Source organism: Colletotrichum higginsianum (assembly GCF_001672515.1).
Source record: "Colletotrichum higginsianum IMI 349063 chromosome 7 map unlocalized unitig_7, whole genome shotgun sequence".
Classification (NCBI taxonomy): Eukaryota; Fungi; Ascomycota; class Sordariomycetes; order Glomerellales; family Glomerellaceae; genus Colletotrichum; species Colletotrichum higginsianum.
Genome location: NW_017263917.1, coordinates 4203825 through 4325720, shown reverse-complemented (window position 1 = coordinate 4325720; position 121896 = coordinate 4203825). Strand labels below are relative to the sequence as shown.

General features: G+C 55.2%; 35 protein-coding genes across 35 annotated transcripts; 16 read left to right on the top strand and 19 right to left on the bottom strand.

The window, feature by feature from the left end:
- Positions 1-2647: 2647 nt before the first annotated feature.
- Positions 2648-3190, bottom strand: CH63R_10989 (uncharacterized protein; the record flags this gene model as incomplete). Its single annotated transcript, XM_018305963.1, has 2 exons — positions 2648-2942; positions 3099-3190. The coding sequence occupies 2 exons, from the start codon at positions 3188-3190 to the stop codon at positions 2648-2650; spliced, it is 387 nt and encodes a 128-aa protein (XP_018155387.1).
- A 1475-nt stretch (positions 3191-4665) lies between these two features.
- CH63R_10988 (Aldo/keto reductase) lies at positions 4666-5589 on the top strand (the record flags this gene model as incomplete). Its single annotated transcript, XM_018305962.1, has 1 exon — positions 4666-5589. The coding sequence occupies one exon, from the start codon at positions 4666-4668 to the stop codon at positions 5587-5589; it is 924 nt and encodes a 307-aa protein (XP_018155386.1).
- A 951-nt stretch (positions 5590-6540) lies between these two features.
- Positions 6541-9034, bottom strand: CH63R_10987 (3-carboxy-muconate cycloisomerase; the record flags this gene model as incomplete). The annotated part of the gene is made up of 3 exons (XM_018305961.1): positions 6541-8560; positions 8787-8847; positions 8905-9034. The coding sequence occupies 3 exons, from the start codon at positions 9032-9034 to the stop codon at positions 6541-6543; spliced, it is 2211 nt and encodes a 736-aa protein (XP_018155385.1).
- Positions 9035-10073: 1039 nt separating this feature from the next.
- On the bottom strand, positions 10074-11612 carry CH63R_10986 (3-carboxy-cis,cis-muconate cycloisomerase; the record flags this gene model as incomplete). Its single annotated transcript, XM_018305960.1, has 3 exons — positions 10074-10673; positions 10741-11249; positions 11315-11612. The coding sequence occupies 3 exons, from the start codon at positions 11610-11612 to the stop codon at positions 10074-10076; spliced, it is 1407 nt and encodes a 468-aa protein (XP_018155384.1).
- A 668-nt stretch (positions 11613-12280) lies between these two features.
- Positions 12281-14163, top strand: CH63R_10985 (Major facilitator superfamily transporter; the record flags this gene model as incomplete). Its single annotated transcript, XM_018305959.1, has 7 exons — positions 12281-12451; positions 12619-12739; positions 12789-12940; positions 12997-13172; positions 13254-13538; positions 13594-13835; positions 13892-14163. 7 exons carry the CDS (start codon positions 12281-12283, stop codon positions 14161-14163), a joined length of 1419 nt encoding a protein of 472 aa, XP_018155383.1.
- A 1682-nt stretch (positions 14164-15845) lies between these two features.
- Positions 15846-17219, top strand: CH63R_10984 (Pectate lyase; the record flags this gene model as incomplete). Its single annotated transcript, XM_018305958.1, has 3 exons — positions 15846-15985; positions 16087-16407; positions 16490-17219. The coding sequence occupies 3 exons, from the start codon at positions 15846-15848 to the stop codon at positions 17217-17219; spliced, it is 1191 nt and encodes a 396-aa protein (XP_018155382.1).
- A 578-nt stretch (positions 17220-17797) lies between these two features.
- On the bottom strand, positions 17798-20035 carry CH63R_10983 (Ankyrin repeat protein; the record flags this gene model as incomplete). The annotated part of the gene is made up of 2 exons (XM_018305957.1): positions 17798-19793; positions 19866-20035. 2 exons carry the CDS (start codon positions 20033-20035, stop codon positions 17798-17800), a joined length of 2166 nt encoding a protein of 721 aa, XP_018155381.1.
- A 3544-nt stretch (positions 20036-23579) lies between these two features.
- Positions 23580-23907, top strand: CH63R_10982 (uncharacterized protein; the record flags this gene model as incomplete). The annotated part of the gene is made up of 2 exons (XM_018305956.1): positions 23580-23617; positions 23691-23907. 2 exons carry the CDS (start codon positions 23580-23582, stop codon positions 23905-23907), a joined length of 255 nt encoding a protein of 84 aa, XP_018155380.1.
- A 1827-nt stretch (positions 23908-25734) lies between these two features.
- On the top strand, positions 25735-26795 carry CH63R_10981 (uncharacterized protein; the record flags this gene model as incomplete). Its single annotated transcript, XM_018305955.1, has 2 exons — positions 25735-26338; positions 26587-26795. The coding sequence occupies 2 exons, from the start codon at positions 25735-25737 to the stop codon at positions 26793-26795; spliced, it is 813 nt and encodes a 270-aa protein (XP_018155379.1).
- Positions 26796-27164: 369 nt separating this feature from the next.
- CH63R_10980 (uncharacterized protein) lies at positions 27165-28907 on the bottom strand (the record flags this gene model as incomplete). Its single annotated transcript, XM_018305954.1, has 2 exons — positions 27165-28040; positions 28116-28907. The coding sequence occupies 2 exons, from the start codon at positions 28905-28907 to the stop codon at positions 27165-27167; spliced, it is 1668 nt and encodes a 555-aa protein (XP_018155378.1).
- A 1717-nt stretch (positions 28908-30624) lies between these two features.
- CH63R_10979 (ER lumen protein-retaining receptor) lies at positions 30625-31478 on the bottom strand (the record flags this gene model as incomplete). The annotated part of the gene is made up of 4 exons (XM_018305953.1): positions 30625-31118; positions 31177-31243; positions 31306-31364; positions 31454-31478. The coding sequence occupies 4 exons, from the start codon at positions 31476-31478 to the stop codon at positions 30625-30627; spliced, it is 645 nt and encodes a 214-aa protein (XP_018155377.1).
- Positions 31479-32458: 980 nt separating this feature from the next.
- CH63R_10978 (WLM domain-containing protein) lies at positions 32459-33499 on the top strand (the record flags this gene model as incomplete). The annotated part of the gene is made up of 1 exon (XM_018305952.1): positions 32459-33499. The coding sequence occupies one exon, from the start codon at positions 32459-32461 to the stop codon at positions 33497-33499; it is 1041 nt and encodes a 346-aa protein (XP_018155376.1).
- A 628-nt stretch (positions 33500-34127) lies between these two features.
- On the bottom strand, positions 34128-35079 carry CH63R_10977 (Mannosylphosphate transferase; the record flags this gene model as incomplete). Its single annotated transcript, XM_018305951.1, has 2 exons — positions 34128-34200; positions 34313-35079. 2 exons carry the CDS (start codon positions 35077-35079, stop codon positions 34128-34130), a joined length of 840 nt encoding a protein of 279 aa, XP_018155375.1.
- Positions 35080-41983: 6904 nt separating this feature from the next.
- On the bottom strand, positions 41984-42468 carry CH63R_10976 (uncharacterized protein; the record flags this gene model as incomplete). The annotated part of the gene is made up of 2 exons (XM_018305950.1): positions 41984-42398; positions 42452-42468. The coding sequence occupies 2 exons, from the start codon at positions 42466-42468 to the stop codon at positions 41984-41986; spliced, it is 432 nt and encodes a 143-aa protein (XP_018155374.1).
- Positions 42469-44076: 1608 nt separating this feature from the next.
- Positions 44077-48957, top strand: CH63R_10975 (uncharacterized protein; the record flags this gene model as incomplete). Its single annotated transcript, XM_018305949.1, has 2 exons — positions 44077-48717; positions 48775-48957. 2 exons carry the CDS (start codon positions 44077-44079, stop codon positions 48955-48957), a joined length of 4824 nt encoding a protein of 1607 aa, XP_018155373.1.
- Positions 48958-49085: 128 nt separating this feature from the next.
- On the top strand, positions 49086-49460 carry CH63R_10974 (uncharacterized protein; the record flags this gene model as incomplete). The annotated part of the gene is made up of 2 exons (XM_018305948.1): positions 49086-49124; positions 49236-49460. The coding sequence occupies 2 exons, from the start codon at positions 49086-49088 to the stop codon at positions 49458-49460; spliced, it is 264 nt and encodes an 87-aa protein (XP_018155372.1).
- A 1461-nt stretch (positions 49461-50921) lies between these two features.
- CH63R_10973 (WD repeat domain-containing protein) lies at positions 50922-53738 on the top strand (the record flags this gene model as incomplete). Its single annotated transcript, XM_018305947.1, has 3 exons — positions 50922-51057; positions 51133-51408; positions 51469-53738. 3 exons carry the CDS (start codon positions 50922-50924, stop codon positions 53736-53738), a joined length of 2682 nt encoding a protein of 893 aa, XP_018155371.1.
- An 813-nt stretch (positions 53739-54551) lies between these two features.
- CH63R_10972 (DNA repair protein) lies at positions 54552-55816 on the bottom strand (the record flags this gene model as incomplete). The annotated part of the gene is made up of 2 exons (XM_018305946.1): positions 54552-55652; positions 55727-55816. 2 exons carry the CDS (start codon positions 55814-55816, stop codon positions 54552-54554), a joined length of 1191 nt encoding a protein of 396 aa, XP_018155370.1.
- Positions 55817-56398: 582 nt separating this feature from the next.
- On the bottom strand, positions 56399-57183 carry CH63R_10971 (Phosphate transporter; the record flags this gene model as incomplete). Its single annotated transcript, XM_018305945.1, has 3 exons — positions 56399-56793; positions 56887-57118; positions 57181-57183. The coding sequence occupies 3 exons, from the start codon at positions 57181-57183 to the stop codon at positions 56399-56401; spliced, it is 630 nt and encodes a 209-aa protein (XP_018155369.1).
- Positions 57184-58583: 1400 nt separating this feature from the next.
- On the bottom strand, positions 58584-59898 carry CH63R_10970 (Cellulase; the record flags this gene model as incomplete). The annotated part of the gene is made up of 5 exons (XM_018305944.1): positions 58584-58695; positions 58760-59055; positions 59166-59465; positions 59532-59645; positions 59701-59898. 5 exons carry the CDS (start codon positions 59896-59898, stop codon positions 58584-58586), a joined length of 1020 nt encoding a protein of 339 aa, XP_018155368.1.
- Positions 59899-61329: 1431 nt separating this feature from the next.
- Positions 61330-62092, top strand: CH63R_10969 (37S ribosomal protein S19; the record flags this gene model as incomplete). Its single annotated transcript, XM_018305943.1, has 4 exons — positions 61330-61666; positions 61732-61747; positions 61822-62001; positions 62059-62092. 4 exons carry the CDS (start codon positions 61330-61332, stop codon positions 62090-62092), a joined length of 567 nt encoding a protein of 188 aa, XP_018155367.1.
- A 353-nt stretch (positions 62093-62445) lies between these two features.
- Positions 62446-63143, bottom strand: CH63R_10968 (Transcription initiation factor TFIID 23-30kDa subunit; the record flags this gene model as incomplete). The annotated part of the gene is made up of 2 exons (XM_018305942.1): positions 62446-62853; positions 62928-63143. The coding sequence occupies 2 exons, from the start codon at positions 63141-63143 to the stop codon at positions 62446-62448; spliced, it is 624 nt and encodes a 207-aa protein (XP_018155366.1).
- A 621-nt stretch (positions 63144-63764) lies between these two features.
- CH63R_10967 (Heterokaryon incompatibility protein) lies at positions 63765-65516 on the bottom strand (the record flags this gene model as incomplete). The annotated part of the gene is made up of 1 exon (XM_018305941.1): positions 63765-65516. One exon carries the CDS (start codon positions 65514-65516, stop codon positions 63765-63767), a length of 1752 nt encoding a protein of 583 aa, XP_018155365.1.
- Positions 65517-67901: 2385 nt separating this feature from the next.
- On the top strand, positions 67902-68729 carry CH63R_10966 (uncharacterized protein; the record flags this gene model as incomplete). The annotated part of the gene is made up of 1 exon (XM_018305940.1): positions 67902-68729. One exon carries the CDS (start codon positions 67902-67904, stop codon positions 68727-68729), a length of 828 nt encoding a protein of 275 aa, XP_018155364.1.
- Positions 68730-69012: 283 nt separating this feature from the next.
- CH63R_10965 (C6 zinc finger domain-containing protein) lies at positions 69013-70906 on the bottom strand (the record flags this gene model as incomplete). Its single annotated transcript, XM_018305939.1, has 2 exons — positions 69013-70587; positions 70847-70906. The coding sequence occupies 2 exons, from the start codon at positions 70904-70906 to the stop codon at positions 69013-69015; spliced, it is 1635 nt and encodes a 544-aa protein (XP_018155363.1).
- Positions 70907-73867: 2961 nt separating this feature from the next.
- CH63R_10964 (Peptidoglycan binding domain-containing protein) lies at positions 73868-75917 on the top strand (the record flags this gene model as incomplete). Its single annotated transcript, XM_018305938.1, has 5 exons — positions 73868-73950; positions 74001-74160; positions 74201-74716; positions 74814-75018; positions 75082-75917. The coding sequence occupies 5 exons, from the start codon at positions 73868-73870 to the stop codon at positions 75915-75917; spliced, it is 1800 nt and encodes a 599-aa protein (XP_018155362.1).
- Positions 75918-76843: 926 nt separating this feature from the next.
- CH63R_10963 (uncharacterized protein) lies at positions 76844-77242 on the top strand (the record flags this gene model as incomplete). Its single annotated transcript, XM_018305937.1, has 1 exon — positions 76844-77242. The coding sequence occupies one exon, from the start codon at positions 76844-76846 to the stop codon at positions 77240-77242; it is 399 nt and encodes a 132-aa protein (XP_018155361.1).
- Positions 77243-78031: 789 nt separating this feature from the next.
- CH63R_10962 (uncharacterized protein) lies at positions 78032-78382 on the top strand (the record flags this gene model as incomplete). Its single annotated transcript, XM_018305936.1, has 1 exon — positions 78032-78382. One exon carries the CDS (start codon positions 78032-78034, stop codon positions 78380-78382), a length of 351 nt encoding a protein of 116 aa, XP_018155360.1.
- A 1934-nt stretch (positions 78383-80316) lies between these two features.
- CH63R_10961 (CAP22 protein) lies at positions 80317-81087 on the bottom strand (the record flags this gene model as incomplete). Its single annotated transcript, XM_018305935.1, has 2 exons — positions 80317-80699; positions 80775-81087. The coding sequence occupies 2 exons, from the start codon at positions 81085-81087 to the stop codon at positions 80317-80319; spliced, it is 696 nt and encodes a 231-aa protein (XP_018155359.1).
- Positions 81088-84715: 3628 nt separating this feature from the next.
- CH63R_10960 (uncharacterized protein) lies at positions 84716-85421 on the top strand (the record flags this gene model as incomplete). The annotated part of the gene is made up of 2 exons (XM_018305934.1): positions 84716-84806; positions 85090-85421. 2 exons carry the CDS (start codon positions 84716-84718, stop codon positions 85419-85421), a joined length of 423 nt encoding a protein of 140 aa, XP_018155358.1.
- A 1836-nt stretch (positions 85422-87257) lies between these two features.
- CH63R_10959 (uncharacterized protein) lies at positions 87258-88764 on the bottom strand (the record flags this gene model as incomplete). The annotated part of the gene is made up of 2 exons (XM_018305933.1): positions 87258-87847; positions 87912-88764. 2 exons carry the CDS (start codon positions 88762-88764, stop codon positions 87258-87260), a joined length of 1443 nt encoding a protein of 480 aa, XP_018155357.1.
- Positions 88765-91151: 2387 nt separating this feature from the next.
- On the bottom strand, positions 91152-92192 carry CH63R_10958 (Glycosyl hydrolase family 61; the record flags this gene model as incomplete). The annotated part of the gene is made up of 2 exons (XM_018305932.1): positions 91152-91399; positions 91502-92192. The coding sequence occupies 2 exons, from the start codon at positions 92190-92192 to the stop codon at positions 91152-91154; spliced, it is 939 nt and encodes a 312-aa protein (XP_018155356.1).
- A 460-nt stretch (positions 92193-92652) lies between these two features.
- On the bottom strand, positions 92653-93937 carry CH63R_10957 (uncharacterized protein; the record flags this gene model as incomplete). Its single annotated transcript, XM_018305931.1, has 4 exons — positions 92653-92858; positions 93296-93431; positions 93486-93794; positions 93902-93937. 4 exons carry the CDS (start codon positions 93935-93937, stop codon positions 92653-92655), a joined length of 687 nt encoding a protein of 228 aa, XP_018155355.1.
- Positions 93938-95642: 1705 nt separating this feature from the next.
- CH63R_10956 (putative Alpha/beta hydrolase) lies at positions 95643-97256 on the bottom strand (the record flags this gene model as incomplete). Its single annotated transcript, XM_018305930.1, has 1 exon — positions 95643-97256. One exon carries the CDS (start codon positions 97254-97256, stop codon positions 95643-95645), a length of 1614 nt encoding a protein of 537 aa, XP_018155354.1.
- Positions 97257-99186: 1930 nt separating this feature from the next.
- CH63R_10955 (RNA-dependent RNA polymerase) lies at positions 99187-103262 on the top strand (the record flags this gene model as incomplete). Its single annotated transcript, XM_018305929.1, has 3 exons — positions 99187-102188; positions 102272-102595; positions 102662-103262. 3 exons carry the CDS (start codon positions 99187-99189, stop codon positions 103260-103262), a joined length of 3927 nt encoding a protein of 1308 aa, XP_018155353.1.
- Between the last annotated feature and the right edge of the window lie 18634 nt (positions 103263-121896).

The window sequence follows — 121896 nt, the reverse complement described above, 5'->3', positions numbered from 1 at the left end:
GCGAATATGCTTCTTGAAATCGTAGAGAAGCCTACGACAGACCAAAGCATACCAAGCAACTCTTCTCGAACTTTGCATTTCCCCCAAAGCAAGATTTTCGATGAGAATTTTGCACAGGACTCAAAAGGTGAAAGACTACACTCGGCATGCTCAGCCATGCTGGCTGGTTTGCTGATACCGTCGAGAGCGATGCCGTTTGCGAGCCGGTGTTGGAAGTTGGCATCCAAGCCATCAGCTTGACCTGAGTCGCGTTGCATGTGTGCCCTTCGAGTTCAGATCGGCGGGTTCGCGGGGTTGGCGGGGACGGCGAATAATTATGGTGGTTCTGGTCTGGGGTTTGAGGCTATCGTGACATTCTGCATTGATGTGGGGTTCGGGTTTCCCTAGGGACGTCGGTCGTGCTTCTCAGGGAGTTGACGCCATCTCGTTGTATCTACGTGACTCGGGCGCGACACGGCATTGCGCCTCGATCAGCGCTTCAGATTATTTTTTCTTCAAATCTGGGACATTGTTTTCCAAGGCATTTTCCGACTCGAGTTGATGAGGAGATTTGCCAGGACCCTGCGGCATTTTCGGTTTCCTTTCGCCAGTCGCGTCTTCGACTCTCCCCCGAGAACGACCGACAGATGATGTAGATCAACATGGAGATGGACTCTGTGCTGTAACATCACTCGGGGGTTGATTGGCGTCTCTTTCCCTGCGGTGTTCGGCCTGAATCTTACATTCTGACGCCATTGCTGACTCGTGCCCCGTCGAGCATTGATTGAATGCAGTTCTCTTGTTATCTTTGGATAATCTGCCTATATGCGTGCCACAATACGACGGTGACGGGCGACATGTCTGTTGTGGATGCATCGAGTGTGTGTGTGAGGTGCATTGTTATCAGCGCCGTCACTGGCGCGCGCACACACACAGTCTGTATCAATCAACCCGCATGTGTTTGTGTGTGTGTGTGTGTGTGTGTGTGTGCATTGTACAATGTGCAGTGTGCATGAGATACGGATTTTGCCCTGCCCGAGGGTGTTCGGGTTCTTCCCTGGCCTTGCCTCTCGCTGTTATTCTCGGCCGCCTCTCGCGGGTATCTCTCTGATTTCCATCTCTCTCGACATTCCCATCCAGACACGAGCAAAAAGGACCCGAGAAACCGGCGGTCATTGCTTGATCTCGCTGCATTAAGACGTAATCTTACCGTAGTCCTCTGGGCTAGATGCATAGTACGGAGGGATATGGACGTGAAATCCCTCATGAAACCAAGTTTGATAGCGCACGGCAGCCTCACGGCAGCCAGCCAGCCAGGGTTCGGCATCCAGCAAAAAGGTTTTGAAATTCAGGATCACCGTCCAATGAAAGGCGGCCCGTCATAGCAAACCAAGAAGGCCTCCAAGACGAACGAAATCCATTATCAATGCTATGCCGACGCGGTGGAGCACGACCCCATTCACCGGTGAGGGAGGTCAGCTCACCGCCAATGATAGCGAGTGCTTATTGGGATTTTCCCGTCCTGCCTGCTTCATGCGCCGCGCGCCGCCGAGCTGGCGAAGAGAGACGAGCGACATTTTTCACCCTGCAGATGGGTGTCTCCACCCAATGATCACCTCTCTCTCTCTCTCTCTCTTCTCTCTCTGTATCCCCTATCGACCGTTTGTCTCTCTCTCTCGACTCTCACCGTCCGTGAGACGGGGGACCCTACGTCTCGTCTCCTAGCGCAGTCCACATTACGAGTTGTTTGGTCCAGTGAGAAAGGGCGTATATAGTCCACAATCACGCCAGGCTGGGAAGGAAAAGTGGTCGTTACCTTGGTTGAGATAAAAGATAAACTGGAGCCTCGCGTGGGTCGCTGATAGGGCCTTGTCTCAGGGGGTGGGTGTGCGTGCAGGTTAGATAGGGGGGGGAATGGGATGGGAGGTTGGTCGGCATCGACGTTCATCGACATTTCTCGATCTTCCCGGACAGGGATTGTGGAAGGCTTTTTGGGGCGCGGCGACCTGTCTTTTGCCTTGCCTCTCCTCTCGGTGCCTCTACTATGTACTTGGACCAGAGGGCAATCCGGATATTTCCTTGCCGATCTACTGCCTGTAGTGTCATAGGCGCTTCCAACTTGCTGGGCAGCCAGGGGCCTGTCTGTCCGCTTGGCGCACATGTGAAAATCTTTCTCAGAGTTTGATTGTACCGTTGATCGTTGGGTCTTGCCGTCTTATCCCAGGGTCTCAGGGTCTCTCTCTCTCTCTCTCTCTGTGTGTGTGTGTGTGTGTGTGTGTGTGTTTCGCAGAGTTGCACCTGCAACGCTATCTGTCTATCCTCACTGTTCACCCTTCGCCCGAGATGAGTTGGCATGGGCAGCTCCGCCGAAGGAGACAATCTGATCTGATACCGTCATGTCAAGACTGGGCACGCACACGGACTTCCGCCGACCAGGACAAGGAGCGCGCAACTTTGTTGCAGCCGGAGGCAACCCATCCATCCATCCCCATTGGCATTATCAGTCTCAGCAATGTCTGCCCAGGCTGAAGGAAGAGCGGGCCCTTCCGAACCCTCCCGATAGGGGTCCTGCAGGCTGTATGCCAGCCAGCATGTCTCCATCTGCCTCCCAAGAGTCCCATCCTGTGTGCGCCCCTCCCCTTCCCCCCCGTCAGCCTCCCATTCCGCCCTACACAGCGGACCCTCCAATGACATCAGGGGAGAGTCTGAAACCACGTTCCTGAGTTTCGCAAGGAACTAGGCCAATCATAGATGTGATGCAGGGATGAAGCCCTTCCCAAAAGGCCCAAGCAGCGGGTTGCGCTAGAACAACTTTTCGAAAGACATTGGGGATCTCGAGCAATGCGAGATACGTAGGTGTATCTGTACGGATACCTTCCTTGCCCATGTACACGAGGAATGGCGAATTCGCGACTCGCATTCCGCAGCTCTTCGATCCACATGCCAGGTTTGTCTTGTCTTGTCTGTCTGTCCGTTACATTCGCACGTACGTACGTACCTACCACCTTCACCAAGCAAAACTGCGCACTCATCATCACCACCACCACCACTCACTATACACTACACAACTCACGCAAACGGGTACAATTGCGGGAACTTCTCGGGCTTCATATCCATACTCTGATGGGGCTCGAGCAGCATCCACGTTTTGGACCTGGCCCACCTCGGCCGGTGATGCTGTCGGGTTCCTTGACGTCACTTTGGGGCACATTGCGTCTGTCGCTTAGTGCGGCTTTTCATTTTGACAATTACCTTACCCAGGCAACCGTGCTAGACGTGAGTTGTAGTGGGATGTGCCCGATTCTTTCGACGTCTCCGTGGAAAAATGGGTTTCTTTCATCCCCCCCCATCCTCCCCTCCCCCCAGCCGTATTCGATGCCGGTGCCCGATACTGCATCTCTCGTACGTCTCGCGTCTTTTCCACCGCGGCTGTAAACGGGCGTCTAATGCACCCATCCGTATTCTTCGGGAATAATTGACCGAAGTCCATGTCCCTTGAGGCTTGGCTTTGCACCAGTATCCAGACTTTTTTTTTTTTGTCCCTTGTTCATTTTCTTTTCTTTCTTTTGCCTTTTCATCGTCCATTTTTCAGTCTTCTTATTGGTGGTCTTGCTTGTAATTTTTCTCATGTAGATTGTAAGATTTGCGCTAACGTGAGATCGGTATTTGCCACATCCCGTGTGAAATTTCTGTTTTCCAGTGAGGCTCAAGTGTGTTCCCAACACGCCAAAACCCGGGTCCCTTGAAATTCAGCCTCATACAAGGACCACAGCGAGGCCCAAGACCGGACAACCCGTCTGATACGTCGCTTATGCCGCCCGAGTACTTCCTACATGAGTCGAGTTTAGCAGCCAAGGTCGGTATTCGGCAGTGGGGACTGAGGCCTGCCCCCAGGTAAACCTGATAGGCGAGCGTACTGTAACAAGCCAGCAGCCACTGCATTCCCGTACATACACAGAAACCCTGACTCGGACGTCGCCCATCGGCCCAGCGTCGGCGGAGACCCGGCACGTCATCGGACCCATCTCCCGGCGGAGCAACGGCCCAGCACCGGCGGAGAACTTCTACGTCATTGTATCCAGAATCAGCGGGTCAAAGGCCCAGAGATAACGGGGCATCAACCTGGCACCGTTGAGACAACGGACGGACACCGACTGGGAACCGCCGGCACCGACTCGAAAAACGACTTCGCCTTTACACAGTACACTACGTCGAGAGGGACCGACTCAACACCGTCGATGTACCGACCCTCTAAAAAATTGTTATGGGGCACCAACATGTTGGAGAACGGATCCCCCATCCAAGACGAAGGTGGAGGTGGAGGGAGTGGCATCAACCCAGTACATACGGGAAATTCATCACGGCGGGTCCGCGGCTGGCGACAAGGGGATGGTGAGAGAGAGTGAGAGAGTGAGTGAGAGAGAGAAAGGGAGCCGACGCCATCGGTCCGAAATAGGCAATAGGGCGAGATACAGAGAGACGTCGAAAAGGATAAAAGGAAACGAATAAGTCGACAACATCTGCTCTCACTTTTTGGAAGCATCACTCACACTTCAATCACTTCAAACGGCCTTTAACAAACCAACAACTACAACCTCACTCTTGATACCCAATAAACCAACAACTCCCCTTCCATCTACCAAACACACATTTTTCTTATACACACACAAACACCACACATTCACAATGGCCGCCCAGATCGCTTCCCGTCAGCCTGAGATCGGCATGGAGAAGGTTATGCCTACCCGCCAGGACTCCGGATACGCCTCTCCCTGCGACTCTCCCCGTCTGACCGTCAGACTCAACGATGGCAACGAAATCCCCCAGATCGCCCTCGGCGTCTACAAGGCGCCCAACGGCCAGGAGACCGAGGACGCCGTCATGGCCGCGCTTGACGCCGGCTACCGCCACATCGACTCGGCCGCCAGATACGCCAACGAGGAGGCCTGCGGCCGCGCCCTGAAGCAGTGGTTCCAGAAGACCGGCACCCCGAGATCCGAGGTCTTCGTCACCACCAAGCTCTGGGACGCCGACCACGGCTACGAGGCCACCTTCAAGGCCCTCTGCGACTCGCTCGAGAAGTTCCAGCTCGACTACTTCGACCTCTACCTCATCCACTCCCCCTCGGACGACAAGGAGAAGCGCATCGCCTCCTGGAGGGCCCTCGAGACCGCCCAGCGCCTCGGCAAGGTCCGCTCCATCGGCGTCTCCAACTTCAGCTCCCAGCACCTCGAGGAGCTCATGCAGGAGACCTCGGTCGTCCCCGCCGTCAACCAGATCGAAGTCCACCCCTTCTGCCAGCGCCAGGACCTCGTCGACACCTGCCGCAAGCACGGCATCGCCATCGAGGCCTACTCCCCCCTCGCCCGCGGCAACAAGCTCGAGGATGCCACCGTCGGCAAGATCGCCGCCAAGTACGGCAAGACCCCTGCCCAGATCCTCCTGAACTGGAACGCCGCCCGCGGCAACATCGTCCTCCCCAAGTCCCTCACCGCCCACCGCATCAAGTCCAACTTCGAGTCCTTCGACTTTGAGCTCTCCCCCGAGGACATTGCCACCATCGACGCTCTCGACGAGAACTACGTCACCGGCTCCCTCCACAAGGAGTAAATGATGTGGTCCTCGACATCTGCCTCGCGGGGCACTCTCGATCGGCAACATAAACACTGCTTGGGACACAAAAACAAAACCCAGCGGGCAAAAAACCTTGAAGCATTCCTCCATCCTGAGGGCATTGGAACAGCCTCTACACATTTTGCCGACGTGACGCATTACGCACGTCGTCCATCCAGGACATTCAAAAAAAAAAGGAGTTGATTGCTACATAGCGCCATTTTGGCGCTCTATTCCCCCCACCGCCGAAGACTTTTCTTGGATTTTGGAGTTTGGATTCCCTTTTTATTTCTCCCTTGTTGGGAGGACATAGACAGAGATAGATATTAGATGAGCGAGCTAGACAGCACATCAGGTCAAGCCTGGTACGAATTTATGGCCTAAAACTTTCTCAAATCTTTTCGGTTCCTCCTCCCATGCTTGTGATGTGACCACAGTCTCCCTTTTTTTCATTCTAAATAAGTCCACCCGATTGATTCATCGCTTCAAGCTAGGCATAGAATAGCTCTTTGCCTATGACTGAAAACACTTTCCAGCTTTCATGCAACTGCAACCTAATCGCAGTCGGGTACCGTGCCTGTCAACCACCCCTCACCCCCTGTACATCCATCCGATCGCCATCAACGAAGACCCGTCTGGAGCACTGTTGGCCCACGATCCAGGTCCCAGGTCTTCCAAGGCTATAGGTCACAAGACAGTTCACCAGCGTGGGTCGACAGGGTCCCGAATTCACTCACATGTTACTGTTATTTCGACGACAAGCCCTTGCTTGGGCATGCTTCTCAAAACCCTCTACACCCGTTCTAACCCTGTCAACCTTTACTGTGAGCCCATACATACACTGCAGCAATGTTCAAAGCTCACATCAGCATAGAAAATCAGCCAGGCAAGAAGACACAACATTCATAATTATGTGGGTCGAAAACAGAGATGAGTTCCACACTTAAGTTACGCTCGTCTCTCGTCATTGACCGTCGTCGTCTTCTGCTGAGCAGCAACCCCTGGATCGTAGAGACCCAATCCCGTGTCAAACTGGAGATCCATCGGCATGGCGTCCAGGGTGTTTGCAAGCTCCAACGCCGACGCCATGGGCCAATCCCAGACGTTCCACTGCAACTGGTCGAGCGCCGCCGGCTGCTGGGCCTCTCTGGCAGAAAAGGTCTTCTCCCGGAGCATGTCGAGGACGTCGGCGCACTGGGCGACATACCCACTCGCGTCGCCGGCTCTCAAGTGCCGCAGTGTTTCGGCGCAGCTCCTGACCAGGTCTTCGTCCTCCTCGTCGCCTGCGATCGGCTGACCTTTCCACCTCGCGAACAGCAGCGTCAAGCCGGCCTGCCACAGCATGTGTAGCCCGTTCGGGTAGAGGTGGGCAATGATGACGGCGTCGATCCCCTGGTTCGGCCCGTCGTCGTTTTTCGAATCGGACACGCTGGTGGCGGAAAGTCGGATTAGCTCGGCCGAGGCGCGGCCGCACGCGAGCAGGGAGACGTTGAACTGCGGGTCGGCCGTCGTGAAGGCGAGGGCTGGCCGGTGCACATGGACCGTGGCGTTGTAGAAGGCAGCGCGGAGGAACGTCACCTCGAACGTATCTATCGCTGCGACAGGGGCCAGGTCTGCGCCGTCGTCTTCGGGGTCGGCCGCCTTGTGCATGGGTAGCATTCGTTCCCACATGGTCAGTTCGGCTTGCAGTTGGTTGACCTTTGTTACGCCACCACGCCGCCGGGTTGTCGAGTACAGCTTTTCCAGGGCCTCTCCGACGATGACGGCTAGTTTGAACAGGCATAATGCCGTGTCGACTTGGGACCGTTCCCCGGGCAAGGGGAAAGCAACGCTCTCGCGAGACACTTGGTCGTGATCGACCCGTGACGGGAGATCGGTGTCCACGTCCTGGTCTCGGATGAGCCTGGGCATGCCGTGATAGGCGCTGGAAAACCTGTGAGGCATGTCAGGTTTGTCGTCTGGACAGAGGCGAGTTGGGGGACATGGGGCAACCCACGTATCGAGCGAGTATTGACACCACCACACGCGACGCCGCAGTTCGGTCTCTAGAGGATCGAATTTGAACCGTTGAGAGTGGCGGTGAAGCCCGAGGTTCTGTGCCATTCTGGTAGCCATCCCGCCAAGCTGAGAAGCGACCGAATAACGTGACGATAACTGCAGGTAGATCTGAGAAATCTCGAGCCCTTGGAGTGTTGGCAGAGACGGTCTCTCATGAAGAATGTTCGTCAAGGCGGAAGCCATTGTGTAGTACGTCTCGGAAAGGCACAAGAAGTGCTGGTGGCTCTCGACGCAAGAACCCGGGAGCCCGAGGGTTCCTAGCGCAAGTAGGCCAAGAACCTGGTGCAACGTGCTGGGGTCGCCATGCTCGGGGTTTTCGCTTAACCGACGGAAAGCTTCGAGGGTAGAGTGTTTGTGCACAACCGGGTAAAGCGGTGTCCAGCGGTCAATGGTTGCTTCGAGGATACCCGCCGCGTTGAGAGGAAGTTGGGAGATCATTGCAGCAACCACCTGCGACTCGGAGTCTTTGGGAGGGACGCCCCAAATGTTGTGCAGGTAGAGATTGTATACGCTACTCGGGAACGTGTCGGTATGTATCCGCAGCATCTGCAGCTGTTGCTCAGCCTGACTGATGAAGTGGACGCCCGTCGATGACCCTGCAAACATGGCAACCTGGTCGTCGTTGGACACCAGTCTGCCCATGTGCCCAACCACAGGCTCTGGTCCCTGTCTGGCTCTGGAAGCTGACGAGACGTCTGTTTGACGCGGCCATGTGGTCGTCGTTGGTCTATCTGTACTGTTGACAGGAAAGAGGTTTAACGGCGACTGTCCCGTGACGACATGCTGCTGCTGCAACAGTCCTTGATCGTGAGGTTTTGAGGCCTGCGTAACCGCACTGATGGCAGGCTCCGGTGTTTTGGAGGGAGCAGAACCATTACCACTGTCATCGACACCTTCGTTTTGATAGTAGCTAGAGACGCGTTAACTGGCAGTATCTCGGGCTGGGTCACAAGCCGACCATCGGCGATAGCTCACCTTTTTCTCTTTCTATTGCGCTTTAATTTCGTTGACACGATGCAAGCCGCGCCTCCCGTGGTACACGGGGTGCACTAAAGCGTAGCTAGTGGTCAGTACCGTAGTTGTGAAGGACTCGGAACAGGATGCGCTCGGCGGTTCGCGATCGCAATAACTAATACCTTTTCGCCATCGCCATAACATCTGATCTTCCGTCTGAGTATGTTCCAGTAAGTCCATGAACTGGAGTATGCAGAGTCATTCGGGCTACATTCTCCAGCCCTCGCAATGATTGCTTACCGACGGCAGCGATCGCTTGAGAAGGTGTTAGTGACTGGCTCCTTGGTATCAAGTTAAGCTGGGTACGCGACAAGGGCTGTGTCTCACCAAACTTGCCCAGAGTGCGCCCCCGACGGATTTCTCGGTCCATTCATATTCTCAATGACATCGACATTCTGATGTATCTGCAATATGACACTTTCTGGAGTTCGTTTAGCCTTGAGCGCACCGAAAGGCGCATGCACAATGGATATGGAATGGCGATGAAATGGTGTGGGGTTGGAGAAGATCGTCAAGTCCGACCAGAATCCAACAACCACTGAGAAAGAAGTCGTTTCAGTGGTCTCATTGCATAAATCGGTTAGCTGCATGGGCCCACGGTTTCGGTGAGCGGTTTCGGTGTGGCGCTTTTCCCTGCCAAACCTCCCCCCTGCTGATGATTGGTTAAGTTGTTTGAGGAGCGAGACGAGCCGTCGCAGATTTGGTTGCCAGTTTTTTGCCTCAACCGATCAGTCATCTGTGCAGCCACATGGTGAAGGTTTACGGATTAGAACGGGCGGTTATAACGATAGAATGAAGGGGAGGTCACTGTTCGTCAATCGTTTGTCCAGAAAATGGAAATGGTGCTTACAGACGCGTTAACCGAGGTCTCAATGTCGCACGGCATTCGAATTACACGTAAGACTATGTATGGACTGCTTCGACTGTTGTCCATTTTCCCCTTAACCTCTGCATCTCATGCTGGGGTTAGGGTCACGGTCAAATCGAAATCTTGGAATTACACATTTCGCTGCACAGTGGCCGCCAGCACACACATTTCTGCTTGCAGAACAATACTCTTGTCTAGGTTCCTACAAGAGCCAGCGCTCATTGAAATCTCAATCTGACTTGTTACTTCTTCAAGTAAGCGGCTCTTGCTTTGGCTCGGCAACACGGGACAAGGCATAGGAAGCTAACCAATTCCCGAATTGAACATATGCTAGTCAATGCTAATATTCAAATAGAGAACAGAAGGTTGTTGAATTCTGTGGTATGAATGAGTCAGAGGTCCTGTAGAATGAAGCAAGCGATTTACAACGAATAATCACAGTGAAGACATGGCTGGGGTTGATCATTAACTCGGTTTGGCATCTGTGTTTCTGCTACCACTGTCTATCGTCTATCTGCTCAACAACCTTCCAAAGGAGGGGTCAATGGCTACCGTTGGTTAAGCCGTTGCCGTTCGTCAACCCATTAGTGTTTGCCGTCTTCTGACCAAGCAGCTCGTCGATCATCAGCTGGCAGCAGCCAAGGTATCTCGTGGGATCGCAGAGCTTGGAAAGCTCGGCTGATGCGAGGTGGTTGGTGACGTGCGGCGACTTCTCAAGGGCTTCCTGCAACGAGATGCCGTTTTTGTGAGCCTCAACACACGCTTTGTAAACGATCTCGTGTGCTTCTTGGCGGCCAGTGTACTTTGCCAAGTCCATCATAACGGCCTCGGCGACAATCAGGCCCTTCGTCGACTTCAGGTTGGTCATCATAACGTCCTTGTTGACCTGCAGACCAGACAGGGCGAACTCTGCCTGATGCAGGGAGCCGACAATAGAGATGAAAGCTGTCGGGATGGCAGCCCACTCGAGATGCCATGGCCCGGACGCCCTCTCAAAGTCCGACACCATGCCATCCAGGACGAGACCGGCTTGCGCGCGGAGAATCTTGGATTGCGCAAGGATAACCTCGCTCGAGATCGGGTTTCGCTTCTGCGGCATTGTCGATGAGGCACCGCGATGCGGCACGTAGGGCTCGGCAACCTTGGAAGAGGAGACAAACGTCAGCATCTACCGACGTTCAAGTGTATAGCGAACAAGTACAACAAACCTCGTTCAGCTCGTTGGATGACATGATGATCAAATCCAACGCAATCTTGCCCAAGCTACCACCGACAAGGGCAAGGTAGTTGATGATTTCGGCCACCGTATCGCGCGCCACGTGCCACGTGATGACGGGATCTTGCAGGCCGAGAATGGTCGCGAGCCGCTTGCGGACGCGAATGCCGCTGTCGGACGTGCCCAGAGAGGCCAAGGTACCGGCCGCGCCGCCGAACTGGACCAGCAGGCAGCTCTCCTTGATCTGCTCGAGACGCTTCACGTGCCTCCGGAAGCCGGCCAGCCAGACGGCGCACTTGTATCCGAAAGTGATGGGGAGCGCGTGTTGCAGGTGCGTTCTGCCGGCCATCGGCACATCTCTGTAGGCGGCGGACATCTTTTCGAGTGTGGAGGTGACCTTGCGGAGGAGGCGCTCGACGATTTCGAGACCGGTCTTCATCTGGAGAACCGACGCAAGGTCCATGATGTCTTGGGTGGTGGCGCCCCAGTGGATGTAACCGGCTTTCGAAGTTGCCTGTCAGTATTCCTTGCAACATGCCAAAGCCGTGGAGGATGTGTCTGCTTACATGTCTCTTCAGCCACCCACTTGGACATCTGTTCGACCAAGGGCAGGACCGGGTATCCGACGATCTCCGTGCGCGCCGCAAGAAGCTGCCAGTCAATCTTGGAGACGTCGCAGTGCTCTCTCAACGCGGCAGCAGTACCAGCGGGCACAATCCCCTCGGCCTCTTCGGCCTCGGCAAGAGCACATTCTGCCTTGATGAGGTTGGCTACGTACGAACGCTCGGAAAAGGCCTGGCGCGCCTCTTCGGTTCCGAAGATGTTGCCGAAGAGCGTCGAGTCAAAGACGGTAGCGGCAGACATGGTGGCAGATTCGCGTCTACAAGAAAAGAGAATAAAGGAAGAAGTGAGAATGCAGACAATCGAGGGGTCGATTCTTCACCACCAGAGAACGTCTGTGGCGTGATATTATACCAAACAAAAAGGTTCGAGGTTGCAGCAGTCATCGCTAATCCATCCGATGCGCCGACGCGTTCCCCTCGGTGGGTTTTATTCCTTGTCATGGGCGGAAACCCTGCCGGTCATCGTCCGATCTAACGCGGACAGCTTCCAAGCCGCGGGGGCACGGGATAACGCAGTAACGGGTCACCGACGGGCGGGATAGGGACGGAGTAAGGCCGTGCGGCGCGGCGTAACGGCGTAGCGGCGTAGCGGCGTATCGGCATAGCACGGGCCAAGTTCCGCTTCGCCGGGGCCTCCAGATCGTCGTGGACTGGTCCGTGGACCGCTTGCTGGACTCTAATAGTGATATGGTAGGATAAGCTGTTGCGGGGAACGTGGATTTCCTGGGGATGTGTCTGAACCATCTCCGCAAACCCGGGGTTGACTGGTTGACTGGAAAACATCGTATATAAATCGGACGGTTTCGCCATCTGTCGTTCTTTCATTCCCGTGGTAGACAGCTCGTTTCTAGCTTAGACTCTCTTCCTCTCCCTCCCTATTCTTCTCCTTTCTATTCCATTTCCACCAACATGACAACGAACTCTGGACCAGATTCCAAGCATGGAGGGCCACTCGAGGTCGAACACAGCGAAAAGTCGGACAAGGGAGAGGCCATCGTCTCCGGCGACTACTCTGGCGCGGAAGAGAAAACCGACCCAGTGGAGATTGCCCTTGTCCGCAAACTCGATCGCAGAATCATGGTAAGTCGCGTCAAGAACTATAGCTTCCATCATTAAAATCATCGTTGTGGTGCTAACCCGGTTGCTTGTGTCTGTAGCCGATCCTTTGGGCGATGTATTTCATGAACTACGTCCGATATCTCTCCGACTCTCCGACTTTACAAAGATTGTCCTGACCATGGAAACAGCTCGACCGAAATGCCCTGCCACAAGCTCGACTCAACACCCTGGAGGAGGATCTGGGACTCAAGGGAGTCGAATACAACACTGCCATTTCGATCCTTTTTGTTGGCTACCTATTGATGCAAGGTATGCCATCGTTGCAAGAGTCCGTGTGGAATTCAGCTCACAAATGAAGTGCCGTCAAACATGTTTTTGACCCGTACAAGACCCTCGATCTATATGTCAACCTGCATGATCGGCTGGGCTGCCGTCTCTGCCGCTACTGCGGGAGTCAGAAACTACTCCGGCTTGGTCGCCTGTCGCTTTTTTCTCGGGTTTGTTGAAGCAGTGAGTGCAAGAACTCGTTGCCCACGAATGCTTTTTTTTTCTAAACCTGAATGTAGCCTTTCTACCCGGGTGCTCTCTACCTGTTGTCGATCTTCTACACCCGAAAGGAGCTTGCGACTCGAATCTCTCTCTTGTATACTGGACAAGTCGTCAGCACTGGTTGTTCTGGTTTGATCGCGGCTGCCACATTTTCCACTTTGGATCAAGTGAAAGGCATCGCCGGCTGGCAATGGTACAACCTCTTCCATACCCCCCCCCACCCCCCCCCCCCCCCCCACACACACACACAAGCTCTTGGCTAACGTGTACTCAGGCTCTTCATCATCGAGGGCTCGGTCACCGCTCTGGTCGCCGTCTTCGGCTTTTTTCTCCTTCCCGATGATCCTTCTGTCACTCGCTGGTTGACCGAAGACGAACGAAAGCTTGCGGTCGATCGCATTCGTCGCGACACAGTTGGCCAACAAGAGCGCGGCTCTACCTGGGATGGTCTCAAGCAAGCCTGCAAGGATCCAAAGACCTGGCTTTTTTGTTTTATGCAAAACACGCATATCTCGGCGTGTTCTTTCAACAACTTTTTCCCCACAATCGTCCGTACCATGTGAGTTGGGTTGATCTATGAAACGGTACAGAGCTGGGGCTGACATGTCTCTTAGGGGATTTCGATCTACGACGGCTCTTCTGCTCACCGCTCCTCCCTATTTTGTTTCTGGTTTCCTTGGAATTCCTTTCGCCTGGTCCAGCGGAAAGCTCAACGAAAGGACGTGGCACATTACTGCCGGCCTATCTCTCGCCATCGTGGGCTTCGCCATGAGCTGCGGTAGCACCAACAATGTCGTTAGGTATGTGGCGACGTTCTTGTATGCGACGGGAGCATACAGTGTAGGAAGTGTAATTCGTAAGTCACGCTACCTCTGTCTACCATAGCAAGGGGGCTAAGCAATGTGCTGTCAGTGGGCTGGGTTAGCAACACCTTGTCACAAACTCCCGAGAAGAAAGCGGTCGCCTACTCTCTCGTCAACGTGACGGCCAACCTAGCGTACATCTACTGCGCCTATCTTTGGCCCAGCACCGATGGGCCCAAGTACATGATGGGCTTCTCGAGCATGATCGCGTTCGCTGCCACCAGCATCATGTGCGCCTGGGCAATGAGGTTCTGGCTGATTAGGACTAACAAGAAGATTCGGGAGAGCGAAGATGAAAACGTCAAACTGTACGCGTATTGATATCCAGATATCAACACCGGCTTCACTTCCGGATCAGAGGTTGGGGCCAGTGTTTGCGGAGTTCGATGTGTTCTTTGAGGGTTTCCTAGGATACTGGAAGTTGCGTGTTACATGCCAAGAGGTTTCTTGGGCTTGTTGCTGCATGGCGCTCCCGTAGCGGGAGGTCGCGATTTGCCACGTTCTAGCAACATCGCTGGCATTGCAATGAGATTCGTTGTGGTCGGGACAACTAGTGTTAATGAGAGTTAACATATCGTGTACATGTACTTTCAATCATGCCAATGTGACTGCAGGGTGGGTTGATTATCTGTTGGGTATCCTGGCGAGGACTCTTGAGTCTGTCGAGCACTCTCCCCAACGTTGACAACCCGTCGATGTCTGGCATTATCGAATCTATTTTGCGCTGTTCCACGACGCAACACGAACACTGTTTCTGTTTTTTTGCACAGATCTATTGCATTTGTCATTTATTTGGTGTCATTTCTGAGAGCCTTGTTACTTGGTCTCTACTTTGGCAAGCAAAGGATTGGTGCTCAGTGCCACGTCATATTTAACGAGTTGCATACTCTTTTCGACGTAGTTCAACTGCCTGCACGCCGCCACTGTTCTTTTTCGAAATGGCAGCCTTGGTCGCCCCGTATCTGGGCGAGTGACGCTCGACAACGGTTGCGAAGAGACAGTTGGGGTCAAGGATTGGCTGAAAGAAATACTGAGATTGAGTCTTGGAACATACTGGCCAAACTCTCCCACGCTCCCCATTCGTGTCTTGTGATCATGATGGCATTTTGATTCACGTCCCTACAAGGCAGGTGTGAGTGATACACCATGTTTGACGCAGGCGAGAGTTTCTCCAGAGAGGCAAACAAAATAAGCCGTCCATAGACGGTTCGTTTGTGCAACTTTACACAGCATGGTGTTTATCGGTAGCCCCCCCAGATGAGTCTCCACACGATTGATTTGGCTTAGGGAGTTTGAGGTCGTCGTAAGCTCCGACACTAGCGAAAGATCCAAGCCGGTTGACCCACCTGATCTCTATCATTCGGCCCAGATATCCGTAGGTATCCAACAGCTGTGTCGAGTAGTTAGAACCCATGACGAGCACACAACGAAGTGTTTACCCAGGTTGGGACGGAGGGAGCACGATTCGTAAAGCAGCCGCCCTTCAGCTTCAGCTCCTTTCATTTGGCCGGATCCCTGTCATCGATCTGTATGTGGACGGAAAGCGGAGTTGACAAGCCCGCCCAGTGTAGCATCTTGAGAACCCTGACCGAGAAAGTCTCCGCTCAACTCTACCCTTTCAGGGCTACTCCAGTTCCAGGGTTCCGGATGAGGAAGCACTTGCCGGGCCCACTGCCAATGAGCGTTCGCACTAGGGTTTGCGGGGGCATCAGATTCCCATCGTACGGAAGATTCCAAGATTGAGGGACCGCTGCATCGGTGAGGACGGTGCTATGTGGTGGAAATACAGATAAACTATCGCAGGGCCTCCTCGTGTCGCCCCACCATCGTGGCCATGTGCACACGGCTATTAGAAGTTTAGACTTATTAGTTTAAGATTGTCTCCCCTCAAGGATATAATCCTTGGGTATCCCTCCTTACCTCGACTCTACTTTCAACCTCCCTACTCTTCGTGTCACTTCTTTTCCATCCAACCATCGTCATTCTTTCCTTGGCCCAACACAATGAAGGCCTCTCTTTTCTCGCTGGTTGCCGCTCTTGCGAGCACGGCCACGGCTCAGGTCCAGGGCAAGGCGTTCGGTTTCGCCGCCGGGACTACCGGTGGTGGCTCGGCCGCGCCTCAGTACCCTTCCAGCATTGCTCAGTAAGTGGGTGGGAGGAGAAAGAGAGAGAGAGAGAGAGGGAGAGAAAGAAGTTTCGGTTGAAGTCAAGTTGAACCAACTAACAATAACATCATCAACGCAGGCTGAAGGAGTGGCTTACTGACAGCACGCCGCGGACCATTATGATCGACCGCACCTGGGACTTCCGCAACACCGAGGGCACGACCAAGGGCCGCTGTTGCAGCGACAACCGCACTACCAAGTGCCCCGGCGGCACGTCCAAGGGCCAGACCTGGATCCAGGACACCTGCGACGCGGCCAGCGGCACCTGGGTCGACTGCACGTACGACAATGCGGCCAAGACCCCGATCGACGTCAACAGCAACAAGAGCATCGTCGGCGTCGGGTCCAAGGGCGTCATCATCGGCAAGGGCTTCCGCGTGCGCGGCGGGAAGAGCAACGTGTAAGGGCATCATTAAACTCCCTAACAAGTTGGGGGAAAACACTGCGGAGACGGTAGCTGATACGCTTTCTTGCTCTTTCAGAATTTTTCAAAATATTTTTATCACCAACCTGAACCCGCAGTACGTCTGGGGCGGAGATGCCATCACGCTCGACGGGTCGGACCGGGTGTGGATCGACCACTGCAAGATCTCGCTCATCGGGCGGCAGTTCATCGTCTCGGGCTGGGGCGCGGCCGGCAAGGTGACCATCTCCAACAACGAGTTCGACGGCCGGTCCGAGTGGTCGGCCGGGTGCAACGGCAAACACTACTGGACGGCGCTCCTGATCGGGGCCAAGGACTACTACACCTTCTCCGGCAACTGGCTGCACGACGTCTCGGGCCGCTCGCCGCACATGGGCACCAAGAACACGGCCGGCAGCGAGAACCTGTTCCACGGCGTCAACAACTACTTCCAGAACGTCGGCGGCCACGCCTTCGACATTGACGGCAACACCTGGGTCCTGCTCGAGGGCAACTACTTCGACGCCGTCACCACCCCCGTCACCCCGGCCAGCCTGACCAACGGCGGCAACATCTACATCGTCAACACCGTCGACGAGGCCTCGCGCTGCGTCTCGTCCCTGGGCTACATCTGCGAGTGGAACCGCTCCCGCGACTCGGGCGTCGTCAACACCCTCACCAGCTCCGCCGCGCTGTCCAAGCTGGGCGGCTTCAAGTCCTCGCTCATCGGCCACATCGGCGTCGCCGACGTGCCCGCCAAGGTCAAGGCCAACGCCGGCGTTGGCAAGACCACGAGCACCAACGCTTGAGTGTTTCTGGCTTGAAATGGAGCAACAACGCTGTATTCCATAAAAGAAGAATATCTCTGACAAGCTGACAAGCGTGGGGTTTGTGTGGTGGCGATCACTCGAGCTAGTATTCAGGGGGGGGGATGCCTTGCAGGACTCCAAGCAACTTTCACCATTCTGTATTTACTTGATGCGTACATATATTTATACATGCTTTGGCAACGGCCTTAACGAAGCCTCACTTCTTCAGAAACGAGGGAGACTTCACTGCGTCGCTTGGTTGAACCTCATGGAAGAGAAAAGCGCTTGATGATGAATAAATTCAAATGAGCCTGCGCAGCCTGTACAGTCCTCACTCGGCTCGGGTATCCGCAAAGTCCACTCCCGTCCATAAGTAAGCATCGTATATCCCTCGCTCATGTCCGCATATCGTATCACAATCCCTCTCGTAGTCAAGGCGCCCAACGCCACAAGCCACTGTCCGTCGACCTCAAAACAGCTGAAAGAAGACCAGATTCAACTTTTGTGTGTACCAACCAACCCAACTCCCAACTTCCCCAGCAACAAGCACGTACAGGGACTCTCCCCATGCCTCACAACTACCTCAGCTCCCATTCTTGATGTACCGTCGGAGACTGCACGGCCTTGGCCTGCCCGGATAGCCAGGCATGACAAGCCTCGTAGTGGGAGTACTGGATGTTCTGCTTGGACGACACGACCATCCGGTCGGCGACCTGGAGCACGCTCCGCCCCTCGACGTCGCGCGCGTGCGCGTTGGCCCCGTGCTGGGTCAGCGTGCGCATGGCGAGCTTCTTGCCCCTCCGGACGGCGATGTGCAGCGCCGTCTCGCCGTTCCTGTTGCGGGCGTTGACGTCGGCGCCGGCCTCGATGAGGAACTCGAGAATCTGGACGGGCTTCTTGTAGTCGTCGTCCTCGGGCAGCTGCGCGACAAAGGCCATGAGCACCGTGTTGCCGTACTTGTCGTAGTGGTTCGGGTCCACGCCGAGCTCGATGAGGTCCCTGACGATCCGTTCGCGGATCGTGAGCCGGTCCTTGGACGAGTCGAACAGCGATCCTCCAAGGACGGGCTTGTTGTGCTTGCGCTTGCGACCAGGAGCCGCCGCCGCCACCGCCGCCGTAGTCGGTTGTTGCTGTTCCTTGCCGCTGGCGTTGGGGAGGTGCTGTGGGAACCTGGCGAAGAGGGAGTCCTGGCTGAGGATGGCGTCGGCCAGGCAGTGGAGGCCGTTCCGACCCTGCTTGTCCTGTATCCTCACGTGTGTGTGCGCATCGTTGACAAGCTTCAGCAGCTCGGCCTGTTCTTCGATCGGCGACGAGACCTGCCGCAAGGTGCGAGAGCCCCGCGCTGGCGACATCTCCTGGCCGACAGCAGCAGTGTACGCCCGGCGAACAGGCAGTCCGATCGGGGCGGACTCGGGGATGTTGCCGAAGGCGTCGCGGCGGCAGTACTCCATGGCGTCGAACAGTTTGAGAAGGGCGTTCTTCGTGTCTCGGTCCAGGATGCCGTGCTCTTTGGAGTGCAGGACGTGGCAGAAGTTGCGGCCGTAGACATCGCAAGCGTACAGGAACTCGGAGCGCTGCAGGTATTTGATGAGCTGGAAGAGAGAGACGGCCTTGTGCGCGAACCAGGTATCGTTGAGGACGTGCAGAAAAGTCTGGCCGGCGCTGTTGGTCGCCGACGGGTTGGGCGAGGACTCGATGGCTCTGAAGAGGAGTTCGTGACGGGCGTCACCGGCGGCGAGAAGGTGGAGGATCGTGTTGCCGAAAGCATCGCGCTGGTCCAGTCTTCCGTCGGGGGGCACGCCGTGGAGGAGGATGTGCTGGGCATACGGCGACGGGCCCGTGTCTGTCACCCACGACTCGGAGGTGAGCTCGTTCTTCAAGTGACAGAAGCAGGATCGCGAGTCGTGTTCGGGAAACCCCTCGATGCAGAAACCCTGTCTGGCCACATGGCGATGCAGGTTCAAAAAGTCACCGGGAAGCGGTCTGGCTCCCATCTCCGAGTTCCCCTGCGGCGCGTCGTACTCGAAAATCCACGACGCCGGGTTAGAGTCGGCGGTGCCGGGGCGGTCCTCGTCCATGGGGGACTGGTTTTTCATGGTGTTGCTCGGCATCGTGTACCGCTTCAGCAACTTGTCGACTTGACGGATGAACCCGGTCGAGTACTGCGACAGCACCTCCTGCAGGGTCAGTGTAGTGGTCTGACGACGGATTCCCATCTCGGGCGGCGGCACAGTCGCGAAGTCGGTCGTCAACAAGGTCGGAAGCGGGCCGGCGGTCGGTGGACCCCAGCCGGCGGACGATGATCGAGAGTGTTCAAAAGGTTGGAAGTCGTTGACGGTAGGGCTGTTTCCGCTCTCGTGCTTGAAGTCCGGGTTTACGCTCAAATGCGATCGGGAGTCGGACGAGATGGACCTGGGGTAGCCCGGCGAATAGGCGTTCTCGGGTGTCGTCTGGCGCGTGGGAGAGCTGTCGAGGGCGCTTATACGGCGCTCCATGTCGGTTCGGGTTCGCGGATGAAGCCATCGCGGCTCCTTGTCTAGGATTGAGTTGAGCTTCTTGTTGGCGGAATCCTTTCTGCGCGCGTATTGTCAGCAATTATAGTTGCGCCCGGCGCAGAAGAGTAGACGGGTGATCAGTCGTACGTACCCTGGGCAGTCCTTGTTGCCGGGAGTCGACCTGTGGACGACCTTGACGATCTTCTCGAGAGGCAATGTTGTGTAGACATAAAGCCTGGCCAATCTGCGCTCAGAAGACTCGTTCCATAGCGACGGGCGCCCGGTCTGGGTGGCGTGCGAGCTAGAAGGTGAAGCCGACATTGCAAGTCAAAGAGTGATGGCTGGCCGCCACAGCCTTGTCACGTTTGTTGATGTAGAGCGTGCAAGTGAGGGTATGAAGGGCACTGGGGTATATAAACGGAGAGAGCTGTTACAGGCCAAGCGACAAACAAAAGATTGAAGCAAGAGATTCAGGATGGGGCGAGGGACATGATGGGCAACGAGAAGGATCGAAGCGGACTCTCGTTGTCAGAAGTGAGGGGAATGACCAGACTATCAATGAGCTGAAGGATGGTGCATGGCGCCGGTGAGTGAGAGAGCGAGAGACGGCGTGCCATGGCCAGAGAGACGGGGTTCGGCAACGGGGCAGGGGTCAAACAAACAACTAAGGCTAAAGGAGCGTTGGATTCTGATGGGACTGACCGGCCCCCCCTTCGACAGCCAGGGTGGGAGGCCGGGGTAGCACAGCAATTCACTCACAGCCTGGAGGTCTTCGAAGTGGTCTGGCGGAGCCAATAGATGTGAAATAGAAGAACGGAGGTTGTGTGCCAGTAGGCCGGGGATGCAGGGTAAAGAGGCTCAGCTGTGTGTGTGTGTGTGTGTGTGTGTGTGTGCCTAGGAGGGGGCCCAGCCGTATTTTTGATCATACCAGGCCGTACAAGAGAAGGGCTGTGTGAGAGAGATTCTTGATTCCAAGACCAGCAAAGGGCACACAGGACGAGGAAGTATGTTCGGTCATCACAAGATGACAGACCTTGCCGGGAGTTGGCGATGGGTGAGCATGTCCACGGCCGCGACGGAGCTATAGCTTGAGCAGCAGCTTGCTTTGCTTGAGGACATCAAACAAGCCGAGATTGTTGATTTAGGCACCGGGATTTCTCGCTGTCTGAGACTGAGATTGTTCAGCTTGAGGCACTTTTTGGAGTGATCCCAGTAAGCGCCCACAACTGGACTAGGTCGGGTGTGCCAACGATCCTCCCGTCCTCATAGGCGTCAGCTGTCGCAATGGACGTCCGGGGGCAGTTGTCGGTCCTTGGACGGATGGGAATGACTTCATCCCAATTCTTCCGGAGTCGCAGGACGGGGACGGGGAACGGTGCGTGTAAGGAGGGCTCCGGCATGAACCAGCCGCAGTAAACTCGGGTCGCAGCTGTCGTACAGTGAGAACGATGGGTGAACCAGTGAATGGGTGAGCGAATGAGCGAGTGTGCGTGTGAGCGTGAGTGTGAGTGTGAGTGTGAGTGTGAGTGAGCGGGGGAGTGAAAAACAGCCCTGTTAGGCAGAGTCGGATGGGTGCAGTGGCGAAGCTTGCAGCGGCCACAGGGGGAGGGGGGAGGGGGGAGGAGAGGGGAGGGAGCCATTAGGCGCCCCCATGCCCACGCTACGGGAGAATGACGTGCCGGAAATCGCGTGCGACGGGCTCAAGCTTCTAACCCCCAGTCAACCTCAGTGGGGTGACTTGATTCGGTCCACGGTGAGGTGAGTGAGAAAGGCGACTCTCTAGGTGATCTGTCCGGGGGGGGTAAGAGATGGATGTGAACACCCCTGCTGGACAAGACATTGGTTGCGAATCACCAAAGCATTGTTAAGTAAGTATGTATGTACGTATATTGAACAGTTGAACAGTTGATGAGTTGAAATTTGAAACTGTTGCGCAGCGTAATTTCACAATTCTTGAGCTGGTGAGCCGGTTGCCGACGGTCTCCCCCAGTCAGATCTATCCGTGTATTATCATTCTTCCACTTCGTCTTCCGGTCTCTATCATGAGACGAGAGTATAGCGGCCTAACTGCCCAACTAACTCACCCGGAAATCAGTTGTCGCTTTTCATAGAGCAATGACGAAGTTGGCGCTTGTCGGCATTGGCCTCAAACCCTGAGTGAGCTCTGAGTTGGCATGTCTCTCTTCCTCAACTACACTCACCGAATGCTACTACATCTTCCTTGCAGTGCCTCCCTCGATGATGCACCGCCGCAACAGCCACATTCATCCATCCCCTCCCCTGCTTGGGCGTGCATTGGTTCCAAAGAACAACGTTGCTGGCGGCGGCCTCGGCGGCTATTCTTTACTACTTCATCGTTAGTCTCATTCAACCTTAGCCACACTCGGCTTTTCATGCCGCGCTCTCTAATGGCAGCCATCGCGGCACCGGCCGGAAGTCTATATGCCTGTCATGTCATCCACGTTCAAAAGACCCCCCCGGTCTTCCCTTGCTCGGTCAACTTGCAGGGCATCCTCTCGCTTGCCAAGACGGCATGGAAGAGCCAAACTCGATAAACTCATTCTACGCTTCCGTATTCCGGCTCCGCCCCCCTTCGCGCGGCGGGGAGTTGGTAGATTCGTTCGTCATTTGTCCTACAAAACATCTACGCCCAGCCGAGAGAGGCATCGTCAACCAAAGCCGTGATGTCAACAGTCGTCCACTCAAGTCCCTGACGTTGACCGAGTCGTTCGTGTCTAGTCTATTCTCGACTGGCCAGAGGCCACCCGGTGTTGGATACACCCGGCCGGGATCTAAGCAATCCACACATCCCCATATTCCCCTTCCATCGCCCGTTGCTCCGTCTTCTGACCTGATTTTCCCGCCCATCCGTCATCCCCCGCCCGTCCCCCGTCGTCAAGTTTCCTAGTTGTCGCGAAATTTTGCCATGTCACTTCACCGCGCCACTTCCAATCTCATCTCCCCCGCCCGCCAACTCCCGCCCTCACTAGCCCGCCCGCTCGCACTCCTCCACGGGCGGGCGTCTGTTTCAACCGTGGGGGAGCCGCCAGAGGTCTCTTGGAAGCCGGTCCAGATCCAGCCCGAGTGGCGAGCCACTTGGCCATCCTAGAAGCTGTCCCCAAGCTCCCTAAGCTCCCCACGCTCCCCACGCACCACCCGTGCTCAAGCCATTCCAGCCAGTCCGCACCAGGGGTCCCCTACGCTTTTTCCAGATACCTTTTTTATTTCCTCTCACTCCACTCACCGCATCATACCCATCTGGTTCTTGAATGCCATTCGTAATGAAGAGAAGCCCGCTAGCTTCCATATTCCTAATTCGATGTTCTCATGACTGGTCTGACGGTCAAGTGACTGCGAAGCTACATAGCTCACCCCCTATGCTCCCGTCTCGAGTGTACCCCGTTCCATCCCGCGCCAGCGCCTATCGTTCCCATGTCGACTTTTTCCGGTTCCTAAACATATACATCCATTCCTCTTTCATCCTGGATTTTCCAACGATGTCTTCCTACCCCCTGGGCGTGAATCACTCACTCACATTGGTGCTGTGGTTCATGGCCTCAAACTCCATCAAGGGGATGATGCGTCTTCTTCCAATTCCACATGTCTTCTTCTACTAGATTTGCAACGAGTGATGCGATTGCAGTCCACTGCAATCCCAGCTGTATCAGTCGTGCAACTCTCGTATATATATATCTAGGATTGTGGTGTCGTTGTTGGTCGGGTCTGGTCTGATCTGGCCTCCATCATCACTCGACAACCAACACCGACCGCCTCCAGCAACCAACAATAGTTCGTGCACTTTCAACCATCCCAAAGCTCCTCAAGATCTTTCCCGCCCCTCCCCCAAGAAGTAACTAGGGCCAATATGTCCGGATCAAGCTACAACCAGCGTCCCACTTACAGGTACGCCGGTTACCAAGACCAGACTCCCCCATCCCACCTTGCCGTGCCGCCAACCTTAGCTAACACATCCCAGCTACCCCCAGTCAACCTATAGCGGTTCTGCAAACACCACTGGACGGCCGCGCGACACTCCGACCTATCAAACACCCTACACCACATATAGATCCTCGTCCACATCGGATCCGATGGAGAGATTCTGGGTTACGGGGCAGGGAACAGACAGGCCGGGCCGTGCGGCTGCTGAACTGGCCAAGTTTGACCAGCAATTTGGTTCTTCCAGTCGTCGGTGAAGGGGGCTCGTCCGTGGAACGTCCTTTCATGAAGCCTCGTCGTCCATTTACTTTTTTTGTTCCTTTCCTGTATAAGTAGTTGTCCGATACCCAAGAAAGCATGCGCCGGCCTTCAATCACCGTCTAGCAAACATACTCTCTCTTACACTCTCTCCCCACTCAACATCATCCACATGTGAGAATGCCATCAAACCCCGTGGCCCCTCCCCTCCCCACCGCTCACAGTCTCACTCACGCCATCGTCGCCGACCAAAACCCACAAGCTCCAACACGAACCAAAAAGGCGAAAGCGAACCCGTCCCAGTGCAATTGTGACTCCTCCACCTGGGCTCGAACCAGGGATCTCCCGATTAACAGTCGGACGCCTTAGCCAACTGGGCCATGGAGGATTGAGGAACCGGTAGCGGCTCATGGACTGACTGGGTGGGATGTGGAAGCCGGCGGGGCTGAGGAATGCTAAGATCTCACGATGGGGCGTGCTGGGTCTCATGTCTTCGGAATGCGGGCGTGTCTTGACGGGAAATGAGACGAGATTGCCGAGGACGACAGGTCGGTATCGCGTTCTGGCTCCTGTGTGAAGAGAGTTGTGGCCAAGAACGAGTAGTTAGGTTGGCGCATACCGTACCGTTGATTAGAGGATGTAAGTGAGTCTGGTCGGGATGTCTGTCATAGGCGCAAAAGATGTCCACACCCGATAGTATCACCCAATTTCCCACAAGGTTCCAAGCTAGTGTTTCGATCGATTGGGGGCCTGCCTGCCATCCGTTGATCATACCGATATGAGACGGTATACGATGTGGTCAGCACACACAACGCTAACCCGATGATGTGGCATGAGGGACACACGCACGCACGACCAGCGACTCTTCTCAAGGCGTGTCAGGGTATCCCCACCATGGCGGCGGGTCCCGGCTTTCATCTGCCCGAAACGTCTTTCAGGGTGCCTTTTTATTTTATTTTTGAAGGAGTGACGCTGTTGCATCCAGCATGTTCCCAAGCTTGACATAGGGACTGATGGTTTGTTGCGTGATGGGAGTACTATAAACGGCCCCTTAATAACACGACGTCGACGACGAACGGAAACACCGACTCTACGCCCGCCGGGCTCGTTGATCACTCTGCTTACCCGGGCCCTCCTGTGTCGACGACCGCCGTCGAGGACCGCCGGCAGTTACGGGTTCCGCCGACGCTGAGCCTCCAAAATCTTAACGGAATGAGTGAAACGATCATCCGCAACAGAAGATGGGATGATCTCGGGGGGATAGGGGAGTACAGCACCACGCTTCCGAGCAGATTGAGGTGTGGACGGGCCTCACAATCCTTCATCCTCAAACCCCTATTAGGTCATTGATGGCTGGAAACCAACCTTACACTGTCTTCGCCATGATACCCATGATACCCCCATGGTGGCCACGATGCCAACGATGTCCTAGCATGGACCTATCTTTGTCCACTAGGAGGAAGCATTTAGCTAGATCCGGAGCGAGGGTAGGTTTGGGGAGGGGAGATCGCTCCTCGCGCCAGTCGGCGACTCAGTCGACAGTTACCCCGCCAGCGCACGAACCGTCAACGAGACACAGCTTCAACCGGCCTCGCTTCACCTCGCCTGATCTCTCGCTTCACCTCGACTTGTACAAACTCCACATTTGACCGAGATCCGTCTTCTCTGCGTCGTTCAGTTCCAGGTCGATGAGCCGTCGCGGTAAAATACCACTTTGATCCACTACAGCCAGGAAGAGGAAAAAAAACCCTCGGCATTTTCCAAAAAGCCATCGACCAACCAGCAAAGAACAAAGACGTCTCGCTTTGAGAGCCAAATGAAACACCATGCCCGAAACAGGTCTCCGAAGAAAACGGACGGCAGAAGATGAAGACGACGAAGGACACGAGAGCCTCTTCAAAAGGAGAAGCCGTTTTAACGACACGGCCCACTTCAAGTGGCTCTGGTCACCGCCGTGCCAGCCGCCCTCCTCTCCCTCGTCATCATCAACATCATCATCGGTTCTGTGGTCTCAACCCGTTCCGGACGGCATGTTCCTCACGCGCCACGACGTGCCGCGCTCCTTCTCCGTGCCCCCGGAGCCCTTTCAGGTCAGGCGACCCCGTCGCCGGGGCGCCATCTCGGTGACATCCTCCGCCGCGCCGAGTGAGATGGACCGGCACATGGCGCAGCAGCTCCAGCAGCAGGTCGCCATCATCCGCCTCAAGGTGGCAGCCGAGCTTCATACCGCCTCGGATCAGGGCTGCTGCCAAGAAGAAGACAACGGCAATGTCGAAAGCAGCGACGCAGAGATTGATCGGATACGTCGCGAGCTCGAGGCCGTCCAGATCGACTCCGCCCTGCCGTCTATCTTGGGCATCTCGACCGAATTCGAGCAGAAACTCCGCCTTGGCTCGTCCAGTCGCTCGCCTGACACATCTAGACATCCAGGTACGTTGACCTTTCAGTAATGCAAACTCCTTCCAAGAATAACGAAGGAAAGTGGGAGCCTGAGCTCGTCGGGGCTGAAGGGGAACCCAAGCGTGCCCGAATACTGAGAAAAAGAGAGAGAAAAGGAAGAGTCATGCCCCCCCCCCCCCCTCCCTTGTCTGTCAATTGGACACGAACCATGCTGGTGCCGCCGATCAAACACAACGCCAAGTGAACGGGGACATAGTTCTCTGACAAACGTCGCATAGACACCGGTTCGCCCGCCGTCTCGGGTTCGATCTCGACGTCCTGCTCCGTGGGCCCTTGTCTCTGGGAATCGGGCAAAGCGAGGATCGCCCGAGACGCGAACCAGAACATCTCTGCTCCCTCGCGTCATGACGGACACGCTCTTCGGCAGCATCATGTAGGCAGCGGCAGCGGCAGCAACGGTGGTTTGTGGAGGCGGCCTCGAACCTAAGACCAAACTCTCTTTTTTGCCCACCATTCCGGACCCAACTTACTCACGAGTCTTTCACTGGGTTGCCTCTACTCTCCTAGTCTCTCGCAGAGATAAACAGCACCCCGTTCAGAATAGGAAGAAGAAGAAAAGAAGAAGAAGAACGTGACGGAGTGAGAATGTTTGTTTTGCATCGGCGTTCAGTGTAATGAAGCATTTTGATTGAGATATAGGAGTTAGTAATAAAAACAATAAGTAGTTCGGGAGTGGCCCTGAAAGAATTACTGAAGAGTAGTCATGAAAACGTACTCCGTAAGCGCATTAAGTGTTTTCGCCGTCCTGATATCTCCCCCGGTCTACTCACTCCACCCTTCTTCACCTTCGCCCTCCTCACCTTAGCCTCGCAGGCGGCGGAGGCGAGGCCGATCTCATAAACGGCCAGCCCGGATCTTTCTCCTCCGTCGGGCTGTCCGCCAGGTGCCCAAACGGACTCACAGTCTGCGTCCGTCTCAGCCAGTTCTTGCTGCCCTCCCCGAACTCGTCCGTCTCCTCCTCGTCGACCGTGCCCAGCTTGTCATTATTCACAGGAACCCCATGACTTGTCGAAGGCGAAATGGACACCACCGACGGCTCCCGGTCTCGCGCAGGGGCAGGGGTCGGAGGCAGCGTCCCACCGCTTCCCGGCGGCGACCCATCCCTCGACCGCGGAGGGAACAGAGACAAGGCCGGCGGTTTCATCGGCGACGCCGGCACCGGCCTCCTCGTCACCGACATGGACCCCGGCGGTGCCCCCATGCCCCCCGTTTTGAAAGACGCCGCCGACGACGACGACGACGAAGTCGTTGGCGGCGGCGGTGGTGCTGTCGTGCTGCCCACAAACGTCGTCATGCGCGAGAAATTGGGCGCCCCGTCGCCAAAGTTGCTCAAGGCGTAGCCCATCTTGCCCGACGCCGTCGTGCGCGCCGTCTCCGGCCGCGTCGGTGACATTGAGCGCTTAACGTCCTGCGAGTACCCGTTGAGCAAGGCCAGTCCGTTGGTCGTCACGAGCGTGTCCTGCCTGGGGTAGCTGATCTCGCGGCCGAAGCCCCGTGCCGCTGCCGTCGCCGCTTGGTCTCTGCGCTTGTTCCGCCGGTACCGCGTGAAGAGGTAGAAGCCCAGAATGGTGAGGAGGGACGAGCCGATGATGGCCCCGACGACGGCGAGCGCCGCCTGCGTGACTGATACGGCGGTGCCCTGTGCCTGTTGAATCCGTATATTTGCATCGTCCTAAGATGAACAGAGTTAAGATGTGTGATCTGGCAGACTTCAAGAAAGGGAAGAAGAAGTAGAAGAAGGACATACCCTCGCGGCCTGGATCTGTTGCTGCGCCTGTTGCTGGGCATTCTGCACGGCAGCGCTGGCCGACTGCGTCGCGGCGGCGATGGCGCTGGCGGCGCTGGCTTGTACGCTCGCGACCTGGGACGCCAGCTGCGTCGACGCGCTCGCCGTCACCCTCGCCAGGTTCTCGGCGATCTGCCTGCTCGCGCTCTCCCTCGCCGCGTCCTGCGCCTGCGCGATGTCCTGCCGCGCGCTCGCCTGTGCCTGCGCCACGGCGTTGTTGGCCGATGCCGACGCCCGCGTGGCCGCCTCGTTGGCCTGCCTCGCCTGGTCCTCCGCCTGCCTCTGCCGATCCTGGGCCTGCCTGACCTGGTCGTTGGCCTGTTGCACGGCTTCCCGAGCCGACTGAGATGCCGCCGCGATGGCCTGTTGGGCGGACCGTGACGCCGAGTTGATGGCCTCCTCGGGGTTGTCGAACCCTTGCCGGGCTTCCAGGACCGAGCCGCCAAAGAGGGCCGCCGGCGTAGGTTCCGTCAACACGACGCGGTCTTCGAGACGGGCCGGCTTGTTGCTGTCCGACGCCGGCGTCGGCGGCTGTGCCCGGTGGACCAAGACATCATGAACCAAGCCATGGCCTGCCCTTCTTCGCTGATGTTCCGCCGGTGACCTGTAATCGCCTCCGTCGATCCGTCTCGCCCATTGCCCCTTTCCTTCGCTCTCCGCCGCCGCAGCCGCCGATGCCGTCACTACCGCCGCCGATAAGAAGAAGGCCGAGAGAAAAAGCAGTAATAACCGTGGGAGGCAAGCCTGCGCCATGATTTCATGTCGGGTCGTCGTATTATGTGTGCTTCCTCTCTTTCGTAAACATATTATACCCGAGTCCAACAAGAAGCCACCTCGATCGATCACCTTTGACAGACTAACACAAGACGAAACGAGTATGAAGGAGAAGGGAGAGGATGGGGGTAGTAAGTAAAGAGCAAGCCAGCAGAAGACAACCTAACGGCGGCCCGGTCAGACGCCCTCGCCCATGTTATGGACTCCCTCGTCCTCTCTGTCGAACGACGAGGACCCCACGGCCACGACCAGTTCAGGCGCTATTTCACCAGGATGTCCTCGATACCCCCCCGGCCATAATCACATCCCGGGCAATCATTTTTAGCTTTTGCTGGGAAGGATGTAGCGAACAGGCCAGATGGCGGCTCGTTGCGACCATTGCCAAAGCTACTACTGATAGATCAGATTAGCGCGGCGCCCGTCCCATTTTCTAATTCGGTCGCACACACCCAGAGGCGCAGGTGTGTAATGCGGATGGGGTTTCACAAGGCCATTCGGAAACAGGACCGTTGACAGGAAATAAGACTGCAAAGTTAATGCCCGCCGAGCGGAGGTGATGTTTGGTTGCACCATCCGCGCGTGCCGCGGCATCAACTCACGATTGCGTTCCGAGCTTGTTGCTGTCTCAAGACTCCCAAGACTCCAAAGAGCCAAAGTCGAACTGGGTCCCCGGCCCTACGAAGCTCTAGGCATGGTCTCACGCATAGTAGAAAAGGGAAGCGATGATGGGATCATCTCGAACAGAGTCGGTTCTCGACCTCTTGGCGTCGCACATCCCTGTCAGAGTCACTTGATCCGGGCCCAGGTGAAGAAGAGAGTACAGGTAGTCAGTGTCTGGGTGGCTGGGGGGAGGGAGGGAACCAGCAAGAACCCATGTCAACAGTCACCGCCATCACCAGTAACTCCTTGATCTTCTTCTCCTTCTCCTTAATCTTCATCAGGGTCCAGTGCTCTCCTAGTTGGACCAAAGGGCCGGACCCCCTGTCGGACTCAAACACCGGCTTCCGCTGTCATTGCCCAGCAGCCCAGAGACCAGGACGACATCTCGGAAGCCGGCGATCTAACCGAGAAGAACGAGTCATCGACTCGCCGACTCATCGTACGCAATTGCCGCTCGACAGTTGGCGCGCGCAAAACGCAAAGTGTGTGGATGGGTGGGGGAAACAAGACGAAGGAGATTCGGAAACATTCTTCACATTGACCATCTATATACCGGTTGGTGTCCCCGGTCATCTTTCTTTTCCTTTTCGATCGCGTCCATTTGCGGGCACTCTCTCGTCAGCAGTTCCAAGCCCACCTAACACTCTCTCATACGTGGCTGACCGGCCAGCCTTTTCGCCCATGTAAAACTAATCATGTATCTCCCAACGCCAGCCATGCATCCATCCTGGTGGAGGACATCCCGAAACCTGCCAAACTACGGCCAACGTCTTGTTGTTATGTGTGCTTGAGATTTCCCCAATGCACCACAGTGGATTGAGAGAGAAAGAGGTTGAACAGGGAGAAAAGGAAAAAAGAGATGAGAAAAATCCCAATGGCAAGGTCATGGGCCCGCCATTAACTTTGGCGTCTGCTCGTAGCCCGTCGCTACTACACAAACAGCCATGACTCCTGTTCCGTGAAGCCTGTTCCACGGCAAGGTGTTGCCGGGTCGAAGAGCCGCACGCAACCTTTTTGGGCGGAGAGGGAGCGACTCTTAGACGGGCAGCTTGAACTTCTTGCCCTTCATCACCTTGGTGTAGTAGATCCAGAAGAAGTCGCTGTAGAGAATAGTCTGAACGATTCCCGCGGTGATGGCGATCCAGTCAACTTTATGGTTGACCTCGGTGAAGTAGCGGTAGATCCAGTTGGGGATGTACAGGGCACGGTAGATGCCCAGGGCGAAGAGGTAGTGAGTGGTGATGGTCTCGGCCTCACCGGTGCGCTGGAGCATGAACAGCTGCGGCAGGATGGCGACGGCCTCAAGCCAGATGGAGAAGGCCCAGAGAATCTCCCAGAAAGTGTAGTAGTATGGGAAGAGGATGGCCAGCACGGCAGCTCCACCGAGGAGGTACTGGACGCGGAAGGTGTCCTGGTTAGGATCGTTGGTCGGCTTGTATGCCGTTGTCATGAGGTAGACGATGTAGCCTTGAGAGGTAATGAAGAGGATCTTGAAGACGAGGTTCCAGAGACTTGAGGTCGAGAAGAGATCTGGCAAGGGTACGTCAGCTTCGAGTCGAGAGAGGGAGGGTCCATCGATTCGTCGTACCAAGATATCTGGTGATGTAGACCAGGAAGTAGAGGGCTTGTGACTTGAACGAGATACCAGAGCAGCTCTGCGCAGACAAATTAGACAAGGAGGCCGGGTGAAAGCATCGTGGGCAGCTGCAAAGCTCACATTCATCTGCACCATCTTGTGGAGGAGGATGCCGATACTGGCAAGGTGGGACAAGTCCCCTGCAAGGCGATTCTGTTAGTCGACGAAGCAGGTATCGAGAGGGGGAGGTTGCGCGCGCGCAATGGTGTTGGTTCGGCACGGCACGTACCGGTGATGCGGAAAAGGTTGAGCATCGCTGCGGTTTTGGTTGTCGCGGCGCGGGTTCGATCAATCGCGAATTGACGATGGGATGGCAGGCCAGCTTCAGACCGATCGGAGCTCCAAGCTGCCAGTGACAGCTGCGATTTGGAGAATCGGCAAGGTCAAGCGAGTGTAGGTCGAATGCCCTGGTTTGTCGTCGGGTGGGGATTTGTCGCCGAGATTCGTGATCGTGTCGTCTCGTGTCGTGATGGCGAGGGATTGCTTGATTTATTGCTTGAGGGGAGAAAGGGAGAGAGACAGCTTCAACTGCGTTCGGCTTTTTTCCTTCTTCAGTTGCTCGGATTCCAGGTGGTCGAAAGGACACGAACGCGATTGCAAGCTCATTGGAAGCTGGGAGCGGCCACTCAAGCCACACTGACCAGGCCACCTCAGCACTTTGTTCCAGATTGCTTGCGTTTACCTAAGACAGTCCCTTCAAGCTGACGTAAGGCAAAGGAAGGCCAGTGAGACAGTCACACTGGCCGGTCGGTCGCTTGCATTCGCTGCAAGATCCACAGCGGGTAGCTAGCTGCCTTAGTCGCCAGGAACAAAATGGGCCTCCATCTACCTACAGGCTCTGGCCGCTTAGATAATCGAACCGGGATCCCCGAAGAATCGACGCGGGAGTTGTAGATCCACCCGTCGGAGGTCGGGAGTTCCAGGCGCCAAGAAGTGACGTATTACAAAGCTGCCTGGGCACGGAGTGCGCTACACACTGACAAACCCCCCGAACCGACATCACGAGTGGCTGTCTGCGCCTCACCCAGGCCGATTCCTGCGCATTCCACGACACTTATCCAGTACCGTATATAACCAACCTTTCGACCGGGCGATTGCTTGAAAAGTCTCCGCAGCCCTGTACATACACGACACTTTACATTGCTATTATCCACCCACTTTGTTACAACACTCGACACACATACACCTGTACGACACCCTCTCCATCACGACGACACACCAGCAGCCCTCTACCATGGCCGAGCCACACGCCGTCGAGTCCGACTACGACTCCTCCGACGAAGCCATCACCATCACTCTCACCCATCGCAACGCCCCGCACACGTTCAAGTTCCCCTCGGACGGCACGATCACCCACCTCTCCGAGGACGTCGAAGACACCCTCTCCATCCCGCCGTCGAACCAGAAATTCATCGTCCCGAAGCTCGGCCTCCTCAAGCCCCCCTTCAAGGACCCGGACATGTCCCTCGCCGCGCTGCAGGACAAGAAGATTATGCTCATGGGCGCCGAGGCGAAGGAGGTCGCCTCCATGCAGGCCGCGTCCGAGTTCGCCGCGAAACGAAACGCCGCCCGCAGCGCGGCGCGGCGCCAGAACCGCTCCTCTCGAAGACGCGACCAGGGCCGTGCCCAGGCCGACAGCACCTACACCTTCCTCTCTGTCCGGCCCCTCGCCGGCCTGCCGCACCCGGAGCGCTCCCTCGCCCTCCTCGAGAGGCTCAAGGAGGATCCGGGCATCCGCGCCTCGATGCGCAAGCACAAGTTCAGCGTCGGCCTGCTGACCGAGATGGAGCCCCTATCCAACACGCAGTCCACCCATGAGGGCACCACGAGGCTTCTCGGTCTCAACCGCAACGGCGGGGAGGCCATCGAGCTGCGGCTCCGGACGGACGCGCACGATGGGTACCGCGACTACAAGACCATCCGTAAGACGCTGTGCCACGAGCTGGCGCACAACGTTCACGGCAACCATGACCGGGACTTTTGGGACCTGTGCCACCAGATTGAGCGCGAGGTCGACGCCGCCGACTGGAAGCACGGCGGGCACACCGTTGGGCAGCAGTCGTCGTCATATTACGCGCCGGGCGATGAAGAAGAGGAGGGATTCGAAGACCACGGGGCGTGGGAGGGAGGCGACTTCGTCGTCGGCGGCAGCGCTGCCAACGCCACGGGCCTCAGTCGCCGCGAGATCCTCGCCAAGGCTGCCGAGGAGAGGGTCAAGAGGATGAATATGGAAAGGCGGGACGGAGGGAAACCCGACTCTGGCCCATCATCCTGAGCTGGGGGGTTGAATTGTTTTTGTTCCCATAATCTTTTTTGCTCCCTTCTCTTTTCGGCATTGCACGGCGTTGGTATAGACATGAGATACGAATCGGCCTCAGACGCCAGGATATATAATCAACTCATTCATGACGCATGGTTCTGTCTGATGTACGTTCACTTGTAACGCGTCAACATTTCGATTATTCTCAAGTTTAACTGAAGTTGGCGCAACATATTGAGACAAGCATGCGTCGATTTTCATCGAAAAGCTGGCCAGTGATCCCCAAGTCTAACCAAAGGGCGATGCTGTTTGATTGTGAAGATAGACAATCTTCGTCATATACGTTGTGGGAAAAAAAGGGGGGAACATGACCTCGTCCGAGTGTCGTCCCCTGTATGAAACCCTGACCTTGCAACTCCTAAAAAAATACCATGCTTTACCTTGCCATGCAATGCCATCCATATCCGAGAACGCCACCAATGAATGCATGGAAGCAAGCGTGCGATGACGCAAATTGCTGCCGCCCAAGAAGATGCCCGCGAACGCTGTCGGGATCCATCGCAACTCGAAAGTCATCGCTCATGCCGATTCAAATCCCAGTAATGCCATCTCTATCGCCAGACCCCAAGTACATACAGTCCTTCTACTGCTGCGTCTTTTGGTCGTCAGACTCGGGCACTTTGATCCATTCCTTCTGTTCGGGCTCCCACTTGTGTCTGCGTCTCGCGTTAGTCGTGAACTCAAAGAGGCAAAACGACGCCCTCAAAAATCATGCTCGAATGAGACAGGATTAGAGAAAGGGCCAACAACGCAGAGCTTCCGACTTACCCAAGCCACTCGGTGGTCACCAGGCTCTTGCTGCCGTACTCGTCGGACAGGATGCGCTCGAAGCTGTAGGGGATGGTGGCAGGGACGCCCTCGAACTCGGTCTCACGCATGGGGAAGAGGTCGGTGGTTCGGTAGCGGTGGTAGTTCTTACAACTCCAGACACCCGGCGAGTTGTCGGGATCGCGCTCGGCGAGTCCGGTGATGTCGATGAATGCGCCGTTGGCCATGTTGATCCAGCGGGCGTCGATGATATTCTGGCCGTCGCCGCGGTCCTTGTCGGTGCCGTGGGGGTTGACATCGAGGAGGTAGCGCTCCGTCTTAGCGTTGCCGTCCTTGTCGGTCCAGTCGTAGTCGTGCTCGGTACGGTTGAGGTTCTGGCCCATCCAGTACAGAGTCGCCGTCGAGACCTGGACATCAAGGTCGTAGTCCCATGGCATGATCTTGCCGTTCCACCACCAGCCCAGCAAAGTGCCGTGCGCGAGCCACGTCTCGACCTTGAGCTTCTTGGTGACGGTCAGGTAAGAGCGGATGAGGTTGCGCAAGACGATTCGGTGGTCATCGTAGCCTACAGCTTCCTTGAAGTAGCGAATGTCGTAGTGCCCCAACTCTTCTCCACAGCAGGGCTCGTGGAAGTACTTGGTGTCCTCACGCTTGACCAGCGCCGGCGAAAAGTCCTCGTTGTTGTCTCGGGGGGGTTGAGGAGGCGCCGCGGCAACTGTGGATGTGAGACCCAGCAGAGCAAGCGGGAGAACGAGACTGAAGCGCATGATTGCCGATGTGTCGATACCGCTTCAGGTGGGTTGTGAACGGGGGGCGGGCGAAGTCGAAACCGTTCGGTCGGTAGGAAGAGAGAAAAATTGTCAATCGCAAAACCGGAAAAGACGATTGGCTATGGAATGCGCCAGGAGGCCACGCAATGCCAAGAAGTCGTAGAGTCGAGAGGCTGCCAGCGTGAGGAGAAGGACGTACGCAAGTTCCAAGCAAGATTGAGATGAGAAAAGCCAGAACCAGAAGCCTTGGGAGGGATGGGTATCACTACAGCTGTAAAAGACTGAAAGCAAAAAAGAAGGTCCAGGTTAACTCCTTTGATCAGGCGGAACACCCAAAAAGTCGCGAGTGGTCAATCGTTAGGTATCGTTACGGGCAAGGAGATGGGACGAGGCGAGACCAGTGGAGGCGTATAAGCGGGATACCAGGAGACAAACAGGCGAGGGCCAAAGATGATGACGGCCTTGAGTACTGCGGGATGGTTGGAAACCAGAGGATTATGCCGCAGCAGGAGTGCAGAGCAATGTCAGGATGGAAACTAGAGTTGTGTTATGAGCATCCAAGCACAAGTTTGCCAAGAAGTAGTATGAGACAAGAGAGAGAAAACCGGAGCGGCCATCAAGAGGTGAAGCGAGGCCGGGCAGGAGGGAGGTGATATGTAAAATGTGGGATGGCATGGAGTGCAGCAACTGGCCGTGTGTACATGAAGAGTGGGTGAGGTGATGGAGGAGAGGTGCGTAGGGTGGGTGTGTGAGGGCGTGTGTGTGGTGTAAGTGTAAGTGGGACGGACTGTGGGTGAAGGGTGTGTGGTGATCCCGGTAGTCCAGTATTAGTGCAGCATCCCGGATCCCACCATGGCAAAGAATCCCCACGACGGGCATAGGACTGCAATTGTTTTCTTGGGTTGGCAACCGCCCGTTTGGCGGGTAATACGGATGCAATACAGTAGGTATGTACACTTGGCTGTTGGGTGTTGGGTGACACCGTTTAGTTTACTGGGTTTTTCTTGCCAAGATGTCAGGGCTGTTGCTGATTGCTCCATGCTTTCCGAACGTTCCTGCTCCCTGTGCCTACTACTCCTTTTTTTCTTCTTTTCTCTTCTTCCTTCTTTTATTGTCAGCCTCCTTTTTTCTCGATGCTGTTTTTGTTTTCTTTCCAGTGCCAGGAAAACATAGTACTGAACAAATCATTCAAAACGACCAAACAAGGGACGGGGCAAGGGAAGGCGAGAACAATCCAGAGACGCCTGTGTGTCTATACTACTGATGGCCTCCCACATTCCTTTGCAGTCAGGGCGCCCAGTGTAAGTGGAGGTGGATTGTTTTCGACGCCATGCGCCATGTTCTATAGGCACACGTAATGCCGCGTCAGAAAAGTCAAACAAGGAGTTGGTGGCCCGGACTGGACTGGTGTCGGTGGCCGGGGACTACGAGGAGGAGGAGAAGGACGACGACAACGGCCGGTGCCACTGACAAGGCCGTGGCGTTCGTGGCAGGCTGCGCGCCAAAAAATGTGGACTAATGTCAAACGTCTCCTTGCGGTTCCGAACCCCCCCCCCCAGATGGATTAATTAACATCGACACTGGCTGTCGAATTCGACTATGAGATAAAGATGCTTGCGCAAATAGGATCCGGTGGGCGAACTCCGGGAAAGATGGGGTTGGGACAGGGGTGGTGATGATGGGAGGACTGGAAATGGGATATCAAAATCTGCACATTCCCACATGTTGCAAAACGGGGGGCGGAGTGTCAGAGTGCTACGTCGCAGCAGCGGAAACTCCTGGGACTGACGGACTGACACCGAACCGTAAGTCCCCCCTCGCAAGGAACTTGAAGCTGCTGGCCACTGGGAGCTTGGAGTTGGAAGGAGACTCGGACGGGAATGGGCAGGGGGCATGTGGGAAAAGGGCATTGGACAGGGGGTGGAGGCACCGCCGGTCGGATCGGGTGTTGTGTGCTCTCCTTCTGCTTCCTTGGTGTTTTTCTTGGTCCGAGTCGCCGCATAAGCCGCTAGCGGGCTTGGCATCACTTAGGGGGTGGCTCCAGCACCAGCGACAGCGTCGGCATCGGGGTTAAGGTGTACAAGTAACTAGCCGATTTTCTGTCCGTCTCTTTCTCCCTCTCTCTTTGCGCGGCCATCCATCGCCGACCAGGTCTCCAACTTGTCAAGTGTGGAACAATGACATTGAGCTGATGCGAGAAATTAGTTTCGTCTTTATATTTCGAAAATACGATATCAGAAGATGCCATCCGAAGTGATGAGAGGGCATAGTGAACTCAATCTTCGTCCGAACAAGGCGGTTACATATGCAACTATACAGTGTGAGGTCTGATGCATGTAAACATGGTCCGGTATTGACTCCGCTTACACAAACAACTGTCGTCTAGAATGGTAGGAGGCCACATGATTCGAGCCTTCTCTATCGAGACCGCCATCGCAGCCCCAACAACGTCACAACGGGGACCTTTATCCCCGTCAAATGGAAGGAGCCCCCCTGTCCATGCACTCGCTCTGCTCCGCTGATGTGCTCCGCATCAATAATTTCGTTGCCGACTCCAAATCCTCGATGACGGTGTCATTGCTTCGCGGCGAATGAAATACCCGCCCACCCATGATTTTGTCAAAGTGTCGCGTGCTCTTCCATCTTTTAACAACGTCAACCAACCATCCGATATCTCAACTCCCCGGAAACTACATATCCTCCTATTTGTTGACTCTGGAGCGCCCGAGACACTGGCACTGGCGCTGACACTGGCAATGGCACTGGCACATGGTATCAATGCATCAGAAGCAATACAAATCAAAACAAAACACTTGCGGTGCTACCTACCAAGTGCAAACTAAACTACTTGGCCATTTCCCAAGAAATTGGCAACGTCTTGGGAGTCTTACCCGCCCCCCTTGGCGTCCTCCAGCCTGTTCCTCTCCCTATCCAATGATCCGTGTCCCTCCGTCAGGGACCCATCTTGGCTCTCCTGGGCTCTGATCATTGTAGTTGTGCAACTGTACACATTCATCGAGGGCACACACTTAGAATCCCGTTCCGCCGCTTGGCCTGGAGGATTGTGTCAGACGGAACCCACTCGGCTGCAGCCACACTGCGGCACTCGCTCGCTCCGTTACGGACGACCAGGCGCCCATCGTAAGATGCCTTCCGCCCCGCCTCGCCTCATTGCCAGCTGGTCTCTGCAGCCCCCGCTCGACTTCAAATCACACGGTCCTTACCCGACGTCTTACACAAGGACTCGGCCATGATGCCAGGATACCTGGGCGGATGCCTCCCAAGGCTTTATTCACGGGAGGGGAGGGCAGACAAACACCAATAGTTCCAACTTCTAGGTCGCAAATCTGTTCCTCCCGCCATGGCGATCAGCGGCTCTGTCTTCAGTACAGCGTCTAGTCCTCCGTCCGACCCCATTGCGGTCATCAACACAGAACCATCCGCAAACCACCGTGATGCCAGCCATGTTGCGCCCAGGCCTGGAATACCGTTGGAAGAGATGCATTAATGAATCACTATGCCCTGGCCGGTGCCAGCAATCTCGTCCTTCGCCCTCACCATCATGGTACGTTTGGCCATACACACTGTCTGTACATATCACACCCCCGCCAAAAACACGTTCCCTCCCATTGGCACTTGGCGTCAGCGGGACCCACAGCGACGCGTGGCCCATTCTCTTCCCAAGACACCCCCCTGACACCCTATCTCGTCTCGGGACAACGGTTTTCCTTACTATCAACACGGTTTGGTTCAACTTGCTCCTTTTCCTGCCCGTCTTCTTGATGCAAACCTATAGACTACCGGCAACAGACTGGGGTTATCTCGTCCACCGGAATTGTGGCGCGTGTGGCCGCTATTCGAGGCTCAGTGGCTTCCGCCCCGCCATTGTCCGCCTCCCGAGCCAAGGGCTGTGCCACTCTTTCCATTCATGACGCTGCAGTATCTGTAAGTTTTCGGGGCCATCCTCTTTGCGGCCCCTCCTAGCTACTGCCCGGACGGGCAAAATAACAAGCGCGGCGGCTAGCAACCGTAGGCATTCGTGGTCCAAGTTTCAGGTTCTCTCGTCAACAATGGCGAGTCGTCACTGGCCGCGTGGAAAGGGTAAAGGGCCGGCATGTTTGCCGGGACGGACGAATCGCAATCAGACGCAGTCGTAGCTTGGGATCTGTGGCGCGCAGCAGTGACATCTCTGAAAATGGACTGTGAAGCGCAAAGCCGACCTCGCGCGAGCTTCAAATGATGGCTGCCGGCCTCGGCGCCGAACCGGCCAAGGGTGACAAGCAACTCCATCCGGCCTACTGTCTCCCCTCACGGCGCCATCTGTCTTCTTGTGTCTAGGAAAAAAAAGGCTGGGAACCTGCAAAGGATTGTGGATGGCGGTTGAGCATTGGCGGTGTCTTGGCCAGAGTGCCGACATGCCGACTGAACACACGCCTTCCCCTGTGTGTCGCCTTACCGCCGGGCGACAAGAGGGAAAATCTGAACCAAACTAACGGCAACATTCAGAATGTAAATACTCTGTAAGTATGTTCACAATATGTTTATTTGGCTCACGGCTAAAGGGGGCTTCTTTACCGGCCGTTTGATTTTTAGCCTCTCACTTATCAAAATATTCGGGATGAACTCGGACCCTGAGAATCGCCGCCTCGGATTCGCCCCACTCACTAAATAGATAGAGACCTTACGGACCATTGTCGCAAACCAGACAATGCAGGTAAGCACCATAAGCCGCAAATGGAGAGTCGTTACTCTGGCGGCTCAGACAGCGTACAACAGTCGACGGATTGGCCATTGGCTGATGCTGGTGCCAAGCATCCACTTACGACGGTAGCGGTAGCTTCTCACGCCACAACCCGACTCAAGCCTGCATCTCACCATCGCCCGATATTAATTGTCCGGTGCTCCTTCCTGCTGACGTATGTCCGGAAAGTGGGCGGGGCTTACGTCCGGGACCCCGGGGGACGCGGAGGCCCCTCGCCGGCATTGCCACGCCGCGTCGCGTCGAATTCTAACCTTAGTTAACCTCTTTCTACCCCGTCGCTCTGTCCCGGTGCCTCCGCGCCGTTTATGGAGACTGCGCAAGCCCATCCGCTGTCCTAAATCAGTCATCATCCCGACTCAAGGCGACCCGCCGGGCGGTCCACGTTTCCTGTCCCGAGAATGGGGTGAACTCAAATTGAGGACCTGTTGGTGCTTTGGGTGGCTAAGCCTCGGGAACCCGTGTGTTTATGCTTGTCTCACATGGTGTAATACTGTTGTATCCCGACCAGGTACAGCAGGCTGGCCAAGGTCGTTCATCGTCTTGGTCGTTCCCGGACGTCGTAGATTGCCTCCCGGAAGAACGTCGCCCGCCGATCTCGCTGTCCCTCTCGGCCACGCTGGCGCGTTTGACGAGACATCGGGAACAACGCACAACGCGAGTTCCCCCCCCCCCCCCCCCCCCCCCCCTCGGCCGAGTATACGATATGTTTGGATAATTCGCTTTCGAAGCTAACACTGCGTATTGCCACAAAGCACACGCGTCCTACACGGGCCCAAGAAGAACTTGCTACAACGTCTCATTTGTTAGAGATATCATCGCTGGGAAGGGATCTCCGTTTCTCGGCTCTGACTGAGGTTGCCGGCCGAAAGCAGTGTTCTGGATTTTCGCGCGTCCAATTCCCAAACCAATCCACGCCTTCAAAGATGCTGAGGTTATGACGATAACGACGACGACGACGACGTTTGGCTTTTTGCAAGTGGCTTGGACCCTCCCTACTGACTTGCATTGGTAAAACCACGCTTCTTTGTATAATGGAACCGGCAGTTTCGAGTCTATGCTCAGAAACAATGACTGTCATGCGCCTCCTCACCAGCTTGTCGTACATGGCTGGCACCACGACTCCTTGAAAACCCACACCGGTTGATGTTCGATTCTTTAGCAAAACAGCATCTTGGGAGCTGGCAAATCAGTCTGACAAGATGCGAATGCTAGTAGGGAACCCAGTTTTTGGATGACAATGAACCAGAGGTTGAGATGGTTCTTGTTTCGCGAGCTGGAACGTGATCGTTTCCGATTTGTTGGCGAGATCCAGGCTCAAGCAACTCCGCGACCCGAGCATATTGTTAGACGATGTCCCCGGGGTGGTTCGCGAAAGTGATAGTTAGTTGGAAGTCCGGGTGTGTATATGATGCGCGCGCAGCGTCTGCGAGCTGGCCGTTTATACACACCCGACATCATGCGGCAAGCTTCACCGGCGATGGAGTGGGCAAGCAAGCACGACAAGGACGCGGTTGCGTACGCGCCTCTGACAAGCAACGCCATTGGTGGCGGCCTCGGCGTCTCTACTATGTAAAAGGGAAACAGAAGCCATGGCCACAGCGAGCACGCGAACGGTCGTACCATCGGAGACGAGGTCCCGTCCCGAGGTCCAGGCTGAGTCTTTCTCCCTGCAACCGCAGCTATTTCCTTTGATGCAAAGCTCATCGGGTTTCCGCTCGCCATCCCCCGCTACCACCCGAACAATCCTTTTACCCCAGAGCTTGAATCTTCACCAGTGATGCCATCGTAGACCTTCATATTGCACAAAGGCTGCTAGGAGCACCAGGCGGACTCTCGAGTCGCTCGGAAGTTTGAGTGCTCATCACCGGTTGGACTATCCGTTAACGAACCACATGCTCTCCAGGGAAGCTAGTCCATTTCCCGCTCTATCTCGCGTAATCAACGTACCGCAAAGACCACAACGCCGTGGAATGCACCCAAGAACCTTCCTTTTCTTTCCTGCAGTATACCACCCATCGAACTTCTCACCCCATTACCGTCCATACCGTGTGCCCTTCCCGATCGCGAATATGATCGTCACTCATAAGCATTCGTCCATCCACACGCATGCGCAGGCCCGCCCTTCAAAGGCTTCAACGATCATAGTCGAATATTGATGTCCAGGCACTCGACGCGCCATTCTCTCCGGCCGAGGAGGCTGCGCAACCACTCAATGCCCAGTCCTGTCCACTCCTGTCTCTGTTTCGCAAGCTCCTCGGCGGCGGCACCGGCTAACGCGCTGGCGGTCGAGTTGATCACGTCTATGACGGTAGCATTGAAGCTGGTGCTGGGGTCGAATTCGGGTAGCTGCGAGGCGGTAGGAGGGCGGGGTTGAAACCAGTTACTGCTGAAGTCGAAGAAGCAGCGGTCGGACCAGTTGCAGGAGGTGAGGAAGAGAATCAGCAGGAGGAAGCTGCAGTAGACGCAGGGTCGGTTGAGGAAGTATGTGCAGATGAAGAAGAGGAAGATGAAGGCGGGCGAGGCGTTGGTCGGGATAAAGAGAAGGGGGAGCCAGCTGGAGCGGTCGTTGTCAGCAGGTAGCAGAGCAACAAGATGAGCTTTCTTTACCTTCGAAGACAGAACATGATGGCGGCGGCTGTGCTATGCAGCGCGAAGTGCTGGTGACGTAAATGAGGCGGCGTATGATCCCTGGATGATTGACGATTACGGGTTTCTCCCGGCGTGACCCCTGTCCCTCGCACGTCTCTCTCTCTCTACACGAGTTAACGGCCCAAGAGAAGATTGATCGTGTTGTCGGCGTCGGCGTCTGTTGGGCGATTCAACGCCGCCGGTGACGAACGGCGCGAGCTGTGCACGCTGTGAAGCCTAAGACCAGGCAGCCGTACAATATGGAACGACGTCGTGGGATGAGTCGGTGGCGGGCGTGTTGCGGGAGTCGAATACGGAAGGGGTTCGGTCCCCGGTACGATGGGATATTTTCTTTGGGGATTGGGTCGCAGGCCGAAGGCAAGACAAGCGGATTGTTGGAAGATATTCGAGACACCACACAGCCGGTTTCCTCACAGCACTACTGACGGCGTTGGAATGCGAGGAACAAGACAGAGGGAATCTTGTTAAATCGACTGGCTAGCTGCGTGCGTGCGGTTCCTCTTTCGTCGGGTGTCGGCCAGCAAGTCGGTCGAGTGACTGACGGGACGACATTGACGGGTGCTTACGTCAGAAATGGAATGTAGCATGCCCAAGGCAGAGCTCCAAAGTCCGACTCAGTTTCTGCAAGCAGCATCCACTCAGCAGCAGCGACCATTGAGCCAGCAGCGCAGTGGCGACGACGGGGGAAAAGTGGAGGTTTTGGAGGAGAGACCACCAGTGGCACGTCCCCACGTCGACAACCGAGACGCACAGACCAGCTGCACCTTTGCTGCCTGCCTGCCCAAGCACAGCACCAATAGCAGTATTCACACCAGCTCCAGCACAGCATCAGCGGGCACCCAGAGCTCTACTGCAGCCTTAGCTGTCTTCCCTGGCATTGCCCGAGAAGGAGACCTCTCTCTTCCAACGGCACCATTGCTGCACCAGCACCCCAAACAGCCCAAGATACCTTACTTAGCTAGGTACCTTACCTTAGGCAGGTGCCCATGTACATACACAGGCACAATCTCGGTCAACGCCAGAGAGGAAAGGACAAGAACTCAAGCGCTGTATCGCCAAAATAAACAACGACGAAAAGGAGGACAAACTGAACCACTGTTTTGAATCCCACTGTGTAAGAAAAGGATCAAAGGAAGGAGTGAGAAAACAGAAGTTCGCCCCCAGACTCCTCCCCTGCCTTAGGTGCCGTGGTACTCCTGTTCAGTTCGGTCTGGCGCGCTACGGCCACCACGACAGGGTTGTCTCACCTTAACCTTCCTAGGTACCTGACTTCACTGTACCCAGCTAACTACTTGCCTACCTACTTAGCGTTGGGCTCAGAAATCGTCCAGCCTCCCAGGTCATCCATTTCCGTCCCAAAATTTATTTTCGATATCCCAGACTTCGCTCGACCTTTCCCTCCTCCCACTTTCTGCAACTCCTCCCAGAAAACAAACACACAACCCAACACATCATCGTGTCACGACGGAAGGGTCGCCTTGTCAATTCTCCCTCGCCTCCCTCGTCGAAACACTCCCCTCCGCCACCTCCCCTTCCTTTCACGTCACTCTCCTCTTCTCCCTCCCCAAAAGACGCCAGCCATCATGGTGTCCCCAATGCCTCCTGCGCCGACGCCCCCCGGCGGCAGCATGCCTTCCAACGGCGATCGTAGCAACAACCTACTGAACTTGCTCAAGTTCAGCGGTGTCGGCGGTCAGGCTTCGCAAGCTGCACTCGCTCGCCAAGAGGGCTACCAGCAGCCGCAATCGCAGCAACAGTCTCCTCAGCAGCAATCCCAGCAGCACTACCAGCAGTCGCCCCATCACCAGCACCAGCAGTTGCATCATCAATCCCAGCAGTCGCAGCCTCAGGCCCAACAGCCGCAGCAGCAGCAGCAGCACCACCACCACCACCAAGGCCGCGATTCTTCGTCGGCGATGCCTTCGTCCATCCTGACCCAGATCGTGGCACCAGCCCGCGCCCCGGCCGACCCCACCGGCCTGCTCGCCGCTCTGATGAAAGGAGCACACGACGGCGAGGAGTCGCGACAAGAGCCGCCCCAAAACGGTTCCTTCTCGACTTTCGGCGCATCGTCGCCTCCCGACGATACTCGTGCTTACTTGTTGAACCTGCTGAACCGCCCGAAGCCTAGTCAGAATGACTTGCTTCTGTCCGAGTCGACTCGTTCCAATGCTCCGCAACCCGGCGAGAATATCCTTCAGAGGGTCCTTGCCGAGGCCGGTCAAGGTCCCAACTTGCAAATGCCCTCCAACTCGTTCGAGTACGACCCTAGCGCCTACGCCCAGTCTAGCGGTAATTATGGCACATACTCGTTCCCTTCGACCCAGGAGTCGAATCCGCAGGTCGCCCAGCACCAGCTACACCAGCAGCAGCAGTACGGCTACAATGCCGCCGCCGCCGCCGCCGCCAACAGCAACAACAGCTTCGACGAGTCCCAAATCACTTCGCCACACAACCGGACCCCCAAGTCGGGTTCCATCTCGGGTATCGCCCCACCCCAGTCTGCTGGCCAGTCACCTGCAGGCCCGGCCTTTCAGATTCTCAAAAAGACCCACGACTCGCCGAGCTCCCATCACTCCCGTCACGCCAGCGAGACCAAGCGCATCAGTAACGGGCGCAGCCCTCTTGCCAGCCCCGAGCGTGCTCGCCACACCATTGGACCCGGTTCTTCCCCCGCAGACAAGCTCGCTAACCCTACGCCCGGCTCGACCGCCTCGTACGCGAGCGCCCATTCTGCTGCCGACAAGGACAAGGAGACGGTTTCCGAGGCAATCCACGACATTGCCCACCAAGCTGACTACGAGGCCCAGCAAGCCCTCGCCCGCGCTGAGGAAGAGCAGTCGCGGCCCGAGTACATGCAGGACCTCGAGGACATGGATTCGGCACGCACCGAGAGGGAGTTCGAGCAGAGCGCCCACCATGCCGCCCAGGCCATCAAGAAGGAGCTTGACCGCGAGGAGAATAGAGACCTCCTCGAAAGGGTCGTCTCCGCTGAGGTGGCCGAGGAGGTCCGCGAGATCATCGAGGAGGCTGCTGGCCACGCCGTCGCCGACAGCTGGGAAAGCGCCGACCAGGACGAGATCGTGGTGATTGAGGAGGAAACTCCCTCGCCCGTCAAGGTCTTCAACTTCCCCATGAAGCCCTGGATCTCCATTGCTCTGCAGGACGGTGCTACCGAGCCCCGCCCCCAGTTCCGTGACGAGGCCATCATGGACATTGCTCGCCTCAAGAAGGAATTCGACCAGATCGACCGCAACCTGTACACCGCCACCGAGAACTACATGGCCTACGGCATGTCCAAGGCCGGTGGTCTCCGCGTCATTCGACAGGATGACGGCAAGGATGCCAAGATCTTCACAGACACCAAGGACCGCATCTTCAACGTTGCCATGTCTGTCACCCCCCCGGATCACACCAACATCCACCGTGAGGCCATTATCGGCACCGGCATCAGTGGCACCGTCTACTGGGTTCAGATTAAGAGTGGCGAGAAAGACCACATTGAGGATGCCCACCCCGAGCAGTACGGCTTTGCCCTGCCTCCCATGGCTTCCCACGAAGGTGGCGATGCCCCCGGCGGCGTCCTCAAGACGCGTGCTCGCACCTCGACGATCCACCCAGAGTTCTTCGCCGTTGGCCGCGGAAAGTCCATCAACATCGTCTGGCCGACCTTCATCATGCAAAACAACCTGTTCAAGCCTGGCCACGATCGCGTTGTTGATACGGAGAGGCTGGCCAAGCAGTGTTCTTTGAAGATCAATACCGGTAAGGCCGGCAAAGACTTCACCTTCAGTCAGGACGATAGCGTGATAGTGTCTCTTGACAAGTCCGGACGCGTCAAGTTTTGGGACGTCCGCGACCTCACTGCCGCCAAGGAGGGCAGCGACCCCCGTGCGCCTACGCCCGCCCACACCTCGCTTGAGGTCAAGGAGCCTCTCATGACCCTGACTAGCACTCCGGAGGGTGAGAAGGCCTGGCCCACGTCGGTCCTCCTTGTCGACAAGCTTCGCCCGTACCAGAAGCGCTGTGCTCTGCGTTACATGATCATCGGCATGAAGCAAAACCACACTCTCCAGCTCTGGGATCTCGCCCTTGGCAAGCCTGTTCAGGAGTTCAACCTCCCCCACAGCAAGGAGTCGGACGCCGTCTGTAGCGTTATGTACCATCCTCCCACCGGTATGCTGGTCATCGGCCACCCGACCCGCAACTCGATCTACTTCGCGCATCTTTCGGCTCCTAAGTACAACCTGAAGAGCGTGTCGCAGGTCGAGTACATCCAGCGTCTGGTCGCCCAGGATACCACCATTCCCCAGCCCGATTCGACGGCCGTTATCAGCGGCGTCCGCGAGTACTCTTTCGCGAACCGGGGGATCTTGCGCAGTCTCGACATTCTCTGCAATCCGGCCATGGCACAGGAGACCGACGAGCCCACCCTCTTTGAGCTGTACGCCATGCACTCCAAGGGTGTGGCTTGCCTGCTGATCAAGCAGGCAGAGCTTGGCTGGACCAAGGACAACAAGGTACTGTCGCCAGTCGATGCTGTTGACGCCGGTGTTGTCACCATCTCCAAGCTGAAGCCTCCTGCGAGCCAGCCTGTTGAGGCCAACCACCAGAACACGGACACGTCTCATCCTCCAACCCGCAACATTGCCAAGGACTCTCTGCTCCAGACTACTCCTTCGCAAGACGAAAACACGCCTCGCCGCGGCCCCGAATCCGTTACGCCGGTCAAGATCGCCAAGGCTGAGCCCAAGGAGGAGGAGACGCCCGTTGCTGCCCCTGCCCCTGCCAAGGAGGAGAAGCAGGAGCGTAAGAGCCGCAAGAAGAAGGCAGCTGCCGCCGCCGCCGCTGCCGCCGCTGCTGCTGCTGGAAACGATGCACAGACCAACGGCTCCCCTCGCGTGGGTGGCTCCAACAACAATACTAGAGATTCGGGCAAGTCTTCCGCCAACAACTCCAACTCGCACGCCAACTCCATCACCCAGGAATCGGTCGAGACGGCAATCAGCAGCATGGAGACTCGCCTGCAGAACGGGTTCAACAACTTGCTCAACACGTCCTTTAAGACGCTTCACAGCCGCATCGACGATGGTCTGCGAGCTCGCGAGGCCGACTTTGACGAGCGCCAACTCAAGCTCTTGAACATGGTGTCGGAAGTCCTCAACGAGAATACCCAAAAGGTGCTCGAGGCCCTCATCCAGGAGCAGTTCAGCAACGCCGTCATTCCCACCATTGCCAGTGTCGCAGGCAAGGCCGTTTCCGACCAGTTCACCAAGAGCATGAACAACCAGGTCTCGCAATCAGTGCAGAAGGAGATCCACAAGGCCCTTCCTTCCGCCACTCAGCACGCGCTGCAGAACGGTGACTTTGTCAAGGCCATCTCGGATAGAGTCGGGGCTACTGTCGCGGCCAACGTTCAGCAGGAGGTTGTCAACACCTTGACATCTCGCCTCGGCCCTTCCTTCACCAACATGGCGGTCCAGGCCTGCCAGCGGGTTGCCGGCGAGTTGCAGAAGCAGCACCGCACCGAGATGGAGTCCCTCAATGCTCAGCGCCTTGCCGAGAGCAACAAGGTTGACCAGCTGTCTGCCATCGTGACTCGTCTTACTGGCACGATCTCGAGCATGGCAGCGTCGCAGGAGCAGTTTCAGAACGAGTTCCTCAAGTTCCAGCAACAGATGATTCGTGTCCAGGCCCAGGCTCAACAGCAGCAGCAGCAGCAGCAACAACAACAGCCGCCGCAACCTCAACAACTGTCTCATCATCACGCGGCTCCCTCGTACAACGCTCCTTCTGTCGCCAGCCAGGCCCCCAGCCAGGTTCCGAGCCAGATCCAGAGCCAGGCTTACAGCAACGTTCAGAGCCCCGACCGTGCTTCGCAGCACTCGATGAGTTACGGCCACTCGCAAGCTCTGACCGTCGCCAAGGCCAACAACAACGAACATGACGCCGACTTGCAGGCCCGCATTGCCGTTATCAACCAGTCAATGAGGGAGGGCCGTGCTGAAGAGGCTGTCGTCCGCTGGATGCAGTCTGGCCGTGAGCAGGAAGTTTTTGAAAAGTACATGTCCAAGTACAGTCCGGAATTCGTCCGCAACCTGCCGCACCTCGTTCTCTTGACGGTGACGGCCACTGTCAGTTTGAACCTCGAGTCATACACGCGAGAGAGAATTGCCTGGCTCGAGATGGTTGTGCACAGCCTCCAGGTCTCACTGGGCAACATGGTAAGTTCTCACATCCTTGCCCATTCCCGAACGCGAGCTAACACTTTATTTTCGCAGGATGAGGATGCTCGCGCGGTCACACCAAAGATTATGGGTATGCTGGTAGCCCGCGTCGAGGGTCTCTTTGTTCGCATCAGCAGCACGTCAGGCAACGACCCCGTCCTCAAGAACCTATCTCAGATCATCGTCAACGCGAAGCGTGTCATCGACGCCTGCCAGGATGAGGCGCAATACGCTTAAGAAGGGAAATCGAATGGAGGTGGACACATCTGGCACCATGCCCTTGGACGATACGACGATATCAAGTACATACGACATTTCGACGCAATAGACACAGGGGGGTGGCTCTGCTGTTATGCATGATCAAGATGCCGAGGAGATGGAAAGACCCTCTCTCTCCGAACACAGTGGGTTGCGGATGGGTACGATAGCCCGGCGGCCGAAAGCTTGATTGCACATATGATTGCGTTTCCTTGCCTTTGGAGAATGGGGTTAAGTTGGTTGCGTTTCGACAACAGGCGTGGGCTTGCAAAAGGAGTAGTTTTGGCTTCAATGGAAGTGTGGCAGGGTGGAGGGAACTCCCGAAGCCTTTTTTTTCTTCTCTTCGTTGTAATAGGGGGTACACTTGGTTGTACGATGGAAACGAGCTAAGGAGAGGTGGCGTTTGGACGGCCAACCCGTTCTCTTTGGGACATCCTTGGGTTTGGGTCGTTCCATTGGGCCTGGCCCTTGACTTCAGATAGGAATATGAGGTGTGATCTAGAAAACGGTTGTACAGTGAGAGAGGATGATGTTTGATGCACTGCCCTTAATCAAGTCAATCGATAAGTCACCCAGCCGCTACATCGATCCGCGCTGGCACAATTCATCTGTTCGGCTTCAGTGAGGTTGGAAATAAGCTTGATCCCTCATTTTCGCCTGGAGCAATTGACTGAGGTGGCTTGATGGTGTAACTCGATCGGTAACGACGATAGGAGTTGGATGCGTTACATAATCTTTAAGACTGGAAGATGTGGCATGTGCCTCTGATGGAAGGGGTAGAACCCTGCTATGCTTGATGCCTGACAGCCTCATGCACCCTTGCTTTCTTGCGATTGATTGGACGAAAACTGGCGGCAAAAAAAAAAAGAGAGAAGGAGCCTACTATGCATTTTGGGGGAGGCATGGGGCAAAGCTCATTCACAGAAATGGCGCTGGGCTGGGCCGGACAGGCGACGTGTACAGTGTGGAACTGCCCTTCGAAGAAACAGAGTGCCAACACAGCACAGCATCTTCCTACAGGTACCTAGCTGAATACCCAAGATGCCTAGTTAGGAGGTACATACCTAAGTAGGCACTCAGGTACTTAAGGTACCAACCAGAAGAACAGTCCTTTTTCTTCCCCTGTCCCTTCCCCTGTCCAGGGCTGTGCATCTCTTTTTCAGCAGTGTTTTCAACAGTGAATCCAGCCACCATCGAAATTCTTGCGGCCACCAGCCATTCGCCAAGCCCATCCCTCGAACAAGACAGTTTATTCCAACAGCAACTCACTCAAATTCACTATTGCGTCGGCTTTCAGGTGGGAGTGACCTGTCAGTCACAGATTGCAACCTCGACAAGTCTGACACTTTCTTTTATTCTTATTTCCCCCTTCTCCTTTTCCCTCCACCTTGAGTCCCCAGGACTGAGCCAATTGTATCGGGACATTCCTAGTGTATCTAGGTACAGAGAGGTACTTTGGCCAACTTCGATTTCGACAGGACGCGCGACAACGGACGAGCAAAGCAAAGCTCCCCATCCAATTGACCAGGGGGCGGCCAACACAGCTCCGACCACCACCACCGCCTAGGTACCTCAGTTCGTTAGGGGCCCTGACCTGGACTGTCCGACTGATTGATTGACGACGACCATCTTTTCTCGCAACGACGACGACGACACGACCATCACGACCAGCAACGTCAGCTTCTCGACGAGTCGCCACCACGGTCGCCGACTCCCCAACTTTCGCATCGTTTGATGCAACAACGACCAAGCCCCTTGCGCTGCTGACTACGAATGCGCAACCGGCAGGGCAAGCCGAGTGACACCGCGTCCTACAGTAGCTCGACAACACCCATCGACACCGCATCGTCTTACTCGTCCTCGTCCTCCCCACCTCTCCGTCTTCCGCGCCTGACCTCAGTGCCGAGCTTCTTGCCGGGGACCAGTCCCCCCATCGCGCGCGTATGAGCTGGCAGATGGTTCCGGGCATGGGGTCCAACGTAGGCAACGGCATGGGCGGGCCTGGGGGCAACGAGATGGGCGGTGCGATGCAGGGCAACGGCAGCAACCAGCCTCATGCGACCGAGTACACGCTGCAGGGTAGGTCCTTTTCCCGTCGTTTCTCTCTCTTGGGGCCGACGACGAATTGTATGCTGACCCCGTCACTTTCCACAGGTGTAATGCGCTTCCTCCAAACCGAATGGCACCGTCACGAGCGGGACAGGAATGCTTGGGAGATCGATCGCCAGGAGATGAAGGCGAGGATAGCCGCCCTCGAAGGCCAGGCGAGACGGTCCGACGCGACGCAAAAGGCCCTGAAGAAATACGTGACCATCCTCGAGAAGAAGGTCAAGGACCAGGCCGCACAGCTCAAGGGAGGCGCCAGGGCGGCCGATGAGCCTGCAGAGGCAGAGAAGAATCGGGCTTTCCAGATCCAGGAGAAGCTTCGATGTGAGTTCTGTCTGGACGAACACACCGCCTCGTCAGACGGCCGCTAACACATTGCCGCAGCCTCCAAGAAGTCGCCCGATGCTCACGACAATGAGCTCGACATCGAAAAGGGTGACGACGAATCCCAACGGGCCGACCTCAAGTCCTTCTTGGACCAGTGTCAGGCCGAGTTCACCTATCTCATGGTCACGCCAGCGAACCCGCTGCCTCCCCGCGAGTCGCCTCCGCTCCCGATACTCGAAGATTTGCGTGAGGGCGAGCCGTTTGGCATCGCAGCCGGCAAGCCTTTTCAGGAGCCGCCATTCCCCTTCGCATCCTCGTCACTCGTGCCGCAAAACCATATGCGCGAAGCCAACCGACCTCCCCCTGCTCCTAACCACGCACCGCCCATGCAGCGAAGCCAGCCGACTAGTTTCCAAGTAAAGCCGGTGGAACAACAGCAGCAGCAACAACAACAGCAGCAACATCAACAACAGCAACAGCAGCAACAGCAGCAGCAACAGCAACAGCAGCAGCAACAACAGCAACAGCAGCAGCAGCATCAATCCATGCCGCCACAAAACCCCGAACCCGCACCGCCCGTAATGTACGCTGCCGGCACCGAGTGGCCCCAACCCATGTCGGTGACGGCCCGCATGCTCGACGACAACTTGCAGCGTCCTAGCCATGCTGTGGAATCCGTCAGCAGCGTCGAGCCGACGGACGAGCCCCAGCCTAGCACTCGTCCCGCACCCGAGTCGGACGCATGGGATTTCTCCGATGGCGCGTTCCCCGAGTCCAACTCGTCGCAACCCCTACAGCAACAACTCACTAACCGACCCGATACCGATGCTTTTCCAACGGCGGACAGCCTTCCCAAGTCGCCCAACCGTGGGCCTGGCTCTAATCGCCGCAAAGGCTCCATGTCGCGAAGGCGCAGTGCAGAGCATGAGCTGTCCTTGAACTCGGCCGCCCAGAAATCGGAGACGGGCAACTTTAAGCTGCGGTTTGGACTCCGAGGTCACCTAGATACGGTGCGAACCGTCATCTTCTCGGGAGGCGGCAGTCCTGGAGAGCCGGAAATCTGCACTGCTGGCGACGACGGCATGATCAAACGCTTCCATATTCCCCGTGTCGACAATCACGGCCAGACCAATGCGGCATCGGATCTCGACGTGACAGCTAACTTCTCCCACCGTGGCCACGCCGGCGCTGTTCTTTGTTTGACTTCCTGGTCGCCGTCTCCGAGCTTTAGTACCGGCGGTCGCGCCCAAGGCGACGGCTGGATATTTTCCGGTGGCCAAGACGCAACCATACGGGTCTGGGAACGTGGCAGAGTCGACCCCAAGGCCACCCTCGAGGGCCACACCGATGCCGTATGGGCGTTGTGCGTGTTGCCGACTACCTTGGGGGCCATCTTTGGCCAGAACAGCCAATACGGAAGTCCCGATCGCATCCTCCTTGTCTCTGGCGGAGCCGACGGATCTGTCCGTCTTTGGGCCGTCAGCGCACCTCCTCAGTTGACCTCTCCCCAGCCGGGCACGAACAGAGCCGGTCCGTCGGGTAGCCGAGGCCGTGTGCGCGGCAACTCGATGAGCTCGGGAAGTGCGTTCTCGAGCAACCCGCAGCCCAACATGGCATCCAACTCGCCATTTAACCACACTCTGGTTCACAACATTCCGAGACCCGGTGGCTCTGATGCCAGCCCTACGTGTATTACCCCTCTCAGTCCTAGCGGCGAAACCTTTGTCGTCTCCTACTCGGACGCATCTATTCTCGTATACGACACGAGAACAGGTGAACAGACGGGAACGATGGATAGCTCCGAGACTTATGACGGCTCCATCAACACGAGTGTCAACGCTGTCGTTGCGACGACCGTTGGACTGGAACAGCCACAGGGTGGCTTGTCTGAAGAAGAAAGCAGTGCGGGCGGTGGACCGACGGGCGGAGGCAGATCTATGGCTGGGTCCGGTGTCGAGGGCGTCATCATTTCCGGACACGAGGATCGGTTCGTGCGGTTCTTCGATGCCAACAGCGGTAAGTCGTGGAAGTCAGGCGCCGACGAGCAAAGTGCTGACCAATCTTCAGGGCAATGTACATACAATATGCTGGCGCACCCGGCATCGATTTCGGGCCTTTCCCTGAGTCCAGATGGCCGTGAGCTTGTCAGCGCAGGCCACGATGCCTCGCTGCGGTTCTGGAGTCTCGAGAAGCGCTCCTGCACGCAGGAGATTACAAGCCATCGGATCATGCGCGGCGAGGGCGTGTGCTCTGTCGTCTGGAGTCAAGATGGCAAGTGGGTTGTCAGCGGCGGCGGCGACGGTGTGGTGAAGGTCTTTGCACGGTAGACGGGGGGGTGGGGTGTTTTGTTTCGGAGAAGAGACGAGAAGAAGCAGATATACAACAGCATAGCGTCTGATAAAAATGGCGTCGACTCTGGGTCAGTGCTCGCTCTGGACGCACCTTTGATGGTTGCTTTAGCTTGGTTGTCGGGGGGGGCATGAGACCAAGGGGGAGTGTTTTGGGTCCCTTTTTCATTGGGGGGGGGGGGGGGGGGGGGGGGTTTCTTTCGCCAGCTTCTTCTTTCCATGTCTCTTGGGCATGACGGAGGAAGTCATGTGCGGTGTGGTACTTGGCTCCAGAGCAGAGCAATGGGCTCACGAGCCAAATACGACAGGCGACAAAAGATGAAAAGGCCCTAGCTGGAAGAACGTAGGGAGGGTGATGACCGAGCAGGGGATGTGATTAGGGTTGTGGGCGGGAGTCGCCTGCCTGTGGTCCTGTTGTAATATGTATCAGGGCATCATCGTATGTTCACCACACGTTGATACCCTCCTCTGGCAGACCCCCTTTGGTCTGGTCTGGTTTGTTTGCGCGGTGAAGCTATTCAACAATGCGTATAGGTGAAGGCTCGGTTTCTCAGTACATAGTTGTTTTTCTCCCTTTTTTTCTTTGGGGTTTTTTTTTTGCACTGGAGAGGAATAGACGATTGTATGAGTGGTAGTATATTGTATTATTGTATGAGATTGGGGGTATCGTTTTGACTAATATCATCATGATGGCTTCGTTCCGTCCTGAGAGAGGGATAGGACCCATAAAAAGTTTTTAAGATCGAAAAGAGAACATCCAGGAAGTGAAACGTTCAGGGAGACAAGGCACGTCTAAAACTCCAACTCCTCGACCTCCATGCCGCAGCCGTTGCAGGTCTTCACCGTCATGCCGTCCTCGTTCTCGACGGCGCGGCCCCAGTCGTGGACGTGGCGCCCGCCGCCGACCGAGTCGCCAAACCCTTTCGGGCCGGCGCCGGCGGCGACGGTGGCCTGCTGCCTGCGGATGGCCTCAGTGCGCGTCTTGCGCTTGAGGTCGTTGAGCTTCTCGCGGAACTTGGCCTCCTTGCGGCGCTTCTTGTCGGCCTCACGGCGAGCGAACTCGGCATCGAGCTTCTCGGCGGACCCCCACTTGGTCGTGAAGGCGTACTCCTCGACTTGGAGGCGCAGGAAGAGCATCATGTCGTGCCAGTGCGACTTGTGCGGGTTAGGGCGCGACAAATGCGGCAGCAGCTCCGGGTCCTTGAGCTCCTCATCCGTGAGAAGGTAGTCCTCCTTACATTCGGTCTTGGTCAGTAGCGAGTACTTGTCTGGGTGGGCGTCCTTGCACGCGTGACAGACCCGTACGCCAAACACCTCGTCCCAGACGAAGTCAATCTCGAGGGAGCCGCAGTCGGCGCACAGCTTGCGGGCGGTGTCATCGGCGAGCACACTGAGGCCCGGCTCGAAGGGGCCAGCCTTTTGGCGGCGGAGCTTGCGGAGCAACTGAAGGCGTTCCCACTCCTGCGAAGACATGCCCTTGGGCTTCTCCTCCTGTGGCGGGCCGCCGCCGCCTGGTTTCGTCTTTGGTACGAGCGCGGTGTTGTGTGGGTCGTCCTCAGCCGTAAGAAAGCCGCCTTTCGTGTCCGTCATGGCGGACATGTTGAAGTCGACAAATTTGGCAAAGTTGCGCGCCGGCCGGGGCGCAGCTTGGGTGTCGCGGGCATCGCGGTTCGTCGCCGGATGCGGCTGGCGCGGGTCGGCAGCGGTCGAGATGGACGAGTGCGGGCGTTTGCGGGAGAGATCGGACGGTTGGGAGGCGCCGGCCTTTGTAATGTGGACATCTTGGGTCGATACGAAGCCCGAGGCCGTCTTGGGGGCGGAAGGGGCACCAGAGGCAGCCAGCTCGGCATCGCGGCGGTCGCGGATGGCTTTGGCTCGAAGTCGAGATTCCTCCTACATGCGGAAATGTATGTTAGAGAGGTTGACCAAATTCAAGGTGCACGAGGAGATGACCTGGAAGGACTCACCATGCGACGGGTTGCCGCTGGGGTTGGTGGTGTCGCAGCGGGCCGCGGTGCGGATGCCGGGTTCGGCGGTGGTGTTGAGGGGCGGACCATGGCTGTGTCGTGATCGTGGACGTTCGGAGTGATGATTCGTTCTGATGAGGGTATCCGGGGAGTCGTCGTCGCAGTGTGCGACAGAGGCTTGTGGTTGGGAGGATGTGAAGTGAAGTGGGAGACGTGAATGGGCGTGGAGGGGCAACTTTTTGGGGGAACGATTATGTCACCAGTGAGTCGCGAATGCACGTGCCTTCCCGCGCTGACCAGGCCACACCAAGAAAAGGGAGGGGGGTTCCACGGGGGAAGGGACCGGCGGGACCGGCAGAAACGCCGGAGCGATTGCGGCTACCAGGAGTTGGAGGTTAGAAAATGGCCAACAGACAGGCGTGCGGATTAATAAGCTGTATATTGACGAGCTAAGCATCTATGCGACGATTGCCTCCAACCCCTATTCCATCTCGAGACACAGGAACACAAGCGTCCTGGTAGATTGGCTGCCGCATCGCAACCACCCGGGTGGACGAACACATGCTTCAGAGCCTCCTCCACCCGTGTTCCCCGGTGTAACCAATGACCGTTTTGTTGTCCATCCCAATGAAGAAGAAAAATGCCACCCGAGAAAAGACGGATGCCCGTTTTTTACTCCTCCTTGGCACCACCGCGCCCGGCACGCTCGGCGGTCTCGATGGCCTTCTTGTCGTTCTGGACGGAACCGCCCTGGAGACCCTGCATCAGGCCGGCGGCGGCCTTGAAAGGGCGCTTAAGGTCGCCAGAGGCAGGGTGGCCGAAGACGTGGATCTTGACGAGGTTGCTCTCGAGGGCGCCCTTGAGGGGAATAATGGACTGGATGAGGAGGGGGTTGGTGTACTTCATGTAGATGTGCATGAAGCCCATCATGGCGATACCCATAGCCTGGGAGCGGAAGGCCGCGCGGAGCTGGGTCGTGTCGTAGGCGTGGATCGTCGTCGTGACGAGCTTGCCCTCCTCCGAGGAACCCATAGGCGCCGGCTCAACGTACTTGAGCGTCGTCAGATCTGTGATTTGTTCTGTCAGCGTCTCGCGGTCTTTGGATAACCCCGCGCTCTCGCGCCCAAGTCTGTTTGCAACGCTTTTTTCTCTTCACGCACCCTTTTTCTTGTTGATCTTGGCATGGACGTAGAGGTAGATGATGGCGATGATGAGGTTGCTGGCAATGTAGCCGGCGCGGCACAGGTTCAGGACGTTGGGGTCATCGAAGGGGACCTTGCGCGAGACCTGGACCATGCCAAGCATGATGATCAGGTTGGTGCTGCGGGCATTGTCAGTACTGGGCGTCGGCACAACGTGATCGCGGACGGCAGCGGCATGCGCGAGCAGAGACTGCAATGCGGTGATGCGATGGCAAAAGCGTTCAACGGGCGGACATACATCTGAGGGCTAACCATTGTGGCGGTTGAATTGTCGAAAACCTGGGAGGGGAATAGGTTCTGTGGGAATGGACGAGGGAGGAATTGACCCGTGAAACCGTGGCCGATGTGAAGAGAAAGGGCTGATTAGGAGGAGGGGGAGGTGGAAGTCGTCAAGAGCTGGCTGGCAAAGTAGAGGACGAGGTTGGAGAGGCGAAGACGGCGCGACTTGGAGTTTGGCGAGTTTTTGTACGGGTTTAGCGCATGAGGGTCCAGCGCCGCTCTGGCTGGGCCGCTGGAGAGGGTGAGGTGGTCGAAACGGCGTGCGGCCTTGGCTGGGTTAGGCGGAGGTGGACCCAGAGCCAGCGAGCAGTGCTCAGTGAGTGGCCAGTGAGTGGCCAGTGGACTACAATTACCATGTACCCAGGTAGTAGGTACCTAGCTCCCACGGGCGGTCCAATTCGGGGTCCAGCGGGATGGCGAATTGCGAAATGGCACAATTTTTGGTATTTTTTCTTTCTGCTTTTCCCTTGCCTTATCGGAGCAAACAGCGATCCGCAGTCATGGGGGGTACTTTTGGGGACCCTTTCTTCTGTAGCCTTCCGCCGCCATCCATGGATGGACGCGCAGTGTGTTGGTTGCCTCCGCTCGTCTTGTCGCTCGTTCAGTTTACCTAGGTAAGGTTGGTAGCTCAGTTCATGTTGCTCCGTCCCTTTCCCAATACACTAACTAACTATGCAACCCCCGTTTCTGTCGTTCTTCAACTGACGCAGTACTGCAGTACTGCATGCGTGGCAATGCGCAATCTTGAGTTGTCGCAAGCTAAGGTACCTAGCCAAGGTAGACTGAACGTAGTCAGCGAGACATGCGGGTGGCTGGTCATGGTAACCAAAGTCGACGCCACCAACCCCACGCTGCTCCGATACTTCCAGTAGACATGCTATTTGTTGGAGATGCAATAAGGACACGTTCGTCCATTGCAACGTGGGGAACTAGGAAATCCCGTGGTCCGACACCCACCACCTGCCTAATGCAGACAGCTCTCCCCTTCCGCCTCATCTTACAGCTGAGATTCGGTCATGCAACTGTTGACGAACCAACACATCTATCTCATGGCTGCCTCATCTGACAACTCCCAAATCAACTCAAACAGGAGTGTTCAACCATGGACCAGCATCAACGACAACTGACTGCACTTGTCATATTCCAGATATGTACTCTGGGGGCCAGATGCGCCCCACGACAACATTTACATTGTAGAATGGTTTCATCAACCACGAACGAGTTCAACCGAATGAGTTGATAGCTGCTCCAAAGTCCTGGGACCAACAACCTGAACGGCATCACGTGCGTGGTCTTGCCTCCGCCCACCGGGGGTTGCGCCCCATCCACGGTACGTACCCGCTGACTGAGCTTCACCGAAGTTCGCGATAGCCCCCTCAAGCAAACGTCTTGAGCGTCGGGAGGTATGCCGTGTACGCCTTTCCAGTTGTAGGCTCCATGCTGTACATGTAGTCCGCCCACCAAGGTCCCGCCGCCCACCAAAGCGCTCTGCAAACCCATTAGCCCACAGGTACCAGGGGACAGTCACAATTCATCGGGAACGGCTACTCACCCCTTCCACTGCTCCGAGTTGTCGGCGAGGTGCTGGAGGGCGCCTTTAACGGCCGTCTGGCACTGCTCGTTGGCGCCCGCCCCGATCTCCCCGAGCACGCCCTGCTTGTTGTTGTCCTTGAGCCACTTGGTCGCGACCGCGAGGCGCTCCGCGCCGATCGTGCTGCTGACGCACGCCTCGTTGGTGCCGGATCCGTCCGTGTCGAGGTACTGGTGCATCTCGTAGTAGAGGAGCTTGCCGGTGGCATCCGCAGGGTCCGTGAGATCCTTGAGCGCGTCGCCGGAGCCGCTCTCGATCTATAGATGAGGAGGGTCAGTCAGATGATGATTGGGACCAGGGGATGAGGGAGAAGTGAGGGGAAGGGGAGGGGGGAGGTGTTGGGTTAGGCTCGGAGGAACAAGCATACCCAGTGCCAGGCTCCCGAGTAAGAGTTGCCCTCGATCCAGATCTTCTGCTTCGTGGCGCCCGCGGCCCGAATGTTGTCGATGGCTGCCTGGTTCAGGTCCTTGACAAGCGAGTTCTCCATGTCGTGGTACTCGTTGTTGGTGTCGAAGATGACCTTCTCGTTGTCCTTGAAACGGGCGGCCACCGTCTTCCACCAGGCGCCAAAGTCGGCCGAGCTGGTGATGATGTTGCCGTAGTACCGCCCGTAGTTGTGCGGGTCGATGACGGCGTAGGAGCCCTTGGACGTAACATCCTTGACGAGCTGCCAGAGTGTTAGCAACTGTCTCTCTCTCTCTCTCGCTGCTCCCATTCAACTGCTGTCACTTACATCCTCGAGGCCAGAGAAGTACGTCTCGTTGATTGTGCCGGTCAGCTTGTCAGGGATGATACGCTCCATCATCGTTCCGATACGGAAGGTGTTGAGGCCCTGGGATCTCAAGGTCTGATAAACGCAATCAGCTGGCATGACAACTTCGTCGCACTAGCACGTCACTTACATCGATGGCAGTCTTGTTGGGCCATGTGTACTCCTTGCCCAGCTGGCCGGGCAGCGTGTTTTGGCCAAACTCGCCGCCGCTCTCGTTGACGCCCAGGAACTCAAACTTGCCGGCGCGCTTCTCCTTGGCGCCGTCGATGGGGGCCGCCAGGACCGACGCGACGGACGCAGCTCCCAGAGCAACGTTGGAGAACTTCATGATGTTTCAAAAAGGATAAAAGAAAGGAACGAAAAGGGTTAGGCTGTGAAAAGAAGGTAAAGGTCGGATGTAGTCCCAAGGGAAGCCAAGACCGACTTCAGAGTTGCGCCAAGGCATGGCAGACTTTATATTCTTCAAGAACCCATCCCCTCTTCTTTTCGTCTCGTTTACAGTTCAGGGGGTCTCGTTGGAGGAGGGGGGTGGTTCAAACTTGGGACGTGAACTTTCTAGAGGGCGGGAATCCTAGAAACTCTTCAAGAGAGGGGGGGGAAAGGGCCGCCATCATGACGGACTGCCATGCTCCGTCCCATCTATCAAGGCAAAACAACACACGATTTGTGGGAAAAGAGGGAACGCAATCAACGAGGGGACCCGGTCCGGCGTGGTTGTTTGATCTGGTTGGAGGTCGTCAAGCCCTCAGAAGAGGTCGAGGCTCACTAGCTAAGCTTGCTTGGCATGGATGATGTGCCGTGTGGGGTAGTCCCGGCAAGGCACGAGGACGACCTCGGGTCCTGAACATCCTGGCGCGGTGGTATTTGTCGCCTTCGAACCTTGCAGCCGGAATTCATCGTTAGTTGATGCCGAGTGTGCCGAGGATTGCGGCGGCTTCGCACTGTTGGGGGCCTTTGTGCCCGCTGTCTGGGTTAGATTGTGCGCAGGTTTAGTTGCGTAGACTACATCATCGCTCAGGGGTGGTATATTAGCGTAGACTCGCAGAGTGACATTCCGGTTATATTAGTCAATGTACGCGGGCGATGAGTGCCGGCAGGAGTGACTGGCGAAAGAAGCATTTGTGCGGACAGGACAACTGAACGACGCGGCTAGCCCCTCCCCTCAACTCTGTGCTGGTGTTGGTTGGAGATTCAGAGGGGACGGAATTAGTCGTTTCAAGTCGCCGGGGGACCTCCCTCCGCGTAGTCACTGGTATAGCACTTGGAATTAAGGGATTGTCAAACCCCACACTGATCATTAAGATGGGACTCCGAGAGCACAGAGAAGACATTGAGCTGTGGCCTTGGGACAACAGGTTGGATGTGGTGTATAGATAAACGAGAAGATAGCTTACGGTGCAAAAGAAAATCGCGGTCAACTTTAAGTGTTGTTGCTCGACAGAACATCAGATCAGGGGGGCAAATCATTGAAGAACAGTTGAGGCTTCAGGGACATGAAACCTTGATTCGGCCGAGGTTGAAGATTCTGGTCGCACAAGGAGATCCTTGGGTGATTGCAAACCTTGGATAAAAACGTTTCATCGGAGTAGGCGGTTCAGGAAACGAACGAGTCGACCGCAAGCCCAATCTGATTGTTGCCGTTCTGAAACAGGGTGGGAAAGAGAAGTGATGAGCGACCCGGAGCTGGAACACAATTGCAATGAGACGAAGGAGCTGTTCAGAACTTCCACCAATAAACGGATGATGAATATTGGTTGATATGGACACAAAGCAGTCAGTCGAGTATGTTCTGCTGTTGACACATTCTATACCTAATCAGATTCGCTGTTCGGAGGTCCTGCGAGGGAGCGGAACCGTGGATGGCAGTGGCCCGGGGGGTGAACACAGAGTCGGCTCCGCACGGAGCACCGGCTCATCACGTGACACGGACAAATTCTGGAAGCTCGGAAATTCTTCCCGCGTCGCACTCGAGAAGGAGCATCAGAAGGCGCGGCTACCAGACCGCAGACAGGGCCATCATATCGTAAAAAACAGAAAAGAGGTGTTTGCGAAAATGCAGCCAACAAGAGCCCTCCTGAAGAGATCCGTGTGGAAGGGTGAGTTACCAATACTGACTGGTGGTGCATTGCGATTCGAGATGAGCTGACGAACCCGCCTCCAGGACCGCACATCGTCCCGTAAGATGACACCCACCCACCCACAACGACGAACCCTCGATCGAACCTTTGAACCTGACCACGTTGCGAAATAGTCTCCCGATCGTACGGCCCCAGCCCGGACAGAAGGTCGTCCCCATCCGGACGCAGGCCCGTTCTGCGACGATTCTGCCCAACTTCGTCGGCCTCAAATTCCAGGTCTACAACGGCAAAGCATACATCGACGTGACGATTACCGAAGACATGGTCGGACACAAGCTGGGAGAGTTCTCGCCGTATGTGCCGCCCATTGGTTATTTTTGTCGAGGAGCTAGGGAGCTAACCGAGCGCAGGACGAGGAAGCCCTTCATCTGGACCAGATTGTAAGGGGGAGGCAACGTTCGACTATCATTCGGATGGCAGCCGGGGAAGGCAGAGGAGGAAAAACGAATGTACAACACTGTCAAGATACCAGCGATCCAACTTGTAGCATAATCAATTGGGGCCTTGTGCCGTTGATGACCCTCTAACTAACTGGGCGTTCATATGAGCGTCCAGTTCGTGCCACTCTCTCTCCATTGTGCTTGAAGTGCCCGTTCAAAAAACCGGTCCGCCCTTGGCCATGCCGTGACTGAACCCCAAACGCCAAACCCGAACCATCCAACGCCGTGGTATATATACACCGGACCGAACGCAAAGCTCCCCCGCGCCTCTCCACGAAAGAAAGAACGACAGCCCTTTCATCGGTAGAACTCGCTCCTCTTCACGTTGACGCCGTACTCGCCGACAGCCATGCCGAGATCCTCCATGGTAAGGACGGTTCTGTTTTGACTGCCGCCCTGTCCACCGCCGCCGTAGCCCGGCCTCTGGATGCCCAGGGGGCCACCGCGGCCCTGGTCCTTTGCGCCCGCCGGGCCTGTGGGCTGGCCGGGGATGGGGAAGCCTGCGGCGGCGCCGAGGTTACCCATGGGGTTATTCGCGTTGGAGTTGGAGGCGCGGATGCGGCTGTACTGGTAGGCGTCGGCGGAGATGTCGGCGATGAACTTTTGCGTCGCGAGGGCGAGCAGGCGCGCGAGGCGGGGGTCGGTCTGCGGTGGTGGGGGAAGGCCAGCCTTGGTCATGTAATAGTTTGTAACAGCATCGGGGATCTGAGACCAAAAAGAAAACGAGTCAGTACGGAGCTCAATCACAGCGCAAACGAGAGGCAATTGCGGCGACGCACAATTGGAGCATAGTCATCCATCTTGGTCAAGAACTCGCGGAGGGACATGTCCTTGCGGGTGATGGCCTTGGGCTCGGGGCCTGGTGCGACGGCCTCAGAGACAGCAGCGGCGTCGGCCGGCGCTGCTGCTGCTGTTCCTTCGGCAGGGGGCGCCGCCTCCTGCGTGTTCGGGGCGGTAGGTGCCTGTTCGGCATTCTCGGGGGCGGTGGTAGACATTTCAATCGTTGCGCGTCCGTCTGGCGGACTTTTTTTCTCGATGGTGTTCTGTGATGGGGGATTGGACTTGACGCGACGAGATCCCGCGAGGCTGATGAGGCTGGTGATGGTGATGTAAGATGGTGGTGAATGTGAAGTGGCGTTCCCATCACGTGCTTTTGAAGGGGGGGGAACTCTAGCCACAGTTGACAGCTTCTCCACTTCTGGAAAGGTACAGAGTACGGTCAGTGCACTTGCCCGTGCCAACCTGGACGGACTTCAGTGGAGCTTCAATATCACCTCCTTCCCAAATTGTCGCTCATCGAATCACCCCCTAAACGCTCAGCTTGTTTCTCTTGGTGATGATGAGTACGGCTCTCTAAAGACAAATAGACCCTGCATCAAACTCTTCCTTATTATCGTTAGTTCGTTCCGCTACGTTGGCGGGGCGGCTGGACCTTGAATATGATCCTGGTTAACAGTAGAATGTGATAGTACTTCGTACTTCCATCAGCGAGCGCCTTATGATTCAGTTGTGCCTGAACTTTTGAATCCTCAATGAAAGACATGGCCATGAACTTGGCGTGATTAACGCCAAAATACAAACGGATAGTTGTCAATCATGTTGGCCTAAACTCAACCCTAGTAAATGTAGATTCTCTGAGTCGACAACTCTTCCTGTTTCTGGAACCACTCCCCAAACATGATACCTTGGATATAACAACACCCAACAAAGTCGAACTCAGCTTTGCTATCCCTTTCATGGCGGGGCCTTATTGTAAACGGGTAGTTGCCCCCATCGAATACCCAAACCTCATCTCCTGGCAGCGTGTCCCAAGGACCCATCCCCATCATGCCAGACGCCGTAATAAAGAATACCTGGTTGCACAACTGACTGGGCATGTGTGACTCCTTGATCCAGAGCTCACCAGGGCTCTGTATTCCCTCTTTAACAAATCGCCAAGCGTTTTCCAAGTCTTCTGCATTCGGCATTCGACTTTGTGACTCTGGATCATCTTCGTCGCGCGGTTCTAGTATGTCGGCAACAACAAGCCGGCAAAACTGTTCATCAAACTCGGGCCGGGTAGCGGCAGAAACCCCTCCTGGTTGACTAGATGCCGCGAGCTTGTACCAAGCCCGCAAGTTCTCGGATATTCGGGCATCAGACTCCGGTGCTGTGCTTCGTTGCGGGCTGATGATTTGGACCGTATCAACCATGACACCGGAGACGCCGAGGACACGTGTCGAACCAGCGTGAGCTTCGACTGTGTTTCGCAAGAATGACCGATCCAGAGCCCTTCCGTTGCACGCGTTGTAGTGATCATGAGCCCAGTCCCTGTAGAAAGTATCCGCGTCGCGTTTCGGGAACCTCTTCAAGTCCATGGCCCATCTAGAAATGCCCTCGGTTGCAATGTCGTCCTCCAGTCTGGGATTCAGCACAAGTGGCTGGAGACTGTCCGTCGACAGGATAGCATCCAGTGTCAAAGAACTGAAAACCTCTGCGACAGATGATTCGCACGTACGCAGGCCGGTGTACTCCAAGTCTACATTGTCAGGAACCAACCCAAGAAGCCCAAAGACTTTGTCGCGCATGTCCGTTGCTTTGCGATTACGCCATTTGGTGACTAGGATCGAAGGGAGATCAGAGTTGCGTCCGTAATTGATCCATACAATGTTGGCTGATAGAGCATTCATTTCCTGAAAATCTTCGTCGAGAAGAATCCCCATCAAAGAAGGCATGTATTGTGTTGTCCAAGTATGCATGGCTTGACTGAGGAGCTCCCATGACAGCACCTTCGGCCCCCAAAGAATGGTCTTTCTTTCTGGCAGAATAACTTCTTGTACTGTCCAGATGCGTGACCACCAGGTATTTCCGTGGGGATGGATCAAGTACAAGACTTTGAAGACCTTTATGAACTTGTCCCTCGTGCTGAGAAACTCGGGCACGTTGACGTCGTCTGGTGTCGCCATGAACTCTAGCAGGTGAATCGCGTCCTCCACCCCAGATTGAGGGACCGATTCCGGGATCTCACCCATCCAAATCAAGCACTGGCGACACTTGGAATAGATATCGCCCATCATCTTCACCTGGGTTGTCTTCTCGCTCAGGTTGCTCTGATCAATGCAGATCTGATCCGCCCATATTTGTCTCTTTCGATTGGTGTACCGAAGCCTTCGTAGCAGTGCATCCAGGTTGGAGGAGATCCCAAAACTACACCCCGATACTTCGATACTCGTTTTCCCATCCGGTATACCCCAAACGTAGGACACGGCCTCGTAGTCAGGATTGCTGGAGAGTGATACAATGTGGACGTGGCATCTAAGCGGAGCGGCTGGACCTTCGTCTCCACTTGGAAGCAGTTCCATGATGCGAATCTGATCTCCGGAAAGCATGGTTGACAAAGAAGTCGGTTGGTGACCTGAATGTTTGTGGCGATGGATAGGGAAGAAGACCGTTGTTGTTCTCCTTTGGCTGCACAAGTCGCGGGCGAAGCGTTATCAGCGAACCCCTCAAAAGCAGGGCTGCATTTGACCAGGGCTGTATTTGAACAATTGCTCGCAGAGCATTTTTCTTTAGCCTAAAGACCCATGCGAGTTCAATCCACATACGGAATAATCGACGTGATTGAATGGTGTGGTCTGACAACTGCATCTACAAGCCCCCCTGTTAAGCAACTCCACTCCCGTCTACGGCTAACCGCCAAAGATAAGACGCAACATCTACATCTAAGCGGCTGTCTTCTGCTTGTGGACTTTAAATGATACTTAAGCACCATAGGAGTGGTGTTACGTTGAAATTATAGAAAGAAGGGTAAACATCAGTCCAGCAGCAATAATCGTAAGGGACGAGGCAACAGAAGTCACATTCTTACTTTAGCGTTGGCCTAAAGAAGATTATCATGGCCAGTACATTCAGCAGCAGGGGATTACCTCTCTTATGGCCTGCATAGTAAGCATGACTGCATTAAGGTATTAAGAAGGGGGGTGAGGGGGGATGGATATGCGGCACAGGATTCTGAAGGCACCTAAGAAGGCCCCTGTCAGCTACTCCATAAGCCGTTTGGACAATTAGATTCTTGTTAATGCTTGTAGCAGTGCATATCGCCTCAGTTGCTGACCCATAACTACTGAATGATTTCGATAGTTCTGAGAAACAAAAGTTGTCGTGGTGACAGAATTTCACCCTGTGCACATCCACCACATTTGGACAAATGGATATGATTCCAGTCGTCTGGCTAGGTGTATTTGCCTTCGATCCCGGTAATCATCATCTCGACGCCTCTTTCTCGTAGCTCAAATGTGACACATTATGGGCGGTGTTGGGGAGACATTGAAGAAGCCCACCGCCGGTGCATTGGACGGCGGCGGCGAAGACCGTGACTTTTGTTCTCCGGTAAATCCTAGCCATTATCTTAAACTCTTGATGCCGGCCTCTCGCTGAGTTTTGGACGACGCAGAGCGCGTAGATCCAACCAAATACATCGAATCTTCAGCCCGGCGTGAAGGCATTCGTATATTGAAAGTTCGGGAACAAATTACCGAACAGGATAGAGACTGGATCATCGTCAAGGTTTAAACTTGCGAAAGTCTTGAATGACGTGGCTTTTTGCCCTAACAGTGGTTGAGAACGATTTAGTACGGGATCCTGAGATCATAGGTATGGACCAGCTGCAAAACCTTAGAGTCTCGTTTCGATGACTCTAGCTGATAAGTAACCATGAGGCGGTTACAGGCCCCCAACGGGCGATGAGACTTTTCGTAGAACCCTAGGCGGTTTCTGGCGAAATGGGTATTCTTAAAGGATTCGAGGGCTCAGTCAATCAACGGGAATTTGAACCTCCAATCCATAGCCATCTCGACGCGTTTGGGAATGAACTTTTCCGTTTGGAAAAACCGGCAATGGGGCCAAAGACTCCAGAGAATGGAATCAATGTTGGAGCTCACAGCTGGTAGTTTATAGGGTATCGTAGCTTGTGCCTCGTGTGCGTCAAAGCATCTTTGGACCAGAGTTGCGGGAAATCCATAACGATTCAATCTGAACACACACCCTATCCTCTCCAGCCATGCCTGATGAGGAAGTATGTAGAGATTCACCTTGCCAACAAAGGAAACACCGAGAGCCGACTTGATGAGTCTTCCGACAACGCTATACAGACATTCGGTAAAGTACTTGGCATTTGTGAAGTCAATACTTTGTCGGTAGGTTGGAATGCTGAGCCGCGACTCTCGACGCTCAGGGGTTCGTTCTGCTACTTGGATCCGCCGCTAGAGTCCTGCCTCGTCGTCCTGCGCCACGGCTTGTCGAGTATTATGCGTGGCTCCCAAACCCGGCTCTTTGACGGTAATTTCCACGCGAACGGTCAAACAGCCGTCATTCAAGGGATGCCATTGTTTGGGTATCACAACATTCAGCCGCTTCTCAAAAGGCACTGCGCATTTTCGGGGTACGGCTTGAATGGGACTAGCCAACGCCACGATCCAGCAACGTCCCGCCACCTCATTGGACTTGGACATCTCAGCCCTACCGGAACATCTTTTGGTGTAGCAGGAAAGACGCCACAGAGCCGGGAGTGATGAAGATGACTGGGGCTTGTCTTGCTGAGGACGACTTTTTGACCCAGACTTCTTCTCCCTTTTATCTGCTCCTTTTGAACTTGGAGATCAGTCTACTGCCCCCTGCCACCACCTGAACCTCGAGTTGTTCAATTGTCGTTGGCCACGTCGAGAAACACACAGCCGAATATTGTGCATCGTCACGACCTGAAGACATCGCCCACGATGTTCTCGACCACCTTCCCAAGTTCATTGTTGTTCTGGGCCATCACGATCGGTTCCTTTCTGTTCTTCCCTCTCGGCTCAGTTGCGAAGACGACGGCTGGTGCTCTTGCGCCAGTCAGCCTCCACTCCGAATTGGCATACTCTACAGCGAGGGCATGCGCAGCCGGTTGCCTTGTGCATAACGGCATCTGGGTGTGTGGTGTCAACGCCGGTTATCAGGATCTCGGGGTCGCCCTTCAGTGTGGCTGCCAGTCGATCAACGGCTGCTACTGCAACACGGCTCTCGCCAGCTCGGCGACGTCTTACATCTCCTCGTGCGTCAGCAAAGGATGCAGCAAGGTCGACAACTGGTCGGTCGATCTGACGAGCATGCTCAACCTGTACGACTCATACTGCGCGACCGCAAACGTCGCAGTGGACGGCACGCCGGCGACGACAACGACAGCTGACGGGAAAGCATCGTCCCCAACAGCCTCAAGCGTTGCGAAATCGCCAACCGACAGCCGGCCGGCACAGACTTCGAGTTCTGGGACGAGCGGAACGTCCTCGGCAGATACGCAGCAGACAGCAGCGGCCGGAGGAGACAGCGGACTGAGCAGATCGGATATCGTGGCCTTGGCAGCGAGCCTGGGTGTCGGAATACCGAGCATGTTGATCGCAGCTCTGACTTTGTATTTCCAGATCAGGAAGAAGCGCAGGAACGCCGCCACGGCACCAACAACCGTTCATGCGGTGGCACAGCAGAGCGCCTACGGGGGAAACGGGCATGGGGGCACACCCTCCTTTGCTCCTGATGCAGCAGGCCCGAAAGCTTGGGGATACCCGTGAGATGAGATTGCCGATGGCCCAGCGCGATGGTGTGTGTATACATAAGAGAGATATATATGTCCTAAGGAGATTGTTGTGCCAGCCCGTTGTTGTTTTTTGACATGTTGTTGCTGCGGACGAGGGTCTAGTAATGGTGTGAGTGGTGTGAGTGGTGCATCAATAATAAAGCAAGCAATTGGTGTGCTGAAACTCTTATAAGAGATGATACAGATGAAGCCTGGGCGCGAACTCAACAAACAATGACACAGTGGCAGTGGATGAAGGGCCAGGGACGGAGCTCGACTTACCAGCTTGGCTGAACGCCCGTCAGCTCGGTTGCCTCTGCAACTAGGTGTGGGATCCGGTTGTCACGGCTCAGCTGGTCTAGACATTCGAGAGCAAACAGCCGAGCATCGGGAGGCGTCAAGGAGAGCTCGGCGATGACCGAAAGCGGCCAGATCAGGCACCTTGCCGCAACAGAGAACCGGTCCTCGGAGAACTCGAGATACTCTCCACAGCTGCCCAGAACCTCGACGACAAGAGTCGACATCTTTCTGTTGGCAGACCTCTGGAGCCCCTCGTAGTCCGTCTCGTCGTCGGGATCCGGCCCTCGGTCGAGCATCAGAGATGCCTGCATCCAGATGACGTCGTTGAGGAACATCCGGATCATCCTCAGCGAGTTCCAGTACCGTAGAACCCGAAGCGAGGGATAGCGAAAAGACATGCCCTTGTACGACATGGGGGACCTCTCGCCGGGTAGCCTTGCGCAGAACCTCCATTCTTCCGGAACCTCCTGGCCGAGCCTCGCAGTCGCCGCATCCAGGCCTAGCGCCTCGTAGAGGACCTCGTGCCTCTGAGGGTCTTCGAGATGAGCGATTCTCGATCGCAGAGTAGCGACTCGGTCGACGATGTCCGTCATGTCAAGGAACGGATCGCCCAGGTCGAGGTACGGCCTGGCGCCCTCGTAAATCTTCAGAAATCGGAGCGGGACGGGCGTCTTGCTGTGCGCGCAGCACGTGCGGATGTTGCTGCTCAAGTGGAAGAAGAGCTTGCGGCCAAGAGGCGTCTCGAACTGCCGGGCCCCACGCAGGCGGAGGAGCTCGATGGAGCCGAGCGTATGGAGGTTCCAGCTGTCGAGAGACTGCTGCCCAGAAAACACCATGGCCTCGAACAGTCCCAGCAGCAGCACGGCCGCCAGCGTGCTGTCCTCGACGGCGAGTTTCGGCGAGCTCAGGGCCTGGTTGGTCTGGGACAAGGCGTTGGCGTATTGGACCCTGGCCTGCTTCATCATCCTGGGGTCGGATATCTTGAGCGACAGGCTGGCGAAGGAGGTTGCCAGTAACGACGCCGACATGGCGTTGTTGCCCGTTAATCCATGGGGGCAGAGTTCAGGGAGGTAATCAAAGGGCGAAGAGGCTATGTAGTCCGTCATGAAATATGCGCGTGCCAGATCGCCAAGGGGTTGTGAGAGAGTCCGATAGCGAACGACGGCATGTTCTCGGGTTGGTTTGGCGGCGGCCGGTGCTTTCGAAGAGATGTTGTCGTGTTTGATTACGGATCCAACAAACTGCGTAGTTGTGATCTTGGTTGTTACTGATCCTGACGCTGTCGCCGACTCCGTGCTTGAGCTTGTGCAATGCGACTGCTGCTGCTGCTGCTGCTGCTGTTCCTGTTGTTGTTCTTGCGACTCTTCCCCGGCTTGCGTCTTCGTCCTCTGCCTTGTCTTGGCCGGCAAACGCCTCCTGGGTTTCCTATTCTGGACTTTGAAGGCGGCGTTGGCGGTCTCGTCCCTGAAGTAAAACTCCGAAGGATCCCTGTACCCGGGACAGGTTATTTGCTTGCGGGAACACTGGGTGCATCCGGGCTGCAGGCGGTCGCACTGCGGGACGGGAAGCAAAAGGTAATGTTAGCCTTGGCTCACGTCCGGGGGGAGGGGGGAGGGGGTGTGTGGTGGTTTCGTTTTGCGTCGGTCAACGCCCGTCGTAGGGCTGATGGGCTGGAGTTCGGACTGAGGGATAACATGTACACAGAGGTACGAGCGGACCAGTAGGAGATCAAAGGGGGGAGGGGGTTTGATTTGGTTTGGTTTGGTTTGGGGGAGACAAGATGGAGACTGGGAGGGAATCTTTGTTACGCACCCTGAGTCTTCCCTCGCGACAGGGGCCACACGCCTCTGACGGACGGCCTAGGAAGACCATTGCTGGCTTATTGGGTTCAAAGACGGGCTCTGAAATGAGTGGTGGTACCGGTGCGGGATGGTGGTATGTTCGGATCGAGGCACGCTGCAGAAAGCCGCCCCCTCGTGTGCGGCAAAGACACTCTGGAGATATTTCGAGTACGACGCGGATCGGATGTGGATGTGGGATGAGGAGTCAGTCAGGCTTTCTTTCGTCGTTCGTGGCTGTGCTTTGGGGGCCAGTCGCCGCACTTCCGCCAGCCCAAAGACGAAGCAAGATGGTCGGATGAGACCGGAATCCCGGCAGCAAAAACCACTCTTCTTGGCGTCGTCGAAACACGCTCCCCATTTGGTTTAGCCCACGTTGCGCGGATATGAACAACCGCAACTGAGGCTCAGCAACTCCACACTTGATCCCTGCCATTGTGTAACCGGGGCAGCGGGCCCTCTACCCGATTCTGGGCTCCCGGAGTTGTTCACCAGAGAGGCGAGCATCTTGCAGATTCAAAGGGCCTGCATAACCAATGTTGGTGTCGGAATCCAGATCCCCTGCTCAGCGTAGGCGTGGTGTTCATTTGACAACAGAGAGTGTATGCATGTATCATCATAGCTCCGGGGAGGAGTGAAAACCAGACAGAACCGTGGCAAGGTAGCAGCAACCCGTCGAGAATAACATCCGTCCATCATGTTAAGTTTCATGGTCAACTGCATGCAGGGGAGCTCCCTCATGCAGTGGCATAACACTCTTGGAGAGGTAAGTCATCCATTCACTTCAGAGCCCTATATGTTATTACACTCGTCATCTGGCTGGCTCTAGCCATGGACTCAAAAGGACCCTGGACTGTTCCCCAGTTTCAGTCCCGACAGTAGCAGTGATCTTCATCCTATGTGTAGGGCCGGAAACGAACACTGAGCCTGCTCGGCTCCCGGAAAAGCCAAGGCGGTACGGCCCGAATCTGGTACAAGCCATGCGGCTGAGCCATCCAAACCCGTTGTTTCTGGTCACGGCCACAGTGCTACAGTCTACCGGGACTGTAGTCGCGACCTTATATGTACGTTGCTAAGCAGTTTTGGCAAGCTCGCTGATCGCTTGTGCGCGTGGCCATCTGGGCCCCTTATAGCGAAGAATGCTCCAAAGTCCACGCATGATGTTTCGATAGAGCCCAGTGCAATGATATACGCAAGGGAGCTTCTTGATTCTGAACTTCAAGCTCGGGGTTTACAGATTTTCATCGACAATAATCGAAATGTAGCCTCTCTTGTGGCGCATAACTTCTTGCACTTGCGGTTGCGTCCTCCCGTCCTCCTTTACATTCCTCGCAATCGGTGGATCTGGATTTCCCCTCCCTCCTCTCACGGTCTCTCAATGAGCTGGGGAAAGCTCTTTTCACCGAGGGTTCTAGGTCACCACCTATGGAAAAACCTCGACTTTCTTGGTGCAACGACCTCTCGAGGTGTCCAGACGCTAAGGAACCATCCAGTCATTCTCAGCATTTGCTTCTTCTTTGGTGTTTGGTCACTGTCAAATACGTCCATGTCGGACAAGTAGACGTAGCAGACGTTAGCTTGCCCATACCACCGACACATGGAGGTGGTGACCTCGGAGAGCTCTGCCGATGGAGACTTCTCGATGAAACAGGTGTCCATCCACATGACCTTGTAGACCTCCTACTGAATTCTTTGAGCCGCTCACTAAGCCTTCTGCGGGCTTGGTTTTATGGGAGGTCAGAAACGCGACAATCCATCCGAAAGACCTGGGGAGTATTAACTACATCAGGTGGGTTGACTTGTGGCTTAGGGCCTTCGTATGAACTTCTTTTCTCTTCCCACGTGTGTGATAGAATCGCATGAGGCGGAGTTACATCCTCGTAGAGTTCAATCACCCGAAGATTTCTCATGTGAAGGAGGGTTTTTTTTTTTTTTGTTGCGCGTTCGGCTGTCTATCGTGAATTATCCTCAAGTCGTCCGTGAGAGATCATGCTTTTAGGCAACCCAATTACGAGAATGTCGCTGTACCGTCTAAGATATGATGAAGAATGCTTGTTGGGGGGTTAAGAAACCCGGCTCCTCGAAAGCTGGGAGTGACCCCTAAGGCCATTCTCTGATTAGCCAAAAGAGCCAAGAAGTTTCAGTCGCTTTCATGCACGTCAGACAGAAGTGCAGCAACCTAGCAGCATTTGGCGGTATCAGCTTGACCTACGACACGCTGCATGAGAACCAGACCCTGCATCTAACTCTCCTTCATTGATACTAGCCCACAGTGGGGTACCAGGACTTGTTCCGAAGATGATGTGGGAGTGAACCAAATAAGCCATGTAATTCGTACCACGTCAAGACTTTGTAATTAGCTGTAATTCTTCCATCCTAGAGATCTTCTCCAGATAGAACCGCTCTATGAGAGTTAGAAATCGTTCCTCTAGCCCTCATGTGTATGCTGCTGGCACAAGGCACAAACACACGGCGACTTGGTTCGCCTTCGAAAACAGTATCTTTTCCAGTACTTCTTCGTCGCGAACCCAAATAACTCAGTTGAAAGCAAATTTTTGATTGATGATGGAGACCCGCCAACCGAGCTTCAAGACTGGGAAACAAGCTGGGATTAAAAGGACGCGAGCTCAAATAGGACGAGGGACGCTTTGAGATAAATTGGGTTCACTGTGCAGCTCGGAGTATCTTCTTTGACAGAAATATTCGTTTGTCTTACGTGGTCCAATATTTATCCAATTTTGGCATGTCGCACGCAACCCGATTAGAGTGCCAGCATTCCATATCAGTCTCAAAATATTGGCGTGCTGCAGTAAGCCAGCCACCAACTTACACTAGATCACAATTGGTAACGCCAAGCTGAACCCCCTTGCTTGTCAGTCGGTGGCAGGCCTGCAGGTAGATAAAGTCCTCCACGACATGCTGCACCCCTCCTGAGCCTGCTCTCCTGCATGTCTTGTCCTGCCAACGTATCCTACTGCCAACTACGGCCGCCGAAATGGTTCCAAGCATCCGGGGCGCTCGCAAGCGTCTGATTGTCTGCTGCGATGGCACATGGATGGACTCTCTGGGTAGCAAAGGGTGAGTTCAGCGCCAAGGCCCGGTGACAACGTTTTGGCTGATATGTACAGCTCGGAGCCCCAATCCAACGTGACCCGGATCTCGCGCGTTCTTCGACGGACGTGCCAGGACGGCACTCATCAGATCATCATGTATCATGCTGGTGTCGGTAGCTCAGAGAGCAAGGTAGACAAGCTCACCGGAGGCCTGTTCGGTGTCGGCCTTGACCAGGTGAGCATTGAGTAAGAAGGAGAGTCAAACCAAAAGCAAGCTAACCACCCCATGCGTCAAGAGCATCAGAGAGGTATACAACTTCATTTGCACCAACTATGTGGACGGAGACGACATCATCCTGATTGGATTCTCCCGCGGTGCCTTTACCGCGCGCTCCGTTGCCGACATGATTGCGACTGTTGGCTTGCTGACCCCTCAGGGGCTTGAATGGTTCTATGGCGTATTTGAAGACTACGAGAACATGGGGAACACCGATCGTGATTTGGGCGATTTCTTGTATCCCGAGATGCTACCGTACCGAGGCGAGAAGGGGGCCGCCAAGGTGAAGTGGGAGACGGAGCGAAGATTAGGATACAAATCCTGGCTCAGCAAGGCAAGTCCCGTCATGTTCCCGTCCACTCGTAGAATCCAACTTCGCAGGTCTGACATTAAGCACGTGAAGAATGGTCTTGCAAGGTACACTTATGAGGACGGCCAAGCTGTGCGTGACATTGCCATCAAAGCCGTCGGTGTCTGGGACACAGTGGGCACCTTGGGAATCCCTCCGGCTCCTGTCATCGGTCTGCGAGGGTCTTCTGACCAATAAGTCCCCCCTCCCCTCCTGGCTGTCTGTAACGAATGCTGGGAACTAACACCTCGAAACTTGGAAGTTCGCCAACACTCAGATATCAGACCACGTGGAGAACGCGTTCCACGCCCTGGCTCTCGATGAACCTCGGTACGCGTTCCGCCCAGCGCTGTGGGAGAAGCTCGATGGCAACAAAACCAACCTCAAGCAGGTTTGGTTCCCGGGCAATCACGCCGGCATCGGAGGGGGTTGGCACGAGCAGCAAATTGCCAACATCACCCTGGCCTGTAAGCAGTCTTCTGACTCCTTGTGACAGCATCCAGATCCCTTGTCGGGGCTAACTCGAGCAGGGATGTGTGACCAGCTGTCTACCATTGGGGTTGAGTTCAACCAGGGCCGAATGCAAGACATCTTCACGCAAAGCCTGCGGTACTCTGCCGGACATCCATTCTCCTATGTCCCTTCGAGCCAATGGACGTCGTGGCTGTGGCCAAAGCAGCAACTGCCGTGGGCAAACCCCAAGATCTGTCCGGTCGAGGCATCGGGTATTCGTCGCGACGAGTCTGAATGCGACGGAAAGGACCGCCATCCCATAGGCAGTGAGCAAGAGCTGTGGAAGACGGCCCGTCCCTGGGGCCTAGGTCAGATCCGGTATCCCACCAGTCGACTCCAGACCATGGCGGGGACCACTGTCCGGCACCCCGGGACTTTCATGCGTACTGATCCGGAAACCAACGAGGACACCGAACAGCCTTTGCTCCACACGAATGAGAGAATCCACAGTAGCGTGAGGGTCCGTCTAGCCTGCCAGGGCCTGGGAATGGACGACGCGGAAATATGGGACTGCAAGCCTCTCACCAGGAACGACGATGGAGGAGAGCTCTGGAAGCTTGAACGCGGGTCTAGGTTAGACCTCTCCTCGTCTGCCGAGAACCGTAAGCCAAGGGAGTTGGATGTTGACGCCGAGGGCTACGACGCCAGGCTCTATCCCGTCGAGAAGGACGACGGGCTCTGGCAGTGGGTTTTTGCTGGTGCAGATGGGCACCCCGAAGCCGTTCCGCTTGTTACAACCCTGCCGGAGGAGCCCATGACGGGATACTGGGAACGGTACCTGCTTGCATTGACAGCGGGAAGCCCCGACGTGTGGAGGTGGGCGGAGGAGAACCCTCCCTTTGGCTTGAGCTAGGCAGACTGCTAGTTCGTCCCCATCACTGCCTGTGGCGCCCGGGTGGACATCACGAGAATATGGAGGTTCGGACGGATACGGTTATATGTCTCGACTCTGTACCTTGCCCTAATGTAACAAAGTCAAATCAGAGAGTTTCTTGGTTGTTCGACATGCCAATGTTGTATGATGCGCGTGAGTCCGACCCTTACGTCGATCTCGCCCCATCGTGAGACTCTAATACGAGACTGACTTTGGAGAAGCTGCCAACTATAGAAGGCTTGAAGCCGAGTTGCTAGTTTCGGTATCAACGGTCTCGTCTCGTCACTTGAACCGGGCCGCGGCAGAGCCCCTCCCCAAGATATCCAAGTATAGCCGCATGCGATCTAATGCGACCCAGCTCCGTCATTCGGGCAGCCACGGGAACGCCACCGCGGTCTAGCCAACGGGATCTACCGCCAAGCTGGCCAAAGTGAAGTTCTGCCATGTCTTTGATCCCTACAAATAATTGGTCGAGCCTGTCTTGCGCTTCTCGGGCACTAACGGCTGGTGTGTGACCTAGTTAACAACTCCTCCCGCCCCGTTCATATGACCAGCGCTCTCTGGTCATACTGTGAGTTGGGGAATCCATTCCTTTGAGAGCTTGAAGATCGTCGCCGTTCTTTCAGCTCAAGACGGGCTATTGAGGGGTGCCATCTTCAACCTCTTGGCTGTCGGTCACAGCCATCGTATTCTTAGACAATGACTGCATTCGTCTGTTGACCTTGTCCGAAACGGGAAAATTTCCATAGGTCCATGGGGTTGGCAACTCGATTTTTCAAGTATAAGACCAAGGGGGAAGGTTCTCTCTATCAACAGCTATGATTCACTCACAACACAACTGTACCTCACCTTGGGTCACATACTCTCTGTAAAAGTTTGTTGAGAACCAACTCCAAGATCATAAAATGGTTTCTATTCGTACTCTCGCAACACTCACGGCCCTGGTGCTCGGTGTCACGGCCCAGGACCCCCCTCCAGATGCTCCCCCGGAAGAGCCAGCGGGACCACTGCTGTCACTGATCCCCCGCCCTTCGATTGTTCTCCCCGAGTGGCCAACGACTCTGGTGACGCTGGTCCCGGCCCCCTCGGGAACCCTCACCTGCGCCACCGTGCTCTGCATCCCCGATTACGTTTGCATAGAGACGGAGGGCCGGCCCAAATGCGTCCCTTCTAATCGATGTGGCAACGTCAACTGCCCGGCCGGAACGAGGTGCTGCAACGCCAGCTGCAACCTCTGCACGGCTCCCGACGTCATGTGCACGCAGCAGGTCTGCGACTCCACCCTGGAACTCCCCGCCGAGTAACCGGCGGCGCCGTTAGGGCAAGGTGCCGGCCGGCACTTGCAAAATAGAGAAGCAGTTATGCGAGGAGGGGGGAAAGGAGGCCGTGGGGATGGGGATGGGAGGTGGCTTGGACTGTTCTCCGCACAGACTGGAACCAGGGGGGATCGCTGTAATGAGGACATATGATGGAGAAAGGGGAAACTATCAAATTCAGTGGCCCCTGAGGCATGAATCTTTTGATTGTTCACAAGCTACACCTGTATCTTAATCGAGTCTGTCTTGCTTTCAGACCCTCAACTTTGCCGCTGGCTGGGATTCTTGATGGTCAAGTTACTTGCTGTGCAATTGCCATGCCGCCTGTCCATCGCCATCTTCCGAACCCTCTCGGCTGTTTGCTTTGCTCCTCGGTAGACTTAATTTCTTTGGCAGTTTGAAGCTCCGCTCTCTAACGGTAATAAAGCTAATATGATATAGCCCAAGGCCTCGTCGTTTTAGAGTTGGGCCGTCGCCATCATATCATTGGACCCTTGGCGTAGTCGACTTAATAACTTTCAAACGGAGGAGCAGGATCGCCGACCTGAGTCGTGCTGAACTTAGTTTTGCCAATTTACACAGCAGACGACGATCCCATCCCGTCGAAATCATAAATGTTGCCGCTTTTCCCCCTCTAGCTCCTTTCTTGCTGATCTGCCTTTTGTGTCCCCGAAAGCCCTTCACACTCTCTTTCAGCTTTCGCTCCAGCTTTATACAAGCAGCCGGTCCAACTCAACACAGTCGTTCTTTACCAAACACACAAACAACCACGTCAAAATGATGTTCATTCGCTCGCTTATCGTTGCCGCCGTCGTCCTCGGCGCCTCTGCCGTCCCGGCCCCGAGCCCCCAAGACAACGGCACCCCTGAACAACCCGCACCCGAGCAGCCCGCGCCCGAGCAGCCCGCGCCCGACCGGTGTGCCGGCGTCGTCTGTCCGGAAAACTCGTACTGCAAAATATTCGATTTCAACCTAGAGCAACCGGTCGGGTGCGAAGCCAACGGAACTGTCCCAGCCGACGTGGAAACCTGCGGCGGCGTCATCTGCCCGACGGGAACAACCTGCTGCAACTCGCCATGTGGTGTCTGCACCAAGCCGGGGGATTTCTGCTTGACTTGGGTCTGCTAAAGAGGCGGGGGAGTGAATCTCGGGTTTGGAATGGGAGGATACTGCCGGGAGTTGGGCGCTATAGGGATCATTGTCTGCGGACTGGCACGAGAAAATGCCAGCATCACGGTGTTCCGTCGGGGGTTAGGGCTACAAATAGGGACAGGTCCCGGATGAACCGATCTACGAAGGGAATGCTTCAATTCAACCACTTCTATCACTCCACATCCATCATCGTCGAGAATACTCTTCTCTACTGACTGCGTAACTGTGTGAGCGACGCTCTGTGTTCGGGAGACCAGCCCGTGGTCAGTGCCATCGACTGACAACAATAATAGGGAGACCGAACATGCACATCAGACCGGTTGGTGAACGGAGCTCAGTCGAGTGAAGCGGACAACCCGGACGGGTGATGAAAGGGGTTCCCCATAAGATTCGCTCATACTCGCTGCCCGTCTGATCTTTAGACTGCTGAGCCTTGGCGATGGAGAAACCGAGGACGGCATCAGGGCTATCCCTGTCTTCATAAAGTATTAATCCATTGATCGACAAGCCTTAGCGCCTACTGTACAGGCTTCGACACGCTTTCGGTTTTCTAGCCAGTCGCTTGTCCTCTCTGATTACCTCTCTGAGGACTCGCGGCACCTCTTCTGGTATACCCAGTGCCGATCAAATCCCGGCCCTCATCGCCGGTACCAAGCCGTTGTTGTTGTTTTTTGGACTGGCCCAAAGACCTCACGTTGAGGATTTGCCCATACTATGTCTTTCCGTGCCAAGTTCGTTCGTTGTTGCGTAACTCAGGTCACAACGGGGAAGTCAGGTTTCCGAGGACGTGAGAGAAAATGTCAGTTTGACGTCTTGGCTACTGTGTAGTAATGCTGGTCCATGCCGGTAAACATTCCAGACTCGTTGTGAGACCATCTCATCCTTCTGTTGAGGTCACAGAACCGGCTCAACTTCTCAAGTTCTCAACCCATCGGGCAAGTGATAGTTCACCCCTCCCCCAGGCCCCGAGCAACATATGGTGTCTTTTGCGGCTTAGATTTTCCCGCATTTCCCCTGTTCTTGTCCAGCAACTGTATGGGGTGCGTCCCTGTCATTCTGTTTGAGCCCGATTGGCAGACCCATCATCGGCATTGAAGACTTGGTCACATTCGGCGCATGAGTTCGGACGGCCGGCTTCGTCATTGATAAAGCTTCGACATACCTCACAAACCGACTGTCGAATATTGCCGGAAACCGAACACTCTCAACCATCAAGACTCTCTAGTCTAACCACCGGTTTGACCCTAGACTAGCTACCTGGGCATTAGCAACGCATGGTCTGCTTAGGTTAGAACCAGAAGCAGCCGAGACCTACAGTCAACACCCTGGATCATGTCATTTTAGCATCGCCTGACTGTATTGCGTATGTGTGTTCCAGGTTCACATCAGACTCCAGTCGGTCTGATCTTCGGTCCGTTTCCCAACGCTTTGATTCTATACCAGTGAGGCAGTGCCAGTATGTATTTGCCTCCACTCATCGTTGCTGTTGAAAACCACCTGGTACTGACTGTATGGAATCGGAAGCGCCGAATGAAAACGATGGCAGAGCATTCTTCAGCAACAGTGGCAAGACCGAAAAAGTAAATCAAGTTTGGCGGACAAGTCTCGCTGTCTCACTGGAAGGCAAAAGGGATCACTGCGATATGAGTACGGCATCTATCGTTCAATTGCAAGCACACCCTGTAAACAGTACAAAGATATCTCATTCGCGATAAAGCCAAACCCAAAAAGAAAAAAATAGGGACCAAAGGAGTGACGCAGACCATGATACTCCCCCCCCCTCTCTCTCATCTTCTCGCATCCGTTTCAATCATCAGACATAACAAACTACCATGCTAATTATCCTCCTCTTTCCGACTCCTGTCATATAGCGTACACGTCTCATTCCCGGCTGGCGGGGACCCAGTCGCTTAGAGCATGAAGGCACCAAGGCCGAAAGCGCCGGCGACGACGGCACCGACGGCGGCGAGCAGGCCGTGGTTGCCGGTGGCGGCGAGGCCGGGGGCGGCGTTGCCGGTCTGGCGTCCACCACCGACGATGGTGGAGGTGGCGATGGACGGAAGGCCGCCGTTGCCGGAGGTGAGGAAGGTGGTGGTGATGGCCGAGCGCTCGCTGGTACGAGAGCGGGTGGGCTCGGGGGTCTGTTGCTGGCCGCCGCCGAGGGTGGTGGTCAGCTGGGAGCTGGCGGTCAGGCGGGTGGCGAGGACGATGACGGTGTTGGCGACGCTGGTGGAGGACGAGGCGTATCCGCTGGCGCTGGGGAGCTCGCAAACGTTCATGATGCTCTGGATACCTGTGAAAGACTTGTGTTAGTTCACGTTGTTCTCAAGTGCCGAGTCTCTGGAGAAGAGGGAGACTGAAGACTTACCCTCAAGGCTGCGCTGCTGGTCCTGGGGGACCTTCTCGATCATGCAGGCATTGCACTGGGGAGCGAGGTTCTTGAGGTCGAAGGAGTTGTTGGTGCAGACGCACTGGGCGTCGAGGGCATCCTGGGTCTCGTCGCTGTTGTTGTTGTTGCCGGGCTGGCCAATGTTGAAGTTGACGGTGCAAATGTTGCCGAGGTCGCGGATGGGGCGGCAGATGGCAGTGCAGTCCTGGGGGATGTCGTTGGTGTTGAGGCGGAGATCAGCGCGGACGACGGCCGCGGCGGCGAGGGAGAGAGCAACGGCCTTGGCGTGCATCTTGATAGTTGATGAGAGTTGTTAGAGAAGGAGATGAGGGTGACTGCTGAGAGCGAGTGTTGAATGAAAGAGCCGAAGCTGTTGATGTTGAAGTTGTGAGAGTCGAAAGAGGTGTCGAGAGGCTAGCTGTCGAAAAGGTGAAGTGAAAGGTTGGTGAGTGTGATCTGATGAGAGAGAGAAAGACAAACCTAACCGGACGGGATCGTGATAGGATATTTATGTCCTCGGGCTCAACCATTCATGCCAGTGTGAACCCTCTTTCGTGCTCCTGATCCCTCTGCCCGGATATCCGCTTCGGTGTCTGGGTTTGCCAGCGCACGCTGTGCCATGACAAGAAACAGGAGAAGAGTGGCACTGATGGCGGAAGGGGGGGCCTTCAACCACGAGGCGGGCTGTGGTAGGCAATGCCAAGCTGCATCTCAGAGCTCCGAGCAAGTCCAAGCCTCAGACCAAGACGGGGGGGGGGGGGGGGGGGGGGGAGGACGAGACTCAGTGACAGCATCGGTGTTCCTGACTGTGATGGATCAGACCGTGTGGCCTCAAGCACTGATGGGAGGAGGGAATCGCCACCTTGCCCGTTGTGGGCGCAGCACAGAAGCAGGGTGGTCAAAGAGCCATGCACCCGTAGGACATCGTATGTCGAAGCATGACATCGTGAAACGACCTTTTTTTTCGTGGGGTTTTTCTTGGTTTTTTTCTTTTTCGCCTGTCACCCGTGTCTGTCGCCTCTCCTCCACGTGAACGGCGTCGACTAGTTGCCTCTGCTCGAGCCTTGGCTGCTAGTGCGCCCTCGATACTCGCTAAGCCAAGGGACGGCGCCTCTTTTCTGCAGTGTAGCGGACGCGGGAGGACGTGATGCAGAGAGACTGGATGCAAGGCACGGGTCTCTTCTCTGTAGAGAGGTCCTGGGCGCATTCCGGGTTCGTTTGATCCCCCTGATGGTCCATCCTCAAAGGGGTTGACAATGGTAAAAGAGGGGGGAGTGAATGAGGGGAGGAAACCAGAGGAAACCAGCTGTTTGGTTTCCTCTGCCAGTGCCAGTCCGAGGTCCATGTTGAATATTCCTGTTTGCCGAAGACAGGGTCGGAAAGGAACAAGGGGATGGGAAGGATTACTCTTGGCAGCGGGAAGCGGTATGGTCCTCACGATCAAGGCTCGGAGTGATCGTAGCAACGACCAGTGCCACCCCCTGCACTAAGGGCATGCTTTCGCTGGAAGGTTGCGGGAGACATGACGACAGACAGCTGCCACAGCCCATCCATGCGTGAGTTATCACTCAGGAGTTGTGCCCCAGAGGCAAAACAGAATGGCTATTCGCCTTTCAACTCGAAAATGCCCTGCCAAGCTTGGAGTTGCAATCATTGGTGGCCAACAAGCCAAACCCAACCTCCAAATCGTAGACCTTCGCCTCGCTGACTACAACTCATCGACTCCAACAACACCGTACACACTGGCACGGCGCTCTCAGTCCCCCTCCATTGTCCTGACGATCTTCCCGTAGTCGAGCTGTCGCGTTTCACCTCCGGCCGTAGCCCCGGGCCGTGCGCCAGGTCCAAGGATTGTGCCTTTGGCCCAGGCTTTCGAATCTGCACTTCCCCAAGCCGTCCGGTGATTGCAAGAACCCCTCTCGGTTGTTCTTGGATGCTGTTGCTGTGTCATGCCGAGATGCCGGCTAACCGGTTCAAGCTGGTGTCACCTTGTAGCTCCGGGGCAGCCGTTGGGAGATCCACGTCTGGGGGCGGCACGAATAGAGTCGACTAACTTGGCTCGGCTGGCTAGAAGGTCTGCGAAGCACTAGGCAAACATTGACTGTCCGTGCAATTTCCATCGATTACAATGGTGGTTTACAGAGAGCCTGAGTCGTGGGGGATGGACAGAGAGGAGCTCACTCCTTAGAGGGGAGGCAGGTGTGTAAATCAATCCGAAGAGCAGATATGACGGCAAAGGGACGAAATTGTGAATACAGCCCTTCCCATGTTTCGTTCATCAGTTGCCTTTCTGTTTTTGTTGAAACAGCTCGAGTATATTTAAGGTCAAGAACTGGCTCGAATGCCCAAATAGCACAGTCCGTTGCCGCCTAGGCAATCCTTAACTGGTAGTGTCCGTCACCATCATGAAGCTAGCTGACGCCACCCTACCACGAGAAATTCGGCAAAGTTTCTAGCCCTGGTGCCCCCCAAGTTTGTTTGGACCAGGGCAGACCGTCTCCAGTTGAGTCTTTGGTATTTTCCAGATTCTTAGGCCATTTTGACATGCAATAATAGCAGAAGACGCGGGAGACGCAAGAGAGAGAGAGAGAGAGAGACAGCGCGCGCGCGCTGTGTCTCTGAAAGTTGTTCCATCCGGCAGCCGCATAAACATGACTGCCACCTGTCGTTCGTCACTCAACATGAGCAGAGTTTTTGCTCGCTCGGAAACGAGTTTATGCCGAGAACAAACGTTGTTGGGTGCTCAGGCGGGCATGAGGTACTCATCGAGATGGCAAGTTCGTCCAAGGTCCCCGTCTCCCGCGGCCCATCGGGGGACCTCTCTCTCTCTCTTGCCCCAAGCTCCCAGCGATACCATCTCAAGTTCCGAGGGGATCCATCGTTTCCGAGAAGAAAATTTGACTGAATGAATGAATTCAGGGGACTGGGCCCTCAGTCAGCCCGCGTCACAGCTACGAAAGCCTCCGACCGTTGGGCTGCTGAGGCCTGTGGCGGAGTATGCGCTGCCTGCATGTGGAATCGAGGCGGAGGCCTGCATCTCTGGGACACTGAAAAAGCCCCAAACGCTGAGCGCGTGAGACGGTTTATCCAAACATGTCTTGCGCGCTGCACCCCGCGTTTGGTGAACAAGAGGGAGGGACAGGGAGATGGAGGGATAGAGATGGAAATGGATGACATTCGAGCCGGGAAATCGTTTGGGAAGCAGGGTAATTGGAGAGCCACAGACATCGCCATTGGCTGCCTACTGAGCATCCTCAGTGCGAGACCAAGCATATCGAATGCGTTTGGATGATTCGTACGCAGGAAGATTTGCTGGGAACTAGCGGCCCGTGCCCTTCCTCACACAAGGGGGAGGCGGACAGTTTGGTCCAAGAGGGAGAGGGAGAGAGAGGGATCGATCCTCCATCATCGGCAAAGAGGAGTGTGGCTCGGCCTTGCACCGAGATTACTCGGCGTCGAAACATGTCAGCGCCGTCTGTGCGGCGACCAAGAACAAGCAGGACACGGCAGGGCGTCACATGTCCGTCGGTTACCGGAGGGGGGGGAGAGAGTCAAGGCGGGTGACTCAGCCTGGGGTATCCCCGGCGGGCCAACGGTGGTGAGGTCCGGTCGATGGCTGCGAGTGGTTCAATGCCGTTCCTGGAGTTCGCCTCCGGGTGGTCACCTCGCCTGCTTCAGGCGATCTGAGGAGATTGATGCATTAGATTGTGGCGCGACAAGTGGCGCAGGCGTTCAAAGTGAGCGCCAAAGGCAACAGCACGACGACAATGTATGATGAACAGATGGTCCGGTACGTCACAGACCAAGGCGAGCAATTTCGTTGACGGATTAGAACTCCCGGGCTGCTAAATATACAATTTCCGGCGGCCGATACCTGTCAATTCGAGAAAGAAGAAAGTATCTCGGCCAAAATCTTCTCCATGCGCGCTTGGCCAATTGTCTCCGCACTCTCCGACGACGACGACGACGACGACGACGACGACGACGACGCGGCGCTAGCGAACAGCGGGGGTCGGTTGTGCCGATCGGAAGCGACCGATGAACCGACGAACCGGTCGATGCAGTACCCCGGATCCGACATGACGGGAATTGCGGGGCGTCTGGAGGCCTGTGTCGGGACCCGGGGCGGGGCTGTGGATTCCGTTTCGGGGGTCCTGCGGTGAAGAAGCACCGGGTCAGCGGGCCGGTCCTCTTCCAAAAGCCCACCGGAATTTCCACCTTCCCGCCTTCAAACCAGCCACCCGGAACAATGCCGCATGGACATACCTGTGATCGTAGTCACACACCGCAGCAGTCGACGATGAGGGCATCGTGCGCGGTTGCGAGGTGGATGTTGTCGAACGGGACGATCTTGCCCCGTTGCAGACGCGTGATCTGGGACCGGCAGCAAGCCGCTGGTCGCTCGGTTCGGGTAGATGTCCGGGGCGGGGCCCATCCAACCGCCAATCGCTCGGGGAGACGCGGCTCGGTGTGGAGGGTCTCCCGAGCGAGCGTGTGTGCTGTCCGGCGGTGAACGCCGGCGTGTCGAGTTCGATGGGAGAACAGGGACGATCCTCAAGCGAGATGATGCACAAGACGTTGAACGATGAGAGCGTTGGAGGAGAGGCGAACGATGGCCGTGATTGAGACTGGCCGCGGGGATCGGGCACACGGGACATATTTAAAGGGAAACACCCCGTGCGTGGGTGATAATGCCATCGTTCAGCTGGGCAGAGAGGCCAAGGGAAAACCAACTCGTCAAGACCAGCAAACATGCCGCGGAGGCAGCCTTACACCAAGGCTAAGCTCGCAAGATGGCAGCCAGGAACGACCCCCCCGCGAAACGGCCAAGGATGGAAGCGGGAGGCGTGACGTGACGCCCCGGTCCAGGCCTCCCAAAGGGCCCAGGGCGCCGCGTCGTCTTTCCCCCATGTTTACTACACACCCTCCCCGGCATAGCTCGATCAGGGTCGTCGTCGATGGTTCGCGGACTGCCAATGGACAGCAACAGAGCAGAATTTCGCGCATGGCAAATCGGCCGAACGGGGCAGGTTTACAAAGTGAAGCAAGAAAGAAAAAAAAGGTCACTTGCCCCCCCTGCCCCCCACCCTTGCTGGGAACGACGTTGACGATCCAGAGATGCATCGGCGGTCTAGAACACCAGGGAGCGGTACTTTGAGGAACCGTGGGGCGCCGAGCATAGGCAATCTGGCCAAGCGATGACTTCCTGCATCCGCTGAAATCTCGTGGCCCGAGGGATCCTATCTGCCCTGTGGTCTCGAGGGACGAAGAGAAAAAAAAAAGCCCGGCCCAGACCGTCCCGCCAAGGGGATGTGGCAGACATTGGGCAATGACGTCAAGGGACTACGGAAAGAAGATGTGTGCATGGTGTGTTTGCAATGCAGGCACCCACATCCCCAAGGAGAATCAGGGGGGGAAATGTTCTCTGGGGAATGATGGTGGAGCGGTCTAGACTTCCTGCGCCCCTGCTGCTGACTTTTGACGATGGTTCGCAACACAAAAGCCAGCTGAAGTGTTTCGTTTTGTTTTTCCTTGCACGCCAGTCTGTGTCTCGAGAGTGACGTACGCGGCTCGTTCGTTTCCTCTGCGTAGGGCTTGCGGCGGGGACTCTGAGACTCGACTCGATGGGCCAAGGTTTGCTCTCGCTATGCTGGATTTGGGGTCTTTGGGTAGTGAGTGAATGGCTCACTATTGGTGATGGGTGGATTCAAGTAGCATTCGTTCGGAGAACTCTTCCATGACTATGCAGAGAACACACCCAGAAACACACTTGTGTAACCGAACTCCAATCTGCCATCCTTTCTCCTGGTGGTTGGACCCTGAAGGCCGTCAGCCCAGCCAGGGGGGAGGGGGGGCAGCAGAAATCCCAAACCAAGCCGGATCGGCGACGATCTTCCGCTGTGGCCCGCTAGGGAGCCTGGGGAAATCGGTCAAAAGAAGACTCGGTCTAGGCCTCGCTTGCATCCCGATTGCGCGTCTGGCCGATAATGCTTCCTCTTTCGACCCCATCTTTGCATCTTACCCTGGCGAGGCAACGGAAAGACAAATAGAGCATCGTTCAGGGCGAGCGAGGGAACAGCGGCGCGTACAGCACATGGTACAGCTAGGTCGTGACATCACCCTGTCATCTGGCAATACTGATGCTGCACCGCCCGTGGCGCATCTTTGGATGGGTCTAGACCTTCCAATGCGCGGAGAATTAATTCGACTCCCGCCCCGAAGACTAACAACTCTTGGATCCGAAACTCTCTGACTTGGCAAATACTGATAGAGGCAGCCTGAGACCGACGTCTTTTCATTACTAATTCATGTTCTTGCTAGGGTATTGCGGGTATTTTCCCCTGTCGTAGGAGGGTGTCAGGATACCACAAGGCTGCCAGAGTCGCAACGCGCCCCCTTCCTCCAAAGGTGTATGAGTCCTCAACAACCTGCCACGGTCGTCTTTCACATCCTTTACCGACTTCAAGGCTCGGTTTCCGTGCTAAACTCAAAGGCACTATCGCTCTCTTTTCCAAAAACGAATCCGAGCTTGTCTTTCAAAACTGGAGATGTCGTCACGGATGACCGTGGCGACAAGGGCGACAAGGGCGTCGCGCCTGGCTTGGCCGACAGTAGTCTCCTTGGTGACGATCTTTCCGGCAAGGGTCGCAATCTCTTGTTGACATGCTTCCTAATCATGGGGGCTGCCCTTTTCAGTCTCGGGAGTATCTCCGAGTCCCTGTTGATCCATTCGCAGGCCAACACCTTGAACTTGACCTTGTCGGGATGCGCGTGTTTGCTGAGCTTGCTGCCGGTGGCGTATATCATGAATCTCTTCTGAATCCAGGACAGGGTGTCGACAACACTAGATTTGACATTCCACTCATCCTCTTCAAGTTCTCGAAAGATCCTGCCTTCGCTCCGGAAAGTCTTGCCCAAGCGTCTGGTCTTATTGTCCGGGCTGGCCTGGTTTGCTTCAAGGATTCCGATGACGGTGCCAGGATTGGAGGCCTTGGCCGGATCGACCGCCTTGTCTGGTGACGGGTTCCCATCAAGGGCGTCCTCCTTTTTGCCTATTCAGAAAACCATGTTAGTGTCTCATCGCTAAGCGTGTTCGGGGGAAAAGGGAAGTCTTACGCTTGTCGGACTTCTCAGCCCGGTGTTCTGGAGCCGGGGTCGGGACATCGGTCACTATTGGGTCGGCTTCTTGAAGGGCTTCCTCCGTCGAGTTGGCCCCAAGAGATTTCTTTACGATTAGATAGTCGATAAAGTAAAAGGTCTCGAGATTCGGCAGGTGACGTGCAAGGAACTCGTATAGGTGGACGGGGTAGACTTTCCTCACACGCGAGCCATGCTGGCTGCCACAGTGGCTGCAGCGAAAGGCGGTGCCCGCGGCCTCCCAGCCGTGGCAGTATGGTATGGCCACATGGCGTATGTTGGCAAGTTCTTGGCATTCAATGTCCAACGACATACGACACCAGCTGCGGAAGTTGTCGGCGGACAGGTACTCCAGGCACACCACGTCGGACGACGAGGCCAGCGACACAACCCGACCGCCGCTCAACTTGACACTCCCAGGCTGGTTGATCAGACGTCGAACGACCGTCGCGGCCTCGAAACAGGTGACCGACAACTTGGAGAGGGTACGGTTGAGGGTAACGTAGTTGGAAAGATTGGCTTGAGGTGTCGGGTATCGGGGCTCCAGGGTGGCGGGCCAGAGCGCCGAGGGGAGTGATTCTCGGCTGAAGTCAAGAAGAGGGTCAGACCGTTCCCCATCGTCATCGTCGTCGACAGGGATGGTCATAAGCGGTGAGGGTATGTGCGCGACGCGAGCAGCAGTCTTGAGACGGAGGAAATGCATGCCGGGATCGAGGATCGCGTGCTCCCAAATCTGGGAGCGAATCTCGGGGGGCAGCCTCGAAAAGGGGTGAAACGAGCGCGCAGACGCCGGAATATTGAATTTGACGACCGAAGGCATGATGGGCGACATTCATTTGAAATCTCGTCGTGGCGCCTGGAACCCAAAGTGCTGCTTCTGAGAGATTGATGAAAAGAATGGCGATGGGCATACTCCAGGGAGAATGCTATGATATGCGAAGATGGGAGGTTAGGTTGGGATGGAGTTGGGTCCAAGTCAGACAGCAGCGAATGCAGAGGTATAGCATGCCGGTGAACGGCTATTCAAGTGAATCACAGGCTTGTCGGGAAGGTGAAGAGGCAACGTAGAATGGTCGAGAGACGAGTAGCTGGAACAGGAGATGGGAGGAAGAAGCGGTGAATGGGTGGTTGAGGCACAGTTGCTTCCCAACAGTGGAGTGTACTGTGAATAAGTGGTGGTTCCAAGTTGGGATGGAACTTCCAATCGATATTGCGTGGTCTGGTAGTACGAGTGGTGCAGATCGCAACGTGTAGAAGCGGTGGAAGGAGGATGGACGGATGAGTTGGCGGGTGTAGATGCCACCACCAAGAATGAATGGCGCGCCTCAGGCCTCAGAGAAGTGAGAATCCCAGATACCTACCTAGGTAGTGGAAGGAATCAGCAAGAACAGGTTGCAACCTGCTTCTCGGGCGGGGTGAAGTTAAGGTTGGTTGAGGCACGTGGCCGGTCTTCTACAGGCCAGCCGCGCCCCGAGACCTGTGAGGCCTGAGAACCTGGACGACCACTGGCTGACTGCCTCTAATTGTGTGTATAGTGGAGCGAGTAACGAAGCTATTCCTGTTGTTGAAAAGGAACTTTGACCTTTAGGTATGCAAAACATCGATCTTTCGTCGCATTATCATTACCACCATCATTGCTTGGCCTGGTGGGTTCTCGAATCATTCTTCGCACCGAGTTTGGTTTATCTCTCAGAGGTCTCACCTTTACTCTCGCTTTCTCTCTTTACATGCAGTCATACCAACACTATGACACGCAATCTCATCAACACCATCACCCTTATAAGCACACACACTCACACACTCTCTCTTTTCGTCATCAACATCTCTGCCAGCATCGGTCGGCCCAGATAACGAAGGATATGATTGGGAGAACCCTGCAGCTGCGTGTCACACGGCTATGCTACCTAAACTCATCACACCTTGCACCTCAGTTGATTGCACACGCCCGTCGTAGGAATGTCAATGGCCCTCAAGTGGGAAGCAAGGGCCATCATCATCGCAGCTCTGCACATGTCCCAAGTCTCTCCCCCAAAGATGTCAACATCATTGCTCTTTCATGAGTGATATGGTTTGGTGTTGTCGGCTTGCGGTCGGAGAACAACTGCCCTGTCATCCTCGACGCAGTGATGAACGGCCTTCTGCGCCAAACCACATCTCCACCCATCATCACCGTCGATCCGTCCATACGGCACCCGTCGCCGTTTCAACCACGGGACTTGCTCAAACGCGACTTTCTGAAGAGTTGATGAGCCCCCTACCCGGTCGGCACATTCAACCCGCGCGCGGCACATTGCTCCCGTTTCACCTCCACATAACGCCTCAAACCTGCTCACCCGCCCCCCACACCTTGGCCGCGGAACTTGCGCAAATTTCGGGTATATATGCCTGGGACACCCAAAGCCTCCTTCGTTCTTGGCGTGCCTCTTTTTTTACTTCTCGTGGAAAGTCAAACGGACCGCTCATCGACCCCGAGTCCCCTTTGGTCCTATCCGTGCGTGATGTGGTGGTAGTCGGTCACCGCTAGCCAACCCCGGCCTCCTCGACGAAACCCCCGCACCCTCATCTACCTGCAACTCGACCGATCACGAGACGTCCACCACGCCTTGGTATTTTACCGATGCACTTTTCCCCTGCCGATCCCTTCTTCCCAGTGGACAGAATGCCCCGTCAATTCGGGTTCTAGCTAGTCTGGCGGGTTCCGAAGACCTGCCGTCGGAGGCATTCTTTTTGGGAAAACGAAACCCCAATCATGACCCCCATCTTCGTATTCCGTCACTTGCGGAATGCGATCCGACCAAAGTCAGGACAGCCTGACTGCCTGCCAGCGTCTTTGTCCACCCGCCGAGGCTCCCTTTCGAAGCCACAGTTGCGACAGACACAGTACTTGATCTTGGCCAGACTACTCACAAGCCAGGAAGACACAGCATCGCACGTCGCAGTCACAAGTGAGGAACAGCATGGATTTTTGAACAGATTTGGCATTGCAAAGCTTGAAAGGACGTCTAGCAGCAAGAAGAAAATAAGGGGTGCGCTAGACGCCCATGGTGGTCGGCTGAAAAAAGGGGGTGTGTGTTGTGCTTGCAGCGATATATACACCGGGTATAAATCTATTTACATGTGGGGGTTTTGTCGAGAAACGAATCGATAAGAAAAAAAAGGGTGAGAGGTTCATTCATCTTCCATTTCAGAAGCAGCCTCCTACTGCTACTCTCTCTTCGCTTACAAGCGGAAAGCGCGAGCGTGACGGCGGGCCTTCTTGGAGGCGCAGCCGTAGTCGGCCTCGTCAGAGACGGCCGGGGCGGCGGAGGGAAGAGTGGTGGTAGGGGTGGAGGGGGTAGCGGGAGCGGTGCCGTTGTTGATGGGGGTGGTGGGAGTAGTAGGGGTGGTAGGGGTGGTGGGCTGGGAGCCGGAGCCGGAGCCGTACAGAGCGGGGCCGGGGATGACGTAGTCCGTGATGGTGGCGTAGGCTGGAAAAGGGTGTTAGTGATGATGATTTATTTTCCCTTCCCCTCCCCCGCGGAAAGACATTGAACGGGGTCGGGTCAGGCATAGGTGGGTAATAAACTTACGGTTGAACTGGATGCCGGCGTCGGTGGCCTTGTACAGCTCGGTGCCGAGGGTGCCCTCGGGGTTGGCGGTGCCGGAGCCGGAGATCTCGACGTTGACGCACTGGGGGTAGTTCTGGGCGCCGTTCAGGGAGCCGGCGCCGTGCATGGCGATGATCTCGTGGCGGAGGACGTAGTTGCCGGGGGCCAGGTCGGAGGGGATGGTGGAGGTCCAGGTGTTGTTGTTCTTGATGAGCTTGGTGGCGGCCCACTCCTGGGTGGCGGCGTCGATGCCGGCCTCGTCGATCTTGACCCACTTGAGGGTGGACTTGTCGACCGAGGCGAAGTCGCCGTCGACCTTGGCGGCGTAGGTCAGGACGGGGCCGAAGTGCGACTCGGGCCAGGCGGACCACTGGAACTCGACGGTGCCGCCGGCGGCGACCTTGGCGGAGGAGCCTCCGGGCGCGGCGTTCTTGTGGCAGTTGATGTCGGCGGTGGCGTAGCCGGTGCCGTCGACGAAGCCGTTGTCGAGGTTCTCGGCGGACCAGGCGGCGATGACGGGGGGAGTGCCGCCGTTCAGCTTGAGGTAGTACGAGTCGAGGCTGTAGCCGGGGGAGTAGGTGCCGTCAAAGAGGTAGCCGTCGACCTTGCCGTGGGCGAAGGCACCAGCGGCGAAGGCGCTGACGAGAGCAATGGTGGACTTGACGGAAGACATCTTGAAAGTCGGTGTTGTTTCTGAAAAGAATTGGTAAGGAAGAATGAATGAAAGTTTCTTTCTGTCGAATCGTTTGAGATGTAAAAAGTTGCAAAAGAATGTCCCAGCTTCACACAGTGAAGAACTGACGGTAAGACGGTTGGAAAAGAATGAAGTGGTGGAAAAGGAACCAAAGAATGTGTGCGACCTGCAATGTTGGATGCTGAGCTAGAAAGTAAATCGGTGGGAGGGAGGGGGATATGTCTCTGTATTTATCTCAAGATGTGCCGGCTATAGGCAACAACCATCCTCCCACCCCCCTTCCAACCTTGTTTGCTCTCTCTGTTTTCCTCTTCCCCCCTCCCCTTGTCGCCGTTGGGCCTGATAGTCCTCGCATCCTCGCAGGCGCAGGTGGCTGCTGAGCCGCCCTCACCCCGGGCATTCTGGGAGGAGACGGCAGGTGGAGGCGAGAGAAACTTCATCAGCCCGAAACACCAATATGCAGACCGGAGTGGTGGAATTCTGGGGGGTGGGCACCGGTCGAGGCCGGGGGGGCCCATCGCAGCAGTCGGATGTGCTCCGAATTGGAAGGGCGGCCGGTCTTGGAAAGATGAGATGGATTGCCCCACTGGGCGGCGTGGAGGCTCGGCTCTGTCATGCTCAGTTTGTTGCGCGCGGCGGTGATCCCTGAGTCTCAGTCAGTCCTGTACTCTGGACAGAGTACAGAGTAGACTGATGCAGGTACAGAGACACGATCTGGCCCAGGGTGCTCAAGCCGGGACCATGGCCGGGGTTGTGCGGTGCAGGGAAGGTGACGGCCACGATGGAGTCAATATTGGGGGGAGGGGGGTTGTGGACTGTTGCCAGTCGGTTGGCTCACTTTCTTTTTAACTGTCAGATCCGGAGTTTGTCCTGCCCAGAGGTGGTGGTGATGGGTGACTTTGCGCGTTGAGACTCGGCAGAGCCCCTTGTGAGCACGACTCTCTTTTGTTGCTTAGAAACGGTGACCTAGAGGGAGCCTCGAGTGGGAAGTATCCGTAAAGCAGGGAGAGTTGAGTTGATGTGGCGCTGTCAAAGGAATTGGGGCACAACGGTTCCTCGAGGCATGCGATCAGTAAACGAACAGGGCAAGTCGGCAATCTCAGCCATGAAGGCCTGAAACAACAAAGACAAGCTGCTAGAGTGAAAAATTGCCAGCTCATGCATGCTGCCTCGGGCCAGGCGAAAGATTCCATGTTGAGAGAGAGGAGGCGCGTATCGCTGTGCTGTGTGCAGCGTGCGGCGCAACCAACGATAACGTCAGCGCAGGCGTACCGGAATCTCAGACGTAGCGCCGGGCTGTGAAACAGACCCTCCTGTCGCCCTTAATATGGGAACGTAAATCATATGAGCATCGGGTGCGTGCGCGTTACCTAAACCAGACACAACATGCTCCACTCCGACTGACAAGGTAGACAGACCCTGGGCTTTTTGGTCGAGAGCCAGAGAGATAGAGAGAGAGATGGAGAGGGTGTCAGTGCGGACCATGTCATTCTTGTTCTTGGCCTCGAATTCCGTGTGCCGTGGCCCGATTCGGATCGAGACCACGGTCAACTCGGAAGAGGCAATCTGAGAGATTGACAACTTTAGGAGGAGGTAATCTGCCAATATTGGCTGTCCTGTCAATGATCACCACATCCAGATTCCGAATCGAGTTGTCTCCGTCAGGGAAGTATATACAACAGGCCTACCTGTAGTTGTAGTTGTACACTATCGTGTGTCCTCATGATGCCAAGACTGAGCGGTAATGAAATAGATCATGGCCCACGTTGTGCAGTCTGTCCGGCGCCCGTTTATATAGTGTAAATATCCGTGCGGTTATGCACGCGGACTATTGTGCATCTCCACGTTCTCGCTGCCACCCGCCCGTCCATCCCATCCTCGCCCGTTCCAAGGTCGGGTCGGAGGATGATTAAGGTAGAGTGGTTCCTGGCGCCATAATCCCCCCTGGACTATTGATCCACAACTGCCGCCCACGTTTTTTCTTTCTTCTTTTTCTTTATTTTACCCTCTCCCCCCTTTCTCTTGTTCGTCATTCACTCTGCATTATGCTGATCTCGTTTCGGGCATTCCCTTGCGTCGATCTCTCGTTAGTCGAGATGAACCCGCCAAGACAACTTGCCGCTAGACCGTTTCTCCTTGATGCGCCGAGGCCGGTGTCCATTGGCGATTCCATCTAGCCCTCGTCCCGTGAACCCCCCCCGTAAGCCCGTTCCAACTGCTGTGTCGTCCGTGGGCACTTTTCATGAAACGGTGCAAACGGGGGGGGGAGGTGATGAAGAGGGGCGACCGTCCGTCTGTCTACTGGCCGCGGCTCCTAACCGCCACTCCTGCAGGTCGCAGGACGCAACCTTCAGGTCACCCTTCGCTTCCGTATGGTTCCATCTGCGAACATTTGTCCATGCCTCTCCCCCCCTTACTCCTGCGCGGCGTTCCGCGTAGGCGGCGATGCGGTGCTAAGTTCCTGGACAGGACCCGTACGATGTATGTGCCTACGAACGGAGAATCTTATCTCGGCATGTGTGTGTGTGTGTGTGTGTGTGTATGTCTGACAGGACAGGACGGACTGGTCGCCCGACAGTCTCAGCGCCTTCACACTGATACCGACACATCGAAACCCTGGCCAGCCTCAACCCGACTGGGTTAGTGTTTTGTCTGAGATAGACCTTGTTCATTGTCGGGCATCCCTGTTGTAGAGATCGTGCCGAGCTTTCTTCTCGGTTCGACTTTCGACCGTTTTGCGCGCACCTGACGGCAAGGAACATCTCTGCTTGGTCTGGGCGACCGCGGTGTATCACGGCAGGCCGATCGCGTTGCCAATGCACCCAAAGACGAGGAGTGTTTGTGATATATACATATCTATATATATATCTAACGTACACGCATAGCGAGTCGGCCAACATAGCGAGCCGGCCACTCCTTATCGCTAGAAAAAGCCCCTTTTCTAACTATTTATTAAAAAGTAGATTCTTAACTAATAAAGACCTAGTTTTTAGCATTAGATAACGATAAGAGTTAGATTTTAAGAAATAATAGTATTAAAATTATTATCTCTTTCTAGCCTATATTACTAAGCTTACCTCTTATCTAGGCCTCTAGATAAGAGGATTACTAAGAACCTAGGGTTAGGAAGAGACAATAATTTCTACAATATTATTTCTTAAAATCTAACTCTTATCGTTATCTAATACTAAAAACTAGGTCTTTATTAGTTAAGAATCTACTTTTTAATAAATAGTTAGAAAAGGGGCTTTTTCTAGCGATAAGGAGTGGCCGGCTCGCTATGTTGGCCGACTCGCTATGCGTGTACGTTATATATACATGTATAGACAAAATACGGTTTGATTGAAGTATTGAATCAGGGAGTCCTTTTTTTATCAACCGCTTTTCCTCAGGGCATCTACCTGCCACCAGGAGCAGTCGCCTACTTCTTCACAGGAATCCCTGGATGGCCTCCCAAAATGCGGCAGGGTCTTCCCACATGGGGAGATGGCCAGCGTTGGGCACAATCTTCAGCTCCGCCCCGCCGTCTCCTACCAGGTCCTTGAACCCGTCCATCGCCTTGACGAGCGCGCCTTTGCCGTCACCGTCGCCGACGACCAGCAGCCCGGGGACCTGACAGGACGGCAGCGCCGGCTTGAGGTCATAGTCCCACAGCGCTTGGCAGCTGTACCTGAACCCTTCAACGTTGTTGCCGGCGACCATTTCCGTCATGGACTTGACGACGCTCGCCTTCTCCATCGTTGCGGGATGGAACCAGCGGCCCACGGTCTGCTCGGCCAGCTTGGCGATCCCCGCCCCGCCGTCCTCCTCCGCCACGGCGATGCGGTCCTTCCACGCCTGCGTGTTGGCTGCGCTCGACGTCACGTTGAAATCGCAGGCGACGAACTTCTTCAGCCGGTTCGGGTACTTGAGAGCAAAGTTGGTCGTCGTCGCGCCGCCCATCGATACTCCCACCAGCGCGTGCAGCTTGGGGATGCGCAGCGCGTCCAGCACAGTGCGCAGGTCGGACGCCAGCAGGTCCAGCGTCGCCGGCACGGGCGGGCCGGGGATGGAGTGGCGGCCGCGCGTGTCGTAGCGCAGGATGCGCAGGTCGGGACGCTGCTCCTTCAACAGCTTCACGACCGGGTCCCACATGTGCAGCGAGGTCAGGAGCGAGTTGCAGAAGGCCACCGTCGGCGCATCGTCCTTGGCACTGCCCTCCAGCCGGTAGGGGATCGACAGCTGGTCCTCGGCCGTGATGTAGGAGCTGATGGCCCCGTCCGTCCCGGGAACGGTCGTGGTCTTGCCGTCCGGGGCGGTAAACGTGCTGGCCGAGGCCGGGAGCTTCGCCAGGTTGGACAGGTCGCGAGGAGCGGGTCCGAAGACGTAAAAGAGCGAGTACGTGCGTCGGTTCTTGGCCGTGACGCTCTTGGCGACCTCGGCACCCCAGGCAGTGGCCACGGAGGCCTTGTGCTCCGGGCCGCCCAGGCCGTTGGTACGGGCGTAGTCGTGCAGTGCGAGGTAGGTGGTCTTGCTTCCGGCTCCGTCGCCAATGGACGAGACCTTGAGGAGGCGAGTCCTCAGCCAGCCGGGGACCTTGGTCAACATGGGGATGTGTTCCTCGCCGTACCACTTCTTGAACTCGTGCTCGGCGGACTCGTCCCTCAGGGTGGTCTCGACGGCGACCAGCACGATGCCCTCGGCTTCCTTGTCGGAGAGCTGCTCGATGGGCAGGAACAGAGGGGCCTTTTGCTCGATGACCAGGTCGTAAAAGTATCTCGTGACGTCGACTTGGCCAATGGTCTCGGCCTCGCGGGCAGAGCGGTTCGCTCGGAGGGTGGTGTAGGTGGGTGTTTCGAGGAGCGACATGGAGGTCACGTCGTAGGTGGCGAGGAAGGACGGCTCCTGGCCGTCGGTGGCGCGGTATCGCAGGCCGTTGGTGAAGATTTGGGGCAGACGCAGGCGGGTCGGGCCGTGCTCGTTGTTGTACCACTCGTGGAACTGCTCGAGAGCCAGGTCGGGCTTCGGCTGCATAGTAACGTAGAGCATTCCGGGGGTCGCCATGGTGGTGTCGATGGTGTCGATCGGCCGTGCTCGTGCTGGCGGTGATGCTGAAGCGTTCTGGATCGAAATCGACTGGAAAGAGAAGACCAGAGAGGAAGATCCGTCGAGAGACTGACCACCGGGAGTTAGGTTACGTTATGTTACTCCAGGTGAAGGGAGAGAACAAGAACAAGCGACTTCGGCTTCCGTGGGAAGCTCGGGGCGGGGCGGATGACGATGGCGGGGTCGAAATTGGGCGCAGAGGGGGTCCGGCGTCGTTCGGGATGTCGACACGGCAAGGCAAAGCTTCGGTCGGAGTCTGTGGATCAACCAACTCAATTCAAATGCCAGTTGATGACTGTTGTAATGTAACCACACCAGAAGGTAAGGAAGGTTTCATTGTGCACTAGGTAATTAGTAACTCGGTCCACGTGTAGCACTGGTATTTCAATGCGACTCGACCCGGGTTGGGGTTGCGCGGTTTGGGGGGGGGGGGGTCGTCCATCTAAAATATTCAAGCGGGTTCACGGCGGAAAAGTGTTCTGCCAGCGACGCGGTGTTTGGAGTGTTTGATGATTCTTCCAGACCAACGGGTTGCGGCCAGCCAGCCAGCCACCCGCCAGCGAAGTCGGCCACGTGGGAGCGACAGGTTGTAGACTCGGTAGTTAACATTGTGTTTTAAAACATTTGCTCTCAGTAAGGTGGCTGTGTAACGACTTCTATAGTTGTTGAGTTACAGGCCCTCGGAGAGAGGACTTGTTAGCTCTCTCTACCTTAGCTGACTGCTTAGCAGCAACAAAGAGCCTTGCTACAGGCTTTGTCCTACCTAAGGTAGGTAGGCAGTATTAGGCTTTGGAGGAGCCTAAGGCGCCTAGGAAAGGGGCTGTCAAAACGATTTGAACACTGAACGACTCCAACTCTCGTCGCAACATGCGTAGTCAACGATCGACCCCCTTTCGCTGCTCCAGCTCAAGCTCAAGCTCAAGCGAACGCGACGTGCATTACCTTGGTCGGGCATGATTGGGGGAGGAGGACTTGCGGCGCCAACTGCTGAAAGAAGAAGAAGGGCGTCGGAAGGGTTACCGCCAGTTATGACGGCAGACTGTCATCCCTTACACCCCCCCCCCCCGCCCCGGGGAAGGCCGACAGTGACCTTCGCATCAGGGTGGGGCCGAAGATGGAGGTGGTCTGAGCTTGGCATTGGAAGTACTGAGAAGCACCAGGGGCCGTTGCCTGTACTCGCTAAAGCGCCTAATGACTGGCTTTCGGACAGCGAAGAGCCCGGCGTAACGTTTGTCCGTTGGATGCGAGTTTCCCCTCAAGGAAGGTTATTCTACTTGCGGTTAGTGTTTTTTAGGTACCTCGACACGTCCCTCTTTTAGGTACCTTAGTCTCACTGCACCGTCCCGGCTGCCGCTTGTGAAGGGACCGAGTCTCCGCAAAGCTTCTAGAGCTTCAACACTACTTACAGTACAGATACAGATACAGATACAGATATTTTGTTCTTTTGACAGAGCTTCCTCCTTCAACCGGAGACCAAACTCCATGCCCTGCGTCCCAATGGGCTTCACAACTTCACAGCCTCGGCTCGTCTCCGTGTCTGCTTAACCCCACCTCTTGACCTCGACCGACCCCGGCTCACTCTGGCTGCGGTGTGCTGCTTTTGTTTGCTACTTTTGTTTGCTGCCTCTCTCTCTGTACAGATTGGAGACTGAAGACTGCAGCCTGCAGCCTGGCAAACAACCAGCATCTTAACACCGGCCATCCTTCACCGTCCGCCGTCCACCCCGCCGCCGTCTATGTCCTCGATCCATAATCCTCCTCCTACACTTACGAGGCCCCCTAGCCCTCCACCATATTTCCCTCGTCTGCTTTCCTTCACAACACTTAGGTTATCTTCCAGGCCCCAACCAAGCCAAGCCAGTGAACCTTCGTCACATCGCTCGTCACCATGGAGGTGTTTCTCTCCAACGTCCCCCCACACCTGACGGACCGCACTCTGGAAAAGGAGCTGAGGCCGTACATGAATGCTTTGGGAATTACCGAATGGTCCTGCTCATCCAAGAAAGACAATAGGCTCGGATGGGTCATCTTTCTCTACCAGGAGGATGCCAACAAGTTCTTGAGGCGCCATGGGAAGCAGTCCATGGCCGGGTCCGAATCCACACGCATCTTCAGCTCAAGGGATAGCACCAGCACCGGTGGCGGTGGCAGAAAGGGGCTGAGGGACAAGGCGAATCTTTATCTCATGAGAGTCCCCGTCTTCGTCACCCAAAGTAACAAAGCACCGGACCCCTTCGCCCTCAAAAGCCTGACCCATCGTTTGCAGGACAAGTTTAACCAGCGAGACGCCCCCGATGACAACGACTCCATCAAGTTTGCCTTTACCCACTTGGCCTGCGGACACAACTCATTCGGTGGTGGCCAGAAGGCCCTCGTCTTCCATCAGCAGTACCGCTTCAACCAACGTGGCTTGTCCAAGTTCTGCAAAAGGATGCTGGTCCTCAAGTTCGACGACGCTGGCAAAGTCGAAATCCCCTACTCATCCGTTGTCGAAATGATCCACAGCTCACAACCTACCACTTTCACTCTCGTCTTGAGCGAGCCCCCACGCTTCTACAGCTCCAAGACCGATCTCCAAGAGACCATGTCTCGCTTGAGCCTGGGCCCTCGCAGGCCGCAGCAAAAGTCGCTCGTTCGCTGCCTTGGCATCCCTGATGCCAGAGACCATGTCAAGTATGCTGGCGCTTGTCTTGTCTACCAGATCGCTGTCTTTGACCCCGACTTCGACCACAAGATGATCGCTCTCGAGAAGAAGGGGTCGCTGGGCATTGCCCACTCTCATGTCCAACTCAACCAGACGCCCGCCCACGGCATGGAAGATTACCATAGTTCATGGGCTCGCTTTTATGACCTTTTGGCTGCTGCCGGTCAGCGCAACACAATGCCTTTTGGCATCCTTGTCCAGCTGCAGTCTCTGGTGTGGAACAACTTTCTTCATCCACGCAGCGCACATGTCATAGCCGACTCGTTGCAGGCCATGTTTGCCAACGCAAAAGCTACCAACAAGCCCGAGCCAATCTCAGAGCAGGCTTTCAAGAGCCTACGCGAGAACACACACAATGGCATTTTGTTTCCCTGCCACAATACGGACCCGAAATTACTGGATCCTACCGAGATCCTAGATCATCTCTTCGTCATTGAAAAGCCACTCCGCTCCGAAAAGGACTACAGGAGCGCCCTGCTCGAACCCAACATGGGAAACCACCACGCGTTGGTTTTCAAGGCCATGGTGACGCCGACAAGAATCACGCTCCACGGACCTGAGCCAGAGCCCATGAACAGGATCCTTCGCAGGTTTCCCAACCAGACAAGCTACTTCATTCGTGTTACGTTTTGTGACGAAGACGGCGGCGATCTGTTCTTTAACCCCAGAGTATCCTACGACCAGATATTCGATCGCTACAGGGAGGTTCTCAACGGGGGCATACCCATTGCTGGTCGAATCTACCAGTTCCTCGGCTTCTCTCACTCCTCACTTCGGTCCCACTCGGCCTGGTTCTCTGCCCCATTCGTGGACGATGGCGGAAAGCTGCAACTGTACGGCAACATCATCAAGGCCCTTGGCGATTTTGAGCACATCGAAATACCGGCAAAATGCGCGGCGCGCATCGGGCAGGCCTTTTCCGAGACCCCGACCTTCATAAAACTCGCTGAAAATCGCATCAGGCACTCCAACATACCGGATGTCAAGTCGCAAGACGGGGACATTGAAAGGGTGTTCAGCGACGGCGTCGGAACAATCTCCCAAGACGTCCTCGAGCTGGTCTGGCCGCGTCTGCCCCGCGGCTCACTCATTCCCACATGTCTCCAGATCCGCTGGGGCGGCGTCAAGGGCATGTTGTCGCTGGACTCGAGGCTGATGGGCCGAACCATCTGCGTCCGGAGAGAATCCATGGAGAAGTTCCCGAGCAACGACGTGGAGAATCTCGAGATCTGCGATGCGGCTTCGAGGCCACTCAAGCTGGTTCTCAACCGCCAAATGATCAAGATCATGGAAGATTTGGGCGTTGACAGCAACTTATTTCTTCAGTTGCAGAAGAAAGAGGTCGATCGTCTGCGCGCCGTCACCGCGGACGCCTACAACACCGGGACGTTTCTGCATCTGCAGGGCGTGGGCTCGACTTTCTTTCTTCCGAGCCTCATCAAGAGTCTCAAGAACTACGGCATCGACTACCGACGAGACAGTTTCCTGAGAGCGGTTGTCGAGTCCACCGTGCTGCAGGAACTGCGGCTGCTCAAGCACAAAGCGCGAATCCCCGTCCCGGAGGGAGCGACCCTTTTCGGCATCATGGACGAGACGGGGTTCCTCAGAGAAGGCGAGGTGTACGTCTGTTATGACACGTACAAGCGCCCTGGAAAGTCTCCCATGAAGAATTCTCTCAGAGACGGACCAGTGCTGGTGACCCGATCACCAGCCCTCCACCCTGGTGATATCCAGTACGTCAATATGAGAACGCCGCCGCCAGGCCATCCGCTGCGTAATCTCCGCAACTGCATCGCCTTCAGCCAGCGCGGACATCGCGACCTGCCGAGTATGCTGAGTGGTGGTGACCTTGACGGCGACCTCTACAACATCATCTGGGACAAGGCAGCCGCACCGAAACGGACGTTCAAGGCCGCCGACTACCCCAGAGTGACACCGGAGCCTCTCGGCCGCCCGGTAGAAAGAAAGGACATGGCAAACTGGTTCGTTGACTTCATGAAGTCGGATGTCCTCGGCTTGATCGCCACGCGACACCTCATCCTGTCCGACCAAGACCCCGTTGGCACGCTTGGGCAAGACTGTCTCAAGCTTGCCGGCTTGCACTCCACCGCCGTTGATTTCTCCAAGACGGGTGTTGCAGTCGAACCGAGGGACATCCCCAAGGCGCCCCAATTTCGACCTGACTTGTGAGTGCACTCCACCAACGGTCAACGACGTGCGCATTTTTAGCCTTGGCTGTGAGACGGCTAACAAACCCACCTCCATCCAGCCTTGCTCCTGCGCCCCCAGCTCAGCTTTATGATCGGACGCAGATCAACTTCCTCGGTCGAGACGAGGGGGTTGACGATGACGATGAAGATGCGGCAGGGCCCAATCACAAGTACTATAGGTCGGAAAAGATCCTGGGCGTACTTTATCGAAACGTCGACGAGAAGCAGATTTGGGATGAAGACATCAGTCGGGTTGTGTCCAAAACCGGCCCGTCCGTCTGGGCCCAGTTCGTCGGGCTCATGCAGCGCAAGATCAAAGAATATAGCGCTGGACTCATCAGATGGGAGACGAGACTGGAGGAAGCCAAAAGCCTGCGCAATGTGTGAGTGATGGTAAATTGCGCGAGTTGCATGAAAGAGGGTGGGCTAACTGTCTGTATGCGTGCCAGCTACGAGGACACTGTCGGTGGCTTCATGACACAGTACTCGGACAGCCACATGAAGCAGCTCACCGAAGTCGAGGTGTTTTGCGGCTCCATCTTCAACAAGTCAGGCTCGCAGACTCGACGGCAGAAGGACAACTCCAAGAAGCTCAAGCAGGAATTCGATCGGCTCGCCGAGCACATGACGCAGCACATGAGACGAAAGGCCCGGAACACCGAGGTTCAGGGCGCAGAAGCGTACAACGACATACACAATACCTTGTTTGCCAGCCAGGACGATTACTATGAGCGACTTCTCGAGCCCAACAGGGAGGCGTTGGAGGTGTCGTATGCGTGTCTGATGGTAGGTATGCAGACGGAGAACGAGAGCGAGTACGAGTCCTGGGGGCACCTGGAGAGCTTCAAGGTGATTGCGGCCAGCGTCCTGCTCAAAGAGCTCACGGAGCTGGCCAACCGCGTCAAGGGCGGTCGGTTGGTCGATGGTGACGAGGGTGGAGGCGGGGGCTTTGTTGGCGTGAGTTCGGGGTCGTCGTTTTCGTATGCGTACAGCGGCTACGACGTCGATGTCGGACAGTTTCCGAACTACGGATACAGTCAGTATTTGTGAGGTGACAGGTTTCGTTCGATATATGGGGGTGGGGGGTGGGGGTGAGTCGGCCATTGCGATTATGTTAATCCTGTGAGCTCAGATGTACGAATGATTCCTATGCTTACAGTAGTACATTAGTGCTAACCTGACTAAGGACAGCCTAATGTTAGGCTGACTTACATGCGCACCCTAGGCCTAGCCCCTAGCCTTATGCATTATTTGAACCTAAATGTATTTATAAGAAACTCTAGTAAAAGAATATTCTTTTAGTAGTAGGGTATTTATATATACTTAATTAAGTCTAGCCTATTTTTTAAATAATTCTTATACTTATAACGTGGCTGATAAGCGAGTCGATCAGACAAGCGAGTCGATCACCCAACCACGACTACATTACAAACCCAAGAAGACATCAATATCAACACCACTAGATCAATTAACGCTACTAAGAATTCTCTTCCTCAGTCGTTTCTACATCAAACTGACACGTTCGCGCATTGTGTCCTGTGTTTCCGCACACGCCACACCGTCGTTGACCCGATTCAGTCCTTGGCTTACGACCACTCCTCCGACGCGTTTCCTCATAAACCTGTGCTGTTGCGTCCCTCTGCGACTGTATATCCTCTGCATCAGCTACAGTAAGACTTCCTCCTTGCTGGAGACGCATTTTCTTAGCTCTCCGACGTCGGCTTAGTGTGCTGTTTTCCTCTCGAAGAGTTTTGTTCTCCGCCCTCAGGAATGCATTCTCATGCATTATTCCTAGTGTTCCTTTAAGAATATAGTCAACGTCGTTATTGATAGGTGTTGGGGAGCTATTTTGATGACGGGCAATTCGATCCTTGATCAGTGTTGACTGAGAAGTTGCTTCTGTTGGGTTGTTTGGTGTCCTGGAAACCCAAGGGAGCGGTGTTGTTGGAAGTGATCCTGGAGGCGTTGGAGTGCGTAACTTGACGTCCAGCTTTGATAATACACTTTCTGCACTCAGAGGGACAAGCCCGGAGCCTCTGAAACCTCCCTGGATATTCTTTCCCGTAAGTGCTTGTGTAAAGGCCTCACGAAACGCTGGAAAGAAGTCTTCCTTCGTAATATGGGTTACACCTCGCCGCATCTTATCCTCAATTTGTCGACCGTACGCCGTTTTGAGAGGCCCAAAGCATCCTACATCTAAGGGCTGAAGTAGATGAGATGAATGAGCCGGCATACAGAGTGTGACGATGTTACTCTCCTGACAATATAGCTCAAAACCTGCGGAGTGGTGGCTTTCATGCCCATCGACGATGAGGAGGCGATGAGGACCTCTTGCACGTGGCTTTGAATGACAATCGAAGTGTTTGACCCAATTTAGGCCTATCTCGTTTGTTGTCCATCCGTTTTCAGATGTTGCGATAACCCAGTCGTGTGGGAGATCTGTTTCAGTGTACCAGGTTGAGAGGTGATAATGGCCTGCAACGATGATGTATGGCGGGACGCTGTAGCCTGACGAACTTATGGCTTGGATAACTGTAACCCATTCCCGATTACCAGGCTGCACCATTTTCGTGTTTGATCGCCTTTCAGCACTCGTTACAACCATGCCAGCTGCGATCTGGCCCATCATGAAACCAGTCTCATCAAAGTTGTAGATATCAGACTCTTGGATACCGTACTTTACGATTGTGTTCTTCACAAGGGCAAACCAGCTGCAAATAGCCTGTGGATCTTCGCATTGGGCTCTCTTGTAGTCATACTTGCGAAAAAAACGCGTCCGAAGCTGTGGTTGTCGTTTGATGAAGTTCGACGCCCAGCGCTTCCCAACCGGTCGCGCGCCACGGTCGGCAAGCAGGTGATTGGCCATTTCTTCAACACCACTGATCCGGGGAGGAAACGATCGGGCATCTAGGTCAAGAATGTACTTAACTAGCTTCTCTTCTTCAAGCAGCGTCAAATTCCGTAATTTCGGCATGATGTCGCGTCGCGAAGGTTTTCCATTAAGTCGGTCGCGTAATGTTGTGAAGGGTACTGAATAGATCCGTGCTGCAGCTCGAATACTAAGATTTGGAGTGTTTTTAATCGCTTGAACCGCTAGGATCAATTGCGCTTCTTTGTTTGATGACGACATTCTTTATGGTCGATGGACGTGTGTTGAAAGCGGGAAGATGGTATGATCGCGGTTGGGTGATCGACTCGCTTGTCTGATCGACTCGCTTATCAGCCACGTTAATTTAATTATTTTTAATATTTATTAATTAATATACTCTTATATAGTAAGGCTATAGTTATAGCTATAGTTAAATATTAGGCTAATTACCCTACTATAGGAATATTACTTATAATAATAAGTATTTAAATACTTTTAATTAAATTAATTTTATTCTCTCTTTATTATTTAAATTTATAAAAATACTCTATAGAGTAATTATTAACTTTATACTTTATTAGTAGTTAATTACTAATATGTATTATAATAGTATTACTTATATCAATATTCTTATAATTCTTAAGAATAAAATTAAAGTGTTACGACCCAACAAGTTACAGGCGACGAGAGCCCCACCCGGCCAGCAGGACGCGGGCGGCACAGCCTTTGTATGGACAAAAGACAGGGTTAAGCAGATGACTCCCCCGGAACGGAAGAACTATGGTACAGGTCACGTGGAGATAAGATTAGATTAGATCCGTACGCCAGAAATACGGAACCCGTACGCCAAGGATACGGCACCCGTATGCCAAGAGTACGGCACCCGTATGTTGAACATACGGATGCCTCTAAAACTACATGAGCGGACTTGTATATAGGATGGACTTGGACGCACTCAAGGACAGACTCCCATAGCTCTTCAGCAATCAACTTTGTGATTATCCCCTCGGATACTCTCGGCACCCTTCACTAGTGACACACGTTACAAGACCTTTGTTGAGTATACGACTGATCACCGTATCCTCTGAAGACCTGATCCTTTCAGCACGACTTACAGCACTGTTCCCCAGCTTCGTTGCCTCAGCTTCTGCTAATAGACACTACCACGGAAAGCCGACCGTAACACTTTGATTGCTCCTGTTCAGTAAGTTGACCCTACGAAGCTAACGAACAGTACGACACGATGGCTTCTAAAGCAACCCCCGCGACTCCCGCTCCTGCCTCCAAGGGAAAAGCTCCCATGCCCCCCAAGACCCTGGACGAGGAAATGAAGGACGCCGAGTCCTCTGATAGCGATGACGACGCTACAGAGCTAGCCAAGCAGCTCAAGAAAACCCATCGAGACATGGCTCGTATGCAGGACGCATTCAACAGCAACGCAGCCGAAGTTACTAGACTCCAGCAAATGATCCAGCAGAATCCCGAGCGTGCCCAGCTCATGGCACTCCAACAGGAAGTTAATACTCTCCGTGCGGCAGCCAACATCATCACCACCCCGCACCACGACGGACGAGAGAAACTCCGACTTAACTCCCCCCAAGCTTTCGACGGAACCCCAGGACAACTCAAGGGATTCCTCACTCAAGTTCGAGCTTACCAACGATTCCACGGAATGAGTTTCAAAGATGAGGCTGAGAAGGTCATCCACGCGGCCTCCTTCTTGAAAGGACGAGCCCTCGCTTGGTTCGAACCTCACCTCACCGACTTCATGACCAACGAGTGGGACGGACTCAAATCCGAAACCCAACTCATCTTCCAAGGATACCACGGATTCGAAAAGGCACTCCTGTCCCTCTTTCAGGAACCTGACGAACAACGACAATACGAACGCGACCTTGCCAACCTCAAACAGAAAGGCGCAGCCACTCATTACGCTGCAGAGTTCAGACGCATCTGTGCCAGACTCGACTACACCGACGCTACCAAGATCTTCTTGTTCTATGAAGGACTCAAAGAAGATGTCAAAGATGAACTCTCCAAGCAAGACCGACCAGACGACTTCCTACAGTACGCGGAACTCGCTGTCAAGATTGACAACAGACTCTTTGAACGAAGAAAGGAGAAAAGCGAAAAACGAGCACCCGCCAACTCCGGAAGGAAGTACCAATGGCAACCCCAACGACAATCCCAACAGAACTACCCTCAGCGCAACGGACAAACCGAGCGCCCCAGAGGAAACAACTGGCAGAACAACCAGAATCGCAACAGCACTGCCTACGGGCACCACAGCGGCCCCATGGACCTCAGCATAGCCCAGAGAGACAACAAAACACGAGACTTCAAGTGCTACAACTGTGACAAACCAGGACACATGGCCAGAGAATGCCGGCAACCCAAGAAACAGCGATTCCAACCGGTACCCGAGAAGAGCCGACAAATCAACATTGCCAGCAAGGACATTCCCCACGCCTCGCTCTCATGGACCGCATGCTATGACGACAATTGCCTCACCCACCAAGACAGCAAAGAACAATCGGGATGGTATCCCAAGCCCCCTAGAACACTAGCCATGGCCAGGTCAGGATACGAAAAAACAGGGATATGCAAGACCCCTAACGAACACCAACGACAATGTGTCGATGTCCTCCGACAAGTCTGCGGAATCGCCAGCTACCAGAAGATTCCCGACGCAAGGAAAGGACTCATGAAGGACGACCCATCCAAAAAGAAAGAAACCCCTCGAGAACAACCAAGGACTCTCGCAATGATGCGACGAGGCCCCAACCAGAAGCTCACACGCAAAATTAACGAACAACTCGACGAGATGCTCCAGGAAGGACAACTTGAAGAAGTCAAGAGACCTATGCTTCAAGGCCTGATAGCACCAAACGGACAGATCGACATAACTGCACTCGACCAAGCTGCAGCTGCCGATCCCCGGGACCTACGAACATGGACCTCCAAGCAGAGGAAAGCGTATGAACACGCTGCAAGCGACCACCCGCAAGGGCCAGACAGCTTGGATTACGATTCAGAAGAAACACCCAGCTACAGAATCACGCCTAGCCAGTACTACGAAACCTACATCGCATCTAGCTCTGACGAAGAGAGCCCGGAACCCCCGAAGCGACCAGAATACCAGATCATCCACCCAGCGGACGACAATCAATCAGTCAAGTTCCACGGAACTGCATACAAAAAGAACCACCCACCTACGCCACTTGTGCCAGGAGACCACCCCCTACTCGATCCCAGCAACCGGAACCATCAAGACTTGTTCTGGGCCGAATGCCTGGACGACAACTGCAAAGACCACAAGAAAGGCAAGAAGAAGTTCTACTTCTACCCACGACGCTACACAGAAGAACCCATTCAGGATGTCTATCTACACAGACAACTCCCCTTCTGGACAATGCGACTCTATGAGGAAGGAAACATTGCGACCTTCGCTCCCGACCCCGAGTACCCTATGTCGTGCTACAACAACGACCAAGGATGGCAACAATGCAAACATGACGAATGCCTCATTCATTCCAAGGCAAAGGCAAGAGCCTGGAGGAAGGCACAGGAAAAGAAACAGCCAAAAAACTGAAGACGCCTACGAAAAAAGGGCAACGTACGGCGACAACCTATAAGACCCTATGTGCAACCTACGACGCAGCACATTTTGAACTGGACATCGAGATCCAAGGACGACGAACGCGCGCAGTCATCGACAGCGGCGCCCAAGGAGACTTCATATCGCCCAGACTGGTGAATGAACGAAAGATACCATGGCAGAAGAAAGAACGCCCGTACGCGTTACGGACGGTCGAAGGAGAACAAGTCGAGTACGGCGGCGGACTCATTGTTTTGGAGACAGTGCACCTCCCTTTGCAAGTTCATGGCCAGAAAGAAGAACTCCAATTCGACATCACAGAGATAGGAGACGCCGATGTCATCCTAGGAATCACATGGTTACGAAAGCACAACCCACGAATAGATTGGAGAACCGGCCAACTCCAATGGTCAGATTCAGTCACTGAGCAGCACTGCAAGAGCCAGGCCTCAAACGAATCTTCCAGAGCACCTCTTGACGACACCATACAACGAATCCGATACGTAGCCTATCTCCGGGAGATACGGCCTTCCAAGACGGTAGCCCCGGCAGTATCAGATCAGGGATCAGATCCACTCCTAGCTATTCCAGAGGAGTACCGGAAGTACGAAAAGCTGTTTGCCCCAGAGTTGGAAACAGGCTTACCAGAACATGGACCTTACGATCACGAGATCCCTCTCATCGAAGGCTCCCACCCGAAGTTCCATCCGATATATGGACTCAATGAAACAGAACGAGAGGCACTCGACAAGTACCTCGACGAGAACCTCAAGAAGGGATACATCAGACCCTCTGAGTCATCAGCAGGATACCCTATCCTGTTTGTGCCCAAGAAAAATGGCAAACTACGACTATGCGTTGACTACCGACAACTCAACAGCATTACGAAGAAGAACTGTTACCCGCTACCACTCATCTCAGAACTCCGAGATTTGCTACATGGAGCAAACTGGTTTACGGCCCTCGACCTCAAAGGAGCCTACAACTTGATCAGAATGAAGGAAGGCGAAGAATGGAAAACAGCGTTCCGAACACGTAAAGGACTCTTCGAGTACCTCGTGATGCCTTTCGGACTCACCAACGCACCCGCCACCTTTCAGACAATGATCAACCACGTCCTCAGCGAATTTATCGACATATTCGTTGTCGTCTACCTCGACGACATCCTCATCTTCTCACCCACCCTTGAGCTACACAAGGAACACGTACACAAAGTCCTTCAGAAGCTCCAAGACGCCAAGTTATTGGTAGAAGCGGAAAAATGCGAATTCCACAGCAAGAAAGTCGATTTCCTAGGATACACCATCACCCCAGGACAAATCGAGATGGAAGCGAAGAAAGTACAGGCAGTCAGGGACTGGCCTACACCTCAGAACGTCAAGGACGTCCAGTCGTTCCTAGGATTCGTCAATTTCTATCGACGATTTCTCAAAAGTTACGCAGGAAGCGTGCAATGCATCCAGAACCTCACACGGAAAGACACCCCATTCGAATGGACCGAAGAACGCAACGACGCATTCGAGAAAGTCAAACAACAAGTCAGCTCAGAACCTGTCACTCGAATCCCCGACCCTAACAAACCTTTCGAAGTCGAGACCGACGCCTCAGACTTCGCTATGGGCGGACAACTTGGTCAACGCGACGAAGAAGGAAGACTACACCCTTGCGCCTTCTTCTCCAAAGCATTCCACGGACCAGAATTGAACTACCAGATCCACGACAAAGAACTCATGGCAATCATCGAAGCATTCCATGAATGGAGACCACAACTATCCGGTACGAAACACGAAGTCCTCGTGTACACGGATCACAAGAACCTCGCACACTTCACAACATCCAAGAACCTGAACAAACGACAAGTCAGATGGTCAGAATTCCTTTCGGAATACAACTTCCGGATCATCTACAGAAAAGGAACCGACAACGGCAGAGCCGACGCTCTCAGCAGAAGGACGGATCACGAAGTCCCCGTTCCAGAGGAAACACAAGTTATCCTCAAGACAGACAAGAATGGAGACCTTGTTCCAGCACAGAAACTCCTCATGATCGCCAGACGAGTCATGATTGGCACGACCAACAAAATGACGCATGAGATGATCAGAGAGATTCACAGTACTCGAGCACACGGACACCAAGGAGTTACCAAGACCTGGAAACGAATTCGACAACATCACGACCAGCGAGTAACAAGACAGGACGTCGCAGACGCAATCCGGGATTGCGAACCCTGCAAGAAAAGCAAGAACAGTCCACACAAACCCTACGGACTCATTCAGCCACTGCCAATACCACCAGCAGCATGGCACTCGATCTCTTTGGACTTTATCGTCAAACTACCAAAGTCAAGAGAACCACTGACGAAGGTCTATTACGACAGCGTTTTGGTCATTGTGGACCGACTCACCAAATACGCTTACTTCATTCCATACCTGGAAGCAAGTACAGCAGAAGACCTTGCGTACACGTTTTTGAAATACATCATCAGCAACCACGGACTACCTAACGAAATTGTATCAGACAGGGACAAGCTGTTTACTTCGAAGTTTTGGAAATCTCTGATTTCGCAACTTGGTGCAGACCACAAACTGTCTACCTCTTTCCACCCGCAGACCGATGGTCAGACCGAACGAATCAACCAGATACTCGAACAGTATCTACGATGCTATGTCAACTACGATCAAGACAACTGGGTACCACTGTTGCCTACAGCCCAGTTCGCCTACAACAGCGCAGTCGGAGAAAGCACTCTCCACTCCCCATTCTACCTGAACTACGGATTCGAACCTACCGCACATGGAGAACCACGCGAAGGACCACGGGCCCTGAAGGCCGTGGCCGGAATCAATAAGATGCGCGAAATCCAGACAAACGTCTCCCAAGATTTGGAATTCGTCAGAGAACGAATGAAGAAATACGCCAACACTTCAAGGATTGGAGGACCATCCTTAGAAGAGGGAGATAGCGCCTACCTCATACGACGAAATATCAAAACCAAGCGACCTAGCGACAAATTGGACTACAAAAAACTCGGACCTTTCGAAATTCTTAAGAAGGTCTCGCCAGTCAACTACAAGCTAAAACTACCCGATACGATGAAAGTCCACCCAGTCTTTCACATCGCACTCCTCGAACCAGCACCACGCGGATCACACACTGAAGACTGCATCATCGTTGAACCCAACGAACCAGAATACGAAGTCGAGCGAATCATCGACCACAGGAACGAAGACGGTCATGACGAATATCTCATTAAGTGGAAAGGCTACGGACACGAAGACAACTCATGGGAACCAGTCAAGAACCTCCAGCATTCCCAGGAGCTTCTACGGGAGTACTCCAGCTCTCAGACCGCTCCGGAACTAAGGAACCTAAATCCGCAAACTCCTCGCCAATCCCGAAGGAAGGCCAGTCGACCTCGTTAGGAACCCCTATGGATTGAAGATCACCCACGACACCCTGCTCGTGAGCATCCAAAGCAGAAAGCAACTCGTCATCCTCCAGCTCCTGCAGACCCCGAGAAAACGTCTCGAGATGACGCTCCTTAACCTTCTTGCGAATAGTACGAATTCGCGCCAAACGACCCGCCGCTTCAGCCACCTCGGCCTGAACACGAGCAAGCTTCTCATGAAGCCCCAGGAGAGCATCACTCGCTTGCTCCTCCTTCTCCTCCCATTCCTGACGCTGATCACTCAGGCGTCGCACTACCCTTGTCAGCACACCACCAAGAAGACACCTCACGACAAGAACAAAAAACTCACGGCTCGACGCCACCACCACGCCATCGCAAGGGCGCTTCAGGTTCTTGCAACCCTGGCAGACTTTGGAACCCTCAGCAATCCGACATGGACGCTTCGCGCGGAAGCAACGGGTACAAGGCATGGTATCAGAAGAACCAAAACGATCGAAGACGTCGTCACACGCTGAACGAAGTGCTGATTTGGAGTCCCTTGACTTTTGGACGCGACCTGTCATGTTGTCAACATCATGATAAACAGGGACGCAGAATTGACGACTCCCCAACCTGGGAGACACTACCTACTTATGGGTCTTGAGGACAAGACCTTTGGAGAGGAGACCTGATGTTACGACCCAACAAGTTACAGGCGACGAGAGCCCCACCCGGCCAGCAGGACGCGGGCGGCACAGCCTTTGTATGGACAAAAGACAGGGTTAAGCAGATGACTCCCCCGGAACGGAAGAACTATGGTACAGGTCACGTGGAGATAAGATTAGATTAGATCCGTACGCCAGAAATACGGAACCCGTACGCCAAGGATACGGCACCCGTATGCCAAGAGTACGGCACCCGTATGTTGAACATACGGATGCCTCTAAAACTACATGAGCGGACTTGTATATAGGATGGACTTGGACGCACTCAAGGACAGACTCCCATAGCTCTTCAGCAATCAACTTTGTGATTATCCCCTCGGATACTCTCGGCACCCTTCACTAGTGACACACGTTACAAGACCTTTGTTGAGTATACGACTGATCACCGTATCCTCTGAAGACCTGATCCTTTCAGCACGACTTACAGCACTGTTCCCCAGCTTCGTTGCCTCAGCTTCTGCTAATAGACACTACCACGGAAAGCCGACCGTAACATAAAGTCTAAATTTATTATTATACTCTTAAGTAATAGTTAAAAGTCTAGGGACTATTAAAGAACTCCTAAATGTACTACAAAGCTTAGCCTAATTTAGTCTAGAAGATCTTGTCAGATTGGCAAGGGTAACCGTGATGGGTCAATTGTGCGTATATTAAGTGTGTGTAGTGTGTAACTATTCTTGTGTGCTGCAGCTGCACCCTGCCGCCCGACTAGGCCTTTGGCAGCCCCTTTCTTAGGCGCCTAAGGCCACCACGAAGCCCACTGCCCGGGACGAAGCCTGTGGCAGGCCCTTCGTTGCCGCCGAGCGGCCGGTTATGCTGGCCGATAAGTCCTATCTCCGACGCCCTTCGTGGCGCCCTTCGTGTGCGTTACCCTCCAATTCAACACGCCCCCTCAGGGAAGGGCTTCTTGACGGCCTTTACGGTCCACGGCCGTGAAGGGCGACGGCCCCTTCGCTCCGTTGCTCCTTGAGCGCGCAAGAAGGCGTTTCCTGCGTTCGTTTTGACGCTCACGGGGCGCGCGGGAAGTCACAGGCTTCCTCCACGGCCCATACGTCCTCCTTCATCATCTCGGCCTCCAGTCGAGCCTCGTCAGCAGCCAGATCTCTAGCGCGGTTGCTCTCGAGAATGACCTTCTCGTTGGTCATATTGAGCTGTTGGATGAAGGCGTCGTGTTTTGTCATATCCAGGGCCTTCGTGAGGCCGTCTGCCATAAGCTCTGCAGACGGGGTATATGCGACGTCTACACGCCTTTCGGCGATTTCTTGACGCAGCCAGTGGTTGTGTATATCGACGTGACGGAGCTTCGTACGGAGCTTCGAGAGCTCACTCGTAACCAACTTAACCGTCTGTTGGTTATCGCATTGTATACGTATTGTCGTGGGCTTTTGCTCTTTTGAAGCGTACGTCGCGCGCTCGCCGAGCTCACTGGGGAGCTGGACTTGTAAGCGCGAAATCAATCGGCTTGCGAAAAGGGCTTCCTTGGCGGCCTGCGTGAGCGCTAGGAGCTCTGCTTCAGTTGTTGACGTTGTGACGGTATCTTGCTTGTTGGCCCGCCACGCGACGAGGCCTCCGAAAAGCTTCATGGCGAAGGCCTGGGAGCTCTTTCGGCATAGTGTATTGTCGCCAAAGCTCGCGTCAGACGCCACCTCAAGGGCGTCATTCGCGCTGCCTGGGGCGGCGCCGAAGCAAAGGCAGAGGTATCGCGTTTTGTATAGGTATCGAAGGACTCTGTCAGCGGCCTTCTGGTGGACTTCGCTTGGGTTTTGATTGAATCTCGCGAGCCTGCTGGCTGCGAAAGCGACGTCCGGCCGCGTCATCACAGCGGCGTATAGGATCGTCCCAACTTTGCGTTGATAACGGTTGATTTCGCTGGGTTGCGCGTTGCCTTCACGCGGCAGCAACTCCTCCTTTGCCATCGGAGTGTGCTTATGAGAATCGTCGTCTAACACGTCAGCGCGCGTGGGAAGCAGTTTCTTACACTTCTCGGCGTATACCGCCTGTGAGAGCCAGAGTCTCCGTGTCGCGCGGTCGCGAAGGATCTCAAGGCCTAAAAACCATTGAAGTTTTTCGCCGCCTTCAAGGTGGTATTTGCCTTGAAGGGCACGTATCTCGGCCATTGCCGCAGGCTCATGGGCCTTCGGAAACGCCAATACGCAGTCGTCAACATAGAAGAAGAATGTGACCTGGCCCTTTTGCCAGCAGCAGTCTTCGCCTGCAACGCGTTGAAAGCCTTGCGCCAACAGCCCACTTTCCAGGTGCCTTTGCCACAGCAGAGGTGACCGACGCAGACCGTAGAGGGCTTTCTGTAAGCGTAGGACTACGCCTTGTTTGCGGTATCCTGGAGGCATCTCCATATATACCTCCTCATCGATATCTGCGTGCACAAACGCATTCACTGCGTCGTATTGCAGCAGCTCGAGGTTGAATCGGGCGGCCAAAGCCATCAGTATTCGGAATGACATACCTGCAAGCGTTGCGGCGTACGTATCTCGCGCGTCTTTCGCCTGTTGGTCTCCACGTATCACGAGCCTTGCCTTCACCTTCGTGAGGCGGCCGTGCTTGTCAAGCTTGTATGTGTATACCCAATGGCAACCAAGAATCTGGTTGCCGCGCGCGGACGCTTTGGAGACCTCTCGCCAAGATCGCGAGAGCTCGTGACCTTGTAGGTGACTCCTTTCAGCATCTCGAAAGGCGCTTTCAAGCGGGTGAGTTGCCAGCTGATTGTGTGATGTGGGAAGAGGGGGCAAGTCTTTCCAGTGGGTGCCACGCGAAGTGGCTGCTTCAGTGACGGTTCTTGCGTCGTTACTACGCCTGCGAGCATGCTCAGCGGAGCGCGTAGGAAGCCCCTTACTGTCTGCCTTTAACTGCTTCCGGCCCGAAGGCCACGCGACTGCGAGCTGTTGGAGCCCTGTCTCATGCGCTTTTAGATCGTCCGCCGTGCTGTTAAAGCATTCAATCACGGGTTGATCTACACTTGCCGCTGGGTTCGGGTGGCCAGCCCGCTTCAGCAGCGTACAAGTGCCATCCATCAATCGTTGCGTGGTCTTGTGTTTTTGGTGCGTGCGTCCCGCCAGAAACGCAGCCTTGAAGGACTCGCGTAACGGCTTCGGCCACGTCTTTTGTGTAGGAATGGTATTACTGCCGTCTATGGGCAGATGAGATCCCCTTTCTCGCTCCCTCACGCCTAGCGCAGTTGTAAGCGCAGTGAAGAAAGACGCTCTCGGCGGCGTCGCCGGCGGGGTTATCAGTTGGAATCTTGCTTCGGTGTGCGGTGCCGGCCCGGAGGGCCCGTCAGGGCGGCCTTCTCGTGGGCCTTCAGACCTCCGGTCTTCACGGCCGTGGACCTCTGAGGGCCTTTCGACTATACGGTCGTGAAGGCCAGAGGTCCTTTCGACTTCACGGCCGTGAAGGGCAGGGCTGCCGTGGGCCGCCCCCCCAGCTCGCTCGGCGTGCTCTGTAATCTCGTCTGCTTCTTCGTCAGCCGTGTGCGTAAAGCTTGTCTCGCGCGCTCCTTCGCGCACAAGGCGGTCAATAGTCTGCTGTATTTCGTTGAGATCTAATTCTCGCACGCTTTCAGCAAGGCCTTTGAGATCGCCATTGAAAACGGCGCCTTCGTTGAAGACGACGTCGTGCGTTGTGAATACTTCACCACGAAGAGGGTTCCATATGCGAAAGGAGTTGCTGGAGCTGTAGCCAACGAGGTAACCTATCCAAGCACGTGGGGCAAGCCTTTGCCTGCGCTGTTTGTGAAGCTGGGTATCTGCAGTAAGCGCGTATGCTTTGCAACCGTATATTCGAAGGTGTGAAAGGTCGGGCCTTGCGTAGGGAGCCTTTTCCTCAATCCAGAAGTGCTCATGCCACAGCTGGTATGGAGTCTTCCAGCCGCGGGCTGCCTGCGGTGTGCGGTTATAAAGGTAAGTGGCTGCAGTGTATATTTCAGGCCAGAGTACGTCTGGAAGGCTTGCGTCAATTGCCATACTGCGGGCTTTTCGCTTTATAACAGCAGCAATGCGCTCTGCAGCGCCGTTTTGCGCTTGGGTATTCGGAGCGCTCGCCTCAAGGCGTATACCGCGTGCTTCGAGGCTCGCGACGATTTCATGGTGGCGAAGAAGTTCGTTATCCGTCTCGATGACCTTTACGCGGCAGTCGTATTGGGTGTCAAGGAGCGCAAGGAAGTCTGTGATTGTCGTGAGCAGGACGTCTGTGGTCCTTTGGCGTAGGTAAAAGTCCCAAGTAAGGCCACTGCCTCGGTCAGAAAACAGCATGCAAGACTTATACCCTGCGTAGCCTATTTCGAGGTCGTGAAAGTCGATGGCCAAGCGATCGCCAGGCTGCGCTTGAGCAGCTGACTCTCGTGGGCTTCGACGGATCATTCGATGGGCTTTGCCTTGAGCGCAGGCGTCGCAGTCCACCGTGGTGATCTGTTGACCTTCAACACCTTGAAGGCGTACTCCACGGGCTGCGTTGACGATCCTTTTGAGCGCTTCTGGGCCTGGGTGCCCAAGGCGCTTGTGCCAAGTAATAAGGTCGCCAAGAATAGGCTTCCGGCGCGTGGCCGTTGTGTATGCGTGTCTCCTGCGCGTAGGAGGTGCTTCGTCTAACCGAGCAGCCGGCAACGGCACAGCTGCCGCAAGCGCGGCCTCCGAGCCGAAAGGCCGATGGTCGAGCACTTGTTGGTCGTGGATTTCGTCAACGTACGCAACGAAGGACCTGTCTGCCCTTCGAAGGCAGTTATTTCCTGGGCTGTTATCCCACCAAAGTCCTCGTTGCCTGAGCTTCTTGAAGGATACGAGGTTCGCGGCCAACCCAGGGCAAAGGGCCACTTCGAACAGGGTGAGCTTCGTAACGCTGTTGCTACGTGCCTTTAGGTTGATCTCCGCGGTCCCATACGCTTCGATAGGCAATTGCTGCGCGCCAGCCCATAGGAAGTCTCCATGGGGCGCGGCTCTCAGCGTCTTGAACCATAAAGGACTATTGAAAACGTGTACTGTAGAGCCTGAGTCTAGTATGGCTGATCCTGCAAGGTGGTATTGATTGTAGGCAGTGTGAAAGGACGCTGGAGATAGCTTCCCTCGGCAGCTACCATACAGTCAGTTAGGTAGGTTAGCTGCTTGTCTCACCTGCCTCAGGCGCTCCGCGAGTTCTGGGTCGTTTCGGACGCGCTCATCGATAAGGGCTTGAGTCGTTCGGTTGAGTGGCTTGCCATCCCTTCGCAGGTGAGGGAGCGCGTAGAAACACTCGTCTATTTGGTGCCATGGGCCAAGGCACAGTTGGCAGCCGTTGGTGCGCTTGGCAAAGGGTATCTCAGTGGCGCTCGTGCTCGACCTTTCGCGCTTGGCGTGTACGCTTGCCTCACGTGAGGTCATTGGCGACGACGACGAGGTTGAGGCTTCAGTTGGCACACTGAAATCCCTTGGCGGTTGGCTTTGCCAACGGCCTCCGCGGCCACGGCCTCTGCCGCCGCGGGCCCTATTGTTGTTGCCACGTTCTTCTTGGGAGGCATTGTTGCCGAGGTTGGTTGGGCCAAAGGCGCCTCGCGCGGCCTTTCTTATAGGCTCTGCGTCGTCTGCGGTCTGAAGGAAGCGTCTGACGTCGGCTAAAACGCTCCCTGGCGTAAGGGCGTCCCTTTCGGCTTCGCGGACGTGGGTTTCGTGGTATACGTATACCCAACTTGAGATATATGATCTCGCGAAGGCCGTTGTGAAAGGCGTGAACCAAAGGCTTGACGTCTGGGCCTGCGGCAGGCCGCTCGCAGAGGCTTCATGGAGCGCCCTTTCCCACTTCGTGATCCAGTCTTCGACGTCTCGTCGGTTGTTGAGGGGTTTTCTCGTGGGCGCCGTTAATACGGCATCGTACGCGACTTGCGCGTTGTTTCTGCGTTCGAAAGGGCGTATGCCGACGCGGGCCTCAAGGGCCTTTATCCATTGATCGACTTCCTTATCTGAGGTACAGCAGTGAAGCTTCAAGTCGATGGATACCGTCTGGCGAATCCATTCTTGAAGGTCACAGTATCGTTGAAGGCGCTTTTCTTGCGCTCTAAGCTCTTCGTTATATTCTGCTCGTCGGGCACGGTATAGGGCAAGGTCGGAGGGTGAGAGATCCTCCATTCCGTGCGCCCGCGGCGTATCGTTGTCGGTGTGCGGCAACAGGGTGCCTAGCTCCGAGGCCGTCGGGGTGACCGTTGCCGAGCGCGTTGACCCCGCCGGGCGCGTTATAACCCGCGGGTGGTCGCTTGGAGAAGGCTTTATAGGCTCTTCAAGGTATTTCTCAAGCGTCTCGTGCGTTTGGCGCGTAGCAATCGATGGGTCAATTGCGGCCCAGAGCTTATAGGCCTTTGCTTTCGTCTTCAGCTGGTCGAACCAGAGGACCCAATCGGTGGTCGCGTTGAGGACCGTTTTAGTGGTATCATTGCTCATCCTAGCGTTATAGGCACTTGTGAATAGCTTTGCGGTGCTCGTTACTGTCGGTGTATAGGCGTATGAGACTCTTAATTGTCAGATTGGCAAGGGTAACCGTGATGGGTCAATTGTGCGTATATTAAGTGTGTGTAGTGTGTAAGTCAGACTACCCACTTTTCGGCACCCCCCCCATTTCGGCACCCCAAAAATGCCTCAAATGCCTCATCACCAGAACATACCCCTCAACTTTCAACATCAACAACATTTTCTATACTTATGCGAATAACCTCATTTTTTCCTCAGAGCTTCTTTTCGACCTTATGGGCCAGTATACCGAAGATGAAGTCAATCAGGCCCTTGACGCAATAACCAACGGCATGCCCATTAAGAGGGCTGGTCAGGTGTATGGCATCCCAAGATCAACACTTCAGTATCGGATTAAGGGCACTCAACCAAGGTCAATTGCCTTTTCTGACCTGCAGAGACTTTCTGTTAGTCAGGAGGCTAAACTGGCTGAATGGGTTCGCATTCAGCATGCCCTTGGTGTTGCCCCAACCCATCTGCAAGTGAGGCTATTCGCAGAAAGGATCCTCCATGCCATGGGGGATACAGAGCCTATAGGAAAAGGCTGGATCCAAGCCTTCTTGAAGAGGAATCCATCAGTCAAGGTCCAGAGAAGTCGCCCTATCGATTCTAGGCGTGTTAATGGGGCATCTACTGAGGTCATCAGGGACTGGTTCAAACTACTCGCCATACCAGAGATCACCAGCATCAAACCAGCTAATAGATACAACATGGATGAGACTGGTATCCTTGAGGGCCAGGGATCTAATGGGCTGGTGCTGGGCATGTCTGAGACGAAGTCTGTACGTAAGAAACAGCCTGGATCAAGGGCATGGGTATCCATCATCGAATGCATCTCTGCCCTGGGCCATGTTCTGAATCCCCTCGTTATCTATAAGGGCAAGGCAGTCCAGCAGCAGTGGTTTCCTCTAGACCTTGGCCCTTATGAAGGATGGCAATTCACTGCAACGGAGAATGGATGGACTTCAGATGCCACTGCAGTTGAATGGCTGCAGAAGGTCTTCATCCCTCAGACTCTTCCTCAGGGCAAGGAGGTCAGGCTGCTGATCATGGATGGACATGGGAGTCATACAACGACTGACTTTATGTGGTTATGCTATATAAACAACATCCATCTATTGTTCTTACCGCCACATACCTCCCATGTCCTCCAGCCACTTGATCAGTCAGTCTTCAGCCCTGTCAAGGCAGCCTATAGGAAGGAGCTTGGATACCTTGGTCAGTGGAATGATTCAACTGTTGTAGGCAAGAGGAACTTTATAGGCTGTTATCAGAAGGCTCGTACTGCAGGTATGACGATGCAGAACATTAGAAGTGGTTGGAAATGGACAGGGTTATGGCCTGTCTCTATGGCGAAGCCTCTGATGAGCTCCCTACTGCTCCCATCAACACCAGCAGCATCAGGATCATCTGATCAGGTCAGCAAAGGGCAGTCTGGAGGCAAGGAAGCTGAAGGATGGGTATCTGCGTCATCTGCAGTGGCATGGTCGACGCCAAGGAAGATGAAGGATCTAGCTGGGCAGTTGAAGCTATTCACAGAGCTGGAGAATGATGCCTTTACTCAACGCCTTCTATTCAGGAAGGTAAAAAAAGGCTTCAGCGAGCAGGCATATGAGCTGGCAAATACCCAGCAGAAACTGGAGCTTCTGCAGGCCCAAGTCACCAATACTGCAGTAAGGAAAAGAAGGGCAGTCCAGCTGGATCCTAACACTAAGTTCGCCAACATCAAAGACATCCAGCAGGCGCAACTTAAGGCTGGGGAAAAAGAGGATGATGCAGCCGAATCCAGCGACTCTGAATACCCTAGTGAAGCTGAAAGCTGTATTGTTGTTGCATCTAGAAGAAGTCAATGATTAATTGAAGTCGACGAGTATGATGGGAATAGCTTCATTTTTGGGGTGCCGAAATGGGGGGGGTGCCGAAAAGTGGGTAGTCTGACTTAACTATTCTTGTGTGCTGCAGCTGCACCCTGCCGCCCGACTAGGCCTTTGGCAGCCCCTTTCTTAGGCGCCTAAGGCCACCACGAAGCCCACTGCCCGGGACGAAGCCTGTGGCAGGCCCTTCGTTGCCGCCGAGCGGCCGGTTATGCTGGCCGATAAGTCCTATCTCCGACGCCCTTCGTGGCGCCCTTCGTGTGCGTTACCCTCCAATTCAACAGATCTCTTTCTACTTCTATAATTATAAGTATAGTAATATTTTAATTTAATATAATTTAATTAGAGCTAATTACCCTAAAATATTACTAAGGACTCTTTAGTAAATTTACTTTAATAATAGTATAAAGAGGTAATATTAGAATAATAATAAATAAAATACTACTATTAAAGTAGTAAAGGCCTTTATAGAGAGAGATTTCTAGACTTCTAGTACTATTAGAGAATTTAGCTAAGAATACTTTTACTAATATATTTACTATAAAGTAAGTATTATAGGAAGAAAATATTATATTTATACTTATTATAAAGAGCTATTTCCTAATTTTATATACTAATAGTATATTAATTAACGTATCCGCATAGCGAGTCGGCCAACATAGCGAGTCGGCCACTTTTCCTACTTTCTACCTCTTTGACCTTTACACCAACTTTCCTCCACGTACGACCATGCAAACCACCTCAATCG